Source organism: Camellia sinensis, chromosome 12 (genome assembly GCF_055761805.1).
Source record: "Camellia sinensis isolate YWXY chromosome 12, ASM5576180v1, whole genome shotgun sequence".
Taxonomy (NCBI): domain Eukaryota; kingdom Viridiplantae; phylum Streptophyta; class Magnoliopsida; order Ericales; family Theaceae; genus Camellia; species Camellia sinensis.
The window spans coordinates 161,241,731-161,385,909 of record NC_138972.1 but is presented as its reverse complement, the minus strand read 5'-3'; the positions used below and the strand labels follow the sequence as shown (position 1 = coordinate 161,385,909).

The following is a 144,179-nucleotide window of genomic DNA, read 5'->3' as shown; positions in this document are numbered from 1 at the left end:
TGTATCCCTTTTGAATGAGTTGTAACCTTTCAAAGAAGCAGATCGGAGGCCACGATCGAGTTACCTTCGCCGAAACACGCACTTCCGTACTCGTTGTTTCACGACGAATGAACACCCTGATTCATGCTCGTTTTGTACTTTCATGCACATATCTTGCATTCTCATGGGCATACTCACATTGTCATGTACATTTCTTATTATTTGTATACCTCTGTGTTTGAGCATGCGTTGTCGCGCATGTTCCACTCTTGCATTGCGATGCATACACTCACCGACGCCGCGTGTGTCGAAACTTTCGGAATCGCGTTAAATATTTGTTGTTAGCATATTGTACTTGTTGCAATTTCTCTCTTTTGCAGGCACGATATTGTATGTACGGTTCAATTGAGACTGGCGCAACCAGACGAATCGCGCAGGTATCGTATCTTCTCCGTGTGAGACATGGCGGAGATTGAATAATCCTCCGCATTCTTAACTGCATGAAATGTAGTTGTTGCTTTGCATTCTTGCTTAAAACTGTTGCATCTATTTGCGAATACTTGCTTCATTACAGCTTGCTGCATTTGCATAATCATTGGGTTACCTTCGGCTTCTTGCATATCATTTGCATTTAGCCCCCTGCCTGCGGGCCTGCCTGCGGGCACATCTCTGTCTATCTTGTATGTTTGTCTGAGTCTTCGGCCTTGTCAAAAATAGGTCGTCTCGGGGCTTTGACATTCACTCCCGTCACTTGTGACTTCCGAGTTCTGTCAAAGAGGGGCAACTGTAGACACCCCATTTTTGACCGACCTTAAGACTCAGACGTCACCGATTGAGCGCTTGGTGATGTTGCATAATGTGCTCGTTCAGAAGTTTCAGAGTCGCGGCCGTAAGCCCTGCCTCCGGACTTCCGAACCCTTTTCTGTGCCTTGTCTCGGTTTGCGAACCAGACTCGGTTTTCTCTGTTTCTTTTCCTGAAGGGAGGGAGATGTCTCGTAGACCATCTCTCAATGTCCGTAGGCTACATTTGGTGGCCGTAGGCCATTTTGCCCATTTCGGAGTCCGGTTCCCGGTTTTCGGAGCCGTCAGGCCGTGTGCCTCGGTTCGGGACCGCTTAACCATCTCCTTTTGCTTTGATTTTTGGCATACATCTTATTTCATCCATTTTGAGGGACACTGGGGGCTGAGAAACCCACTTCGAGGTCGAATACCATTTCCGGTGCTTAACGGCCCATTTCCGGGACCCCGAACTGCGTGTTTTGACTCCGGAACATTCGTTTTGCAACGGTTTTCGCTCATTTTTGGCAGGTACCTCTGTTTTATCACAGGGAAGGTCACTGAAGGGTGGGAGGCCAGCAATTGTTGCAGCAACCAGTTATCTCTCCTCCGGAGCCTCCCGGCGCCCGTTTTTGCAACTTCCGGGCTAATGTTGAATACCTTAGGGGTAGTGTTGCCAACTTTCAACCACATATCTGTGATCTACACATCTGGGAGGCCACTAAAAGTTCATGGCCGGCCATTAAGGTCACCTGACCCTTTTGACCCCTTTCTTCCGGGCTAATGTTGAACCCCTTGGACCTTTTTTTTTGAACTTTGAACCACATATCTGTGATATACACACCTGAGAGGCCCCTAAAAGTTCATGGCCGGCCAGTAAGTCAACTTGACCCTTTTGACCCCCTCTTTCCGAGCCATTGTTGAACCCCTTGGGCCCACTTTCTTGGAACTTCAATTACATGGTTGTGTTGTACACACATAGGGCTACCTCCCCAATACCTGGCCGGCCAGAAAAGCTGGTTGACCCTTTTGACCCCTAGCCGGCCGGCTAGGGGGTGTGGCCGGCCGGCCACCTCCAGCAAAAGTGAGCGGCCGGCCGTGCTCCCCTCACTGTACCCTTTCCAGCTGTGGGGCAATATCCCCCAGATATTTTCTGTATCCGGGGGATATTTTGGGAGAGAGGATTCCTCTCCAACTCACCCCCCTTTTACACCCCTTTCTTGACCTTATAACCAGCTGAGAGTCTTCTTCATGAGGGTTAGAAAAATTCTTCTCCAAGGACAAACCCTAAACTCCATTGTCTTCTTCTTCAATTCTTCAAAAAACCCTAAGTCTATAATCTTCATTCCTTCTACACCACCAAGCTCCACCACCACCATCTCATTTCCAGCAGCTACGAGGGATTCTTGAAGGCTAAAGAAGCTGCAAATCAACCCAAGAAGTAACAAAAGCTTGGATCTTCAAGGGTAAGTTACACTTTGATCCTTTTGACCCTTTCCTTTGATCTATTTCTAAGCCTCATTTCTTTTTGGTTTCAAGCTTCGGCCCTAACTGAAAAGGGCCATATTTTGAGCTCATCTTCACTTCTCATTAAGGGCTCAACCCTGTTTGAGCCCTCCATAATACACTTGCTTCATTGACCATCTTGTATGTCATAATTTTGCATGCTATTTTTGACCCATGAGCAATTTATTTTCGAGCATGTTGTAAACTGATATGAGGCATATTTTGAGCCCCTCTTCAACATTGGAGAAGGGCTCAACATTGTTTGGTGTTTCCATATGTCACTTGTAGTTATATTCCCTATTTGGCCCCATTTTTGCATAAATTAATAGCCCTCTTTGCTTCTGTTTTTGGACCTTGGTCCGAACTGAAAGTGGTCTTATTTTGGCCTATACTTCATGTTTCATTCACACTTTTTTTCTGTTTGGTGATTATTTTATACACTTCATGTTTTAGCACCTTTTGAGCCTTATTTTGCATCATATTTTTAGCATGTTTGTATACTGATTTTGAGGCTGCCATATACTGTAAATGTTCATATTTTTGGTCCATCTTCAGTGTTGTAGAAGGAAATTTTTCAGTTTGAGTTTTGCTTATACCACTTGCTTCATTACCCCTCTTTTGGCCCCTATTCTTGCATGCTATTTTCGCCATACCTATACTTGCTGTTTGGCCATGTTTATAACTGGAAAGGTGCTTATTTTGGGACTGTCTAGCTTCTGTCTTTGCATTGCATGTCCATGTTGTGCATGTTTAGTATGGCTATAGGCCATTTCGGATGCCTAATGTTGCATTTCGGGTCATTTCCTTGCATTTCATGTCATTTCGCTTCATTTCGGGACTGTTTTCCCCCATATTTTGTTGCTGAAATTCCATTAGCATGCTTGCATATCATTTTTGCCATGTTTCATTGCATTTTATCATTGCCTCGGTTTGCGTGCCCATGTGCACGCATTTCGAGGCACTCTGTTTTTATCCGCTGGCATCCGATGTGAGTGTGGCTGAGGCTCACTCATGTTGGTATAAACCCACTTGTCATTTCCATGCCATTTCATTGCATTTTAGCACCGCCTCGGTTTGCGTGCCCGTGTATACGCGTTTCGAGGCACTTCATTTTCATCCGCCGGCGTCTTATGTGAGTGTGGCTGAGGCTCACTCATGTTAGTATAAGTCCATATTGCATTCTGTATGTCATATGCATTGCGTATGCATTGCCTCGGTTTGCGTGCCCGTGTGCACGCATTTCGAGGTACTTCATTTTCTGCCATCGGCATCCGATGTGAGTGTGGCTGAGGCTCACTCATGTTGGTATAAGCCCATTTGTCATTTCCATGTCACTTTAGTACCGCCTCGGTTTGCGTGCCCGTGTGCACGTACTTCGAGGCATCTCATTTTCGTTGCATCTGTCATCGCCTCGGTTTGCGTGCCCGTGTGCACGTACTTCGAGGCACCTCATTTGCATTGCATCTCTTATTGCCTCGGTTTGCGTGCCCGTGTGCACGCATTTCGAGGCATCTCATTTTCAACATACCGTCACTTTCTCGGTTTGCGTGCCTGTGTGCACGCATTTCGAGGCATCTCATTTTCATAGCTTTGAGTATGTTAGGATTGTATCCTAGTTGCATTTCATGCATATCATGCACATTGCACCATGTCCGGAATAGGAGTTAGCCCGGGCACGGGAAACGAGGTACATTTCGTACTCCGAGTGACGGAATGTGTCTCAATTCCCCAGTCACCGACACTCCGGATTACCCATGATGGAGTTAGGTTTTAGCTGTAGTTTCATGTGCATTCATCCTATATTGAGTTGTGCATTTCGACTCCTCGGCCATCATGCCTCGGTATGCGTGATTGGTGGCACGAGGATCGAGACATGCATATATCTGTGCAGATACATTGCTATGCCCCTTTTCTGCTCTCTGTTGCAGCAAATCAGGAATCAGCAACTTTTTGGGACTTGGCACGCATTTCAAGAACAGGTGTAAACAGAGGCTAATTGGGGCATTCCGGTGGATTTCCGCGCAAGACAGTCCGGACATGCATCATCCATCAGGAACAAGACAGTCCCTGGCTTGCACGCCAGTTTATTTGCTTTCTAGTTAATTCATTAATTAATTAGAATTTTGTAATATTTTGGACTGTAATATTCTTTTATTTGGGGACTGTAATATTTGGACTGTATTATTTATTTGGACCCTCCGAGCGAGGGCACAACTGTAATAAGTGTGGGTGAGTGTGACGTATGTCTTCCAACCCCACGTCTTTCTCCCTTTTATTTATCCGCTTTTGATGGTTAGATTAGGGCATATTTTAATTAGCATACAATATGACAGCATGTTTGCATCATTCATCTGTATTGCATGCATCGGGCTCGGCGCATCATACTAACTGCATTGTACTTTCAATACCAAGTTGAATACATGTTAGTTGTAGCATTTCATATGCCATCTTAGAATAGCCGAGCCTACTATAGTTGCATTTTGCATGTGTTGCATTAAGCATTTTTGTATACTTAGGATCATGCATGATTTCTAATGTAGTTTCTGTTTTTGGCTTGGAGTACTTGGTAAGCTTTATGCTTTAGCATCCTTGCATGCATGTGAATGAATGCCATGATAGCATGCTTACCATGAGGCTATGTGCTTATCTGATATATCTGCCTGAATGCCTGTGGGTGAAGGTTGGGTTATCTAAATTGGAATGAATCATCAAAATGTTTCAAGCCTACCTACAGGTAGCAAACCATTTTCAAAAACAAACATGAAATGTTTTGTTCCAATTCGGGCGACCCGGTCTATACTTATATGCTGTGAGCATCACATAGTAACCTAGGCTAATAACCGGAATAAGAACTCACAATGTTTTCAAAAATTGATATCATGGTTAGTAGAGGCCGGTCTATGACCGGGCGAGCGGGGGTGCTCACGAAGTGACCTTCCCCAATCGTACCCAAGTTCCCGAGCCGAGGCAACTTTGGTGATGACGGACACGTGGCCTTTTGGCACCGAGTCAGGGTTTCCTAAATTTCCCAAAATAAAATATTTAGGTGGCGACTCTGTATCTGGCAAAGCAGTCCATGTTTGGCACTTCTTTCAAAAATCAGTTTTCCTAAAACGATTTGCCGGATTTGGACTCTTTGGTTCAGATTTAGAACCGTGACTGCGAAAGTCGAGTCCGAGCTGTAGCGAGGTCCCCCGCGGGCTTGTTACACTTTTCACAGGAGAAATTAAGATATGAGGCCACCACCGTTGGAAAGCTTACTTCTGGGGCTTCATTTTTCACTTAAGAATCTCCTAAGGACAAGTCCGGGTGGGGGAGATATGGTTGGTTGAAGTCTGTTTGGACCGAATCTGCGTGGCTTCACCAAAACTAGCATAACTTTTTGCACATGAGGAATTTTAATGCAAGGTTTGCGACATTGGAAAGCTAACTTCAAAGGCTTCATGGCAAACAGCTTTAGGGCTTGAACCTTTTGACCCCTGGTCGGCCGACCAAGGGGGTGGCCGGCCGGCCACTTGAACTGGCCGGCCTGCTTCTTGCTTTTTGCCCTCTTTGAATACTTTACAGCTGTGTCAGCTGGGGGGCATTTGGTGCATCCTCCATACACGTGTATGGAGGATCTTTGAAGCTTCCAAGAGAAGCTTTGGCCTCTCTTCTCTATAAGAGAGGCCCTCCTCTTGTTTTCTAAGGGTGAGACATTTTTGGCCAAGGCACACAACCTCCCTCCTCCATTGCCACTATTCCAAGCTCCAAAACCCTAACTTTTTTGGTCCATTTACACTACAACCCTTAGCACCACACCTCCATCATCCATTCCAGCACCTTGGAAGCCATTTGCAGAGCTTGAAAGCTCACCAACTTAGTCCAAAAGCTGCTGGAGGTCGGCTCTTCAAGGATAAGTCCTCATTTCTCCCATTTTTGCATTATTTTTCCCTATACCTTAGCTCTATTTGAAAGAATTTTCGAGCCTTGGTATAAAATGAAAATAGTTTTATTTTGAGCTCCTCTTTATGTTTTTTTAATATCATTTTTCTGTTTGAGGCCTCCTACACCCTTGCATGCTTTACCCCTCTTTGTAGGCCTTTTTTTGCATCATACTTTAGCCTTACTTGTGAACACTTTCGAGATTTTCTATAAACTGTAAAGTGACTTATTTTGAGCCCTTCTTCAACTTTTTGTAAGGGTACTTTTCTGTTTGGGGTCATCTTCCCCCTATGCATGCTTCATCCCTTCATGATTAAGGCTATGCATTAGAGCACTCGCATTGGCCATGGTTTGGCCTCTTAGCCACTGAAATCCAGTGGATTTTCAGTGGCTTTGATGCATTTTTGAGGGCCAAAATTAGAGGGGGGTGACCCCCTCTCTCCTTGTCTTGTTTAGGGGTCTTTTGGGCCTTCCAAAGTGGCTCTATTTTGCATGCATTGAAGCCACTTTTTGGGACCAATTTTGTGGATTTTAGGGTCTTCCTTAGGTCTGTCTGGGGCCCTTTTGATCATATTTTATGCCTACAACGCATGTGTTGAGCAATCCCATTCAAGGCCTTTTGAGGGGGCCTTTCATCGTATGCTTCCTTGACTGATTTCAGGGCCAATTTTGTGAGTTTTAGGCTTGCCATATTTGATTTCCAGAGTTGGTTTGGTCATGCTAAGTGTCTATCTTATATGTGCTTAACAACCCCTTGAATGGCCTTCCAAAGAAGCCCTTCATTTTTGCATGTATTGGCTGCATTTCAGTGATTATTTGGGCATATTTTGGCATGTTTTATTCACTGTTTTTGGCTGGTTTGATGAGTTCTCATTTTCTTCATATACATGCCATGTAAACTATGCTTGCTAGCTGAATTTGCATGCTATTTTAGTCCATCATGTTAGCGCTTTTTGGCCATGCTCTAAACTAGAAATGTGCATATTTTGGGACTGCCTTTGCTCTGTCTTTTGACTTCATGATCAAATAATGCTTGCTTTGTATACTTGTGGTTCAATGCATTGGACTAGTTTTGAGTTTTGGGGCTTATTTCTTGCATAGTGTGCCATGTTTGCATGATTCGGGACCATTGTTTATCATGTTTCAGTGCTGGAAATTGCATGTTTGTATGTCATCTTTCACCCCTTGCCATGCTTTGGTAGAGTGGTATTTATGCCTTAGGTTCGGTCCTCGGTTTGCGTGCATGTGTGCACGCATTTCGGTTGTCTCATTTTCATCTAATGGCTACTGATGTGAGTGTGGCTGAGGTCCACTCATGTTGGTGTAAGTCCATCATGCATTGTTTATACCTTTTCAATTCATAACTTTGTGTATGCTAGGCTGCGCGTTAGAGCTTTGTGTATGCCGTGTTACGTCGAGCATTGTGTATGCCATTTCATAGCATTACGTATGCAAGGGTGTATGTTAGTTGCATTGTGTATGCCATTTAATTTGCATTGTGTTTGGGATAGGAGTTAGCCCAAGCACGGGAAACGAGGGACGTTTTGTACTTTGAGTGACGGAACGTGTCTCAATTTCCCGTTGCCGACACTCCGGATTACCCATGATAGAGTTTAGGTCTTGTTGTGTTTTCATGTGCATTCATTTCATATTGAGTCGTGCAATTCGACTCCTCGGCCATCATGCATCGATATGCGTGATTGGTGGCACGAGGATCGAGGACTACACTCCCTGAAGAGTAGTCATGCATACATATGTGAAAATACTTTGCCATGCCCCTTTCTTGCTCTCTGTTGCAACAAATCAGAAATCAGCAGCTTTCTAAAGCCTTGCACAACATTCCAGCATTAATTGCAAACTGAGGCGAATCGGGATATCGCAATGGATTTCCGCGCCGGGCAACTCAAGCATGCATCTCCCATCATTTGGAACAGAGCTGAGACAGTCCATAGGCTTGCATGCTAATTTACTCGCTTTCCTAGTTAATTTGTTAATTAATTAGGGTTTTGTAATATTTAATTATTCATTTCGGACTGTATATTATTTATTCGGACCCTCTGAGCGAGAGTACAATTGTAATAAGTGTGCGTGTGTGTGATGTATGTCTTCCAACCCCACGTCTTTCTCCCTTTTATTTACCAGCTTATGATGGTTAGAATAGGGCATGTTTCAATTAGCATACAGTATGATAGCATGTTTGCATTCATTCATCTGTCTTGCATGCACCGGGCTCGGCGCATCATACTAACTGCATTTGTATTTCAATTCCAAATTGAATACGTGTTAGCTGTAGCATCATTATATGCCATGTTCAGAATAGCCGAGCCTACTGTAGTTGCATTTTGCCTGTGTTGCATTAGGCATTTCTGTATAGTTAGAATCATGCATGGATTTCTAACATAGCTTTTGTTTTGGCTTGGAGTACTAGGTAAGCTTTTATGCTTTAGCATCATTGCATGCGTGTGAGTGACTGCCATGATAGCATGCTTACCATGAGGCTAATTGCTTATGTGAAATAACTGCCTGAATGCCTGTGGGTGGAAGTTGGGTTATTTGGATTGGAACAATTCATCAATTGTGAGTTTTAAGCCCACTAGATAGTGGCAAATCATCTTGTTTTCTAAGCCCACCTGAGGGTGGCAAACCCACATTTTAGCCTACTTGCAGGTAGCACCATCAAACCATTTTCAAATAAACAAACATGAAATGTTTTGTTCTAATTCAGGCGATCCAGTCTATATTTGTATGCTGTGCGCATCACATAGTAAATCTAAGCTAATAACCGGAATAAGAACGCATAATGTTTTCAAAACTAGATATCATGGTTAGTAGAGGCTGATCTTTGATCAGGCGAGTGGGGGTGCTCACGAAGTGATCTTCCCCAATCGTACACAAGTTCCCGAGCCGAGGCAACTTTGGTGATGACGAACACATGGCCTTAGGCAACAAGTCAGGGTTTCCTAAATTTTTCAAAATAAAATATTTAGGTGGCGACTCTGTATTTGGCAAAGCAGTCCATATTTGGTACTTCGTTCAAAAAAATCTGTTTTCAAAAACGATTTGCCGGATTTGGACTCTTTGATGATTTCATCGGTCTTGCATTGCACTCTGCGAGATTAGATACAGGACCGTGACATTGAGTCCTGAACTGTAGTGAGCCCAATGAACAAAACGAGGGGGGGGGGATTCCCTCCCGGGACGTTCGGGGACGTCTACACTCACCTATCAAGATGAGTTCAGAAAGATAGTAGATTCGATCTTTGTACGAAGTTTTAATAAAAAAATCAAAAATTTCCATATTTAGTAATTTCATTATTGGGGCTAAATTTATTAGTTTTTTTTTAGATGGTAAAAATTTATTAGTTTTTAAAACCTTCCTAAGTTACAAAATTCAATTTTACAATTATATTTATATTACAATATTTATTAGATTTAATTTGTTACAACTGTATAGTTTGGTTTAATTTTTCACAAACTATTTTTAGACAGATTTTTATTTTCCTTTTTTAATATTTTAATCATTTAATTTTTGTACTTTTTAGATATATCAAAATTATATCCATCTAAAAAATTAAATGACTAAAAATATGAAAATTTGAAAAGGTTCATTAGAAAAGGTCCATATGGTTTCTCAAAAACCAAAAAAAAAAAAAAATAAAAATAAAAATAAAACAAACAAACAAACAAAACAAAACAAAACAAAAAAGAATATCATTAAGTTTGATGAAATAACATTGAGTAACGTTAGAGATTTAAAAAATTCTACTAAAAATTCTACTAAATGTCTCATGTGATTGTAGATTCCACATTCATGTGAGATATTTGGTAAAATTTTTGGTGTCTAGCATTTTTTATAACATTGGTACTCTCAAATTTCAATTTATTCAAGGAAGTAATTAATATTATACGGATAGTTTGAAGATAAAATAATAAAGTAAATGAAGTATGATTGTCATGTTGGCAACTTTTATTTTGTTATAGATCATAATTAATGCTAAGGTAAAATTAAAAGAAAAGCAAATAATTCAGGTATATAATTGGTATTATTAAAAGAATAAAAGTTAATTTACTTTTTTAGTGATAATTTAGAGCAAAATAATATTTTCTTTTTAAGTTTTCGGTAAATATTCATAATATTCATGACTCCTCTCTCCATCGTATACTGTTTGTTTGTTTCCCAACAAATTTTTTTTTTTCTTTTAAAAAAAAGAAGTGAAAATATGATATTATTGTGATAAAAACATGAAACAAAGGAAGATTGGGGGAGGGTATATATACGTATACCTCACAATATCCAAGCCCATGTACATCATCAAGAAACTTCATGGCTGCAAGATCACCGTAAGTGCAGTCTCCTCTGAAGGGCAAATATTGGTGGGACTACAAATCGGTGAAAATGTGTTCCAGCTGGGGCCCAACTTTGCTCTCTTTGGTGTTATCCACTTACCAACTACCCAAGTCTATCATGGTAAACAACAAAATTCAACACATACCAATGCATATCTTTGCAACATAGAAACTACACATAGAATTGAATATAAATGTAAATACATGAATAGATAGGATTTTAAGAAATTTATTAGCGAAGCTTATTTCACATTTGATTAATTGAACTCGGCATCAATGCTAGTTAATGTTTTGAATAACTTCAGGTGTATATTATGTTATATATACTTTACAGCTCTTGGCTGCTTGATATTTTGTGACTTGGACTAAGTATTTTCGAAACTCAGTTGGGGCTTCCTTCTGTATCTTCTCAAATCTATCAATTGAAAGGTTAACATCTGCACTATGCTTCAACCCTTTAGAAAAAAAATAAAAAAAAATAAAATTCAATTAAATGACAAATTGACAATACTTACTGTTAAAACCTACCACTACCACCTACTACCACCAACTACACACCTATATCACTACCACCTACTACCACCTACTCCACCTACTACACGCCTACCTACTCTACTCTTCTATATATAGGCATCATTGTAAACATATTCAACATCAATCAATAATACAATCAATATCTATACAATTCTCTATTTCTCTTTATACATTAAATTTAACATGGTATCAGAGCAAGGTTAACAACCTAGTCAATCTGCTTCACCGGCGGGCGGCAGTCTCGCCTTGGCCGCCCGCCGGACCTCTACACAAATTCCATCCGCTGCCACAAATTCCATAACTGAACTCTTGTCTCTCTTCTTCCTTTTCAACAACAACTTCATCTTTAGGAGCTTCAATCACCGGCTCGGGTGCCTTGACAGACTCTGTAGTTTCTTTAACTCTGCCACCACCTCAGCTACTTCTTCCACAACTTTCTCCTCCTTGGCCTCAACTTCAGCGACCAGGGCTTCGGGTTCTGGAGCAGCTGGTTCCTCTGGTGCGGCGGCTGTTTCTGTTACCTTCTCTTCTTCTGCTGGTGGCTCAGCCGCTGTTGGTGGTGGTGGAGCCACTGCCTCTTCTGTGGTTGTTATCTCTTCAGCCTTGGTTGGCTCCTCTTTAGTGATCTCCTTTGAGAGTGCTGATGCAGCTAACACAACCTCAACTGTGGCCATTTTCACCTGAAGGGAATAGTGTAGTTTGAAGCACAAAAAAAAAAAAAAAAAACACTAACAAGGAAGCAAAACCCATGTGATCCACTCTACCAATTTCTTGATTTGAGAGTTCACCAGCCCTCTTGTTCATGTCGACATCGGCTTTCTTGCAGACGATGTTGGTGAAACGACGGCCGATACCTTTGATGGATGTCATTGCAAACATGATCTTCTGTTTCCCATCCATGTTCGTGTTCTGCACTCGCAGAATGTGCTGGAACTCTTCATTCGCTACCAGCGACATGGCTAGGGTTTTGAGGCTTTGTCTGTTCAGTTGAAGTTGCAAGCCGTCGCAGCGAGTAAAGAAAGAGCTTTCGCACAGCTCGATTTGAAAAAAAAAAAAAAACAACTCCGGTGAAAACACAGTTGTTTGAGTGTCCCACCTTTTCCACCACACATTGTTTTCATTATCTTCCTCCCACTCTCTCATAAAATAATTCTTCTTATCATTTAAATAATCTATATCCTGTGCCCACCTAGACAATAATCTATCATCTTATCATTTACTTTATTATTGGTAGGACAACCATTCTTCTTTTCTTTTTTCTTTTATTTATTTATTTATACCAAAAAGAATTGAACCCTCCTCGGGCCACCCAATTCCCTTTTCTTATTATTATTATATCCACTTTTCCATTCTAAAATATTCTCCATCCAAAACCATCATCACATTTTCCACCGCCTAAACATTCTTTATCTTATATATATATATATATATATATATATATTTTTTTTTTCTTTTTCTTCTTTCCACCGCCCAACTTTTCCTTGAACCTCAACCTTTTATCTTTTCTTTTTTTTTTTTAAAAAAAAAAAAACCCTTCTATTCATTCCATCTAATTTTTCTACTTAGTCTTGTACCTTCAAGCCATTCGGATTTGCACAATAAACTCATTTTATTCATATCGGGACTTCGCCCTGATCACCATTTTTCAAAAAAAAAAAAAAAAAAAACCACATAAACAAACACACAAAAACAAAACAACCACATCCACAAGCAGGATTTTCCCTTCTCTACTCTGCCGCTGGTCTCTTCTTCTTACCTCCGTCCTGGGCGGCCCTTGACGGTGCTGCCTCCGTGTTTCTCACGCCGCCGAGCCCGTTCACTCCCCCTTGCTCCTCCACCGCAGCATCTGGCGGACCTCCGAATCGGAACATAATGGTGGACTTCCGCTTCAGCTCCTTGTTTTCCGCCTTTAGTACACATATTTCTGCTCGCGCATCCTTATACATGCGCTGGAGCAGAGCCAGTTGGGCGTTTAACTGCTGCACCTCATTTGTCCTACTCTGCAGTCGGTGCGACAAGTTTGTGACTGCCGTCATCGTCTCCACACATGACATCAATGTATACTGATTGGCCTCAATATCTGATTGTGCTGCCATTCTTTGCTCCATAGACCGCATAGGAAAGGTCAACGGAGCAAACTCAGAGGCGCTTGGTTGAGGTTCAAGGGCAACCGCACCAGTTATCTCTCTTGTGGACTCGTTGAGGTCTGGAAAGAGAGTGAGTAGACCACGGGAAGAAGATGCCATTTTCTGGGCAACAGAGTGTTACAGAGTATCTCTCTCAGAAAACGAAGAGTTTTTCAGAGGTTTTCAGCAGGTTTTTGTCTCAGCCTCTGCCTCAGCCTCAGCCTCCGTCTTGGTTAAATAGCCAAGGCAGACAGGCGCATCGTGCACCGCTCGCCGCTAGATGACAACATGGGCGCGCAAGCCAAGGTAGTCACGCGCATCGCCATAATGTCCGGCACACCTTTTTATGGATTGGGCACGCCTTTTGATGGCACGCCTTTTGAAAGATTGGGCACACCTTTTGAGGGTGCGACTTTTTAGCGGTCCGGCATGACCCCATAAACTGTCCCGACATTGATTCCGATTAGCTTTTCCAACGGTCCGACATGACCCCATAAACTGTCCCGACATTGATTCCGGTTAATTTTTCCAACGGTCCGACATAACCCCATAAACTGTTCCGACATTGATTCCGGTTAGCTCCTACACCGGTCTGACACCATCATACAGTGTCTTCACCAACGGTCTGACACGACCATACAGTGTCTCCTATCCTCTTTTCTTTTATGTATTTTCTTATTTTGTTACTCTTTCCAAACTCAAGTTGATTTGTGTCTCTCCTCATTGAGTTTGCGGGGGGCTGTTAAAACCTACCACTACCACATACTACCACCTACTCCACCTACTACACACCTATACCACTACCACCTACTACCACCTACTCCACCTACTACACACCTACCTATTCTACTCTTCTATATATAGGCATCATTGTAAACATATTCAACATCAATCAATAATACAATCAATATCTATACAATTCTCTATTTCTCTTTATACATTAAATTTAACACTTACAAACACTCGTACTCTCCGTCTGCAAAGGTAAAGGGCAATTGCTATTCCGAGTTTTGAAGTAGCTCTTGTTAAAAACACCTCGTCCACATCCCCAGGGATTTGGTTAAGAGTTACAGCCACAGTTAAAGTGTTTCCATGGACAACTTGAACTTTAAGGTTTGGATGCTTGTTCACAAACAGCATTCCACCCCCATTGGGAGCTTCATTCTACATTTAGTCATTTTTTTTCATAATTAATATAGTTGATTATAGATAATTTCATACAAACATCTTATCAAATTGATTGCTTATTGAACAAGTGCAATGTTTAAATTTATGTATAGTTGGATATGGTAGGTGGGTACCTCATGCAAGTTTAATTTGAAGTACATGAGAAAATTGAACATTGGAATCATGAATTTCACTAGCTGAAATGTGGTATGGTTACTTGGGGGTAAAAATACTTTTCCTTACTATTTGGTACAATGGAAAAAAATTATTCCTTGTTGTTTTGTGTTTCCCAGTACCCCCAAAAGGACAAGACAGTAATTTGCGGGTGGGTGGGTATGAGAGAGAGAGAGAGAGAGCAACCTTATTCAATGCAGCAAGGCTAAACCTATCGGCCCTGAGAATTGCCTCCTCTATGTGCTTATTGATGCCCTCTCTAGCAAATGGCGAGAAATACTGCATATATATATATTCAAAAAAAAAATTTAAAAAGAGAAAAGAAAAAGGAAGTCAAGATAATCATCAAATTGAGAACCTAATTGATTAATTCATAAAAAATGGCAAGAGCAGTGTGAGTTGAAGAAACAATAAACATTAAAAAGTAGAGAGAAAGACCTGAAAACCAAAGCGAGGTACAGCCCAAGTGTGGTGCAAGCGGCCTCTGAGGTTGTAGAATGAGACCGAGAAGGTCTTAGACTTAGCCCACATCACCAGCATCACTGTTAATGCAAGTGGCCAAATTGGGAGCAAGAAGATCCTGGTCCTGAAGGGCTTCGACGCGAATGACCGGAATACAAACTGGCTGTGTAGGGAAGCTGTTATATATCCACCACATGTGCCAAGAATACAAAATCAGGTACCCTCCAGTTCCTACCTGCATTCAATGTGCCCATACAATGGAGGATGACCATTATTTTATTTATCCAGAAACAAAAATGCTGTGCTAGCTTTTCTTGTCTTATTTTCTTATTTAATTAATCATAACAATTCTCAAACAAAATTTTACAGAAGAGAGAAGGGGTCATCTCATTTCATTCGTGAAATTTTGTGTCTCATTTTTTTTGACAGTAGTACAAAAAAGCATTTCCAGGTTATTGTTATTAATCCCACCTTAGGTACAAGAATGACTACAACCACCTGATACACCAAATTTTTTTGTAATCAGTATGTGGTCCCGCTTCTTATCAAACTTTTTTTTTTTTTTTTTTCATTTTTGTTTTTAATGTGAATTGGCACACACAAATTCATATACAGTGAACAATTACGTGTTAAATCAGTACGCATTTGGTAAGGACAATAAATATATATGATATGATATGATATGATTAAGCAGGAAGGAATTATTAGGGTATTCTTTGTTTGGAGAGGGAGATACCTGAATTTAAAAGTAACGTTTTGTGCAGGTCCCATGATTCGCTATTGAGGGTATTGCCCAATGCATCATAGAGAGGCATAAAAATGCAATAATTGGTGCCCATCTCTGTATGGTGTAGGCTGTGGTATCTGCCAAATTGATGAATGTATTAGAATTAGTATTAGTTTTAAAGACAAAATAGTAAGGAATTATAAAATCTCAAGATCAACAAATGTTTTAGTTCCAAAATGAGAATAATAAGTTATAAACTGGGCGTCCCGTATTAGATACCCAAACAAATACTATTTACGGATGGATACGCAATCAATCAAAAAAGCCACATAATAGTAATTGTTTTGTGAAATTTTCAAAAATTTTGCATCTCTTCACATCTAATCTAATCAGCTAGCTACTCTATCTCTATCTCTCTCTCTCCCTCTGCTTCCAAGTTCCTTTCTCAGCCCAGCAGCTCCTCCATCACCGACCACTGCGACCTCCACCACCTCTCCACTTACCTCCGATTTCATCCCCTCTACTCTACAACAACAACATCACTTGCACAAAATCTCCACCAAACCCAACCCATAATAATGGCATAAAACTCATCAGTGACACTGATCAATACAGAGGTTTTGTTTTTTCAGCTTCAATTGATCTTTAATTTTTATTGGAAACAAATGGCACAGAGAGTTGGTAGTGAGAGGGTCTGCCATGGGGTTGGGGTTGGGGTTGGGGTTGGGTGGTGGTTTTCTTTTCTTTGGTGTTCTAGAGCGTGAGTGGGGTTTTGCAATGGATAATACTGAATGCTTACGTCACGTTGTGGAGAATAGAATACTAATAAATACATGCATAATTGTAATATTCATGTATGTAAAGAGAAACTGGACTTGGGTCTGTAAAGTCAATCAGGACAGCATTGGTTACCCGTAAAACTAATACTCCTATGTTTACGGGAAGCCACTATAATGAATATAAATTTTGTTCATGGAATTTAGACAATATCAACTAGTGTTGAGTAAAAGATTATTCTTTAATGTCCATTATTGCTAGGTGTGTTGTAGGTGGCTTTTCACAACTATCCTTTGTACAAAGTTAAATGAGTAATTAATGGCTCCAAAAAATCTTTGATTGTGTGCATCTCAAAGAAAGGAAACAACTTGGTGCAACTCAAAAAGGAACTCTTTCAGATATTTTTCTGTTTTAGGGAACCATTTCTATTTATTTATTTAGTTACGGGTAGGAGGGAAATAGGAAATGTATTGCTTTACATTTAGACTCCAACCACTTACTCACTATGCCAAAACACGATATTGACGGCGATTTTTTTAACAGCAATTTTCGTTGCCGTCGTTAAAGATACTATTAACAGCGGTAACGAAACCGCCGTTAATACCGCCGTTAATGTATCTTTAACGACGGTTTCGTTACCGCCGTTTAAAAAACCGCCGCTAAAGTATCTTTAACGGCAGTAATGAAACCGTCAAAAAAACTGCCACTAAAGCCATCTTTTAACGGCGGTAACAAAACCGCCGCTAAAGCCCTCTCATTACCGCTGTTAATGACGGCGGTCTTTGCCGGTGGAGCTCCGGCGGAACTCCGGCGTGTGGTGACCACGCGCGGCCAGAGGTTGAATATGACCATCTACAATAAAGCAAAAGTAATGTTTAAATATTTATTTAGGGAATATATTTCATATAGAGTGGTTGTGGTGTAGTGGTTGGTGTGCATGGATTAAAGGTCACGGGTTTGAGGCTTGGGGGGTGCAAGAAGAAAGAATTATTTTTTAAAAAATTTGAACCTATTTACGGCGGTAAAGAACAACCGTTTTTGGTCCTATATTACTGCCATTTTTGGTCGACTTTTAACAACGATAATTTACCTTTTTACGACGGTTGTACTTTTTCCGATACGAGTATAAACGGCGGTCCTAAATTACCGTCGTTAAAACCTTTAACGGCGGTTTTACATCCTTTAACGACGGTAAAAAACTGCCGCTAAAGCCCAATTTTGGTGTAGTGACTCTTTTAAACTATGTAAAGTTAAATTTTGAAATTTGAACAAGCATGCAGATGAAATGGGATTTACTAACAAGTTATTCGGTAAATTTCTTTCATATATACTGTGGGGACATAATTTTTTAATGACAACACGTGGCCGAGGTGGCACCGAAATGTCAGCCGATGTGCCACGTATTCTGGTCATGACGCCGAGGTAATCTCGGTTAGGCCGAAGTTATCTGCAAAGATACCGCAGAACAAGGGCCACTGCAGAACAAGAAATCCCAGACCTCATCTTTGTCAACTGCTGTGGTTTCACTAATGAAGTATCAGAGCCATACATATCTCTTTTCTGTTACATGTGACAAATAGAATCATATGCCAAATCAGACAAAGGCTCCACAAGAAACTCCTCGTCCCAATGAATATGAGTCCCAAGCCCAAAATAGTGCAAACATGCGCATTGATTTAGCCAGCTCAATGTATGCTCAAAACCATGCCGAGTCTCGTCACTAAAGAGATTCATACTAGTCAGGCACTTCTCTGCCTCCTCCTTCCAATTTGATTCACCATAAGTGATGTACCACTGATCAATCAGAGCCACAACGCACTCATCCCCTAATCTTGAAATGACCTCTTCTTAGGTTCACTGCACATCATAGCTTCTCCAAGGTCTAGAAGTCTGTTCTTGATCAAATTCTTTGCATCCTGGACTCTCATCCCTGCATAAAGAAACTTTAAAAAAATCTCAGAAAAACTCGCCAAGGAATATCTTCAGAAATAAATCTGAAAAAAGAGAGAAAGAAGAATCGAAGAGGAAGAAGAAAGAGAGGAACTCACCTATCGAGATGAGTTCAAATGGATAGCAGATTCGGTCTTTGTACGAAGTTTTAATAAAAAAATCAAAATTTTCCATATTTAGTAATTTCATTATTGGGGCTAAATTTATTAGTTTTTTTTAGATGGTAAAAATTTATTAGTTTTAAAACCTTCCTAAGTTACAAAATTCAATTTTACTATTATATTTATATTACAATATTTATTAGATTTAATTCGTTACAACTGTATAGTTTGGTTTAATTTTTCACAAACTATTTTTAGACAAATTTTTATTTTCCTTTTTTAATATTTTAATCATTTAATTTTTGTATTTTTTAGATATATCAAAATTAGATCCATCTAAAAAATTAAATGACTAAAAATATGAAAATATGAAAAGGTTCATTAGAAAAGGTCCCTACGGTTTCTCAAAAACCAAAACAAAACAAAACAAAACAAAACAAAAAAGTTTCTCAAAAACCAAAACAAAACAAAAACAGAATGTCATTAAGTTTGATGAAATAACATTGAGTAACGTTAGAGATTCAAAAAATTCTACTAAAATTTCTACTAAATGTCTCATGTGATTGTGGATTCCACATTCATGTGAGATATTTAGTAAAATTTTTGGTCTCTAGCATTTTTTATAACACTGGTACTCTCAAATTTCAATTTATTCAAGGACGTAATTAATATTATACGGATAGTTTGAAGATAAAATAAAAATGTAAATGAAGTATGATTGTCATGTTGGCAACTTTTATTTTATTATAGATCGTAATTAATGGTAAGGTAAAATTAAAAGAAAATCAAATAATTCAGGTATATAATTGATATTATTAAAAGAATAAAGGTTAATTTGCTTTTTAGTGATAATTTAGAGCAAAATAATATTTTCTTTTTAAGTTTTTGGTAAGTATTCATAATTGCCATGTTTTTGGTAAGTATTCATAATTGTTAGGAAATACTCATTAATATATTATGATTGTGAAAATAAAAATATATTTTTTAAAGAAATGTTTTAATTTTTGTAAAATCTTTTGAAAAATGTTTTGAAATAAGTGAAAAGTGTTTCATAATTCTTAATTATTTATATATTTTTTTATAATAACGATTAGGGTAATGCTATATAAATTAATAAATTATATATTTTTTATTATTTGCGTGAGATGTTCCTATCATTTTAAAGTGATTAATGATATAAATTCTGAAAATCATATCAAATTTGTAAATTAATTTGAGTAATGTCATGATGATTAAATTTTCTTAACATCAAATGTTCATAAAAGAAATAAGCCACACTTTTTTAGTAATTACATAATGCAAAGACACAAAACTAGAACACAAATACACACATAGACACAAGAGATCTGGTTTTACCTTACAATCCCAAAATCCTAAGCCTCATTTCAAATCCCATGTGTTAAAAAGCACACAACACATAACATGCTTGGTTGATTACCTAATCAAAAGGAAGGAGAGAGAGAGAGAGAGAGAGAGAGAGAGAGAGAGAGAGAGAGAGAGAGAGAGAGAGAGAGAGAGAGAGAGAGAGATCATAATAAGATAGTTTACAAGTTATTACTAATTAAACAATAAAGCCACAAACGAGTACGGATACAATACGGGTTATCTTTTTTATTACTAATTAAAAAGTTATTACTAATTAAAAATAAAGTTTACAAGTTTACAATGTAAAAAAAAAAAACAAAAAAATGGATCAGAAAAAATCTGAAACATATTGGGAATACGATAAAAAAAAACCTGAAAAATGAAGAAAAATAAGAAGAGAGAGGAAGACGAATCTGAAGAAAAAAAATTTGAAATAAAAGGAGAAAGAAGAATTTGAAAAACTCTGAAAAAGAGAGAAACTTTAAAAAAATCTCAGAAAAACTCACCAAGGAATATCTTCGGAAATAAATCTGAAAAAAGAGAGAAAGAATAATCGAAGAGGAAGAAGAAAGAGAGGAACTCACCTATCGAGATGAGTTTAGATAAATAGTGTGACGACCGGGTCTTTTTTTTCTATTTCTTTTCCTCCCTTTGGTTTCGTCCTCTTTTGTTCTCGTTGGGTTTGAAACCCTCGGAAGTTATTCCCAATTTAAGGCTCTCGTTCTTGTCCTTATTGGCGTTGAAGTTTCTTTCTTCCGAGAAGTGCGGAGTCAGGTCCGGAGCGCCTGCTAGGCCAGGGCCGCACGTGCTAGGGCCTAGGGCCGCACGTGCGGGGTTGGGCCGCCCGCGCGGGAAGAGGGGAGTTTGTGTGTATTGCATTCTGCTTAAATTGCAGGTGCGGTGTAGGTGCATGCGGGAGGGCCACACGAGCGGGGTTGAGAGCCGCACGTGCGAGGGTAGGGCTCCACACGTGCAGGGCACGTGCCGCACGTGTGCGACGGCTGGGCAGTCCGAGGCTCTATTTTTCTATCTCATTTAGGGCTGTTTGTATCTCATTTCTTGCACACGCCTCTCTCTCTAAAAACACATTTACTCTTCATTCTCATCAAACACCAAAACTCCTTGATCCCTACAAATCTTGGGGTTTAGATCCACCATCATCCCTCTCTATTTTGGTGAGCAAGCTAGAACTACATTGTGTGGTGGAGATTGAGCTTTGACAACCTTTGGTTTCTAGGGTTTTCCCCTCACATCATCTCCATTTCTTCATCAAATTTGAGGTAAGGACATTCTAGAGTTATATATACAAGTTTTGCTATTTTGATGATGGTTTTAAGAATTTTCTTCGAGTTCATTGTTGATTTCAACTTTGTGATTTAAAAATGTAGAAAGTTTTGAAAGTGGGTTTGTATCCCAATCTTTTTTTTAAAAAAATCCTAGAAGGTTTTCATTCTATTAAACATAAGAAAAATGATTTTGAAAGGGTTCCATTAAGGAAAATGAATATGTGTTGGGTTTGATGAGAAACCCTAGAAATTTGAGGATTTTGAGACATATGTGCAAAACTCATGGATTTTTTCTCTTTCTAGTGTTCAATGATTAAGGGAGTGTAGATTTATCATATGTTTTGGTTAAATAGCAAACCTTATTGATGTATGAACAATGAGGAATGATTTATGAATTTATTATATAATACATGAGCATATATGGTTGAAGAAATGGGAAATTGGTATATGCCATGGATTGCGGGAATTGTAAGGTCTTGGAGACCTAATGGCCCTGTTTGGTAGGACTTATTTCCAGCTTATTTTAACTTTTAGCTTAATTTAAGCTATTTTGATGTGTTTGGTTCAGCTTAACAATACAGTTTATAACTTTTTGTAAGCCAAAAATCAACTTATTCTTTAAGTGGGGGAGGAGAAGCTTAATTTATAAGTAAAAAATCAGCTTATATTCACAACTATAAGCTATAAGCTATTAGGCTATAAGTTATAATCACTTTCCCACAGCTCTACCAAACGGGGCCAATGTGGGAAACATAACATGTAGTCTTGAAGAGGCTAACTTATTAGAAATTGTGCATAGTGAGAAATGGTAATTGCTATGAGTTGAAGGCATATAAGTTATTTTGAGAAATGTATTTACTCAATATTGTTTCCATGTTACTTAAAATGAATAGATGCTACGAGGTATGGAAGAACATTGCATGGCATTCGCATGGATTTACATACTATGCATTGTGTGATTAAACTGGGAAGATTTCTTACAAGAAGGAAATAAATACATGTTTGATAATGAAGTTAATGGAAATGTGTATGGGTTAAATACGTGGTAAGTCCAGATAGGGGGTGTAGTTGAATTCGATAAGTTAGCCTGAGGGTCCATGGTGAAAGATCAAAAAATCACGCGGATAGGTGTCGAGCCTTCCGGTTAATACCGGTAAAAATGATAGTTTGGTAGTACTTGTAGAGTCTACTTCCAGACACCAGCCTAGGGATTACCAGTGTCGTATTTACCTCCCCTATTGATTAAATTTGGAAGTTTTCGAAATGTGTTGAGATTGCTAACTTTTATTGAAATGGAAATTTTTAAGAAGCGCATGAAATGTAATTTTCTTTATGAGAGCATGGCATAGCATGGACATTTATATTTTATTGAGTTTGGGCATAATTGTATATATTTTGTTAGAATTCTCTACTGGGCTTTATATTCACCCCTATGGGATTTGGTGCAGGTAAAGATATGGTGATCCCACCGAACTGAGGGCGTGGATATTTTGTGAAGAGTAAACAGCTCTTTTATTTTTGTTGTAAACTTTGTAAATCCAAGGGCTAAATGTGTATGGATTCGAGAGACCATTTTGTGTAACCAGGCTATCGCCTTGGAAGATGTAAGCCCTTAAGGGCATTTTATTGTTTTGAGATTACATGCCTCACATGCTATAGATTCATGTGATACTTTTATCGTTGAACGTATATTCGCATGTGAACTTTTGTATAAACCCTCTTATGAATTATGTAAAGATGGAAGGTTTATTGTTGTGGTCTAGTGAATGTTAGTTAATGTGGGCAGTTCATATTGGATTATTTTTGGGGCGTTACAAATAGCAGATTCGGTCTTGTTCGAAATTTTAATAAAAAAATAAAATTTTCCATATTTAATCATTACATTATTGGGGCTAAATTTATTAGTTTTTTTTTAGATGGTAAAAATTTATTAGTTTTTAAAACCTTCCTAAGTTACAAAATTCAATTTTACTGTTATACTTATATTACAATATTTATTAGATTTAATTCGTTACCACTATATAGTTTGGTTTAATTTTTCACAAACTATTTTTAGACAGATTTTAATTTTCCTTTTCTGATATTTTAATCGTTTAATTTTTGTACTTTTTAGATATATAAAAATTAGATCCATCTGGAAAATTAAATGACTAAAAATATGAAAATATGAACAGGTTCATTAGAAAAGGTCCCTAGGGTTTCTAAAAAACCAAAAAAAAAAAAAAACAAAAACAAAAAAGAATCTCATTAAGTTTGATGAAATAACATTGAGTAATGTTAGAGATTCAAAAAATTCTATTAAAAATGTCTCATGTGAGTGTGGATCTCACACTCATGTGAGACATTTGATAAAATTTTTGGTCTCCAGCATTTTTGATAACATTTGGACTTTCAAATTTCACTTTATTCAAGAACCTAATTAATATTATACGGATAGTTTGAAGATAAAATAAAAATGTAAATGAAGTATGATTGTCACCTTAGCAACTTTTATTTTATTATAGATCGTAATTAATGGTAAGGTAAAATTAAAACAAAATCAAATAATTCAGGTATATAATTGATATTTTTAAAAGAATAAAGGTTAATTTGCTTTTTTAGTGATAATTTAGAGCAAAATAATATTTTCTTTTTAAGTTTTTGGTAAGCATTCCTAATTGCCATATTTTTGGCAAGTATTCATAATTGTCAGGAAATACTCATTAATATATTTTGATTGTGATAATAAAAATATATTTTTTAAAATCTTTTGAAAAATGTTTTGAAATAAGTGAAAAGTGTTTCATAATTCCTAAATTATTTATATATATATTTTTTATAATAACGATTAGGGTAATGCTATACAAATTAATAAATTATATATTTTTTTATTATTTTCATGAGATGTTCCTATCATTTTAAAGTCATTAATGATATAAATTCTAAAAATCATATCAAATTTGTAAATTAATTTGAGTAATGTCATGATGATTAAATTTTCTTACAATCAAATGTTCATAAAAGAAATAAGCCACACTTTTTTAGAAATTACATAATACAAAGACACAAAACTAGAACACAAATACATACATAGGCACAAGAGATCTTGTTTTACCTTACAATCCCAAAATTCTAAGCTTCATTTCAAATCCCATGTGTTAAAAAGCACACAACACATAACATGCTTGGTTGATTACCTAATTAAAAGGAGAGAGAGAAAGAGAGACACATCATAATAAGATAGTTTACAAGTTATTACTAATTAAACAATAAAGCCACAAATGGGTACGGATATGATATGGGTTATCTTTTTTATTACTAATTAAAAATAAAGTTTACAAGTTTACAATGTAAAAAACAAAAACAAAAAAATGGATCAGAAAAAATCTGAAACGTATTGGGAATACGATAAAAAAACTAAAAAAGGAAGAAGAAGAAGAAGAAGAAGAAGAAGAAGAAAGAGGAAGACGAATCTGAAGAAAAAACAAATGAAATAAAGGGAGAAAGAAGAATTTGAAAAACTCTGAAAAAGAGAGAAACTTTAAACATATCTCAGAAAAACTTACCAAGGAATATCTTCGAAAATAAATCTGAAAAAAGAGAGAAAGAAGAATCGAAGAGGAAGAAGAAAGAGAGGAACTCACCTATTGAGATGAGTTCCGATGGATAGCATATTCGGTCTTGTTCGAAGTTTTAATAAAAAAATAAAATTTTCCATATTTAGTCAATTCATTATTAGGGCTAAATTTATTAGTTTTTTTTAGATGGTAAAAATTTATTAGTTTTTAAAACCTTCATAAGTTACAAAATTCAATTTTACTATTATATTTATATTACAATATTTATTAGATTTAATTCGTTACAACTATATAGTTTGGTTTAATTTTTCACAAATTATATTTAGACAGATTTTTAATTCGCACCGTCTTGTGCACTTTTCGGTCTAGGAGACCTTAAATCCTCTAAAGGCGCAATTCTTTTGGTGTTTGTCGTGCCGGAACGACTTCTGGTGGTCTGGTATAGCCACCTACCTGTATTTGCGGTGAGTTCCTAGGAGACCAACTAAGACGGTGGAAACTAGAGTTCGAATGGCTTATGCCTAGAACACAAAGGTTCGGGATTTTCGAGACTAAAGTCTGGTTTAAATACCCAGGGGTATATCCTCGGCTTGAAATTTGTATGGAAGCCCCATAGATTGAGATAGCATCTGTATGCACCTCAATTCTGGATACTGATCCAACCTAGTCTGTCACCCTGTTGGAGAATAGGGAAAGCTGCAACCATAGTCAGGGAGAAAAGTAGTACCTGTGGTTCAACTGAGAAGAAGCGGGAGATCCCCAGCAGCATGAGGTAAGTCATTGCCAATTGCCCCTGTGAGGTACCTTCATTTCCTAGCTATTACATTGCATTTCAGTTATTACATTACAGTGCATTGCATAAATCCTCAATCTTCAAACCGGCTTCGCGTAGCGTATAAGTCCAATTTTCAAACCGGCTTCGCGTAGCGTATAAGTCCAATCTTTAAACCGGCTTCGCGTGGCGTATAAGTCCAATCTTTAAACCGGCTTCGCGTGGCGTATAAGTCCAATTATCAAAATATTTATGCATATCATTTTATCCTGCCCCTGAACTACGCTGGTTTGATTCCTTGCAAAAGGATACGTAGGAAGCCTGCGGGCACAACCATTTATTTATCTATATTTTGTTTGTTTGTCCAAGTCTTCGGCCTTGTCAAAAATGGGTCGTCTCTGGGCGTTGACATTCACTCCCATCACTTCTTGACTTCCGAGTTCTGTCAAAGAGGGGCAACTGTAGACACTTCATTTTTGACCACCTTCAAGACTTGGACGCGACTGATGGTTTTGGAAGTTGGGCAGTGCAAAGGTTTAAATTCTTTAGCAAGGAGAGAGAGTCGAATCTCAACTTCATACCCTTTTTTGGACCAAAACGATCTTGATCAAAAGATTTTAGTCTTAAAACCCTCTCTTTCAAAACGTTTTTGAAATAAAGTTTTTACGATGTTCTGAGGCTCACATTTTGTCAAATGTTGCGCTTTTCGGTAAATCGAGCAAGGACAAAGTGAAAATGAATGAAAGAGAGATGAAATCTTTAAAAAATCTTTCAAAACACCTTACTTAGGGGTCTGAAGTTGAAGAAAAGAAGAGAAGAGGGAAGAAACCCAGTTGGGGGAGAAAATGGGCATGAACTGTTAAGAAAAAGTCGAGCAACCCTCGCCGAATCGGACCTATTCATTTGCATACTTGGAATCAAGCTATGAGGCCACCACCGTTGGAAATAAGACTTCTGGGGCTTCATTTTGCACTCAAGAATCTCCTAAAGCCAATTCCGGACGGGGGAGATAAGGTTGATTGAAGTAAGGCATCACTCCGGTTGAACCGAATCTGCGCGGCTTCACCAAAACAGGCATAACTTTTTCCACAGGAGGAATTTTAATGCAAGGTTTGCGCCATTGGAAAGATAACTTCCGGGGATTAAATTTGGACACTTGAAAGGCCACCATTGGACTTCCCTATCATTGGACGACCACCTTTCTTTATGGAAGACCCATTTTTTATCCTGAAAAGTAGCAGGCCGGCCAGAAAAGGTGGCAGGCCGGCCACCTACCTGGTTGGATGACCATTTTGGCCCTTTTGAGCTGGCCGGCCATGATCCCCTCCCCAAGCGTGTTCCAGGTGTGCAATTTGTTTTCCTCCAAACCCTATACCCGAGGGTCTTTCCTTTTGGGGGGAAATTTGAATTGGTTTTCCCCCCCATTTTTTCCCCCTTTCCTCCACTCCTTTCCCTATAAAACCAGCACCCTCAGCTGCATTTTAGGGGTTACAAAACTTGGTTAGGGCATTATACATACAACTTCCATATCTCTCTCATCCAAGCTCCAAAACCCTAATTTCTTGGCCACTTTTACCCTACAACCCATAGCACCACACCTCTACACTCTATTCCAGCACATTTGAGGACATTTGAAGAGGTTGGAAGCTCACAAATTTAGTCCAAAAGCTGCTAGTTTGCTGCTCTTCAAGGGTGAGTCATCTTTCTCATTTTTCTAGTCTTTTCTTGCTCTATATCTAAGCCTTGCTTGAAAGCATTTTTTGGCTCCGACCCAAACTGTAAATAGCCATATTTTGAGCTCCTTTTCATGTTTGATCAAGAACCTCTTACTGTTTGAGGTCTCCTACTACCACTTGCCTCTTTAACTGTCTTGTAGGTCTTTTTCTTGCATGATATGTTAGGCTTGTTTATGAGCTGTTTTGGACTTTTCCATAAACTGTGAAATATCTTATTTTGAGCCCCTATTCAACTTTGTTGAAGGGCTCTCCTCTGTTTGAGAACAACAGTTGTCACTTGCCTCTTTATCTCTCTTTTAGGCCAATCTTTGCATAGTATTTTAGGCCTATTTGTGAGTTTTTTTGGACCTTTCCATAAACTGTAAAATAGCTTTTTTTGAGACCCTCTTCAACATTTTTGAAGGGCTCTCCTCTGTTTGAAGCCTCCTGCTATCACTTGCTCTTTTATCTCTCTTTTAGGCCTTTTTCTTGCATGATAGTTTGGCCTTATTTTTGATTATTTTCGTGGATTGATGTAAACTAAAAAGTGTCTTATTTTGAGCCCCACTTCAACTTTGTTGAAGGGATCTTTTCCATTTTGGGCCAGCTGCTGTCCCTTTATGTTTAACCTCTCTTTTAGGGCCTCTTTTTGCATGATAGATTAGCCCTATTTGCATTCATTTTTGGGACTTGTTATAAACTGGAAATATGCATGTTTTGGGACTTTCTTGCATCTGTCTTCATGCTTCACAATCAAATAATGCATGTTTTGTATAGCTATAGGCCAATGCGTATGCCTAGTTTTGTGTTTCGGGGCCATTCCATGCATCGGGTGCCATGTTTCCATGTTTCGGGGTCATTTTGCATCACATTTCAGTGCTGAAATTTGCATGTTTGTATGCCATATTTCGTGCCTTGCCATGCCTTGTTAGAGTGGCATTTGTGCCTTAGGATCGGTCCTCGGTTTGCGTGCATGTGTGCGCGCATTTCGAGCGTCTCATTTTTCATCTCATGGCTACTAATGTGAGTGTGGCTGAGGTCCACTCATGTTGGTGTAAGTCCATTGTGTATTGAGTATGCCATTTCATTTTATAGCATTGCGTATGCTAGGTTGTATGTTAGAGCATTGCGTATGCCTTGTTACATCGTGCATTGTGTATGCCATCTTATAGAATTGTGCATGCCATCTTAGTTGCATTCATGCATATTGCATTGTGCTTGGGATAGGAGTTAGCCCGAGCACGGGAAACGAGGGACGTTTCGTACTTCGAGTGACGGAACGTGTCTCAATTCCCAATCACCGACACTCCGGATTATCCATAATGGAGTTTAGGTTTTGTTGTGTTTATATGTGCATTCATTTCATATTGAGTCGTGCAATTCGACTCCTCGACCATCATGCATCGATATGCGTGATTGGTGACACGAGGACCGAGGACTACACTCTCCGAAGAGTAGTCATGCATACATATGTGAAAATAATTTGCCATGCCCCTTTGTTGCTCTCTGTTGCAGCAAATCAGAAATCGGCAGCCTTCTAGAGCTTGACACGCATTCCGAGAACAATTGCAAACAGAGGCAAACCGAGACATCACGAGGGATTCTCCGCACAAGGCAACCGGAGCATGCATCATTCATCATCCGGAGCAGATTTGAGGCAGTCCCTGGCTTGCATGCCAATTTATTGCTTTCCTATTTTAATTTGTTAATTAATTAGGGTTTTGTACATATTTGGACTGTAATTATTCATTCGAGACTGTATATTATTTATTTGGACCCTCCGAGTGAGGGCACAACTGTAATAAGTGTGCGTGTGTGTGATGTATGTCTTCCAACCCCACGTCTTTCTCCTTTTTATTTACCCGCTTATGATGGTTAGATTATGGCATGTTTCAATTAGCATACAGTATGATAGCATGTTTGCATTCATTCATCTGTTTTGCATGCACCGGGCTCGGCGCATCATACTAACTGCATTGTGTTTTCAATTCCAAAGTTGAATACATGTTAGCTGTAGCATTTCATATGCCATGTCTAGAATAGCCGAGCCTGCTATAGTTGCATTTTTGCATGTGTTGCATTAGGCATTTCTGTATAGTTAGGATCATGCATGGATTTCTAATTAGCTTTTGTTTTGGCTTGGAGTACTCGGTAAGTTTTATGCTTTAGCATCCTTGCATGCGTGTGAGTGACTGCCATGAATAGCATGCTTACCATGAGGCTATATGCTTATGTGATATAACTGCCTGAATGCCTGTGGGTGAAGGTTGAGTTATTTGGATTGGAACAATTCATCAAATGTGTGTTTTAAGCCCACTAGATAGTGGCAAAATCATGTTTTCTAAGCCCACCTGAGGGTGGCAAATCCACGTCTTAGCCTACTTGCGGGTAGCACCATCAAACCATTTTCAAACAAATAAACATGAAATGTTTTGTTCCAATTTAGGCGATCCAGTCTATACTTGTATGCTGTGCGCATCACATAGTAAATCTAGGCTAATAATCGGAATAAGAACGCATAATGTTTTCAAAAATAGATATCATGGTTAGTAGAGGCCGATCTTTGATCGGGCGAGCGGGGGTGCTCACGAAGTGACCTTCCCCAATCGTACCCAAGTTCTCGAGTCGAGGCAACTTTGGTGATGACGGACACGTGGCCTTAGGCAAACGAGTCAGGGTTTCCTAAATTTTCCCAAAATAAAATATTTAGGTGGCGACTCTGCATCTGGCAAAGCAGTCCATGTTTGGCACTTCTTTCAAAATCTGTTTTCTCAAAACGATTTGCCAGATTTGGACTCTTTGGTTCAGATTTAGAACCGTGACAATTTGAGAGTCCGAGCTGTAGTGACCCCAATACGAACAGAACGGGACCTCACCCTCCCGGGGCGTTCGGGGACGTCTACACATGCTTGTCATGAGGCTATTTGCTTAATTGATTAACTGCATGAATACCTGTGGGTGGAGGCTTGATTGCCTGAATTAGAACAACTCGACGATTGTGAGTTTTAAGCCCACTTTGCGAAGTGGCAAATCCGCGCTTTAGCCTACTTACGAGCAGCACTTTCAAACCATTTTTACAAACAAACATGAGTTGTTTTGTTCCAATCCGCGTGATTGAGTCTATACTTATATGCTGTGCGTATCACATAGCAAGTTAGCTAATAATCAGAATAAGAACACATGTGTTTATAAAATAACATATCATGTTTAGTAGAGGCCGATCCTTTGATCGGACGAGCGAAGGTGCTCATGTTATAACCTTTCCCTTTCGTACCCAAGTTCTTGAACCGACGCAACTTTGGTGATGACAGACACGTGGCCTTCGACACGAGTCAGGCTTTCCTAAATTTTTCAAAATAAAATATTTAGGTGGCGACTCTGAAATCTGGCAAAGCAGTCCATGCTTGGCGCTTTTTATTAAAATCAATTTTCCAAAACGATTTGCCAGATTTAGACTCTTTGGTGATTTATCAGTCTTACATTGCACTTTGTGAGATTAGATTCAGAATCGTGACAGGAGTCTGAACTGTAGTAGCTAGAACCCAATTCGCGCCCTCGCGCGCGGAGCGAGTTCGGGCGGTCTACACCAACCACCTTAGATAGCAAGCTATCTTTTTTACAGATCTTAAGAGGTATTAACACACGGCCTATCGCGGAAATAGGCATAAACAATATACCATAAACAATGTACATATTAAAGTTTTGAGAATTATAATGATGAACTATAATTACAATGATGAACTATTGATATCACACAAGTTTTTCCTTTGGGCAAAACTTAGGTATATCTATTGTCCACTCGTCAAGAATTACTTATGTAGGTCTAAAGTAATTTATGCAACTTTCCAGCTAGTCATGTTACCTTTGGGTATTCAATTCTAATCTGTCAAATTACATAAGTTACATTACCCTACCCAGTTCATAAATATTTGAAAGTGACTCTCTTTTGGGCTAGTCTCAATCTCCGAATTATAACTGCAATTTAGAATATTATCGACCTTGATGTTACCCTTTTAACAATTCTTTTATGTAGTTCTATATTCATAAGTTTTACAAATCTAGACCACTTTGGCAGCTACTAAATTAGTTAACCTTATGAATACGAAACTAACCAACAATATTCTCTATTAATTTGAGTTATTTAATTGTCATTAATTCAATCACTATTTTCTATCGTTTCTAGAATTTATTTTATGTGATTGCAATTACCAATATGATAATAATAATAACTCTGGACGAACAAGAATATATATATATATATATATATATATATAATATGACAATCATGAATATCTTATATAATGGTTAACAAGAATTACACCTAAATAAATTGACCACTTCAATATTTAATATCCAATATCATAAAATCATATCATGATATTAAATTTAAATCATAAAAAAAATATATGAATATTAACAATAATTGACAATATTCCGTAATTCATAATGAATTGCTAGACAATATTCCGTAAATTTTGGTAGAGTCCCGCAATGAATGATCTGATTCTCTAATGAAAACGCAAGGTTTTAACTTAAAAAAATTTGACCACCCATCCTAAGTGACAAATAAGTAGATTGCTATCATGCAAACTTTAAAGTCATGGCTATGCATGTTAACAGCGTAACAAAAAATAAAATAAAAAAAATGTATTACGCATTTGATTAATACAAACTAATTGAGATAATATTTAAAGTCAATACCTTTAATATAACAAAGGAATCGTATTATTAATAATAGTTTAATTAAATATATTATTATTCCAAGGTATATTGATTCACAAAACTAAAGCTCTGATACCACATATAAGATTTAATAATACATGTAACCATAATAATAATGCGGAATTAAATTTCACAGGATCTTGAATTCAATACAACTCAAGAATAAAACGAACATACCTTTGTCAACCATTGAATTAAAGAAGTTGAGAAAATACCCCTAATAGTTGAACCTTAAATTCTTGGCTCACCTTCTTCTCTCTATCTTTCTTAATTAGGATGACTATAAAACTTAGAGTGATGAAAAAATACTTATCATATGAAAGGGGAGTCACCCATCCATATATAGGACAGAAGATGATCAGATAAACTCTTATTAGAAGAATTCTTAATCCATCAAAGTTTCCTTCTTATTTTAGAAGAGTGATTTTTTTGAAATTCTAATTACTGATCTTTATATCAAATATTGACTTTATCTAATTGTGGAGTCCAAATAAATTAAAAAATATAAATATATGTAGGCTATTAGGCCACACTATAAAATAAATCCAACAGCTAGCTGATTAGATTAGATGTGAAGAGATGTAAAAATTTTTAAAATTTCACAAAACAATTACTATTATGTGTCTTTTTTGATTGATTGGGTATCCATTCCTAAATAGTATTTGTTTGGGTATGTAATACGGGAGGCCCCGTTTAGAACTTATTATTGATCTTGAGATTTTATAATTCCTTACTATTTTGTCTTTAAAACTAAAACTAATTCTAATTCTAATTCATTCATCAATTTGACAGGTACCAAAGCCTACACCATACAGAGATGGGCACCAATTATTCCCTTTTTATGCCTCTCTATTATGCATTGGGCAATACCCTCAATAGCAAATCATGGGACCTGCACAAATGGTTACTTTTAAATTCAGGTATCTCCCTCTCCAAACAAAGGATATCCTAATAATTCCTTCCTGCTTAATCATATCATATCATATATTTTTATTGTCCTTACCAAATGCGTACTGATTTAACACGTAATTGTTCACTGTATATGAATTTGTGTGTGCCAATTCACATTAAAAACAAAAATGAAAAAAAAAAAAAAAGTTTGATAAGAAGCGGGACCATATACTGATTACAAAAAAATTTGGTGTATCAGGTGGTTGTAGTCATTCTTGTACCTAAGGTGGGATTAATGACAATAACCTGGAAATGCCTTTTTGTACTACTGTCAAAAAAAAATGAGACACAAAATTTCACGAATGAAATGAGATGACCCCTTCTCTCTTCTGTAAAATTTTGTTTGAGAATTGTTATGATTAATTAAATAAGAAAATAAGACAAGAAAGCCTAGCACATCATTTTTGTTTCTGGATAAATAAAATAATGGTCATCCTCCATTGTATGGGCACATTGAATGCAGGTAAAAAAATGGAGGGTACCTGATTTTGTAGTCTTGGCACATGTGGTGGATATAACAGCTTCCCTACACAGCCAGTTTGTATTCGGGTCATTCGCGTTGAAGCCGTTCAGGACCAGGATCTTCTTGCTCCCAATTTGGCCACTTGCATTTATAGTGATGCTGGTGATGTGGGCTAAGTCTAAGACCTTCTCGGTCTCATTCTACAACCTCATAGGCCGCTTGCACCACACTTGGGCTGTACCTCGCTTTGGTTTTCAGGTCTTTCTCTCTACTTTTTAATGTTTATTGTTTCTTTAACTCACACTGCTCTTGCCATTTTTTATGCATTAATTAATTAGGTTCTCAATTTGATGATTATCTTGACTTCCTTTTTCTTTTCTCTTTTTAATTTTTTTTTTAATATATATATATGCAGTATTTCTTGCCATTTGCTAGAGAGGGCATCAATAAAAACATAGAGGAGGCAATTCTCAGGGCCGATAGGTTTAGCCTTGCTGCATTGAATAAGGTTGCTCTCTCTCTCTCTCACTCTCTCTCTCTCTCATACCCACCCACCCGCAAATTACTGCCTTGTCCTTTTGGGGGTACTGGGGAACACAAAACAAGAAGGAATTTTTTTCCATTGTACCAAATAGTAAGGAAAAGTATTTTTACCCCAAGTAACCATACCACATTTCAGCTAGTGAAATTCATGATTCCAATGTTCAATTTTCTCATGTACTTCAAATTAAACTTGGATGAGGTACCCACCTACCATATCCAACTATACATAAATTTTATACCCATTTTATAGACACAGTGATGTGTCAAGAAGAGGACTGGTTGATATTGTTTAATTATCAACCAGTCCTCTTCTTGACATATCACTGGACCTATAAAATAGGTCTAACTTAAAAGATTTTGTTACAAGTTCATTTTTTTTTTAAATTTTCAAGTTCATATTTAATTATCAACCAGTCCTCTTCTTACAGTTACAAGTTCATTTTTTTTTTTAAATTTTTACAAACATTTTGTTACAGTTTAATTTTGTAATATGATAGGTCTTTTTTTATTTTTTATTTTTTTTTCCATCTCTCTTAGGCTGTATTTGGATTTAGGATTTGAAAGGAATTTGTTGATTGAAAGGAAAATGGAACATTAAAAAGGTAACCCTTTTAATTTGATGACCCTTATTTTTTTTTGCTTTTAGTGAACTGTTTTTAATTTGGTTTTTTATTGAATTGCTATTTTAAAATGTTTAGGCTTCTCCATCTTTAAAAAGAGTCCAATTTATTTAGATTTTTCAATTTTGTTTTTGGAATTTTTCAAACAAAAAAAAGAAGACTTTTTAGATGTTTATCAAGACTTTTGAAAAAACCAAAACTTATTTTAAAATTTTGTTGTAATAATTTTTTAATGATTTTTATGAGAGTGTTACTCCTTGGAGTAAATAAACTACTGTGTAGTATAATTTTTTATGATGTGTATTGAAAAAGACATTTGTAATTATATAGATAATACAAAAGGTTTTTGTAATTTTCCAGTTACAGTGTGGTGAGCCATTTTATAAATTTTTATTGTAGTTTTTTAACTTATTTTGTTTTCACATTTTAAAATGCAAATTTAGTAATTAAATTTCTATAATTAAGTTTTGCTAAAATTTTATTCATTAGTATAATTTATATTTTTTTATAATTTACTTAGTTGTTAGTAGGAAAAATGGGCAATATAATCCATAAGAATTAACCTTTGTCAATGCAAACCACAAAATCATGTATTGCAATAGTTCTACATTTTGGCCAATAGAGAAAAATTATGAAGATTTCTATGAGAGTATTTAATTTTTCTTCTATCCTTTTTAATGCATATTGAAGACATAAAAAAATTATAATTTTTCTTCTATCCTGTAGTAGTTCAATTTCTCCATCTGTGATATTCATGCACAAACGAACTTCTTAAACTAGGTTGTTAACTAAAATATGTTAGGAGGTTGTTAATTTTGTAGCGATTAATTTTTCTTTATGGCAATTATTAAACCCCATTTTGCCTTCATACAGTTATCTTTGTCAAATTTAAATAACCAGGCACTTTTAGGTTGAGACACCATTGATCTTCAACTGCTAATTATGGACAACATTACTATTTTTGGTCACGTAAGTTGTTTTCTTTTTTATTTATTTGAAAAAAAAAAACACTTTTCTTATAAGCAAAAGTCAATTTTCTTTTCTTTTCATTATTTTTTATCTAATTCCTTATAACAAAATGCTCTTTTCTTATAATTTACAGATGGATCATTTTACTCATTTTCTTACATGTATAATATTTTTATTTTTTTTTACCTCTAACTCTTTTGTATTTTTAGGTCCACTTTCTTCAAGAAAGAAATGTTAATGTTGTTATCCGTAATGAGCGTGACCTTAATGTCATCCATGTTCGAGAGGTAGGCCCAATTTAATTATATAGATTTTTTTGTTTCAAAACACCGTATACACCGTATATTCTTATTTATATATGTTTAAAAAAATTTCTACATATATATTTTTATTTTTGTAGGCAAAGGAAAAGGAAATTGCCAAGGCATTGTTGAAGAAAAACGAAAAGACCACCGTTTCGGGCAAGGGAAAGGAAAATGCATGTTCAGTAGTATGGTTCTTCAACATTTCCATTTAAAGTTCTTTTTTTGAAATATTTATTTTGGACCATGAAGCTCGATTATTTATTTATTTATTTTTAAATGTAAAATTGATATACTACTTGCACAGTGACATATACTGTTTTTATAGTAAACAGTTTCATATAAATTTGTTAAATGTTTTTTTTGAAGCATGCTAAAATAGCATTTGTACAAAAACATTATATTTGTTTTAAATTATTATTATTCTTTTTTGGCTTTTTGCTATTGACATGAACATCTACAAGAGAAGAAAAAAGGAAGAGAACAAAAAAAGAATGAGGGGGGGAGGGATACAGAATGAAAAAGTTTTCAATTTTTTTACAAAATATTAGAAGGAAAGGGAATTAAGATAAAGTAAATTAATAGAAATGAAAAACGAAGAGAAAAATATAAAACAGTAGATGATAATATTCATAGTTTAGGCATCTTATGAAATTAATCTTCATGTTTTAGGCACATAACAATAATGTTATATCGAAAGCTGCATTGGCTCAACGTACACGGCGAGAACGCGAAAGAAATGATAAGGCAAGCTCTTCATATCAATTGGGACAACGTTCGCGACGTGAACGAGAGAGATCGAGAGAATTGATTCCACCAAGCACAACTAATACTCCACCGGCTCAGAAAAGAGTAATGTTTACACATCTTACTTCGCCAAGCACATCTTTAGCTTCACAAAGGAATTGGTAAAACATTGTATTTAATTCTACAAATGCATATTCTTATTGTTAAGATTTTATTTTATAAATTTTATTTTGTACACAACAATTATTTGTAGGCCTACTCATGCAAGCCCATTCCTCCATGAGACTAGGAATATCGGCGTTGTTATTCGCGCTGAGTGCAATCTTAATATTATCCGCAATTCTAAGGTAAGTAGAAAAATCAAGTTCAACATATTCTTTTTTCGTAATCTTAATAAATTTTATAAATACATGTTCTTTTTTTGTATTCTGAATAAATTTTATTTATTTTTGGTAGGCAAAGGAAAAGGAAATGGCCAAGGCAATGTCTAAAGGAAAAGAAAAGGCAACTTCTTTTGACAAAGGAAAGGAAAACGCATGTCCAATGATATATATTCAACATTTTAAAAAAATATTTATCGAGTAAAACAAAGCCAATCATATTGTTAAAGTGAACATCGATCATGTATGTTTTTAAAATTTTAAACTGTGTTGTCAATTTTTTTTTGTGTGCTCTTTGTTTTCTGTACACTCAAACAAAGTATATTTAGCTCTCTTTAACATTTCCTAAAAAATAATTGTAACCTTTATAAACTCCAAGAAAAACTTTATAACATCTAAGCAAAGGAATAGAGGAACATAGGCATAGAAAATATTTTTAATTTTCTTAAAATTATCATGAGGCAAGAAGAAAGAGAAAACAATAATTAAAAAACAAATTGCTATATCACAAGGCATGAAGAGGGAAAATAAAGCAAAATGGAAAAGGAAGTAGGACAAAGAAAATGTAAAAATATTCTTGAAATTATCACAAGGTAGGAAAAAAAAGTAAAATATAATTAAAATAACAAAATTATTGAATTAAGAAATAAAATAGTATACGATAATATTTGTATTTTAGGTATCAATGATATAATGTTCACATTTTAGGCACACAATAACAATGTTATATCAAAAGCTACATTGGCCCAATGTGCACGGCGAGAACGGGAGAAATCAAGAGAATGTATACAATCGAGACAAACTTCTTTAATACCATGTCGTCGTAGTCGTGCTTGCTTGGAACTAGGAACAAAGGCAACTGAGGATACTCAGTCTATGCAAAAACGAACAATGGTTGCACATCCTTCCACATGTTCGTTCTCAATGCCAAGCACATCTTTAGCTCCACAAACGAATTGGTAAAAGACTGTGTTTAATTCTTCAAATACATATTCCTACTATTACCATTCTATTTTAATTTACACAGAACCAATATTTGTAGGTCTACTCTTACAACTCCTTCCCTTCAAGAGGATCTATGTACTAATGAGGAATTAGAGGATATGCATATGAGTCCAATGGTTAGTACTCGAGCACATATAAATTCATGTCGTCATTCTCTTGGCAAGATGGATGTATTATGTCCTTTCTGTTCAGCATTACATTGGATGGATGAAAAATTAATAAAATCATCTCCAAACCGCACTATATTCGGAACATGTTTTTCAAAAGGGAAGGTCAAGCTTCCTCCTCTTATTACACTCCCTTCACTTCTTCAAGCATTATATGATGGGAATGATGATAAATCAAATTCATTTCGACGTTATACTCAAGTGTACAATGCAACCAATGCTTTTACAAGTCTTGGTGCTATATTAGATCCAAGAGTACTTACTGGAAGAGGCCCTACATCATTCACTATCCATGGGGAATTGCGACATCGAACAGGATCACTACTACCACAATCAGGGCAAGATGCAGCTTATGCGCAATTGTACATTTATGACCCTGATTCAGCTTTAGAAGTTCGCAATCATAGAAATCCTCAATTAAGAAGAGATGTTCTAAAAACTATTCAAGATAGTTTATTACAGGTTAATGCATTCGTTGCTAAATTTCGCCAGGCTCATGCAATTTTAAATCAATTAGCCTTGACAGGATGAAATTTGGCTGCTCATCTCCACTACAGTTCATCGACAGATCGACGGCGGTATAACCTTGCCAACTACAGATGAGATTGCAGTTGTAATACCAGGTGATGGAACCAAGGCTAGTGGAATGAGAGATGTTATCTTACATCTACAAGGAAATAATGAGCTAATGCAAATCAATGAATGTCTCCCAGCATATTTGCCATTACATTATGTTTTATTATTTCCATATGGTGAGCTTGGATGAGAACCTGAGATGAAACTGTGGGATGTTCAACATGATCAGCCTTCAACTGATCGGCTTACTCAAATGAATTTTTATAGTTATCATTTGTTTGAACGACCCACAGAGTATTCAACAATTTTGAGAGCTGGAAAATTGTTCCAAGAGTTTTTGGTTGATGCTTGGGCCGTAACTGAACAAAATAGGTTGACTTACTACAATCTTAATCAAGGGAAAATCCGTGCTGAACTTTACCAAGATTTGACAGATATTGATCCAAATGACCTTCAACCCAATCAAATTGGTCAAAGGTTTGTTTTGCCATCTTCATTTCCTGGAGGTCCTAGACACATGTTTTAAATCTTTCAAGACTCAATGGTTATCACACGATACAACCGACATCCAGACATTTTTCTCACCATGACTGCAAATCCTAATTGGCCAGAAATTACATTGGCATTATTACCGCACCAAAAGCCTATTGATCGTCCAGATTTAATTGCCCGTGTTTTTGAGTTAAAGAGAAAGTGCTTGATGAAGGAGATAGAAACAAACTGAGTGTTTGGTAATAAAGTTGCGCATGTTTTTACAATTGAATTCCAAAAATGAGGCCTTCCTCATATGCATGCACTTATATTTCTTAAGGGTCCAGACAAAATTCAGACATGTGCTCAAGTAGAAAAATTGGTTTGTGCATAATTTCTAGATCCAAAAGATGAACCTATGCTTTTTGAAACTATCAAATGTTGTATGGTACATGGACCATGTGGTGCTCGAAATCCACAAGCACCATGTATGGAAAATGGCCAATGCACTAAGAGATACCCTCGAGCGTTCGTTGAAACAACTACTATGGATCAAGATGGATATCCTATCTATCGTCGTCGCAATAATGGTCAAGTTCATATTGTGAGGGGAAAAGAAGTTAATAACAGAGACATCGTACCATACAATGCATATCTTTCTAAACGTTTCAACTGTCACATAAACGTGGAAGTTTGTGCCAGAATGAGATGTGTTAAGTATATACACAAGTACATTTACAAGGGTTATAATCGTACAACAATGGTGTTGGGATTGATAAATGAGATCTAACAATATCTCGATGCGCAGTATATTGGACCTTCAGAAGCTGTTTGGCGAATATTTGGTCATCTATTGCATGCTGAGATACCAACAGTTGTACACTTAGCACTTCATTTACCTGGAATGCACCATGTTCTTTTTAATCCTGATGAATCATTAGAAGCAATTGTTTCTAGAGCTAGCCAACAAATGTCAACTCTTACTGGTTTTTTTGCATGTTGCGCTTCTATGGAAGATGAATGTCCATTCACTTACCAAGAATTTTCACAACATTTTGTTTGGCTTAATTCAGAAAAGAGATGAAAACCAAGGCAGCAGGGCTATGCAATCGGTAGAATGTACTTTGCTAGCCCTAATTGTGGTGAGAGATTTTATTTGCGTTTTCTATTAACTGTTGTCAAAGGACCAAAATCGTTTCAGTGCTTACGTACGGTCAACAATGTTTTGCATGATACGTTTAAATCAGCATGTGTTGCAAGAGGACTTTTAGAAGATGATGAAGAATGGATACGATGCCTTAAAGAGGCTGCGGTTATGAAAATTGGTTATCAATTAAGGAGATTGTTTACTATTATTCTTACTCAGTGCTCTCCACTGTAACCATATGCGTTATGGAATCAATTTTCAATGCATATATGTGATGATCTTGCACATAAGATTCGAACATTGTTTGCCATTTCTGAACCAACTGAGGCTCAAATTGAAGACTATGGTCTGTATCTTTTGAATCAAATGCTCCAAGAATCAGGAAAAAGTTTAATTGACTTCCTGCCAATGCCACAACGTTCTACAAATTGGAGTGTAGTAGTTGGTAATAGGTTGATATTCGAACATCAACAACTGCAGAATGAGGCACAACAGGCAGATGCAGAAATTATTATTGATCGCCTCAACAATGATCAACGAACAGCTTGTGATGCAATCACTTCCTCATTCTTTGAAAAAAAAGGAACTATTTTCTTTTTGAATGGAGGTGTGTAGACGTCCCCGAACGTCTCGAGAGGGAATTCCGTTTTGTTCATTGGGCTTACTACAGTTCGGACTCAATGTCACGGTCCTGTATCTAATCTCGCGGAGTGCAATGCAAGACCGATGAATCATCAAAGAGTCCAATTTTGGCAAATCGTTTTGAAAAACTAATTTTTTAGAAAGAAGTGCCAAACATAGACTGCTTTGCCAGATACAGAGTCGCCACCTAAATATTTTATTTTGGAGGAATTTAGGAAACCCTGACTCGTGCCTAAGGCCATGTGTCCGTTATCACGAAAGTTGTCTCGGCTCGGGAACTTGGGTACGATTGGGGAAGGTCACTTCATGAGCACCCCCGCTCGCCCGATCAAAGAACGGCCTCTACTAACCATGATATCGAGTTTTGAAAACATTATGCACTCTTTTTCCTGTTATTAGCCTAGAATTACTATGTGATGCACACAACATACAAGTATAGACTAGATTGCCTAAGTTGGAACAAAGCATCGCATATCCGTTAGTTTTGAAAATGGATTGAAGTTTGCTACTTGCAAATAGGCTAAAACACGGGTTTCGACGAATTATTCCAATTCAAACAACCCAACCTTCACCCACAGGCATTCAGGTAGTTATATCACATAAGCACATAGCCTCATTGCAAGCATGCTATCATGGCAGTCACTCACACGCATGCAAGGATGCTAAAACATAAACACTTACCGAGTACTCCGAGCCAAAGAAAGAAGCTAATTAGAAATCATGCATGAATCCTAACTATACTAAGAATGCCTAATGCAACACATGCAAAAATGCAACTACGATAGGCTCGGCTATTCTAAGATAGCATATGAGATGCAACAATCAATACATGTATTCAACTTGGAATTGAAATACAATGCAGTTAGCATGATGCGCCGAGCCCGGTGCATGCAAAATAGATGAATGGATGCAAACATACGAGCATAAGGATGCTAATTTAAACGTGCCCTAAAACTAACCATCATAAGCTGGTAAATAAAAGGGAGAAAGACGTGGGGTTGGAAGACATGCATCACACACACACGCACACTTATTACAACATTGCCCTCCTCGGAGGGTCCGAATGAATAGTACAGAATAAACTAGCTAATCTAAGCTAATTAAACTAATTATTACACAACATTAATTAATTAACGAATTAACTAAGTAAGTAAGGAAGCTAGCATGCAAATTAAACAAAATGGACTGCCTCAGCTCTGTTCCGAATGATAGGGATGCATGCATGCTCAAGTCGCCTTGTCGAGAAATTCATCGCGGTGCCCCGATTTGCCTCTGTTTGCAACTGGTTCCAGAACACTGTACAAAGCTCCAGAAGGCTACTGACCAGTTTTTGCTGCTGGTTTTCGGTTTGCTGCAACAGAGAGCGAGAAAGGGGCATAGCAAAGTATTTTCAACATATGTGTGCATGACCACTCTCTTCATCATTGCACAAGCTCTAGGGAGTGTAGTCCTCGATCCTCATGCCGCCAATCATGCACCTCAATGCATGATGGCTGAGGGGTCGAATTGCACAACTCGATGTGAAATGAATGCAAACATAAGCAAATAAAGCCAACAACTCAATCATGGACAGTCAAGAGTGTCGGCGATCGAGAATCGAGGTACGTTTCGTCACTTGGAGTACGAAACGTTCCTCGTTTCCCGTGTTTGGACTAAACCCTACTCCAAACACAATGCAATACACATGGCATGCGTGAATGCAACTCTAACATGCAACCTAAACATAATGCCACTAAATGATGCAAATAGGATTACTGGCCGGTCGTGTCCTTAACCCATAGGGGCGGGTTCGGGTCGTGACAGAGTGGTATCAGAGCACGAGTTAATAACTCACACACTTGTCCAAAAAGAGCAATAAGCGTCTAGATAAGATCTAGGATGCATTCATGTGATAAGTACGAGTTTGGAAGCATTGATTATATGCTTAAATGTTTTGTTATGAATAATTATATGTGTAAGTTATGAACTACTTGCATTGTAAATTATCTGGAAATATGTGCTCCTTAGTGTATGCGTACTTGTGTACCTTTTGTATGAAATATAATGCAAGTTTAATCAGATGGTGAGAACCAGAGGTGATGAGATAGAGGAATCTTTTACTGCCAGACTAGACAGAATGGAAAGACTGATACAGGAAATGGCAGAAGCTTTAAGACAGCAACAGGAGTGGCAACAACAGTGGCAGCAACCACATCCGCCGCCTCCACCTCCGGCACCACCCATGCCAGATAATCAAAATGATGACCGGATAATAGCTCTCACCAAGGAATTCAAGAAAATGAAACCACCACAGTTCCATGGCGGACTAGATCCTTTGAAAGCTGAGGCTTGGGTTCTTGGGATCGAAAAACTGTTTGAGGTGTTTCCATGCTCGGATACACAGAAAGTGCTTCTAGCCACCTTTATGCTAGAAGACGAAGCGAGGAGATGGTGGATGTTGATGCGAGAGAATCATAAGGATGTTGACTGGGTAAAGTTCCAAGAAATATTCTATGACAAGTACTTTCTGCAGTGTGTCCGGGATAGGAAAGTGGCAGAGTTCGTGGAACTCAAGCAGGACAGCGTGACTGTAGCTGAATATGAGGCCAAATTTACTGAGTTGGCCAGGTTTGCACCACACGTAATTGACACTGATTATAAGAAGGCAAGGCATTTTGAAGGTGGGCTCCGAAGTGACTTCCTAGAGAGAGTGAATGTCCTGAAGTTAGAGACCTACATCGGGGTGCTTGACCGGGCCATCATATCAGAGGCTAACATAGCTAGACAAGCTAAGCCAACAACAGAATGGAAAGGCAACAAAAGACAAGGCTTCTTTTCGAAGAAGAAATTTTTGAAAAAGCAAAACACGGGCTCCTTAACTACTTCAAGTTCTTCCCGAGACACAGCTCCCATGTGCAACATTTGTAGCAAAAGGCACCGTGGAGTCTGTTACCGTGCATCGGGAGCCTGTTTTAAGTGTGGGAAACACGAGCACATAGCCCGAGATTGTAATCAGAATAGTGGAAAGATAGCTGCTAGCTCCACTGCATCGATCCCAAAGCCGGGAAATACTTTGAGATCTGCTACTACTGGAGATACAGTGAGACAGGGGAGAGTTTTTGCACTCGTTCCGGGCGATACACGGAATGCCAATGCCGTTGTGTCAGGTACTATTTCAATATGTAACCAGGATGCCTTTGTATTAATTGATTCTGGATCAACACACTCATTTGTGACATGTACATTTGCATCTAGACTAAATAGACCCCTAGAGTTATTGCCATATTTGTTATGTGTGTCTGCTCCATCGGGGGAATCTGTGTTATGTGAATATATATATCGGTTTTGTGACATGCATATTGAGGATGCTACCCTATATGTAGATTTATTGCCCTTGAACTTTAGACATTTCGATGTAATTTTGGGCATGGATTGGTTGACCAAGTATTGTGCCACCATTGACTGTGTGGCAAAAAGGGTTGTATTTAAACCACCAGAACAGAAAGAGATTGTGTTTGTGGGTAATGGGGTAGTGCCTCCACCTTATTTGATATCTGTAATGAAAGCATGTAAACTGATCAGGAAAGGGTGCCAGGGTTATTTGTGCTATGCGTTGTCTGAACAATCTGAGAGTGTTGAATTGAATAGTATTCCTATTGTTAGAGAATTTCCGGATGTGTTTCCGAGTGAATTACCAGGGGAATTGGTAGACAGGGAGATAGAGTTTACTATTGAGACTGTGCCAGGCACCCAGCCTATTTCTAAAACTCCCTACAGAATGGCTACTACCGAAATGAAAGAATTAAAGGAACAGTTACAAGACCTTCTTGATAAAGGGTTTATCCGGCCTAGCACTTCGCCTTGGGGTGCACCAGTGTTATTTGTAAAGAAGAAGGATGGTACTTTGCGCCTATGCATTGATTACCGGGAATTGAACAAGGTAACGATAAAGAACAAATATCCCTTACCCCGTATTGATGACTTATTTGACCAGTTGCAGGGATCACAGGTGTTTTCTAAGGTTGATTTGAGATCCGGGTATCATCAGCTGAAGGTTAAAGCCGAGGATGTTGAGAAGACCGCATTCAGAACGAGGTATGGTCATTTTGAGTTTCTTGTTATGCCATTTGGAGTGACTAATGCTCCGGCAGCATTTATGGACCTAATGAATAGAATTTTTAAAACCTACCTTGATGAGTTTGTTGTAGTCTTCATCGATGATATTTTGATATACTCTAAAGATAGACTTAAACATGAACACCATTTGAGGACTGTTTTACAAATACTTCGGGAAAGGAAATTATTTGCTAAACTAAAGAAATGTGAGTTTTGGTTGGATGAGGTTGTTTTCTTAGGGCATGTGATCAACAAGGAAGGAATTTCAGTGGACCCGCAGAAAATAGAAGCAATTGTGAATTGGTCTACACCAACTAATGTGATAGAAGTTCGCAGTTTCATGGGCTTGGCTGGGTACTACAGGAGATTTGTAAAGGACTTTTCGAAATTAGCTGTGCCTCTTACCCAATTGACACGTAAGGGACAACCATTTGAGTGGAATAGTGAAAGAGAATCAGCCTTTCATGAATTGAAGACAAGATTGACCACTGCACCAATTTTGACACTACCTTCAGGTACGAAAAATTTTGTGATTTTCAGTGATGCATCTTATAAGGGTTTGGGTTGTGTGTTAATGCAGAACGAAAAAGTTATTGCTTACGCCTCCAGGCAGTTGAGGCCACACGAGAAGAACTATCCAACACATGACTCAGAATTGGCCGCAGTTGTTTTTGCCTTGAAAATTTGGCGGCATTATCTGTATGGAGCAAAATGTGAAGTCTACATGGATCATAAGAGCCTGAAATACTTCTTCACACAGAAAGAGTTGAATATGCGTCAGAGAAGATGGCTAGAACTGATAAAAGACTACGATCTAGAGATTCAGTATCATCCCGGAAAAGCTAATATAGTGGCTGATGCCTTGAGCAGAAAATCAACAGGGAGTATGGCTTGTTTGCTTACTGAACAAAGGGAGATTTTGCAAGACTTTAAAAAGTCTGGAATTGAAGTGGTGGTATGTGAACAGGGCGGATTGATAGCCGCTATTACAGCCGAACCGACAATTGTTGATGAAATCAAACAGAAACAGGAAGAGGATGAGTTCCTCAAAAAGGTAATTGATGAATTTGAGACAAGTCCAAAAGCAGAGTTTAGCATTGAGAAGGAAGTGTTGAAATTCCGGAACAGAATATGCGTTCTTGATATTCCGGAGCTAAAGAAGAGGGTTTTAGATGAAGCCCACAGATCCGTATTTGCTATGCATCCGGGTAACAATAAAATGTATCGGGATTTGAAACAAACCTATTGGTGGCCTAAAATGAAGAAAGAGATTGCAGAATATGTGTCCAAGTGCCTTCAGTGTCAGCAAGTTAAGGCTGAACATCAGAAATCAGGCGGTCTACTTCAACCTCTCCCTATTCCTGAATGGAAGTGGGAACATGTGACCACGGATTTCGTTGTCGGCCTACCTTGGACTTCTCGAGGTATGGATTCTGTTTGGGTTGTAGTTGATAGACTGACTAAATCTGCACATTTTTTGCCTGTCAAAACTACATTTACTGCTTATAGATTGGCTACTATTTATGTTGATGAAATTGTCCGGTTACACGGAGTTCCGGTGTCCATTGTGTCAGATAGGGATCCGAAATTTGCATCTAGATTGTGGAAAAGTTTGCAGGAAGCTATGGGAACAGAACTAAGGTTCAGTACTGCATTCCACCCACAGACCGATGGCCAGTCAGAACGAACGATACAAACTTTGGAAGATATGCTTCGCATGTGTGCTTTGGATTTTCAGGGGAGTTGGGAAGATTATTTGCCGCTTGCAGAGTTTTCTTATAATAGCAGCTTCCACTCCAGCATCGGTATGGCACTATACGAGGCTTTGTATGGTAGGAGGTGTAGATCACCTATCTATTGGACAGAGGTCGGGGACAGAGCTTTGCTTGGGCCTGAAATTGTACAAGACACTTCTGAAAAGATCAAAACCATTCGGCAAAGGCTCAAAACAGCTCAAGACCGACAAAAGAACTATGCAGATGTCAGGAGAAGACCTCTTGAGTATGAGGTCGGCGACCATGTGTTCATCCGTGTTTCTCCGATGAAAGGCCAAGTCAGGTTTGGGAAAAAGGGCAAGTTGTCGCCCCGCTACATTGGGCCGTTTCAGATTTTGGAGAGGCTTGGCCCAGTTGCTTATAGAGTTGCTTTGCCACCGGGATTCGAGCAAATCCATAACGTATTTCATGTGTCGATGTTGAGGGGTTACCTCCGAGACCCGTTACATGTGATTGATTATCATCGGATAGCTATTGATGAGAATATGGAATACGCTGAATGGCCGGAAAGAATTGTTGACCGACAAGTGAAAGAATTGAGAAACAAGTCCATCCCAATGGTGAAAGTAGAATGGAAGGAACAGTATGGGACGGATGCTACGTGGGAAAAAGAGGAGGAAATGCGACTACGCTATCCACATTTGTTTCCTGACGAAGGTAAATTAAGTTTGAAGGACCAAACTTCCTAAAGGGGGGAAGACTGTGACACCCCTGTTCTGTATTATGCTAATTGGTCCCAAATGCCAATGTGATTATATATTTTGATATGATTTTGTGTGCCATTATGCGAATATATATGATTTTGAAGTTTTATCTGTTCATCGTAGGAATATCTGTTTGAATAACCTGCTTTGGAAATTAAATTGAGGGCCTTATCGGCCACAGAACCCGAAATCGATTACGCCATTGTGGTTGGCATAATTTTTAGAGCCTACGGTGAAGTTTAATTGAAAAATTGATTTGGACCAGATTAAGTTGATTAAGTTGGTAAAATGAGTACCCAATTACTCTATATTATTATATTGTGACTTAGTGAGGCTCTATACACTCAAATACCCTCTTTGTTATTCCTCTTGGCTGACGTAAACGTAAGAAAGAGAGAAGGGAGTCGGCTAGAGAGAGGGGAAAGAGGAGAGTTGGGTGTTTGGCTCAAATTTGTGAAGAATTGGAGGATTAAACTCAAGAAATTGCTATAGTTTGGAAGATTGAGCCTCTAGGTAAGCATTTGGTCTTGAATTCATAAGTTTGAAATTGTGATCTTGAAAGTTCAAGGGTTGTTTGTGATCAAGAGCATGTAATAAGTTGATTTTTGTTGAGTTTGAAGTCTTAGAACTCATGCATGTAAGAAATTACTTTGAATTTGCATGTTTGAGCTTGAAACACATGATTCATGTAGAGTTTTAGTTGAAACTCATGTTTTGATCACCATTTGTGTTATCTAAGTTGAGAATGTGGCTAATTCATCACATGCATGTACAAATTGAGAAGATATGAGCTTGAATGCATGAATTTGTTATGTTGATGTTGAGTTTGACATATTTTGGGACATGCATATGGATAAATCAAGAAATTGAGCTTCGTAATGTTATAATCTTGCATTGGTGCCATGTTAGTATGATCATATTGAGATTTGAGCCATTGAATGCAAGTAATGTAGCTGGAAAACTGATTTGAAGCTCAAGAACACAATCTGGGAAACCCAGAATTTTGATGTCCGCTCGAGCGGGGTAATGGCCGCTTGAGCGGGAAAATCGTGCTCCCAGCACTTTTGCAGAGTTGGATGTCCGCTCGAGCGGGATACCTCACGCTCGAGCGTGGAGTTTTTGTAGACAGGCCATCAGCTCGAGCGCTCTATTCCACGCTCGAGCATGTTTTTCATGCAACCAGTACTTTTGCAGGCCTTGAGGGTCCACTCGAGCGGGGAATTCCACGCTCGAGCGGGGACCCTGTTTTCTGAAATTTCGTTCATGCGTTCTGTGTTTCGTTTTCCGTTCTCTTTCACTTGTAAACACTATTAGGCATGTGTTAAACATCGTAAATGAGATTAATGAGATAGGAATAAAGCCTAAAGAGGAATATGTGAATTAAAGAACGGATTGAATTATTAATGACCCTCTTGTGTTCATGCAATGTGTAGGGTCAAGCTCCAGGGCAAATCCGCAAGCCGATCACTGTGAGTAATATCAATATTTGAAAGCTTATCAATGTCCAATTGTGTATTCCCTTATAAGCTTTATGAGTTGCTAATTGGGATTGTGGACAAAGGTCTAACATGAATGAATAATTGGACCAAAGGTCGTTTTGACGATGATAAATGGACCAAAGGTCGTTTTGGTAAAAATAATTGGACCAAAGGTCGTTTTGACGATGATAAATGGACCAAGGGTCGTTTTGGTAGAAATGAATGGACCGAAGGTCGTTCGGACATAATGAATGGGCCGAAGGTCGTTTTGACATGAATGAGTGGGCCAAAGGCCGTTTTGACATAAATGGATGGGCCGAAGGCCGTTTGACATAAATGAATGGGCCGAAGGCCATTTTGACAGAAATGAATGGGCCGAAGGCCGTTTCGACATAAGTGAATGGGCCGAAGGCCGTTTTCCGCGAATGGAAACCCAAATGGGCCAAATGCCAGAATTGATTTGAATTTCGTATAGTTATATACATTTGTTAAATAGAAGTATGAATTGGGCCCAAGGCCGTTTGGAGCATGTTGTTCTACATATTGTTATGTAACTGTCGTATTTGATATTATTCACTGGGCTATCGCTCACGCTCATTCATGTGTTTGTCGGTGAGCCAAGAGAAGCACAAACCCAGCCCCAGTGAAGTCTGCTAGGAACAACACGAGTTTTGGAGAGTCAGCCTTGTGCCTCACACATGAGACATTCTTGCCCTTTTATTATGTACTTATGTTTTGTCTTGTTGGCAAGGGCCTAGTGTATGTCTGTACATAGTCTGTTATAGGTTGACTCGTTTTGGATGATCCTGTCTGTACTGAATTTTGTAAAACTGTCCTTTCGATGTGGGTTATTAACGTATCTGAGTATGGTTTGTTTGATGTGCATATAAGCATGGCTCTATGGACAAAGTTTTTAAATTTTTGCTTCCGTTTGGCCCCTTCACTCTGACAAGTCATCTCGTTTCGGTCTGAGGCCGTAGGTAATCACAGGATTACTGGCCGGTCGTGTCCTTAACCCATAGGGGCGGGTTCGGGTCGTGACAAGAGGTATGCAAAGCAATGGACAAATGACCAAACCAGCCCCAAACAGTCCCTATGCAGGCCCAAAACAGTGGCAAAATGGACTAAGATGTTGTCTCGAAGTGTGCAAAAATGAAGCTCATGCAATGGCTCATAAATAGGGCATACAAGTACGACTCTCAAATGCGCTTAAAGAGTTATAAGCATGGGAATATGACACAAGTATAGGCTCTGAAATGACAAGCTCAATGGCTCTAAAACATGAAAACACCTCAGTATAAGCATGCAATAGGCTTCAAAACTCAAGGCTAGGCAAGGGTATTACACTACAATCATGCATAGCAAGCATCATTCGACCATGAGGCATAAAAACAGAGCTAAGGCAGTCCAAAATATGCATAAAATCAGTTTAAGGCATGGCCAAAAAATGCTAGAATCAAAGACCAAAATAGCATGCAATACAAGCTAGTGAGGAGGGTTTACACTACGAGTCTATGAAGCATTCAAGAGGTCACTAAACTAGAAAAATTTAGAGGTATGACATGCCAAATAAAGCCCAAAAACTCATTGAAACATGGTCAATATATGCAAGAATGACATGCTCCTTTGATAGGCTATGAAGAGGGTTATTCTACACATGCAAGATGGACACCCAACATAGAAAAACAAGCTCTGGACAGAGCCTATGCAGGTCCTAAAGCTCACCAAAAATGGCCTGAAACATGGCTTGGGAGAATGAAAATAAGGGCTCCTTTGTTAGGCCAAATATGGTAGGAAACAAAACAAGGGGAAAGAGGGTCACTGTAGACGTCCCCGAACGCCCCGGGAGGATGAGTCCCGTTCTGTTCGTATTGGTCTCACAACAGTTCAGGACTCTCAAATTGTCACGGTTCTTAATCTGAACCAAAGAGTCCAAATCCGACAAATCGTTTTGAAAAACAGATTTTTAGAAAAGAAGTGCCAAACATGGACTGCTTTGCCAGATACAGAGTCGCCGCCTAAATATTTTATTTTGGAAAATTTAGGAAACCCTGACTCGGTGCCAAAGGCCACGTGTCCGTCATCACCAAAGTTGCCTCGGCTCGGGAACTTGGGTACAATTGGGGAAGGTCAGCTATGAGCACCCCCTCTCGCTCGATCAAAGATCGACCTCTACTAACCGTGATATCTTGTTTTGAAAACATTATGTGTTCCTATTTTGGTTATTGGCCTAGAATTACTATGTTATGCGCACAACAAACAAGTATAGACCAAATCGCCTAAATTGAAATGTAGATGCGCCCTCGGGGCTCAGGCTACAGTTCGGACTTGATTTGTGTCACGGTCCTGTATCTAATCTCGCAGAGTGCAATGCAAGACCGATGAAATCATCAAAGAGTCCAAATCCGACAAATCGTTTTTGAAAACAGATTTTTTGAAAGAAGTGCCAAACATGGACTACTTTGCCAGATACAAAGTCGCCACCTAAATATTTTATTTTGGGAAAATTTAGGAAACCCTAACTCGTTGCCTAAGGCCACGTGTCCGTCATCACCAAAGTTGCCTCGGCTCGGGAACTTGGGTACGATTGGGGAAGGTCACTTCGTGAGCACCCCTGCTCGCTCGATCAAAGATCGGCCTCTACTAACCATGATACCTAGTTTTGAAAACATTATGCGTTCTTATTCCGGTTATTAGCCTAGATTTACTATGTGATGCGCACAGCATACAAGTATAGACTGGATCGCCTAAATTGGAACAAAACATTTCATGTTTGTTTATTTGAAAATGGTTTGATGGTGCTACCCACAAGTAGGCTAAGACGTGGATTTGCCACTCTCGGGTGGGCTTAGAAAACATGATTTTGCCACTATCTAGTGGGCTTAAAACTCACAATTAATGAATTGTTCCAGTTCAAATAACCCAACCTTCACCCGCAGGCATTCAGGCAGTTATATCACATAAGCACATAGCCTCATGGTAAGCATGCTGTCATGGCAGTCACTCACACGCATGCAAGGATGCTAAAGCATAAAACTTACCGAGTACTCCAAGCCAAAACAGAAGCTATGTTAGAAATCCATGCATGATCCTAACTATACAGAAATGCTTAATGCAACACATGCGAAAATACAACTATAATAGGCTCGGCTATTCTAAACATGGCATATGATGATGCTACAGCTAACACGTATTCAATTTGGAATTGAAATACAAATGCAGTTAGTATGGTGCGTCGAGCCCGGTGCATGCAAGACAGATGAATGAATGCAAACATGCGAGCATATGTATGCTAATTGAAACATGCCCTAATTTAACCATCATAAGCTGGTAAATAAAAGGGAGAAAGACGTGGGGTTGGAAGACATACATCACACACACGCACACACACTTATTACAGCATTGCCCTCGCTCGGAGGGTCTGAATAAATAATACAGTCCGAATAATAAGTACAGTCCGAATAAATACAAAGCCCTAATTAATTAACAGATTAATCTAGGAAAGTAGATAAATTAGCACGCAAATCCATAGACTATCTCAGCTCTTATTCCGAATGATGAACGATGTATGCTTGAGTTGCCTTGCGCGGAAATCCATTGCGATGCCCCGGTTTGCCTCTGTTTGTAATTTTTCTCGGAATATTGTGCAAAGCTCCAGAAGGCCGCTTATTTCTGATTTACTGCAACAGAGAGCGACAAAGGGGCATGGCAAAGTATTTTCACATATGTATGCATGACTACTCTTCGGGGAGTGTAGTCCTCGATCCTCGTGCCACCAATCACGCATATCGATGCATGATGGCCGAGGAGTCGAATTGCACGACTCGATGTGAAATGAATGCACATGAAAACACCACAAGACCTAAACTCCATCATGGGTAATCTGGAGTGTCGGCGACCGGGGAATTGAGACACGTTCCGTCACTTAGAGTACGAAACGTCCCTCGTTTCTCGTGCTTGGGCTAACTCCTATCCCAAACACAATTCAAATGAGATGGCATACACAATGCGACTAACATACAACCTAACATACGCAATGCTATAAAATGGCATACACAATGCACGACGCAACATGACATACACAATGTTCTAACATACAACCTAGCATACGCAATGCTATGAAATGGCATACACAATGCATAATGGACTTACACCAACATGAGTGGACCTCAGCCACACTCACATCAGTGGCCATTAGATGAAAATGAGACGACCGAAATGCGTGCACACATGCACGCATACTGAGGACCGAACCTAAGGCATCAAATGGCACTCTACCAAAGCATGGTAAGGGATGAAAGATGGAATACAAACATACAATTTTCAGCACTGAAACATGATGCTAAATTATCCCAAAACATGGAAATATGGCACCCGATGCATGGAATAAGCCTCGAAACTCAAAACTAGGCACATGTATTGAACTACAAGTATACAAAACAAGCATTATTTGATCATGAAGTCAAAAGACAGAGCCAAGGAAGTATCAAAACATGCACATTTCTAGTTTAGAACATGGCCAAAAGATGCTAACATGATGGACTAAAATAGCATGCAACATTGGCTAGCAAGCATGGTTTACATGGCATGTATATGAAGCAAATGAGAACTCATCAAACCAGCCAAAAACAGTGAATAAAACATGCCAAAATATGCCTAAATAATCAATGAAATGCAGCCAATGGATGCAAAAATGAGGGGCTTCTTTGGAAGGCCATTCAAGGGGTTGTTAAGTACATATAAGATAGACACTTAGCATGACCAAACCAACTATGGAAATGACTTATGAAGGCCCTAAAACTCACAAAATTGGCCCTAAAATCAATCTAGGAAACATGCAAAGAAAGGCTCCTTTGAAGAGCCTTGGATGAGATTGCTCTACGCATGCATGGTAGACATAAAATATGATCAAAAGGGCCCTGAACAGACTTAAGGCAGATCTTAAAACCCACAAAATTGGGCCCAAAAAGTGACTCCAATGCATGCAAAATAGAGCCCCTTTGGAAAGCCAATGATGCTAGTAAAGAAAATGAGGGGTGAGAGGGTCACCCCTCTATGATTTCAAAGCTCAAAACCTCATCAAAGCCACTAAAAATCCCCTGGATTTCAGTGGCCAAGATACCAAAACAAGTCCAATGCAAATGCTCTAATGCATAGCCCTAATCATGAAGAGATGAAGCATGCAAGGAAGGAGATGACTCCAAACGGAAAAGTGACCTCAAGAAATATTAAAGAGGAGGTCAAAACAAGGCTTTTTCCAGTTTATAACAAATCTCGAAAATGTTCACAAGTAGGGCTAAAGTATGATGCAAAAACAATCCTAAAAGAGAGATAGAGGATAAGGGGAAGTAGATGACCTCAAACAGCAAAGTGCCCTTAAACAAAGTTGAAGAGGAGCTCAAAATATGACACTTTCTAGTTTATCATAAAGCCCATAAATACTCGCAAGTGGAGCTAAGTAATGAAGCAAAAAAATGCAAGTTTAAGGGAAATAGACACTTACCCTTGAAGAGCCGACCTCCATCAGCTTTTGGACCAAGTTGGTGAGCTTTCAACCTCTGCAAATGACTTCCAAGGTGCTAGAATGGATGATGGAGGTGTGGTGCTAAGGGTTGTAGTGCAAATGGACCAAGAAAATTAGGGTTTTGGAGTTTGGAATAGTGACAATGGAGGTTTGTGTGTATATATCTCAGCCCAAAGCTTCTAACCTTTGCAAATGGAGGTGGAGTGTGTGTTATATAGAGGGAGAAGGGTGAGGCTTCTTGGAGAAGCGAAGAGAGGGGTTCAAAGCTTCTAAAGGAAGCTTAACCAAAGGGTCAAGCTTCTTGAAGAAGCTAGACCAAAATGGGTCAAGCTTTCTCAAGAAGCTTGACCAAAGGGGCCAAATCATCTTCCTCTCTAAGCAAAGGGGTCAAAACCCCCTTTTAAGGACCAAAACAGGGACAAAACCCTTGGACAATGGGTCAAGTGCAAAACAGCTGGCACAGTTGTGTTGCACTTGAGAAGAGCAAAAAGCAGGAAGCTGGCCGACCAGTTAAGGTGGCCAGCCGGCCACTCCCCCTGGTCGGCTGACCAGGGGTCAAGAGGGTCAACAAGAAATTCTGGCCGGCCACCCCAAAAAGGTGGCCTCCCAGATGAGTGCAACACAGCTGTGTAGAGAAAAACTCGAAAATGTGACCTAGGAGAGAGAAAAGCTAGCTTTTAGAGGGGGTTCAAAAGGGTCAAGATGAGTTTCTGGTTGGCCTACCCATATTGGTGGCCTCCAGATGAGCACAATACAATGGTGGTATGAAAAGCCAAAAAATGTGGCTCAAAAGTGGGAAAAACCAGCTTTCGGTCAGAAAAACCGGCTTTTGGAGAGAGAAAATGAGAAAACTGGATTTTCAAGAGAAAAGGTGGCCAGCCACCATACTACCCCCTCCCTAACAGTGAAAATATGGTCTCCACCAAAAACGGGCCAAAACGGATGCAAAACAAAGGTTCGGGGGCCAAAACGCGCGGTTCAGGGCCCCAAAAACAGGCTGTTAGGCACCGGAAGTGGCGTATGACCACGAAGGTGGTCTCCCGGGCCACAGTGTCCCTCTAAAGGGAGGAAATAAGGTGTGTGCCAAAAACCAGAGCATACGGAGGTAGTTAAGCGGTCTCGAACCGAGGCACACGGTCGACGGCTCTGAAAATCGAAAACTGGGCTCCAAACGGGAAAAATGGCCTACGACCACGAAACGTAGCCTACGGCCACTGAGAGATAGTCTACGAGACCTCTCCCTCCCTTTGGGAAGAGAAAATAGAGGAAACAGAACCTGGTTCGCAAACCGAGGCAAAGCACAAAAGAGCCCCGAAGTCCGGAGGCAAGGCTTTCAGCCGAGACTTCGCAACCTCAGAACGAGCACAATATGGAACATCACCGAGCGCTCAACTGGTGACGTCTGAGTCTTAAGGTCGGTCAAAAATGGGGTGTCTACAGTTGCCCCTCTTTGACAGAACTCGGAAGTCATACATGACGGGAGTGAATGTCAAAGCCTAGAGACGACCTATTTTTGACAAGTCTGAAGACTTAGACGAATAGGCAAGATAACACAGATGTGCCCGCAGGCATGCCCGTAGGCATGCCCGCAGGCAGGGGGCACGAAGCAAAATGATATGCACAAAGCCGGACGTAACTCATGATCATGCAAAACAGTAAGCTGTAATGAAGCGCACACGCAACAGTTTTAAGCAAGAATGCAAAACAACAACTACATTTCATGCAGTTTAAGAATGCGAAGAATTATTCAATTCCCGCCACGTCTCACACGGAGAAGATACAATACCTGCGCGATTCATCTGGTCGTACCAGTTTCAAATGAACCGTACATACAATATTGTGCCTGTAAAAGAGAGAAACTTAACAAGTACAATATCATTAGCTACACATGTTCAACACTACATCGAATGCAGACAAACAGGGTGTCGATGGGAAAGCGCACCGCAATGCGAGAGACACGCGCGTAACAACGCTAGCTAAGCGTGAGGGTATAACAATACCAATGAAACGTGCACAATAATGCAAGTGGTATGCATGATAATGCAAGTGACGTGCATAACAATGCAGGATAAATGCGAATTCGAATGCGTGTTTGACGCGAAACAACGAGCAAAGAAATGCAAGTTTTGACGAGTGCGACTCAGTCGCGACCTCTGGTTCACCTCCCAGAAGGGTCACAACGTGCTAAAAAAGGATACATTTTGCTCTTGGCGAGTGACGATGAAACACGCATCGAAATACATTCACTCCATGTAGCTTTTTATCTGCACATCTGATATACATATTTTAGCTGATGCATTCAAACTGCACTCTTTCTTTTCAGATGCCTCCGATATATACCGGACCACAGGCCGGGCCATCTGGGTTTTCCCGAGGAGCTGGGCCATCTAGGCCTTCTCGAGGAGCCAGGAGAGGGGAGTCGTCTCGCAGACGAGGAGGGCGCAAAGCACATATCATTGAGGAGGAGTCCAGTGAGGAGGAGGAGTCTGCGCATCGTCAGTCAGAGACATCTGCTGGCAGAGAGGATGACTCTGAGTCTGGCTCTGAGGGCGGAGGTGATACCGAGGAGGATTCTGAGGGCAGTGGCTCTGATTCGGATAGTGGTGCTGATGGAGATGGCACAGAGGCTGTTCCGCAGAAGAGGACGAAGAGGGCCTCTTTTTCTTACGCTTGAGAGCACAGATGTTCCTGCTTTATTTGCCTTTTTTACTAGTAGTTGTAGCACATTGTACATTATTAGGCAGTTTTATTTTCTATAAAACTTGTACCCTTGTTGTAAAATGTTGTAACAAAGGAAACATGATGGAATGAAACAACTTTTGTTCAAGAAAGTGTTGTATTTTATGTTCTTGCATCGCATCGCATTTTTTTGCACAAAAATGAGATTGAATGGAAATCGTGCATTGAAAATTGCCAAGTCAGGTAGTGAACCGACGCAACAAACAAAGCAACTTAACTTACTAAGAAAGAACAGAACCTTAGCAAGTTTACAACTCGATAAGCAAGACACAACAATGTTGATAAACAAAGAGTAACAACTCAATACACAAAACTCGTCAACTCGACAAAACTTAACAACTTGGTAAGCTTAACAACTTGGTAAGCAAAGCAACAACTCGATAAGCAAAAACAACAACTCGATAAACAAATACATTTCGGATGATCTGGGTGACAGAATGCATCCGAAACAAAGGAAAACTCGCACTTTCAACACCCCCAATGCATGGAAATGCTAGGAACTTACTTCTAGAAGCTAGAACAAGACCAAAGCTGCCTTCCTCTCTATGGCCAACCACCTAAGGGAACTAGCCGACTAGCTTTTTGCATTGGAGGGGAGAGGGGTGGTCGGCCTACCAGAAAAGGTGGCCGGTTGACCTCCTAGCTTGGCTACCACCAGATTCTTGACACGTGTCCCCCGAACAGTGCCTTATCCTCTTTAAAAGTCCTAGCTCCGTGGCTCATTCATTTCACCTCAGTTTTGCACCAAAATGGAGGCGTTTCTCGTCGAAAATCTCGTAGCTTGGATTGCTTCTCTAGATGGCTCGGAAAAGTTGAACTTCCGGGGCTTCGGCTTGAATGCACTATTCACGTTGAGCCGTACTTCGCTGCACATTCCGTTCCTCCATGCCGCGGCGAGGTTTTGGAATCCGGTAACACACGTCTTTAGCTTCGGTGGGCAATATATGTGTCCGACCTTCGAAGATTTTCAATTTTTGATGGAATCTGAACGCCATGAAGAGATTTTGTCCCAGTTTCGCTTCGGTCACGCCGAAACTTTAAGACAGATGTGTGGGCTCACCATGCACGATGCTCGGTCTCTGATCTGCAATGGGGAACTGGATATCCTCGGCTTGATTCATCGCTTTTCTGATGCCGGGAACCGCGGCGACCATTATTGGCAAGGTTTTCGACAACACGGCCTTTGCTTGTGCATGCTATCTCACTTTTTGCTTGCCCCGAGCTTTAGCGGATCTAGCATTCGTCTGATTGAAGTTGCTCAAGGCTTGAAAGAAAGAAAGAGCTGCATTGTCATGACATTGGCTGAGACGCTGATGGGCTTGGATGCTTTCTATCGTCGAGAAACGACCAGATTCACGGGGAGTCCACTACTGCTGCAGGTAATGTTTCCCTCCCTTTCTCACATATATATTGCTCACATCACTCAGCCCTCAAGCTCGATTTTTCTCACAAAACCCTTTTCTTAATTTTCTCTCATCGTACATCTCTCTATTCTTTATTCTCTCATTTTTCATCCCTCTCCAGGTGTGGTTGATGGATAAATTACAGGTTGTGGACTCTTGCCCAGCCTACTCAGCTCACGGCTACTTCTTCCGATAACGACTAGTCGATGCCCTTGATGAGGGATGGTGGTTCGACTGGATGTGCAATTTGTCTACGGATCGCATTGCTTGGCGCTGTCCTTGGCTCAATCTTCCAACAATGAGCTATAGCAGGTCCCGGCAGACCGGGATCCAGTTGATTGGTCTGACTCACTGTGTGTTCTACTTTCCGTTCCGGTTCCGGCGCCAGTTCGGTCATGATCAGACTTGCCCGCCAGAGGGGATAGAGTATTCTGTTGCATTCCCGATTCGAGGTGCACAACTTGCCCGGTATGCCACAGCATGGAGGACTAGAGAGCTCCTGGCCCCTGCTCCCATTTTCAGTTGCACTTTGTCTGATGAGTGCTTGGATTGGCTCAATGAAGAGGCACATGAAGGGCCTACTTTGGCATCAGAGGCTTCGACCAGCTCTGGGAGGAGGTGCAGGAACACCTGACTTAGCTATGCCCCGAATTTATTGCTTTATTAGTACTTTCAAGTTTTCTTTATGATTGTAATAAAAAAGCAACTTCAATTGGTATGCGAGAGCAGGAGAACTCTGTATTGAAATCAACGAAATTGAAGGTTGTGGGTACTGAGAATTCTCCGTTTTGGTCCAAAAATGGTCTAAGTTGTAAAAAGATTAATTTGAACAAAGTCAACTTTTATTAAAACTTTTCAAAACCATTTTCGATATGGATCAGAACTGGACATGCCTAAAATCTGTCACTGAGATGCACAACCTCGGATCCCTGCAACTGGAAAGTTGCCCCTAGTCTGAAGAGTACCGCGACACTACACCGGAGATCATAACCGAATTCTTGAATGCTGAATCGACAAAGATGACCGAGATGATCAAATGGACAAAGTTGATCGTGGAAAAGTTTATGGCTGAACTTCAGGCTGAAGTTGCCTATGTATCCCAAAGATGGGAATCAAGCCTTACGTAGTTCAGGCTTAGGTTCACTCGAGTATTTTCACTCTCCTTTTACACTCTAACTTTTGCCAAGGCCGCCCTTTGCGAGTTTTCAACCTTGCGAGCTCAGTTTTTATATTTTCCAATTTTTCAATGCTCTAACTTTTTCCTAGGTCGCCCTTTCGGGTTTTCGGCCTAGCGAGCCTCTCAGGGGTAATATTTCTTCAACTTGTCCATGTTGATCGGTTGCGAGAACTCCAAGCCATCTAGGTCCATTAGAACCACAACTCCACCTGACCAGATAGCTTTGATGATGTAGGGACCAGTCCAATTGGGTCTGAACTTGCCCCTTGGGTCGTGGATGGGAGCTCGGTTGTCCTTGAGCACCAAATCTCCTTCTTTTAGATTTCTGGACTTAACTTTCTTGTTAAAAGCCCTGGCAATTCTGCGCTGATATCCTTGAACATGGTACAGTGCTTTCAGTCTGCGCTTGTCAAAAAGCATGAGTTCTTCAAATCTGTTCTGTTGCCAATCTGCTTCGGCTATCTGACACTCAGCCAGCACTCGCAAAGATGGAACCTCAATTTCAATAGACAGAGCGGCCTCAATCCCATAAACTAATGAATACGGAGTCGCCCCAGTAGAAGCTCTAATTGAAGTCCGGTACCCCCACAGAGCAAACGACAACTTGTCTGGCCAATCCCAATAGGTTTCCACCATCTTCTGCAATATGTGTTTGATATTCTTGCTGGCGGCCTCGACCGCTCCATTGGTTTGCGGCCGATATGTAGACGACTTATGAAAAGCCACGTTGTATTTCTCCAACAAGTCAATCACTTCCTTCTTGAAGTGGAAACCATTAAATGAAATGACCTCGTTTGGGACCCCATAACGATAGATGATGTTGTTTTTGATGAACTTTGCAACATGTGACGCCTTCAACACCGCATAGGATTGGGCCTCAACCCACTTAGTGAAATAATCTATTGCGACCAGGATGAACTCATGCCCGTTAGACCCCTTCGGAGTGACAGCCCCGATCACATCGATTCCCCAAACTGAAAATGGCCATGGCGAAGTCATATTGTACAACTTTGATGGCGGGATGTTCATGCGGTTTGCATGGATTTGACATTTGTGGCATCGCCGAACAAAGCCGATACAATCCTCCTCCATAGTGGACCAGTAGTAACCCTGTCTAAGGATTTTCCGTGCCAGCATTACCCCGTTTATATGTGCTCCACATTCTCCTCCATAGATGGCCTCTATCAGGCGTTTTGATTCTTCAGCTTCAACGCATAGCTTATGCATTCCCAGATGACCTCTCTTTTATAATTTACCTCCGCAGATGATGAATTGAACGGCCATTCTTTTGATTGCCCTTTTACCCTTGGCATTTGCCCCTGGTGGATACGCCTCTTTCTCCAAGAAGTTCCAAATGTCGTAATACCAGGGGTTCTCATCTTGAACCTTGTCTATAGTAGCAATTGACTCATAAGCTGGCACAAATTTCTGGTCAATAATGACTGGACGCATCCGGACTCCAAACGGGATGTCTATCATGGAAGATAGAGTTGCTAAAGAATCTGCGAACTTGTTGTTCTCTCTTAGTAGATGAGCAAAGTTTAACTTCTCAAACCGAGGAATCAACAAATCCAAGGCCTGATGATACATCATCATCTTTTCTTCTTTGACTTTCCAATCTCCTTTTGCTTGAGATACAATAAGATTCGAGTCCCTGATGACGTCCAACCATTTTGCCCCTAGTTCCAGGGCTGCTTCTAGACCGGCAATGCATGCCTCATACTCTGCTTCGTTGTTCGAGGCTTTGAATCAGAGTTTGAATGCTAGAGGGATACGGGAGTTGTCGGGTGCTATTAGTAACACCCCTATCCCATACCCATACTAGTTTGACGCTCCGTCAAAATACATCGTCCAAAACTCATCGTCAATATGCAAAATGGCCTCATCTGGGAATAAGTACTCAACTGCTTCACCTCCTTCCACTGGATGATTGGCTAAGAATTCTGCTACTACTCTTCCCTTGATTGACTTGCGTGTCACATATTTCAGATCGGATTCGGAAAGCAACAGCAACCAAGGAGCTAGCCTACCCGTAAGTGTTGGTTTCTCGAAAAGATATTTGATGGGATCGAGTGGTGAAACCAACATTGCGGAGTGAGCTAATAGGTAGTGCCGCAGCTTCCTGGTAGCCCATACCAAAGCTAAGCAAGCCTTTTCTAATGGTGTGTAGTGAGTCTCATATTCTAGCATCTTCTTGCTCAGATAGTAGATGGCCCTCTCCACTTTGTCCTCTGATTCCTGCGTGAGCATGCAGCCCATTGTAGTCTCAGTTACTGAAAGATACAATATCAGTGGTCTCCCCGGCTCCGGCGGTGACAACACGGGTGGGTTCAGTAAATATTCCTTGATCTTTTCAAAAGTAGCTTGGCATCGGCCGTCCTATTGGAATTTTTTTCCTTTCTTCAGGAGACCAAAAAGTGGTTCACAAGTCAAGGTTAATTTTGAGATAAACCGTCTTATGAATTGCACTTTACCCAGAAAGCCTCGCACCTCCTTTTCAGTCCTTGGTGGTGGCATTTCCAAGATGGCCTTGATTTTGGAAGGGTCGACCTTGATACATCTCTGTGTAATGAGAAACCCCAGCATTTTCCCTGCTGTGACACCGAACGTACACTTCTGAGGATTCAGCCGCAACTGAAATTCTCTGATCCTTTGAAAGAACCTTTGCAAGGCGGCATAGTGGCCCTCCCTTTCTTTGGACTTGACAATCATGTCGTCCACGTACACCTCAACCTCTTTGTGGATCATGTCGTGCAATATTGTGGTCGCGGCCCGTTGATATGTAGCTCCAGTAGTCTTCAACCCAAATGGCATTACTCTGTAACAGTATGTCCCCCACGGGGTGGTGAAGGCAGTCTTTTCTCGGTCTTCAAGTGCCGTCGCTATCTGGTTGTAGCCTGAGAAGCCATCCATGAACGAAAGCAAAGCATGCCCCATCGTGAAATCTACCAACTCGTCAATATGCGGCAAGGGAAAGTCGTCCTTCGGACTAGCTCTATTCAAATCTCTGAAATCCACGCATACTCGGATCCTACCATCCTTCTTCGGCACTGGAACAATGTTGGCCAACCAAGTTGGGTATTCGGATACCAGCAGGAAACCTGCGTCAATCTGCTTGGTGACCTCTTCCTTAATCTTGAGAGCCCAGTCCGGGCGGATCCTTCTGAGTTTTTGTTTAACGGGTCGGGCCTCGGGGTCAAGAGGGATCCGGCGCTGTACAATCTCAGGATCGATTCCAGGCATGTCTTCGTAGGACCACGTGAAAACATCTTTGAAATCTTTTAATAAAGCGACTAAGCGCTTGCGTTCCTCCGAAGATAACGTGGACCCGATCTGGACCAGCCGCGGGTCCTCCTCAGTACCGACATTCACAGTAATGATTTCATCCATTAAGGGTTTAACAAATCTTTCCTGCTCTTGTTCAATTAAGCGTTGCAAAACCGGAGGAATTTCTTCCTCGTCATTTTCATCAAAATTTTGAAAGTCTGAATTAATGCAATAAATCAAGGGCACAAAAAAGTACTCAGAAACCACAGCTACTTGATTCTCATTAAGCACATCCAAATCGTCCAGTTCTTCGGTTACAACAGACTCAAAAGAGAAAGAAAAAGACGACCTGGACAAGACTGTGGCATCCGGGTTATCATCCCCAGGATTACCAGACTCAGACTCAGTCGAGTTGGAACCTGATTCCGACTCACTAGATTCGGTGGAATCAGATTCCGGCTCACTACCTGACCCGGTGCTGCTGGACAAAAATCCCTCTTCATACTGCCAAATGAGAGAGGGTGCGATAGATGCATCCAAAATGTTTACTGGTAAGCCCGCAGCCGTTCCATTCCCGATCATGCATACCGAGAAGTTATCCCCTAAGTGCTTCTGTCCGATCGGAGGATCTGAAAGTAGACACGCCAGCGTTACCCCCATTTCACTTTCGACGTCCTCAGACTCCACTTTCTTGCTCTGCTCAACCTCAGCTAATGGGTCTGTCTGCTCTTCGACAACGTCATCCCCGGGTAACTGTTGGTCAAAGAAAATCTCAAACCTCGGCATGAGCTTCCTCTCCGCGTTCAGCCACAGCTCTGGGAAGCCACAGAACGGAAAGTCCTCCCCCTCCCGGACGAAGCGTCCGTTTAGAGTACCCTGAATGGGCTGGTGCATTAAGTCAAAAGGCTTCCCCGCCTTCTTCGCTCTGGCTCTCCCAGCCATCTCCTTACCTTTCCTTATCCAATCCTCTTTGGGGGGCAGATAACCCAAACCAAATGTATGTGGGTTATATGGCACCTTGGCCGATGCTGCGACGCCCTTCCGACCGCTCTTTCCCAATCCCATCTCGGGGATATGTTGAAGCTTGTTCATGAGGTATACCGATTGAGCACTGACATACACCCCCTCATTAACAGCTAAGATGTTCTGCACGACTCGGGCCTCAGCTAGGGTAAAACCGGATAAGAACACATCCTCCATACCATGCTCAATTTCCAAAACTGGCGTAGATACTTCCAGCGGTGGATGGATCGATGAATTCCCAAAAACAATGGCTACTCCCTTTCCATGGGGGTATTTCACCATTTGATGCAAGGTAGAAGAAACTGCCTTCACTTGATGCAGCCACGGCCGCCCCAAGAGTAGATTGAAAGTGGCGGGAACCTCTAGGATGTGAAAGTCAATTTCATGCTGCCCTGGCCTAACCTTGGTCTGGATTTTCACTATTCCCATGACTTCTCGGCTTGTGTTGTCATATGCCCGAATCACCTGGGCTGTTGGCACAAAATCTGCGGTCTTTAAACTGATTGCATATGCAGTCCTTGCTGGGCACACATTGATGGCGGACCCTGTGTTGACAAGCACCACGGGTATCCATTTATTTCTGCACTCCACGGAGATATAGAGTGGTTTGTTGTGGTTCGCACCCTCAGGTGGCAGTTCTTTTTCAGAGAAGGTCAACATCAGGGTAGCTCCTCCCGGAAAAACTAAGCCCACCAGCTATTCGGGCGTGGTGTCTATAGAGAGCTTGGCCTTGACCATGGCCGATAAGACAGCCAGTCTGTGTACTCGCGATGCCATAAGCAGTCCCCAGATGGAGATGTCTGCTTGTATCTTCTTTAACTGCTTCAGTATAGCCTCTTCTTCGACTTGTTTCTTTTTCTGTCTCTTAACTTCCTTATCCTTCCCAGATGCCTCTGGCTAGTCTAGGTGCGGGGGCTTGAAATACCGCCCGCTTCTCGTCATATGATCGACCTCACCGATATACCAGGTATCATCTGGCTGATTGCTCCCCCAATCCTCATCCGTGTGGGCAAGACATAAATCATCGTCCTCCCACCACATTCCGTTGGCAGCCAACAGACACCTGTCTAGCTCCGATTCAATTGCACCCGCAGTACTCTCCGTCCATGTGCTCGCAGCATTCTCTATCTTCGTGCACACAGCACTCTCAGTCCCCTTAGGGCCCTTAGCTTTCCTAATTCTCTCGGCATCCTCAAACCTTTCTTGTTCCAGTTGTGTCAGTACAGCTGGTTGTTCAACAATTCCCGCATTCATAATGCCCAAGTCTCGAGCGGAATTCTTAGCACCGGCGCTCTCCGGCGATTCATTCTGATTTCTGGCCCTTCTGGCCACCACGGATATACTTGCCCCTGCTGGGCCCTGTTCTAACTAAGCTTCGTCGACAACGTCTGGCAACTCATCAAGCCACCCAGTAGCCTCTGCTGATTCTTCATAATCAAACCAGTTGACTGCCGTGTCTCGTGGATCTTGGTCGTTGAAAAATTGGAGGTTGGCCAATGTAGACACCCCATTTTCGACCGTCCTCAAGACTTGGACGTCACCGTTTGAACACTCGGTGATCATCCATGTTTGTGTTCGTTTGGAGTTCCCGGAGGTCTCGGCTACGTGCCTTGCCTCAGGATCTCCGAATTCGACCGTTTAGTCGCTGGTTTTGCACCAAACACTTGTGTTTTGCCTTGGAGGGGCAGGGAATGCCTTGTGAGGCATCCCCACACACCACCGGCCATGGCCAGAGGCCACCGGCTGGTTTTTTGCTGCCACCGGCAATGTATATTGCCGGTCGACACTATTTAGTGCCGGTCGGCACTCCCTTTTGCCAAAATGGCATCTTTGGCCGGCCGACTACTGTGCATCTGCTTCTGCAGATATTTTATCACAACTGTCTTGCATTTGGCTCCCCTCCATACACGTGTATGGAGGGATGGACCCCTTGTTAGCTTACTTTGTAAGCTTTACAAGATTGGCTCCTCTATAAGAGGAGCCCTCCTCTCCCTTGCTTAGGGTGAGAGATTTTGGACATTTTAGAGATAGAAAACACAAGGGAGAGCTCTGGTTTTAGGGTTAGGGTTTGATACATATTCTCTCTCTCTTTCCCCCTCTTGAGTGTTCTAGGTGTTTTAGTCCATACTATTGCACACAAACACCTAGTATTTCACCTTCCTTTGGTTACTGAGGTTCTAAGGGGCTGGAATTAGTGTTTTGGAGCTAGATTCAAGCCAAGGAGGGCTGTTGGAGCACCATTGTTGAAGGGGTCTTCAAGGGTAAGAAACTAATCCTTTTATTCCCCATTTTTGCATTGTATTTTTGCCCATCTTTGAACTATTTTTGTGCTTAGTGTATAATACTAAAAAGTTCTATTTTTTAGCCCTCTTGATTGTTTGTTAAGAGTGTTTTGTGGTTTGGGTTTGTTTGACCCCTCTTAAGCCTTGTAAGGCCTCATTTTGTGCTATTTTGTGCAAGTTTCGAGACTTTGGTGTTTGGTGCCATAAAGTCTCCAAAAGGGGAGGGCCACCCCCTCTCCTTATTGTCCTTGAAATGGACCATTTTTGGCCTCTTGAGGGAGCATCTAGCTAAGCTTCATGTTGACCATGCCTTGGCTATTTTTTGTGCCTATTACATCATAGTATGCCTCTGTTTATTGTTGGTTTTGGTACACCATGCATGCTTAGCATACTTGCCATGTAATGCCTTGTTATTGCCTTAACATGCCTTAGGTTGTTAGCCCTTATTCAAGCATGTTTTAGGCTTAGTCTTGTGAAGCTTTTGTGCATATTTTGCCATGTTTAAGGTCTGTCCTAGGTTGTTTGGGCCGGATTTGGCAAGCTTAGTATAGCCCCTTTGCATTCCGGCTTGTTGGCCTTAAGTATGTGAATGTATAGCATGACATTTTTGCGTTGATTTGGTGATTTGGAACCATCCACCATGTCATTTCAGTCCCCTTTGCATGCCTATATGTTTGCCTTTGATGCCTCTTTAATGCTTTGAAAGCTTGTGTAGTATGCACCATGTTTTGGCATTTGTGCATGCCTTTGAATTTGAGCCACTTAGATGCCATCTAAGAGTCCCCTTTGCATGGTCTAGGTCTAGTCTTGAACCTATTTTAAGTTCTCTTAGCCTTGTGAGACTTGGTCGGCTTATCCATGGTTCAAGTCCCTTTGACTTGCTTCAAGTACTTGAGCCATTCATTGCATGCTTGGTCTATTTTGTTTGCTTGGTTTGACACCATCCTAACATGATTTTCAATGCTTACCTTGCATGCCATATGTCCATGATTGCCTCATTCAAATGTGCTTGAGAGTTGCCTCATTTGTGCCTAAGTGTTGGCCCTTTAACATGTGCATGCGTGTATGTGTATTTGGTCCTTTATTTTGGTCATTTTGGCCACTGTTTTGGGCCTATTTAGAGTTGCTTAAACCATGTATAAGTCCATTTTTTCATCCGTTCGCATTGCCTCATGTCTGCTTGTATGCCTGCATAAGTGCCTTGCCATGCCATGTTGCACCCTTAGCTTGCATGCCTAGGTTGCATCGCATCTTGCATGCATGCCTTGTTCCTTGACTCGGTGATAGGAATTGGGCCTTGATTCGTTCGTTTGGTTTGCATTTCATTTGACATGAAAGTTGCACACTTGATTCCTTGGGCCATCATGCATGGAAATGCGTGATTGGTGGTCCGAGAATCGAGACACATGCCCTTTTGAGTCACAAACATGGTAGGGGACATGATTGGTGCATACATTGCTTGAATTGTATTGCCATGCAAGTTCTGTCCTCTGCTGCTGTGAGTTGCAGGTTCTGCAGGCATCCTTTGCCGACCGGAAGTATACATTGCCGACCGGCAGTAGATCACCAGCTGATGGATTTATTTTGTGCCGGTGGCCACAATTCACTGCCGGTGGTGATTCTACTCAGCCGGTGGTGATTCCCAGTATCCAAAGAGGCATCCTTGAGACTTTGACAGTCTTCAGAGAGGCAGAGCAGGGAAAACAGAGGCAGAGCATGCATGGCGGTGCATTTCCGAGCAGGACCTGAGCATGCGCTGCATCTGGCTCCCTTCCCGAGGTGGTTTACTGCTTTTCCTAGTTTAAATTAGTTTGTTAACTGATTAGGCAATTTGTAATATTTAATTAGCTTGCGTAGTTAATTAATTTGTAATATTTTTTCGGTCCCTCCGAGCGAGGGTGAATTTGTAATAAGTGTGCGTGAGTGTGTGTATGTCTTCCAACCTCACGTCTTTCTTCCCTTTTATTTACCTGCTTATGAAGGTAGATTAGGGCATGTTTAAATTAGCATTCCTTATGCTATGCATGCGTGCATCCATACATTTGTATTACATGCATCAGGCTCGGTACATCACGCTAACTGCATTTGTACTTCGATTCCAAATTGAATACGTGCATCAATTGATTGACTGCACTTCACATGCCATGTTTAGGCCAACCGAGCCTGCCCTGATTGCATTTTTGCATGCGATGCATTAGCCATTTTTAACATGAACTAGGGCATGCATGTTCGATAACTAGTTTCATTGTCTTGGCACAGAGTACTATGTAAGTATTTTCCTGCTTTAGCATCTTGCTTGAGTGTGAATGCTATCATGACAGCATGCTTACCATGTGGCTAGATACTTATGTGAGATAAACTGTTTGAAATGCCTGTGGGTGAAGGTTGGATTGTTTGAGTTGGAAAAACTCGTTGAAATCCGTGTTTTAGCCTACTTGCTAGTAGCAAATTCCAATGCGCTTTTTAAAACAAACGGATATGCAATGCTGGTTTTCAAATTAGGCAATCTAGTCTATATTTGTTTGTTGTGCGCATGACATAGTAATTCTAGGCTAATAACCGGAATAAGAACACGTAACGTTTTCAAAAATGGATATCACGGTTAGTAGAGGTCGGTCTTCGGACCGGGCGAAAGGGGGTGCTCATAGCTGACCTTCCCCGATCGTACCCAAGCTCCCGAGCCGAGGCAACTTTGGCAACGACGGACACGTGGCCTTCAGCACCAAGTCAGGGTTTCCTAAATTCCCCCATTAAAAATATTTAGGTGGCGACTCTTTATCTGGCAAAGCAGTCCATGCTTGGCACTTCTTTCAAAAATCTGTTTTTCTCAAAATGATTTGTCGGATTTGGACTCTTTGGTTCAAGATTAAGAACCGTGACGATTTGAGAGTCCGAGCTGTAGTACCCCCAGACGAACGGAACGGGACTCACCCTCCCGGGGCATTCGGGGACGTCTACAGTTTCTGGCGACTCTGCTGGGGATTTTAGAGAGCTTGACTCGAACTCGTGATATCCTGTTTTGATTTTAGTTATGTGTCTCTTTGCATTGCATGTGGATTGGTGCACCTAGGACACCGTGTTTGCCAACTGCCATTCCTGAACGGTTTGTCGGAGGCTTGCCTTGTCAAGGCATGACCATAAGGCTGACCAGTTATGGGCTCTGACAGTATGGGAACACAAACCCCGGTTTTACCGGGGCACCCTTTTCGACCATTCGACCTAGTGCATATTCGGATCCATAGTGACCATTTCAAGTTAGGACAGGCTGGTTACCCGATGTTAGGCTGTTTGAAACTGCTGCGTGCATAGTGAAATCCTAGCTTCTGACAAAATAGGACAGGGAAACCCTACCCCAAACATAGGGGTGTTTTGGTTCTCTTTACTTGCTATGTGCTTTTAGAGTGTATCTCTACAGGGACGTACATATCAGTTTGCAAGTTTGAGTATCGGGCCCGAGGGCACCAGTATCAGTACTATTGAGAACCAAACTGTGGAAGATGCTTTCCCCACTCCACCTGAGAGGAGTTCAAGTCAGTCGGAGAATCGGGATGGGCCCCGTCATGCCAGAACAGTTTCTCCTATTCCCGCCCCTGCATCTGGGAAAGATCAGAAAGCTAAAGTGGCGCCTGCCGACCCTTTTGCTTGTGCGTCTAGCAAGAGCGCTCAGACTTCAAAATACCTGCCCCGGGGGTGCAGGACCTTTCATGCTCTCTACATGCCTCTGTCCAAGGCACTTCAGATCCTTGCCGAGAAGGGGCACCTTAAGCCCTTGGAGCCTCGTCCTCTCCCAAAGAATCTCCCCGCTACGCATGATGTTGCCCAGTACTGCGCGTACCACCATCAGACAGGCCATGCAACTGACAATTGCTTTCGCCTCCGTCATGAGGGGCAAGATTTGATTGACAACGAGGTTATCCTCCCGCCCACCTCAGCCAAGTCCGTTACCACCTAGTTACTGGATTTTGAGGACACAGATACTGCAAGTATGTAAAGTGAACCACCTGCGAGCGGCATTCGGTATTTTGGATGTAGCATCTGGCACGCATTTTTGAGCATCGGTGAAATCGAGTTTTGTAAATTCTGGCTTGGATATCGAGCCAGTCTTTTGTTTTGAGTCTGTCTCTCTGTTTTGAGTCAGTCTTTTGCTTAAGGGTCTGTCTTGTTATATCGAGTCAGTCCCTTTTGTATAGAATACCAGGTGATTCTGGGGTTGTTGCCTCGAACACCGTTTTGTCTTATAATTACCCGTTTTTTTTTTTGTTTTTGAGTTTGTTTCTGCCGAGGGGCCAGTTACACCAACAAATTTGAATGAAACAGCTGTTGCTATCTCACTTTCGTGCTTGCTTTCAGTATAAGTGCTAGAGGATTTGAATGGGCTGACAGTACATCTCGCCTGCTCTCCTGCACGCCAAGCTCATTGCATTAACCTAAGTTTTTCAAAAAACCCCTTTTGAACACTGCGGTGATAAAAACAAAGAGGAAGGAATTCCTCGGGTTTTGCAAAACTTTGATCATTTTGAGAGAAAGAGAGGCGTGCCAAGCCTTTTAATGAATGAAACCATGCTTGTCGGCGTGAGTACTGGGAAGGACCCTGGCTTGATCTAGATTGGTTCCACACTATCTTCGGCACGAGCGATTTGTCGTTTTCTTAAAAACTTTCAAAAACAAATGTTTTACGCGGCCCTGTGAAGACCTGTGTGGAACCGCTCTTGAGATTGTGCAGCCCAAGATCGCTCTCAGCCTCAAGATTCGACCTGTTTGTTTTGAACCACGAATTTATCCGGAACATTCAACGGTCAACTGTCGGAGGAGGCCCGTGTGGCCAGTTTTGAAGCAGTCCTCGGGCAAGAGGCACCGAAGTCGAATCAAAAGAGTAGATCTCACCTGAAGAAGCTCGTGGAGCAACCGGGATGGATTCTCCTACAAATCATTGCAACAGCCGTTCTCCTAGACACAGAGAGGCTTCAACTTCAGAAACCATTTGACATGGACTTGTTACACTTTTACCCTTTGAGAGGCTCGCTGGGCTGAAAACCCGGAAGGGCGACCCAGACAAAAGTTAGAGCAAGAGAAAAATACAAAAAGAAAAAAATACAAAAAAAGAAAAGAAAAGAAGAAAAAAGAAAAAAACGAAAAAGAAAAGAAAAAGAAATGAACAAAAGAAAATGAAAAGAAGATCGCAAGGTCGAAAACTCGCATCGGGCACCTTGGCAAAAGTTAGAGCCTAAAAAGTGAAGGTTAAAACACCCGAGTGTACCTTAACCGGAACTACGTAAGGCTTGATTCCCATGTTTGGGATACGTAGGCAACTTCATTCTGAAGTCCAGCCCCCAACGCTTTCATAGCGTCTCGGTCCATGCACTGGTTTCGACTTCATCCCAAAGTCTAGTCGCCAACACCTTCCAAGGTGATTGTGTCCATATATCTGTTATAACCGTCTTCGTCATCTCTGTGTCCAAGAGTTCGACCATCATTGGTGAAGACTGTTTGCGGACTGCTGCGGCACCATCCAAACAAGGGGCAACTTTCTGTTGCCACGAGTCGTCGTGAGCCGCCATTCAAACCAGGGGCAACTTTCCGTTGCCATGCCCCCCTTTTAAGCCAGGGGCAATTTTCCATTGCCTCCGATCCGAGGTTACGCATCTCAAAGAGTAAGTTCCACACTCGTTAAGCATTGACTGTTTGCAAAAATAGTTTTTGAAAATTTTTACTGAGGTTGACTATTTCTCGAAAACTATTTCGTTTTCCAAAACTGGACCATTTTCTTGGACCCAAAAAGGAAAATTTTCAGTGCTTACAGCCTGACTTGCATGGCTTTCAAATCAAAAATCGAACAAGTACGTTAATCCGACTCTCATCTTGATCGAAACTGTTTTAATTGAAAACTAAAACGAAAAAATGGTTAAAATGATGAACAAGGGGCACAGTTGAGTCAGGTGTTCTGTCTTTCCCCCGTCATCAACGTACTTGCCAGGAGGGCACTCCACCCACCAGAAGAAATAGCTGTGAGCTAACGGCATCGGGCATGAACCCGCAACTTCCTATTCATTCATTAATCACCTTGGGGAGGGACGAAAAATGAGAGAATAAAGAATAGAGAGGTGTAAGTTGAGAGAAAAAGCGAGCCGAAGGGTTTTGAGAGAAAAACCGAGCTTGAGTGCCAGAGTGATGTGAGAATCACAAATGAGAAAAGGGTGGGGAACAATACCCAGAGAAACTGGCTCCTCGTGATCTGAGGTCCCCCGTATTCGTTCAACACGCCTGCGTGTTGTGTCTTTTGTTTTGTTTACCACAACCTTTGTTCTAGGTTTCTCCCGAGCGTGTCCCGTTGTGTTTTAGGTCGTGTACCCTTTTGTTGAGTCCTCTCCACTGTGTTCAGTTGTAGGCTCGATGCCCCGGTTTGGAAAGCCCTTATTTAATTACAAAAATCATTTACGCTCAAAATGTTGTGCCATTCTCTATATTCGATTGTGTTTCAACTCCAGCTGGTTTCACCTCCGTAGTCCGTCTTGTCAGATAGGGCTGTTTGTTCGGGATTTGCTATGTGCAAAATGAACCGAACGCTGTATTACGGGCTGTATGCAGATTAATCCCCAACAGAGTAAGGGCTGTGTGTCCAGAATCAGGCAGTGGGTTGCTTGGGCTATTTTGCTGTTGGCCGTTTAGTTATCTGATTATTACAGTGCAAGTGTTCAATTTTCAGACAACCAATCAATTTCATTTACATTGAGGTGTAATATGGTGTGATGCGATGCAAAGTATGAAATGTAAACATATACGAATGTAAACACTTTTTCAGATAAAAAGCCTGTTTCATTTCATCATCTTTTCAAATACACAAGTTTTGGAAACAAAAACCTGCCTGCAGTAGTACAAAGCATCTAACTACCAACAAAAGAGAAAAGTACAAGAAAGAAAAAATAACAAAAATCTGTATCCATGACGAGCACTCCGGGGGCTATCGGTCTGTCCTAGTCCTCTTCCTGGACGAAGGTCCAGGGGCATCATCAGCATCGTCATCAGAACCCGAGCTAGTACTGCCTCCGGTCTCCTCCTCCGATGACTCCGCCTCCGCCTCTACCTCCGCCTCTAACTCCTCATCGTCGTCATCACCAGGGACTGGAGCTCCCGAGCTACTCCCGATATGAGTGCGCCCCGCCTTGGTGCGGGGGAATGCTCTGCCCTCCTTATCTCTCCCTCAGACGGGGACGGAAGGTCCAGCTGGAGCACCTCTTACCATGGGGATCTGGAAGGGAGGTTGAAAATCACAAAAGGCTAATGCATCAGTATACTATGGATAGTTTATTAGTGCAGAATGCAGTGTATGAGTATAGTGTCAGAATGCCGTGAGTAGTTTATCAGTGCAGAACGCAGTGTATGAGTACAGTGTCAGAATAATGTGAGCCGTGTATCAGTGCAGAATGCAGTGTATGAGTACAGTGTGAGAATGCCGTGAGCAGTATATCAGTGTAGAATGCAGTGTATGAGTACAGTGTGAGAATGCCGTGAGCAGTTTATCAGTGCAGAATGCAGTGTATGAGTACAATGTATGAATGCCGTGAGTAGTTTATTAGTATAGAGTACAGTGCAGAATGCAGTGTATGCAGTGTATCAGATACTGTGAGATCAGTGTATCATGTGTCGTGCCGTGCATCAGATTATGTGAAGCAGTGTATGAATGGTTTGAGGCCAGTGTCAGAAGAACATACCGGAATGCTGTAGAGGGCCAGGAGGTCAAAGGTCCGCTGAAGCATCCCCATCATGGAGGCATTCATCTCCAATGACTACCGGGTATACTCAGAAGAAGCCTGCAAAAGTATCAGATGCATCAATATTCTGTGGAATATCAAATAAACTGAAATTAAATGACTGTACAAAAGTGCAGTAATACATACCGGAGGCAAGTCGGGGACACCGACGAACTCGTGATCAACCGGCGGAGGGGCGAAGGGGATCTGATAGGTCGCCCCACCCTGCCCTCGGAAAGTCAATGAAGCGGGCAGAGCAGGCCAACCGGTCCCCCGTCCTCCCTGAACTCCGCCCCTACCACCGACTCGAGCCCTCCTCGAAGCTCCTGCTCCAGCTCCCGCTCCAGCCCCAGCTGCTGGCGCCATGGACCTGGCTCCCTCCGCTCGACGGCCGCCGCTCAGAGGTCGCATAAGGTACGTCTGCACGTACTCTCTGTAGTCGCCGATGCCTCTGAAGCGGGTCGCCTTCTAGCCGATAGTATAATCGGCCATCTGCTCGGTAGTGAGCATCTCGGTCTCCCTTATGTCCTCAGGAGGGTGAGCCGGGACTATCTGCTCTGGTAACCCTAGGGTCTGGCGTAGGAAACGCTCACCCAGGTACCAAGCCCGACAGACCGGGCCCTCCAGTAAGATCCGGAAACGCGAGGTCTCCTCAGCACCGGCAAATCGGTCCCGCATCGTCGCTGGCAAAGGAGCCCAAGGCTGCCAGGTGATCTGAAAATGCAATACAGTTTGTTATCTACTGTTATCGAAATATGCAGTGGAAAGGCGAAGCTTAAATGAACTGCAAATAAAACATACCTCGGCAAGGGTAATGGTGTCGAAGTAGCGGCAGAAAAAGCCAAATGTCTCTCATGGTCTCCGGGTGCATCTCCCGTCAAAGCGACGCGAGAACGGGATGACCAGAGGAGTCTCCGTCACTGGTACGGGAGCGAGCCTAGGAAAGTAGGCATAAACCCACAACTGCAAGATAAATACCAGTGCATTTATCAGATAAAGCAGAATACAGAATAAAGCAGAAATGGCAGAGCCGTGTGTTGTGCGGTGTATTGTGTACAGTGTACAGTGTGAGCAGTGTACAGCAAGTATAAAGCAGAATGTATGTGTGTGCCGTGTATACAGTATACAGCAAGTATAAAGCAGACGACAGTGTGTGCAGTGTACAGAGTACAGAAAATATAAAGCAGAAATGAAAAGCGGAAAAGAAATGTACCTCCCAAGCCTGCCAGTAGCCGCCGAGCAACTGTCCGCTGCCGCGGGAAGCTAAGCTCATATACCCATAGAGAGTGGCCAGAGCGGCGCCACCCCAGTCGTAATGCAAGATGTCTCTAACGTCCACCAGTGCCCTGAGCAGGCAGAGAGGCACAGTGTTCGCCCGGTCGGCGAAAATGGTCGTCCCGAACAAGAACATGAGGAAGCCGCATGCATACCTCTCCACGGCCTCCGGAGTCATCGGGGCTGCATCAACAAGGGTGGGCCGGACCCTGAACTGCACCTCGAACCAGGAATATCGGACAAAGCCTGGACGAGCGAGAGGTGGCACCTCGCCCAGCAGATAGACCTGAGTGGCAGTCCACTCGTCCATGTCGGTATCAAAGGGGATCGGATCACCCCCTACCCTGATGCCTGTGAGCATCGAGAAATCGTAAGGGGTCATTGTCATGTCCCCTGCCGCGGACAAATGGAATGAATCGGTGGTGTCCCACCACCTCACCACCAGAGCTGCAAGGAGAGGTCTGCATGTAGTGAGCCTGGAGAGTCCTCTGCAGAAAGCGCCAAAGCCCGCCCAGTCCACTATGCGACGGACCGCATCAGGAAGCTCGGCGTACCACTCCCGAGCGCCAGTGTTCCCATACTCGCGGATGGTATGGGAATCTCCCTGTAATAAAAAATAACAATTGCAAGGCAACATTCAAAATGCAGTTTTAAGAAGCATACAGATGTAGCATGCGTGCAAGTTTAACAAATTCAGACAAATACCGGGTGCCGGTGTGCTTACAGTGAACTACAGCGTGTGATGCGCCAGCGTGTTCGGGTGATTCAGTACAGTATAGCATGCGTGCAAGTTTAACAGATTCAGACAAATACCGGGTGCCGGTGTGCTTACAGTGAACTACAGTGTGTGATGCGTCAGCGTGTTCGGGTGGTTTAGTACAGATGTAGCATGTGTGCAAGTTTAACAGATTCAGATAAATACCGGGTGCCGGTGTGCTTACAGTGAAATAGAGCGTGTGATGCGTCAGCGTGTTCGGGTGGTTCAGTACAGATGTAGCATGTGTGCAAGTTTAACAGATTCAGACAAATACCGGGTGCCGGTGTGCTTACAGTGAAATACGTGTGATGCGTCAGCATGTTCGGGTGGTTCGGTACAGTATAGCATGTGTGCATAGTTTGACAGATTCAAGCAAATGCTGGGTACCAGTGTGTATGTAGTGAAATACAGTGTGTTTGGGTGATTCAGGGCTAGTGCAGTGTGCGTACACGTGTCAGTTTCAAGCAGATATCAGTTGTATGTATGTTTACGATCAACTACAGTATACAGGGTATCTGAGCTAAAGCAGTTAAAGAGCACAAATAGCTACGGCAATTTTGTGTCCTACATTGCAGAAAGTAAAGCAGAGAAAAGAGAGTTACCTCGGAAGCGCCGAAGGACAGGTGGGAGGTAGGCTCACGCAGTAATAGCTCGGGTGGCACGTTCCTCTCGAAGCTCCGAAACTGGCGAAGTCCGTCAGGGGGCAGAACATGAATTGCCGGCCGGTAGGTTGTCGGGTCGAACGGGCGCTCGCTCAAAGGTAGGAGCTCGACCCCGGGATCCATCTCATGATCCGGGGGAGTCCCGCCCTGTGGAATATCGTCCGCCATGTCAAGAATGACGAGAAAATAGCCGGAGGAAGGAAAACCGGGCTAGAATACGGAAAGTCAACCGAAAAGTCAACCCCCGAGAAGGTCGAAAATAGCCGAAAAGGCCGGGATGTGAAAAGGGTACGGAAATCAAGAGGAAAGAGAGGGGAACGAACCCCGAAAAGGTGGGAACGGCAAAAGAGGCACCGAAACAAAGATTTGTTCGGTTAAAAATGTCCGAAACGCGAAGAAAATCGCGAATCCGACGACGAAACAGGCGTAGAACGCAAAGAAACGGGGAAAAGAGGAGGGGAAAACACTCTAGAGAGAGGGTGTGAGATTTCGGCGGAAGAGGAAGTGAGAAATAGGGTTTGGAAACCCTATTTTAAAACACCCATGGTGAAATGTCGAATCTGCCCCGACTCAGGAACTTTTTGCCGGTCGGCAACATTTTCTGCCGGCCGGCAAAATATTGTGCCGATGAAATTATTTTTTAGCCGGTGGACAACCGGTGGCTTCCCCTCTCGGCCGGTGGTGTTCCCACAACCTTGTTTAGGCCATATGAGTAGTTTTTGGTCTTCATAGCTCAAGAAAGTGCAAGAAAGTGTATCTCTGACGCTCAACCGACCTTCGTTTTGACCTCGGACCGCGTCTTCCGTGCGTAGCACTCCAACTCATACAATGTTGTATCCTTTGGTATCCTTTTTGCCTTTTACATGATCCAAAAGTTACCCCGTATGCGTTGCACGCGTTCATCGCATTATTTCGGTACATTACATCGCGCTATCATGCGCCTCACAGTTGCATTGTTATGCACATACTACAGGCGTTGTCACACGCACCCCTTGCAATGTCATGCACATCTCTCATGCATTGTTATTGCATTTTTATTACAAGCATTGTCACGTATTTCAATACATACGTCGCCTCGCGTATCGTTCGCATTGTCATGTATTCCAAAACACGTGCGTTGTTACGCATTTAAGTCACTTCGCATCATTTTACATTCCGTGTGGCATGCGTGTCACACTTCGCATCATTTTACATTCCGTGTGGCATGCGTGTCACACTTCGCATCATTCTACATTCCGTGTGGCATGCGTGTCACACTTCGCATCATTTTACATTCAGTGTGGCATGCGTGTCACACTTCGAATCATTTTACATTCCGTGTGGCATGCGTGTCACACTTCGCATCATTTTACAATCCGTGTGGCATGCGTGTCCCACTTCGCATCATTTTACATTCCTTGTGGCATGCGTGTCACACTTCGCATCATTTTACATTCCGTGTGGCATGCGTGTCACACTTTGCATCATTTTACAATCTGTGTGGCATGCGTGTCACACTTCGCATCATTTTACATTCCGTGTGGCATGCGTGTCACACTTCGCATCATTTTACATTCCGTGTGGCATGCGTGTCGCACTTCGCATCATTTTACATTCCGTGTGGCATGCGTGTCGCACTTCGCATCATTTTACATTCCGTATGGCATGCGTGTCACATTTGTATCATTTTAATTATTTTGCATCTTATGAGGCATGCGTGTCTCATTTCTATTATTTTCCATCCTATGGGGCATGCGTGTCTCATTTGTATCATTTGCATTGGCACGTGTGCCTCATTTGCATCGGCACGTGTGCCTCATTTCATTACTTGCGTAGACCGCATGTGTAGACACCCCATTTTCGACCGTCCTCAAGACTTGGACGTCACCGTTTGAACACTCGGTGATCATCCATGTTTGTGTTCGTTTGGAGTTCCCGTAGGTCTCGGCTACGTGCCTTGCCTCAGGATCTCCGAACTCGACCGTTTAGTGTCTGGTTTTGCACCAAACACTTGCATTTTGCCTTGGAGGGGCAGGGAATGCCTTGTGAGGCATCCCCCCACACCACCGGCCATGGCCAGAGGCTACAGGCTGGTTTTTGCTTCCACCGGCAATGTATATTGCCGGTCGGCACTATTTATTGCCGGTCGGCACTCCCTTTTGCCAAAATGGCATCTTTTGCCGGCCGACTACTGTGCATCTGCTTTTGCAGATATTTTATCACAGCTGTCTTGCATTTGGCTCTCCTCCATACACGTGTATGGAGGGATCTCCCTCTTTAGAAGCTTGTCTTGTAAGCTTTACAAGACAAGAAGCTCTATAAGAGGAGCCCTTGTCTCCCTTGCTTAGGGTTGGTTGGTTAGACATTTTAGAGATAGAAAACACAGAGGAAAGCTCTGGTTTTAGGGTTAAGGTTTGATACATATCCTATCTCTATTTCCCTCTCTTGAGTGTTCTAGGTGTTTTAGTCCATACTATTGCACACAAACACCTAGTGTTTCACCTTCCTTTGGCTACTGAGGTTCTAAGGGGTTGGTTTTGGTGTTTTGGGGTTGGATTCAAGCCAAGGAGGGCTGTTGGAGCATCATTTGTGAAGGGGTCTTCAAGGGTAAGAAACTAGTCCCTTTATTCCCCATTTTGCATTGTATTTTTACCCACCTTTGAACTATTTTTGTGCTTAGTGTATAACATAAAAAAGTTCTATTTTTTAGCCCTCTTGATTGTTTATTAAGAGTGTTTTGTGGTTTGAGGTTGTTTGACCCCTCTTAAGCCTTTTAAGGCCTCATTTTGTGCTATTTTGAGTGAGTTTCGAGACTTTGGTGTTTGGGCCTCTTCACCACTGAAATCTTGAGGGATTTCAGTGGCGGAGATGGTGCCTTGAAGTCTCCAAAAGGGAGGGCCACCCCCTCCCCTTGTTGTCCTTGAAAGGGACCCTTTTTGGCCTCTTGAGGGAGCATCATGTTAGAGTGTGTATTGATCATGTCTTGGCTGTTTTCCATGCTTATTGTGCCATGATATAACCTTTTTGTGTGTTGGTTTTGGTACACCATGCATGCTTAGCATACCTACCATGTAATGCCTTGTTATTGCCTCAATATGCCTTAGGTTGTTAGCCTTTGTTCTAGCATGTTTTAGGCTTAGTCTTGTGAAGGTTTTGTGCTCATTTTGCCATGTTTTAGGTCTGTCCTAGGTTGTTTGGGTCGGATTTGTCATGCTTAGTATAGCCCCTTTGCATCCCGACTTGTTGGCCTTAAGTATGTGAATGTATGACATGACATTTTTCCATTGATTTGGTGGTTTGGAACCACCCTACATGTTATTTCAGTCCCTTTGGCATGCCCATATGTTTGCCTTGGATGTCTCCTTAATGCTTTGAAAGCTTGTGTAGCATGTTCCATGTTTTGGCCATTGTACATGCCTTTGAATTTGAGCCACTTAGATGCCATCTAGGGGGCCTCCTTTGCATGGTCTAGGTCTTTCTTGAACCTATTTTAAGTCCTCTTAGCCTTGTGAGGCTTGGTTGGCTTAGCCATGGTTCAGGTCCTTTTGACTTGCTTCAAGTACTTGGGCCATTCATTGCATGCTTGGTCTATTTTGTTTGGTTGGTTTGACACCATCCTAACATGATTTTCAATGCTTACCTTGCATGCCATATGTCCATGATTGCCTCATTTAAATGTGCTTGAGAGTTGCCTCATTTGTGCCTAAGTGTTGGCCCTTTAACATGTGCATGCGTGTGTGTGTATTTGGTCCTTTATTTTGGTCACTTTGGTCGCTGTTTTGGGCCTACTTAGAGTTGCCTAAATCATGTATAAGTCCACCTTTTCATCAATTCGCATTGCCTCATGTTTGCTTGTATGCTTGCATAAGTGTCTTGCCATGTCATGTTGCATCCTTAGTTTGCATGCCTAGGTTGCATTGCATCTTGCATGCATGCCTTGTCCCTTGACTTGGTGATAGGAATTGGGCCTTGGTTCATTTGTTTGGTTTGCATTTCATTTGACATGAAAGTTGCACACTTGATTCTTTGGGCCATCATGCATGGAAATGCGTGATTGGTGGTCCGAGAACCAAGGAGCATGTTCCTTTGAGTCATTACCATGATAAGGGACATGATTGGTGCACACATTGCTTGAATTGTATTGCCATGCAAGTTCTGTCCTCTGCTGCTGTGAGTTGCAAGTTCTACAGGCATTCTTTGCCGACCGGCAGTATACATTGCCGACCGACAGTAAATCACCAGCCGGTGGATTCATTTTGTGCCGGTGGCTACACCACACTGTCGGTGGCAATCCTACTCAGTCGGTGGCACTCCTCAATGTCCAGAGAAGCAGTTCTGAGACTTTGGAAGTCTCCAGAGGAGTGTATCAAGGAAAACAGTGGCAGACTATGCATGGCGGTGCACTTCTGAGCAGGACCCGAACATGCGCTGCATCTAGCTCTCCTCCCGAGGCGGTTTACTGCTTTTCCTAGTTTAAATTAGTTTGTTAACTGATTAGGTAATTTGTAATATTTAATTAGCTTGCGTAGTTAATTAATTTGTATTATTTATTTGGTCCCTCCGAGTGAGGGCAAATCTGTAATAACTGTGCGTGAGTGGTGTGTATGTCTTCCAATCCCCACTTCTTTCTTCCTTTTTATTTACCTGCTTTGATGGTTAGTATTAGGGCACGTTTAAAATTAGCATACCTTATGCTATGCATGCGTGCATTCATGCATTCGTATTGCATGCATCAGGCTCGGTACATCACGCTAACTGTATTTGTATTTCGATTCTAAATTGAATACGTGCATCAATTGATCGCATTTCATATGCCATGCTTAGGTTAGCCGAGCCCACTTCGATTGCATCCTGTATGTGTTGCATTAGGCAATTTAACATGAGCTAGGACATGCATGTTTGCTAACTAGTTTATTGTTTCGGCACGGAGTACGATGTAAGTATTTTCGCTTTAGCATATTGCATGCGTGCGAATGTTGCCATGATAGCATGCATACCATGTGGCTAGATCCTTATGTGAGAGGAACTGTTTGAATGCCTGTGGGTGAAGGTTGGATTGTTTGAATTGGAAAAACTCGTTGAAATTCGTGTTTTAGCCTACTTGCGAGTAGCAAATTCCAAAGCGCTTTTCGAAACGAACGGATATGCAATGCTTGTTTCCAAATTAGGCAATCTAGTCTATACTTGTTTGCTGTGCGCATAACATAGTAAATCTAGGCTAATAATTGGAATAAGAACACATAACGTTTTCAAAATCAGATATCATGATTAGTAGAGGCCGGTCTTCGGACCGGGCGAAAGGGGGTGCTCATAGCTGACCTTCCCCGATCGTACCCAAGCTCCCGAGCCGAGGCAACTTTGGCAACGACGGACATGTGGCCTTCGGCACCGAGTCAGGGTTTCCTAAATTTCCCCATTAAAAATATTTAGGTGGCGACTCTGTATCTGGCAAAGCAGTCCATGTTTGGCACTTCTTTCAAAAAATCTGTTTTTCTCAAAACGATTTGCCGGATTTGGACTCTTTGGTTCAAGATTAGGAACCATGACGATTTGAGAGTCCGAGCTGTAGTTACCCCAAAATGAACAGAACGAGACTCACCCTCCCGGGGCATTCGGGGACGTCTACAGCATGTTAATTACATTACCTGCGTAGACCGCATGTTTGTAATTCATTTCATTACTTGCGTAGACCGCATGCTTGTAATCCATTTCATTACTTGCGTAGACCGCATGTTAATTACATTACCTGCGTAGACCGCATGTTTGTAATCCATTTCATTACTTGCGTAGACCGCATGTTAATTACATTACCTGCGTAGACCGCATGTTTGTAATCCATTTCATTACTTGCGTAGACCGCATGTTAATTACATTACCTGCGTAGACCGCATGTTTGTAATCCATTTCATTACTTGCGTAGACCGCATGTTAATTACATTACCTGCGTAGACCGCATGTTTGTAATTCATTTCATTACTTGCGTAGACCGCATGTTAATTACATTACTTGCGTAGACCGCATGTTTGTAATCCATTTCATTACGTGCGTAGACCGCATGTTAATTACATTACCTGCGTAGGCCGCATGTTTGTAATCCATTTCATTACTTGCGTAGACCGCATGTTAATTACATTACCTGCGTAGACCGCATGTTTGTAATCCATTTCATTACTTGCGTAGACCGCATGTTTGTAATCCATTTCATTACTTGCGTAGACCGCATGTTAATTACATTACCTGCGTAGACCGCATGTTTGTAGTCCATTTCATTACTTGCGTAGACCGCATGTTAATTACATTACCTGCGTAGACCGCATGTTTGTAATCCATTTCATTACTTGCGTAGACCGCATGTTAATTACATTACCTGCGTAGACCGCATGTTTGTAATCCATTTCATTACTTGCGTAGACCGCATGTTAATTACATTACCTGCGTAGACCGCATGTTTGTAATCCATTTCATTACTTGCGTAGACCGCATGTTAATTACATTACCTGCGTAGACCGCATGTTTGTAATCAATTTCATTACTTGCGTAGACCGCATGTTAATTATTTTGCATCTTACGAGGCATGCGTGTCTCATTTCTATTATTTTGCATCCTATGGGGCATGCGTGTCTCATTTGTATCATTTGCATCGGCACGTGTGCCTCATTCGCATCGGCACGTGTCCCTCATTTCCATCGGCACGTGTGCCTCATTTCTATCGGCACGTGTGCCCCATTTGCATCGGCACGTGGGCCGCATTTGCATCGGCACGTGTGCCTCATCTCCATCGGCACGTGTGCCTCATTCGCATCGGCACGTGTGTCACATTCTCATCGGCACGTGTGCCTCATTCTCGTCGGCACGTGTGCCTCATTTGCATCGGCACGTGATGCCTCATTTTCGTTGGCACGTGTGCCTCATTTTCATTGGCACGTGTGCCTCATTCGCATCGGCACGTGTGCCTTATTTGCATTATCATGCGTGCCTCATTTGCATTATTTATACATTGTTTTGTGTACATAACATAACATTTTGCATCCACTTTTGCATTGTCATGCATGTTGCTAACAATATTGTACCTGTTAAGTTTGCTTTCTTTTCAGGCACGATATTGTATGTACGGTTCATTTGAGGCTGGTGCAACCAGACGAACCGCGCAGGTATTGTATCCTCCGAGTGAGACGTATTGAGAATTGCATAATTCTCTTACATCCTTTCTGCATTGTAGTGTAGTTTGGTGTATGCTAGCTTAAAGTTGTCGCATGTATGCTTCATTACAGCTTTCTTTGCATGATCATAAGTTATGCTCGTCTTCATGCATTGTCTTGCATTTTGCCCCTGCCTTCAGGCGCATACCTTGTTTGTCTTGCATGTTTGTCTAAGTCTTCGGCCTTGTCAAAAATGGGTCGTCTCTGGGCTTTGACATTCACTCCCGTCATTGTTATGACTTTCGAGTTCTGTCAAAGAGGGGCAACTGTAGACACCCCATTTTCGACCGTCCTCAAGACTTGGACGTCACCGTTTGAACACTCGGTGATCATCCATGTTTGTGTTCGTTTGGAGTTCCCGGAGGTCTCGGCTACGTGCCTTGCCTTAGGATCTCCGAATTCGACCGTTTAGTGTCTGGTTTTGCACCAAACACTTGTGTTTTGCCTTGGAGGGGCAGGGAATGCCTTGTGAGGCATCCCCACACACCACCGGCCATGGCCAGAGGCCACCGGCTGGTTCTTTGCTGCCACCGGCAATGTATATTGCCGGTCGGCACTATTTAGTGCCGGTCGGCACTCCCTTTTGCCAAAATGGCATCTTTGGCCGGCCGACTACTGTGCATCTGCTTCTGCAGATATTTTATCACAGCTGTCTTGCATTTGGCTTGGACCCCTTGTTAGCTTACCTTGTAAGCTTTACAAGATTGGCTCCTCTATAAGAGGAGCCCTCCTCTCCCTTGCTTAGGGTGAGAGATTTTGGACATTTTAGAGATAGAAAACACAAGGGAGAGCTCTGGTTTTAGGGTTAGGGTTTGACACATATTCTCTCTCTCTTTCCCTCTCTTGAGTGTTCTAGGTGTTTTAGTCCATACTATTGCACACAAACACCTAGTGTTTCACCTTCCTTTGGTTACTGAGGTTCTAAGGGGCTGGTATTAGTGTTTTGGAGCTGGATTCAAGCCAAGGAGGGCTGTTGGAGCACCATTGTTGAAGGGGTCTTCAAGGGTAAGAAACTAACCCTTTTATTCCCCATTTTTGCATTGTATTTTTGCCCATCTTTGAACTGTTTTTGTGCTTAGTGTATAGTACAAAAAATTTCTGTTTTTTAGCCCTCTTGATTGTTTATTACGAGTGTTTTGTGGTTTGGGTTTGTTTGACCCCTCTTAAGCCTTGTAAGGCCTCATTTTGTGCTATTTTGTGCAAGTTTCGAGACTTTGGTGTTTGGGCCTCTTCACCACTGAAATCTTGAGGGATTTCAGTGGTGAAGATGGTGCCTTGAAGTCTCCAAAAGGGGAGGGCCACCCCCTCTCCTTATTGTCCTTGAAGTGGACCATTTTTGGCCACTTGAGGGAGCATCTAGCTAAGCTTCATGTTGACCATGCCTTCGCTGTTTTTTGTGCCTATTACATCATAGTATGCCTCTGTTTAGTGTTGGTTTTGGTACACCATGCATGCTTAGCATACTTACCATGTAATGCCTTGTTATTGCCTTAACATGCCTTTGGTTGTTAGCCCTTATTCAAGCATGTTTTAGGCTTAGTCTTGTGAAGCTTTTGTGCATATTTTGCCATGTTTAAGGTCTGTCCTAGGTTGTTTGGGCCGGATTTGGCATGCTTAGTATAGCCTCTTTGCATTCCGGCTTGTTGGCCTTAAGTATGTGAATGTATAGCATGACATTTTTGCATTGATTTGGTGATTTGGAACCATCCATCATGTCATTTCAGTCCCCTTTGCATGCCTATATGTTTGCCTTGGATGCCTCTTTAATGCTTTGAAAGCTTGTGTAGTATGCTCCATGTTTTGGCATTTGTGCATGCCTTTGAATTTGAGCCACTTAGATGCCGTCTAAGAATCCCCTTTGCATTGTCTAGGTCTGTCTTGAACCTATTTTAAGTCCTCTTAGCCTTGTGAGACTTGGTCGGCTTAGCCATGGTTCAAGTCCCTTTGACTTGCTTCAAGTACTTGAGCCATTCATTGCATGCTTGGTCTATTTTGTTTGCTTGGTTTGACACCATCCTAACATGATTTTCAATGCTTACCTTGCATGCCATATGTCCATGATTGCCTCATTCAAATGTGCTTGAGAGTTGCCTCATTTGTGCCTAAGTGTTGGCCCTTTAACATCTGCATGCGTGTATGTGTATTTGGTCCTTTATTTTGGTCATTTTGGCCACTGTTTTGGGCCTATTTAGAGTTGCCTAAATCATGTATAAGTCCATTTTTTCATCCGTTCGCATTGCCTCATGTCTGCTTGTATGCCTGCATAAGTGCCTTGCCATGCCATGTTGCACCCTTAGCTTGCATGCCTAGGTTGCATCGCATCTTGCATGCATGCCTTGTTCCTTGACTCGGTGATAGGAATTGGGCCTTGATTCGTTTGTTTGGCTTGTATTTCATTTGACATGAAAGTTGGACACTTGATTCCTTGGGCCATCATGCATGGAAATGCGTGATTGGTGGTCCGAGAATCGAGACACATGCCCTTTTGAGTCACAAACATGATAGGGGACATGATTGGTGCATACATTGCTTGAATTGTATTGCCATGCAAGTTCTGTCCTCTGCTGCTGTGAGTTGCAGGTTCTGTAGGCATCCTTTGCCGACCGGCAGTATACATTGCCGACCAGCAGTAGATCACCAGCCGATGGATTTATTTTGTGCCGGTGGTCACAATTCACTGCCGGTGGTGATTCTACTCAGCCGGTGGTGATTTCCAGTATCCAAAGAGGCATCCTTGAGACTTTGATAGTCTTCAGAGAGGCAGAGCAGGGAAAACAGAGGCAGACCATGCATGGCGGTGCACTTCCGAGCAGGACCTGAGCATGCGCTGCATCTGGCTCCCTTCCCGAGGCGGTTTACTGCTTTTCCTAGTTTAAATTAGTTTGTTAACTGATTAGGAAATTTGTAATATTTAATTAGCTTGCGTAGTTAAATAATTTGTAATATTTTTTCGGTCCCTCCGAGCGAGGGCGAATCTGTAATAAGTGTGCGTGAGTGTGTGTATGTCTTCCAACCTCACGTCTTTCTTCCCTTTTATTTACCTGCTTATGAAGGTAGATTAGGGCATGTTTAAATTAGCATTCCTTATGCTATGCATGCGTGCATCCATACATTTGTATTACATGCATCAGGCTCGGTACATCATGCTAACTGCATTTGTACTTCGATTCCAAATTGAATACGTGCATCAATTGATTGACTGCAATTCACATGCCATGTTTAGGCCAACCGAGCCTACCCTGATTGCATTTTTCCATGCGATGCATTAGCCATTTTTAACATGAACTAGGGCATGCATGTTCGCTAACTAGTTTTATTGTCTTGGCACGGAGTACTATGTAAGTATTTTCCTGCTTTAGCATCTCGCATGAGTGTGAATGCTATCATGACAGCATGCTTACCATGTGGCTAGATACTTATGTGAGATAAACTGTTTGAAATGCCTGTGGGTGAAGGTTGGATTGTTTGAGTTGGAAAAACTCGTTGAAATCCGTGTTTTAGCCTACTTGCGAGTAGCAAATTCCAAAGCGCTTTTTAAAACAAACGGATATGCAATGATTGTTTCCAAATTAGGCAATCTAGTCTATACTTGTTTGCTGTGCGCATGACATAGTAATTCTAGGCTAATAACCGGAATAAGAACACGTAACGTTTTCAAAAACGGATATCACGGTGCGAAAGGGGGTGCTCATAGCTGACCTTCCCCGATCGTACCCAAGCTCCCGAGCCGAGGTAACTTTGGCAACGACGGACACGTGGCCTTCGGCACCGAGTCAGGGTTTCCTAAATTCCCCCATTAAAAATATTTAGGTGGCGACTCTGTATCTGGCAAAGCAGTCCATGTTTGGCACTTCTTTCAAAAATCTGTTTTTCTCAAAACGATTTGCCGGATTTGGACTCTTTGGTTCAAGATTAAGAACCGTGATGATTTAAGAGTCCGAGCTGTAGTACCCCCAGACGAACGGAACGGGACTCACCCTCCCGGGGCGTTCGGGGACGTCTACAGCCAAGTCCTCTTCCACAACTGTCAAACCATCTGTCCCCTGCTCAAATCCATCTCCTTGGGTCACACACAGCTCTGCCCTATCTGGCAATTCAATATTAGGCTCAAACTGGCCTGCTGACAGAATGTAATCACTCGGATCGTAGGCTTCCCCAGCGACACTCCCAGACTGCTCAAACCCTGATTGAACAATTTCATCCTCCTCTGAAATCTCCTCTGTTCTATCTTTACCAGTCACCACCATTGGCTCGGGTTGGGTTCTGGGGATGTCCAACAAGCACAAAGAGTCGGTGCAGTCAGGAAGGAGCACCTCTGGCTTAGGTAGGTGGGAAGGAGTGATATATATGCTGGGATCGTAAGACACGACCCCAGTTTGGATGAAGTTCATTCTTTTGGGAGGTGGAGCTTAGTTGTGCGGTGGGAGAGGGTTTGTTGTGACATTGGGTTTTTCTGAAGGTACAATTACCTGCTTGTCAATGAGGTCTTGAATTTCATGACGCAATCTGAAACATTGGTCAGTGTCGTGACCATGTTGTTGGTGATATGCGCAGTATTTTGCTGGGTTATGGGAAAGAGGGAGTGGATTTGGCAATGGCCTCGGCTCTAGGGGTTTTAGATGCCCTTTCCTGATTAATACCCCTAGAGCCTTGGACAGGGGCATATACAGTGGGGTGAAGGTTCTTTGGCCTCTAGGTTGGAATCGAGTGGTTTGTGTGTTGCTTCCGGACGCGCCGAAGAAAGGTGTAGCTGCCATGGGTCTTGGAAGGGGAGGGGGAATGGTGTTGACCACGCTCACCTCCGAAGCTCTTGCAGTTGCAGCCCACTTGTGCCTGTATTGTTGTTACGGTTAAAGGTTCTTCTGGGTTACTCTCTATCTTGGTCAATCAGACCCTGTTTCATTGCATCTTCGATTTGTACCCCCATTTCATGTAGATCTAAAAAAGTGGGAAAGGGGAGCACAATCATTTTTTGCATCAGTTTTGGCTGGAGATTGCGTACAATCATCCTGATTTGGTCTTTGTCGATACGCCTCAGGGTCATCATCGAAGCCTTCGCCCTCCACCAAGTTACAAAATCTGAGAAGCTCTCCTTAGGCTCCTGCCATGTTGTTTCAAGATCTCGGGTTGTAATCTCAATTTGGGTATTGTAAGAGTATTGCACAACAAAGGCCTCGGCCATTTCATCCCAACTCTGCTTGACATCATCCTCTAACTTCGCATACCAGATAGTGGCCACACCCGACAGGGTCCGGCCGAATAGTGAAAGCTTTTGTGGTCTGGTGAGGCCCATTGGCCGTAGTATATCTGAAAATAGCCGAAGATGCACCATGGGGTCCCCAGATCTGTCGAAGCGATCAATTTGCGGCATTTTAAACCTATCCGGCAGCGTAACAGCCACGTCAGTATATCCGTCATCGATATCCAGGATAGCCTTTACCCCTTAGGATTTCTTGAACAACTTCTCAAGCTTGCTCAATTTTAGTGCTGTATGGTCTACCTCGAACTCGAAGGGAGAGTCTGGTTGATTGACAGGCGTAGGTGCCTTAGATAGCTGGGGCAGAATAGGAGGCGGAGCTGGCCTCGTTGGTATGTCCGTATCTGCCTGGATATTTGGTGCCTCTTCTGGTGCCAGGATTCCTGGTGGGGGAGGAACTGGGTGTGAAGTAGATGCTCCGGCTTGTTGTTGCAATCTGGAAATTAACTCTGCCTGTTGGGCCATGATCTCGGCCTATTGTTTGGCAAATTCATCTCGGCGAACAACATCCTGCTGCATGGCTCTCATGGTGTCCTGCATCTGACGTATCATTTCCTCAACTCCTGTCGGTCCCGCCATACTGCCCTGATCTGTCTGAACTACTGGCAGGTCTATCTCTATAGCAACAATTGGGATCTCAATCCGACTGTCCACTGATGGGGTAATCCGCTGCTCTGGTAACCTCTGCCCAGATACATTGCGCCTTTTCGACCTCCGTCTGATAACCGAGGGTAGAGAGTGGAACACTGGTTGTCCGTCGACCAGATCCTCAGATCGATTGAGTCGGCGACCTCTTGTCCAGAGTGCTTGGGGAATATCTGCTTGGTCTGGAGCAATTGTGCTAAACTACCTAGCAAAAAGATAAATAAAGCAATAATAAGGAAATATACGAGCAGACGAACAGACAGCATAACGGCGTAAATAAACACAACAAACAGTCGGGTATAATTAACATGCAATTGATACACTGTTCTCAAAGACCAATCATTACTCCCAAATCACTACTCCCAAATCACTGTCCCCGAAGCTGAATCTGATACCCGCAGATAACTGATTTCAAAAATACTGAACTGATGCCCGCAGGCCTGATACCCAGAAATACTGAATTGGTGCCCGCAAGCTTGATGCCCAAACTTGTAAGCTGATTCATGCATTCGTATAGAGACGCACTCTAAAAGCACATAACAAACAAGTAAGAGAGAAAACACCCCTATGTTGGGGCAAGGTTTCCCTGTCCTATTTTGTCAGGAACTAGGGTTTCACTATGCACGCAGCGGATTCAAACAACCTATAAACGGGAAAGCAACCTGTCCTAGTTTGGAATGGTCACTATGGATTCCGAATATGCACTAGGTCGAATGGTCAAAAAGGATGCCCCGGTAAAACCGGGATTTGTGTTCCCACACTAACAGAGCCCGTAACCGGTCAGCCTTATGGCACGCTTCTCGAAGCGAGCCTCCGGCAAACCGTTCAGGAATAGCAGATGGCAAACACGGTGTCCTAGGCACACCAATGCAAATACAATGCAAAGAAACCCATAAGTGCAGTCAAAACAAGATATCATGAGTTCGAGTCAAGTTTTCTAAATCCCCAGCAGAGTCGCCAGAAACTGTAGACGCGCCCTCGGGGCTCAGGCTACAGTTCGGACTCGATTTGTGTCACGGTCCTGTATCTAATCTCGCAGAGTGCAATGCAAGACCGATGAAATCATCAAAGAGTCCAAATCCGGCAAATCGTTTTTGAAAACAGATTTTTTGAAAGAAGTGCCAAACATGGACTGCTTTGCTAGATACAGAGTCGCCACCTAAATATTTTATTTTAGGAAAATTTAGGAAACCCTGACTCGTTGCCTAAGGCCACGTGTCCGTCATCACCAAAGTTGCCTCGGCTCGGGAACTTGGGTACGATTGGGGAAGGTCACTTCGTGAGCACCCCCGCTCGCCCGATCAAAGATCGGCCTCTACTAACCATGATACCTAGTTTTGAAAACATTATGCATTCTTATTCCGGTTATTAGCCTAGATTTACTATGTGATGCGCACAGCATACAAGTATAGACTAGATCGCCTGAATTGGAACAAAACATTTCATGTTTGTTTATTTGAAAATGGTTTGATGGTGCTACCCGCAAGTAGGCTAAGACATGGATTTGCCACCCTCGGGTGGGCTTAGAAAACATGATTTTGCCACTATCTAGTGGGCTTAAAACTCACAATTAATGAATTGTTCCAGTTCAAATAACCCAACCTTCACCCACAGGCATTCAGGCAGTTATATCACATAAGCACATAGCCTCATGGTAAGCATGCTGTCATGGCAGTCACTCACACGCATGCAAGGATGCTAAAGCATAAAACTTACCGAGTACTCCAAGCTAAAATATTAGCTATGTTAGAAATCCATGCATGATCCTAACTATACAGAAATGCCTAATGCAACACATGCGAAAATGCAACTATGATAGGCTCGGCTATTCTAAACATGGCATATGATGATGCTACAGCTAACACGTATTCAATTTGGAATTGAAATACAAATGCAGTTAGTATGGTGCACCGAGCCCGGTGCATGCAAGACAAATGAATGAATGCAAACATGCGAGCATAAGTATGCTAATTGAAACATGCCCTAATCTAACCATCATAAGCTGGTAAATAAAATAGAGAAAGACGTGGGGTTAGAAGACATACATCACACACACGCACACTTATTATAGCATTGCCCTCGCTCGGACGGTCGGAATAAATAATACAGTCCGAATAAATACAAAGCCCTAATTAATTAACAGATTAATCTAGGAAAGTAGATAAATTAGCACGCAAATCCACAGACTGCTTCAGTTCTTATTTCAAATGATGAATGATGTATGCTTGAGTTGCCTTGCCCGGAAATCCATTGCGATGCCCCGATTTGCCTCTGTTTGCAATTTTTCTCGGAATATTGTGCAAAGCTCCAGAAGGCCGCTAATTTTTGATTTACTACAACAGAGAGCGACAAAGGGGCATGGCAAAGTATTTTCACATATGTATGCATGACTACTCTTCGGGGAGTGTAGTCCTCGATCCTCGTGCCACCAATCACGTATATCGATGCATGATGGCCGAGGATTCGAATTGCACGACTCGATATGAAATGAATGCACATGAAAACACCACAAGACCTAAACTCCATCATGGGCAATACGGAGTGTTGGCGACCGGGGAATTGAGACACGTTCCATCACTCGGAGTACGAAATGTTCCTCGTTTCCCGTGCTTGGGCTAACTCCTATCCCAAACACAATGCAAATGAGATGGCATACACAATGCGACTAACATACAACCTAGCATACGCAATGCTATGAAATGGCATACACAATGCACGACGCAACATGACATACACAATGTTCTAACATACAACTTAGCATACGCAATGCTATGAAATGGCATACACAATGCATAATGGACTTACACCAACATGAGTGGACCTCATCCACACTCACATCAGTGGCCATTAGATGAAAATGAGACGACCGAAATACGTGCACACATGCACGCATACCGAGGACCGAACCTAAGGCATCAAATGCCACTCTACCAAAGCATGGCAAGGGATGAAATATGGCATACAAACATACAATTTCCAGCACTGAAACATGATGCTAAATGATCCCGAAACATGGAAATATGGCACCCGATGCATGGAATAAGCCTCGAAACTCAAAACTAGGCACATGTATTGAACTACAAGTATACAAAGAAAGCATTATTTGATCATGAAGTCAAAAGACAGAGCCAAGACTGTCTCAAAACATGCACATTTCTAGTGTAGAACATGGCCAAAAGATACTAACATGATGGACTAAAATAGCATGCAACATTGGCTAGCAAGCATGGTTTACATGGCATGTATATGAAGCAAATGAGAACTCATCAAACCAACCAAGAATAGTGAATAAAACATGCCAAAATATGCCTAAATAATCACTGAAATGTAGCCAATGCATGCAAAAATGAGGGGCTTCTTTGGAAGGCCATTCAAGGAGTTGTTAAGCACATATAAGATAGACACTTAGCATGACCAAACCAACTCTGGAAATGAGTTATGACAGCCCTAAAACTCACAAAATTGGCCCTGAAATCAGTTTAGGAAACATGCAAAGAAAGGCTCCTTTGAAGAGCCTTGGATGGGATTGCTCTACACATGCATTGTAGACATAAAATATGATCAAAAGGGCCCTGGACAGACTTAAGGCAGACCTTAAAACCCACAAAATTGGGCCCAAAAAGTGACTGCAATGCATGCAAAATAGAGCCCCTTTGGAAAGCCAATGATGCTAGTAAAGAAAATGAGGGGTGAGAGGGTCACCCCTCTATGATTTCAAAGCTCAAAACCTCATCAAAGCCACTGAAAATTCCCTGGATTTCATTGGCCAAGAGGCCAAAACAAGTCCAATGCAAATGCACTAATGCATAGCCTTAATCATGAAGAGATGAAGCATGCAAGGAAGGAGATGACTCCAAACGGAAAAGTGACCTCAAGAAAAATTAAAGAGGAGGTCAAAACAAGGATTTTTCCAGTTTATAACAAATCTGGAAAATGTTCACAAGTAGGGCTAAAGTATGATGCAAAAATAACCCTAAAAGAGAGATAGAGGGTAAGGGGAAGTAGATGACCTCAAACAGCAAAGTGCCCTTAAACAAAGTTGAAGAGGAGCTCAAAATATGACACTTTATAGTTTATCACAAAGCCCAAAAATACTCGCAAGTGGAGCTAAGTAATGAAGCAAAAAAAATACAAGTTTAAGGAAAATAGACACTTACCCTTGAAGAGCCGACCTCCAGCAGCTTTTGGACCAAGTTGGTGAGCTTTTAACCTCTGCAAATGACTTCCAAGGTGCTAGAATGGATGATGGAGGTGGGGTGCTAAGGGTTGTAGTGCAAATGGACCAAGAAAATTAGGATTTTGGAGCTTGGAATAGTGACAATGGAGGTTTGTGTGTATATATCTCAGCCCAAAGCTTCTAACCTTTGCAAATGGAGGTGGAGTGTGTGTTATATAGAGGGAGAAGGGTGAGGCTTCTTGGAGAAGCCAAGAGAGGGGTTCAAAGCTTCTAAAGGAAGCTTAACCAAAGGGTCAAGCTTCTTGAAGAAGCTAGATCAAAAAGGGTCAAGCTTCCTCAAGAAGCTTGACCAAAGGGGCCAAATCATCTTCCTCTCTAAGAAAAGGGGTCAAAACCCCCTTTTAAGAACCAAAACAGGGACAAAACCCTCGGACAGTGGGTCAAGTGCAAAACAGCTGGCACCGCTGTGTTGCACTTGAGAAGAGCAAAAGGCAGGAAGCTGGCCGACTAGTTAAGGTGGCCGGCCAGCCACTCCCCCTGGTCGGCCGACCAAGGGTCAAAAGGGTCAACAAGAAATTCTGGCCGGCCACCCCAAAAAGGTGGCCTCCTAGATGAGTACAACACAGCTGTGTAGAGAAAAATCTGAAAATGTGACCCAGGAGAGAGAAAAGCTAGCTTTTAGAGGGGGTTCAAAAGGGTCAAGATGAATTTCTGGCCGGCCTACCCATATTGGTGGCCTCCCAGATGAGCACAACACAATGGTGGTATGAAAAGCCAGAAAATGTGGCTCAAAAGTGGGAAAAACCAGCTTTCGATCAGAAAAACCGGCTTTTGGAGAGAGAAAATGAGAAAACTGGCTTTTAAGGAGAAAAGGTGTCCGGCCACCATACTACCCCCTCCTTAACAGTGAAAATAGGGTCTCCACCAAAAACGGGCCAAAATGGATGGAAAACGAAGGTTCGGGGGGCAAAACGTGTCGTTCGGGGCCCCGAAAATAGGCTGTTAGGCACTGGAAGTGGTGTATGACCACGAAGGTGGTCTCCTGGGCCACAGTGTCCCTCTTAATGGAGGAAATAAGGTGTGTGCCAAAAATCAGAGCAAACAAAGGTAGTTAAGAGGTCCCGAACCGAGGCACACGGCCGACGGCTCCGAAAATCAGAAACTGGGCTCCAAACGGGAAAAATGGCCTACGACCACGAAACGTAGCCTACGGCCACTGAGAGATGGTCTACGAGACCTCTCCCTCCCTTTGGGAAGAGAAAATAGAGGAAACAGAACCTAGTTCGTAAACCGAGGCAAAGCACAAAAGAGCCCCGAAGTTTGGAGGCAAGGCTCTCAGCCGAGACTTCGCAACCTCGGAACGAGCACAATATGCAACATCACCGAGCGCTCAACTGGTGACCTCAGAGTCTTAAGGTCGGTCAAAAATGGGGTGTCTACATGGAACAAAACATTGCATGTTTGTTTTAAGAATGGTTTGCTACTCGCAAGTAGGCAAAAATGCAGGTTTTGCCACCCTCAAGTGGGCTTTACAAAAGATGGGTTTGCCACTATCTAGTGGGCTTAAAACTCAAAGTTTTAGTGCATTATTCCAATTTAGGTAATTCAACCCCTATCCACAGGCACTCAGGCAGCTATATCACATAAGCAGCTAGCCTCATGGTAAGTATGTTGTCATGTTTAACATTCACACTCATGCGAGATGCTAAAACACAAAACACTTACAGTGTACTCCAAGCCAAAACAAAGAACTCCTTAGCAATCAATGTATGATCCAAGTCCATGTTAAGTGCCTAATGCAACGCACACAGAATGCAATTAGGATAGGCTCGGCTAATCCTAGGATGGCATGTGGAATGCACAAATAGCATGTATTCAAGTTGGATTTGAAATAATTATGCAGTTAGCATGATGCGTCGAGCCCGGTGCATGCAATACTGATGAATGATGCACGCATGCATAGCATGGGGTATGCTAAATTAAATATGCCCTAATACTAACCATCAAAGCAAGTAAGTAAAAGGGAGAAAGAAGTTGGGGTTGGAAGACATGCACACACGCACCCACACTTATTACAAATTTGCCCTCGCTCGGAGGGACCAAAGGAATAATACAATTAACTAACCTACAAGCTAATTAATTATTACAGACAAATTAAACTAGTTAAACTAGTTAAGAAAATTAACTAACCTAAGAAAGCAATAAAAAAGCCTCGGGAAGAGGGCCCAATGCAATGCGTGTTCAACTCCGCTCAGAAAGCCACTGCCATGCACAAATTGCCTCTGCTTTGACTGTTATCCTCCTCTGAAGACGGCAGAATCTGTTTTTGACAGCAGCAGAGGGCAAAACATAGCATGGTAATGCATTTCAAGCAATGTATGCACCAACCACACTCCTTATCATATTCATGACTCAAAGGAGGATGGGTCTCGATTCTCAGACCACCAGTCGCGCATTTCAATGCGTGATGGCCCAAGAAACCAAGTATGCGTTTTGATATGGAATGCAATGCACATAATCAAACAAAGGGGCTCTACCTCTATCATACTCAACTCAAGAGGTGAAGCATGCATGCAAATGGAATACAACCTAGATATGGAGGCTAAAGATGCAAAATGAGCATGCAAGGCATGTGACAACTATGCTAGTGGCAAACATGTAACAACATGTAAGGTGGACTAAGCATAGGAACAATGGAAAGCAACTTAACCAATGAAATACATGCCAAATGCATCATGATTTCAAGCAAGCAATAACATGTAATAGGCCAAGTATGCAACAATGCACAAGGCAAGCATGCTATAACACATGAAGGATGGAGTTAAACTAATTTAGGCAGCCCTTGAACAAACCTAAAACAGTGGCCATAAACTATGGAGATGGGGCCAAATGCACATACAAGCATGCATGCATACATGATCCAATTCCTAAGCATCAAAAGGCAACTTTTAAGCACACTTAAAAGAGATGATCATGGGCATATGGAAAACATACCAAACTCTGAAATTGCATAAAATGGAGGTGCCAAACCAACCAATTAAAGCAAGCAAAGCATGCTCATGACATCACACATTCAAGGCCTACAAGCTAGAATGCAAAGAGACTATACAAAATATGTTAAGCATGACCAAAGCAACTGAAAATAGAGCTAAAGCACACTAAAACATACACAAAAGCTTCACAAAGTTTGGCCAAAACCATGCTAGAACAAGGGTCAATACTTAAAGCATGTTAAGGCCAAAACATGGTATTACAAGGCAAGTATGGTAAACAAGCATGGTGTACCTAAACCAACTAAAAACAGAGCTATATTATGACATAATAAGCACAAAAATCAGTTAAGGCATGATCAACATGGACCTAAACTAGATGCTTCCTCAAGAGGCTAAAATGGCCCTTTTCAAGGACAACAAGGAGAGGGGATGGTCCTCTCCTTCTTAGGACCTCAAGGCACCATCCTCACCACTGAAATCCCTCAAGATTTCAGTGGTGAGGAGGCCCAAATGCAATGGTCCCGGAGCTCACCAAAAATGCACAAAAATGGAGCCTAACAAGGCTTAAGAGGGGTCAAACAACCTCAAAGCTCAAAACACTCTTAACCAACTATTTAGAGAAAACAAAACTTTTATATGTTATACACCAAGCCTAAAAACAGTTGCAAGGCAGACTAAAGAGCTATGCAAAAATGGAGAATAAAAGGGATAAGTTCTTACCCTTGTTGACCCTCTTCAAAAATGATGGACCAACAGCTTCTTTGGCTCAAACCAACTCCAAAACTTCATGAACAGCCTCTTAGTACCTCAGTAGCTAAAGGAAGGTGTAATGGTGGGTGTTTGTGCACAAAAGTAAGACAAAACACACACAAAACACAAGAGAGAGGGAGATATAGATATAAGATAGATACACAACTCAAACCCTAAAACCAGAGCCCTCTGAAAAATGTTGTCTAACATAAAAGAGGGAGAAGAGGCCTCCTCTTATAAAAGATTCAACCTTGTAAAGCTTCCAAGGCAAGCTAACAAGGTTGAAATCCCTCCGTACATGTGTATGGAGGAGAGCAAAGGTGGGTGCCAGCTATCACAGCTGGCACAAAAATATCTGCAAAAGCAGGTGAACAGTGGTCGGCCGGCAAAAAATGAAATTTGACCAAAATAGATGATCGGCCGGCCACAAAAAGTGCCGGCCGGCCAAACATTTGGCCGGTGGCAACAAAACAATGGTCGGTGGCCCCAAGCCATGGCCGGTGATGTGTAGGGATGGCCAATAAGCCATTCCCTGCCCCCTTCAAGGCAAAACACAAGTGTTTGGTGCAAAACCAAACACAAAACAGTCGAGTTGAGAGATCCTGAGGCAAGGCGCGTAGCCGAGACCTTCGGGAACTCAAGACGAACACAAACAAGGATGATCACTGAGTGTTCAAACGGTGACACCCAAGTCTTGAGGACGGTCAAAAATGGGGTGTCTACAGTTGCCCCTCTTTGACAGAACTCGAAAGTCATAAGAATGACGGGAGTGAGTGTCAAAGCCCAGAGACGACCCATTTTTGACAAGGCCGAAGACTTAGACAAAGCATGCAAGATAATAAAGATATGCGCCCGAAGGCAGGGGCAAAATGCAACTGATAATGCAAGAAGCCGAACATAACTTATGATCATGCAAAGAAAGTTGTAACGAAGCACAACATGCAACAGTTTTAAGCTAGCATTCAACAATCCAACTACACTACAATGCAGAAAGGATGTAAGAAAATTATGCAATTCTCGATACGTCTCACTCGGAGAATACAATACCTGCGCGGTTCGTCTGGTTGCACCAGCTTCAAATGAACCGTACATACAATATCGTGCCTGAAAGAGAAACAAAACTCGATAGGTACAATATCGTTAGCAACATGCATAACATGCAAAATGAATGTTGCGCGATAACGCGAATGTAGGATTTAAAGTCTCCTTAGACCAAGGGGTGCACAAACAGTGCGATGATATGCAATTGAGTCTAATGTATCGTAAATGATATGTAAAATTACAAAACAATGCCAATAATATGCAACACATACAAAACTATATGTAAACAATGCAAACGATATGCAATGCAATTGAATCATGATCCAATCATGAGCGGTTCAAAACCACACAAATGTCAAAAAGATGGATGGAGATGCAAAGTCTGTCTACCATAGAAAAGGTGCCGCAACCCTCAAACCACAATACTAGCAATGGAATAGGTGCGTACACATGCAGAACTATGAGTAATGTAGACGGACACAGGAACAAATAATTGGGTGGAATGACATAAGTGGAGAAACGACCCGCTGAAGAAAGACCAATGATCCTAATGCTGGATGCAAAAATTACACTACAATGTAATATGTACAATGGATATGGCATGCAGCCAAACCAAATCTTGCCTAGGAAAGGCATGGACACATACAAATCACGTCTAACGTAGAACGGTCATACAGAACTATGAGTGTATAGATGTGAAAAGTATGGGCACATACCAGACCAAGCTCAACAAGGAAAGGTGCAAACCCTAGATGGAAGTGATGCAGTGAATGCATGTAAGCTACAATGCAATATCTACAATATGCAATGGAATGGACACAGTGGATTAAGGCCTACGGCCAAACCGTATCTTGCCTAGGAAAGGCATGGACACAAACAAACCACGTCTAACATAGAACGGTCATACAAAACTATGAGTGTATAGACGTGAAAAGTATGGGCACATACCAGACCAAGCTCAACAAGGAAAGGCACAAACCCTAGATGGAAGTGATGCAGTGAATGTATGCAAGCTACAATGCAACATTTACAATATGCAGTGGAATGGATGTATTCACAGTGAAATGCATGACATATGCAATATATTACAATGAAATGCATGACATATGCAATACTTCAAGTGATGCATGACATATGCATGTTTGTTTTTTTTTTTTTTTTTTGTTTTTTTGAAATGCAAATGATGCATGTTGTTGTTTTTTTGTTTTTGTTTTTGTTTGAAATGCATGTTGCATGGAATGCGCGACAACGCAAGTCGCTTGAAATGCACGACAATGCAACCGAGCGGATTTAAGGTCTCACCAGACCAAGCGGGTTTAAGGTCTCGCTAGACCGTGCGAGGTGCATAACAATGCAAGTAAGATGAGCATGGCGATACGAAATGCATGCATAATAATGCCAATGAAATGACGTATAACCAACGCATGTTCACGACAAAGCATTTGTAAAGCAACTCTTGCGGGGCAGCTTTCGAATCTTGAAAGAGACAAAAGGATACAAGAAGGATACACCTTGCACATATTCAAGTGCCGCACACAGAAGACACGGTCCGAGGTCAAAACAGGGGCCGGTTGAGCTTCGAAAATGCACTTTTCTTGCACTGTCTTGAGCAATGAAGGTCCCAAACCACATATCTGACCCAAACAAAGGTGTAGGAGGCTCACCGGCCATCAGAGAAGGTCACCGGCTGTCCATCTGCCATAAAAAAAAGTTCCACCGGCCAAATGTTTAGTCGACCGGCCAAAAGCAAAACAACTCAAACAAACCACTGCCCATTTTGAATACTCAGCTCGTACTCTGCTGGGGATTAATCTGCATACAGCGAATCCTGAACAAACAGTCCAATCTGAAAAGACAGAATACAAAGGTGGGATCGGCTAAAGTTGAAGCACACTCAGATGTAATCCGAAACCCAAAAGCTTCAGAGAGGCCCAGGTTTTTCTATTCACACTTATCAGGGGTGGACCCTGCAGTTGTATGAAAGAATCAAACCATGTTTTTGCACAAATGTGGAGAATGACACAGCACTCTGAGCACAAAACGATTAATTTTTGAAATTAAAGAAGGGTTTTTCAAACCTTGGTAGTGAGCCTACAACTGGACACAGCAAGAATGACTCAACAGCGGAAAATAAAAAGGTAAACAACCTAAACACAACGAGACACACTCGGAAAAGACTCAAAACAAAGGTTGAGGTAAACAGAACAAAAGACATGACATACAGACGCGTTAACGAAGACAGGGGACCTCAGATCACGAGGAGCCAGTTTCTCTGGGTATTGTTTCCCACCCTTTCTCATTTGTGTGATTCTCACATCACTCGGCCCTCAGGCTCGGTTTTTCTCTCAAGACCCTTTGGCTCGCTTTTTCTCTCAACTTACACCTCTCTGTTCTTTATTCTCTCATTTTTATCCCTCCCCGGGGTATTTAATGGATGAATAGGAAGTTGTGGGTTCACGCCCGACATGGTTAGCTCACGGCTGTTTCTTCTGGAAGCATTTGGTCGATGCCCCAGGTAAAGGGAACGGAGTACCTTGATCCCTTCAGATTCGTGCTTCGCACTTGGTTTGATACCTCGTTGCTCGGAGGTTGAGAGAGCTTTCAGCCCTTAAATGACAGCTTCAGTTGTGCCCTTCTTGGCAAGTATATTGGCGATAGGGGAAAGACAGGAAGCCTGACTCAGCTGTTCCCCTAGTTCATCATTTTGACCATTTTTTGTTTTGGTTCTCTACTGAAACAGTTTTGACCAAAATGAGAGTCAGACTAACATACTTGTTTAATTTTCTGATTTAAAAATCATGCAAGTCAGGCTATGAGCAATGAAAATTTTCCCTTTTTGGGTCCAAGAAATGGTCCAGTTGTGGAAAAATGAAATAGTTTTCTAGAAAATAGTCAACCTCAGTAAAAATTTTCAAAAACTATTTTTGCAAACAGTCAATGCTCAGCGAGCACGGAACTTGCTCTCGAGATACGCAACCTCGGATCGGAGGCAATGGAAAATTGCCCCTTATTTAAAGGACGCTGCACGGCAACGGAAAGTTGCCCCTAGTTTGAATGGCGACTCATGGCAACGGAAAGTTGCCCCTTGTCTGGATAACGCCGTAGCATTTTGTAAACAGTCCTCATTAGTGACGATCACGACCAAACTCTAGGACACGGAGAAGACGAAGATGGTCAAAACCAATATATGGACATAGTCACTTTGAAAGTGCGTGGGGCTGGACTTCAGGACGAAGCTGCCTACATGTTCCAAACATGGGAATCAAGGATGATTAAAAACCATTGCATGGACTTAGTCACTATGAAAGCGTTGGGGGCTGGACTTCAAGATAAAGTTGCCTACGTATCCCAAACACGGGAATCAAGCCTTACGTAGTTCCGGTTAAGGTACAATCGGGTATTAACCTTCACCTTTTAGGCTTTAACTTTTGCCAAGGTGCCCGTTGCGGGTTTTTGACCTTGCGAGCTATGTTTTTCTTCTTTTCTTTTCACATCTTTTTTGTATCTTTTCATTTCTTTTCTTTTCTTTTGCATTTTTCCCTTTTTTTTTTCTTTTTTCTTTTTTTATTGTTTTTTCTTTTTTCTCTTTCTGTATTTTTCTCTTGCCCAAACTTTTGCCTGGGTCGCCCTTCCGGGTTTTCGGCCTAGTGAGCCTCTCAAAGGGTAAAAGTGTAACAAGTCCATGTCAAACGGTTTTAGGGTTTCGAAGCCATCTGTATCCAGGAGAGTGGTTGTTGTATTGATTTACAAGAGGACCCATCTTCGGCTCTTCGAGTACAACGGACATTTTTGCCCCTAGTTCGAGGGGCGCTTCTGATTCAGCTCTGCGAGCTTCTTCTGATGAGGTCTGATCTTCTTGATCTGACTTTGGGGCCTCTTGTTCGAGGGCTGCTTCAAATCTGGCCACACGGGCCTTACATCACGGTTGATCGTTGAACATGTCTGAACCCAAGGTCTAGGGTTTGAAAGCAAGGGCTCAAGTTTCGAGGCTAAGAGCGATCCTAAGCTGCACAATCTCAAGAGCGATTCCACATAGGTCTTCGCAGGACAGTGCAAAATATTTTGTTTTTTGAAAGTTTTTAAGAAAGCGACAAATCGTTCGCGCCAAAGATAGTGTGGAACCAATCTGGATCAAGCCAAGGTCCTTCTCAGTACTCACGTTAACAAGCATGATTTCAATCATTAAGGGTTTAGCATGCCTCTCTTTCTCTCAATTTGATCAAAGTTTTACAAATCCCGAGGAATTCCTTCCCCTTTGTTTTCACCACGGTGTTCAAAAAGGTTTTGAAAAACTTAGGTCAATGCAATAATTTTCAGGGCACAAGAGAGCATGTGGAATGTACTGCTATTCCATTCAAATCCTCTAGCACAACTAGCTCAAAATAGCAGTAAGCACGGAAGCATGATAGCCGCAGCTGTTTCATTCAGATTCCTTGGTTGCAACTGGCTCCACAGTAGAGACAGACTTAAAAGAAAGCAAAAGGGTAATTACAAAACAAAAGGGTGTTCAAGGCAACAACCCCGAAATCACCCGACATTCTATACAATGGGACCGACTCGACACAACAAGACAGACCCTTTAAGCAAAAAGACTGACTTAAGACAACGAGACAGACCCAAAACAAAACAAAGAACTGACTCGACACCCAAGCCAGAAATTACAAAACTGCATTCGCAAATGCTCTTGACAATGCGTGCCAAACGCCACATCTGAAGTACACCGAGCGCCGCCCGCAGGTTGTCCAACCCCTGATCACATACTTGCAGCATCCTCGAAGTCCAACAACTCAGTGGTAACAGACTTTGCTGAGGTAGGTGGGAGGATGACCTCATTGTCGATCAAATCTTGCACTTCATGGCAAAGGCGGAAATAACCGTCGGGTGCTGTGACCGGTTTGCTGGTGGAATGCGCAGTACAAGGCAGCATCATGTGTAAGAGGGAGATTCTTTGGGAGAGGTCAGGGTTCGAGGGGTTTAAGATGCCCCTTTTTAGCCAAAATTTGAAATGCCCTAGACAAAGGCATGTAGAGGGCATAAAAGACTCTGCGCCCTCGAGGCAGGTACTTTGAAGTCTGAGGGTTTTTGCTAGACGCACTAGCGAAATGGTTGGCAGGCACTGCCTTGGCTTTCTGATCTTTTCCTGGTACAGGGTTAGGAATGACAGGACCTGTCTTGGCATGACGAGGCCCATCCTGATTTTCCGCCTGGCTTGAACTGCCTTCGGTTGGAGTGGGGAAAGCATCATCCACAGCTTTAGTCATGACTACGAATACTTGTTGCTTATTCATCACCCCGGCTTTCAAAGCCTTGGCTACCCACAGCAGTTGTTCGACGAGATCAGTATCTGTTCCCACTTTGTTCTTACCTCTACCCTCAGCCTGATCGGGGGTTTGGGTTACTACATCAGAGCGAAGCCCGGTTGTTGCTGACACGTCGTTGCTGTAGCTGGAGGCAACCTCTGGTTGGCTGAGCTCGATCACAATTCGCCCCAGTAGCGGGGGCTCCTGTGGTATGAAATTCCTGGCATACGGTGCAGCTGGTGGTGAAGCCGACATTCCGTAGGCCAGATCGGCCACGGATCTCTGGAGATCACCGATCATTCCCATTAACTCAAATGTGGTAGGTTCACGAACTTGAAACATCTGGGGTTCCCAGATCGGGCGCGCAGCAGGCGACCTGGGCGGATGCGGTACATCAACATTGGTCTCATCCTGCAAGATGATCCCTTGGTCTAACGCGGCTGCCATAACCACAATTTCCTCTGAACTCTGCGTCATCATAAGTCTGCTGAATTGAACGGTGACTGACGGATTAAATATCTGTCTTGCCTCAGCAATGGAGAACACTGGCTATTCTGTACTAAATCTCTGAACTGAAAGAGAAAACACGCAGCATTTCGGCCCAATCAGAACAGACACGAGCAATAGCTGAACAACTGTACTCTACTACTGATTACTGTTCCCCAAGATCGCTACCCCGAAACACTGGATCTGATACCTGTGGATATAACCGATTCTCAAATTCTAATACTGATGCCCTTAGGCCTGATTCCCCAGACTTGCAAATTGGTATGTACGTTCCTGTAGAGATATACTATAAAAGCACATAGCAAGTAAATGAGAGCCAAAACAACCCTATGTTGGGGTAGGGTTTCCCTGTCCTATTTTGTCAGGAGCTAGGGTTTCACTACTCACGCAACGGTTTCGAACAACCTATATCGGGTAAGCAACCTGTCCTAGCTTAGAATGGTCACTATGGATTCCGAATATGTACTAGGTCGAATGGTCAAAAAGGGTGCCCCATTAAAACCGGGGTTTGTGCTCCCATACTGGCAGAGCCCATAACCGGTCAACCTTATGGCATGCTTTGACAAAGCAAGCCTTCGGCAAACTGTTCAGGAACAACAGACGGCAAACACGGTGTCCTAGGCGCACAAATGCACATGCAATGCAAAGAAACACATAAGTGTAGTCAAAACAAGATATCATGAGTTCGAGTCAAGTTCTCCAATCCCCAGCAGAGTCGCCAGAAAATGTAGACATCCCCGAACGCCCCGGGAGGATGAGTTCTGTTCTGTTCGTATTGGGCTCATTACAGTTCAGGACTCTCAAATTGTCACGATTCTTAATCTGAACCAAAGAGTCCAAATCCGGCAAATCGTTTTGAAAAATAGATTTTTAGAAAAGAAGTGCCAAACATGGACTGCTTTGCCAGATACAGAGTCGCCACCTAAATATTTTATTTTAGGAAATTTAGGAAACCCTGACTCGGTGCCAAAGGCCACATGTCCGTCATCACCAAAGTTGCCTCGGCTCAGGAACTTGGGTACGATTGGGGAAGGTCAGCTATGAGCACCCCCTCTCGCCCGATCAAAGATCGGCCTCTACTAACCGTGATATCTTGTTTTGAAAGCATTATGTGTTCCTATTCCGGTTATTAGCCTAGAATTACTATGTTATGCGTACAGCAAACAAGTATAGACCAAATCGCTTAAATTGGAACAAAGCATTGCATGTTTGTTTTGAAAATGGTTTGCTACTCGCAAGTAGGCAAAAATGCAGGTTTTGCCACCCTCAAGTGGGCTTTAGAAAATATGGTTTTGCTACTATCTAGTGGGCTTAAAACTCACAGTTTTAGTGCATTATTCCAATTTAGGTAATTTAACCTCCATCCACAGGCACTCAGGCAGTTATATCACATAAGCAGCTAGCCTTATGGTAAGTATGTTGTCATGTTTAACATTCACACTCATGCGAGATGCTAAAGCACAAAACACTTACAGTGTACTCCAAGCCAAAACAAAGAACTCGTTAGCAATCAATGTATGATCCAAGTCCATGTTAAGTGCCTAGTGCGACGCACACATAATGCAATTAGGATAGGCTCGGCTAATCCTAAGATGGCATGTGGAATGCACAAATAGCATGTATTCAAGTTGGATTTGAAATAATTATGCAGTTAGCATGATACGTCGAGCCCGGTGCATGCAATACTGATGAATGATGCACGCATGCATAGCATGAGGTATGCTAAATTAAATATGCCCTAATACTAACCATCAAAGCAAGTAAGTAAAAGGGAGAAAGAAGTGGGGGTTGGAAGACATGCACACACGCACCCACACTTATTACAAATTTGCCCTCGCTCGGAGGGACCAAAGGAATAATACAATTAACTAACCTACAAGCTAATTAATTATTACAGACAAATTAAACTAGTTAAACTAGTTAAGCAAATTAACTAATCTAAGAAAGCAATAAACAGCCTCGGTAAGAGGGCCCAATGCAATGCGTGTTTGACTCCGCTCGGAAAGCCACTGCCATGCACAAGTTGCCTCTGCTTTGACTGTTATCCTCCTCTGAAGATGGCATAAGTCCTAGGGTTGCTTCTCTGAGTGCTGTGGAACACCACCGGCTAAGAGGAATGGCCACCGGCCAAGGGGAATGGTCACCGGCCACTAATTAAGCTATCGGCTATTGATGGATGGCCGGTCGGCACTGGAGATGGCCGGCCGGCCAAAGCTTCCTGCAGAATCTGTTTTTGACAGCAGCAGAGGGCAAAACATAGCATGCCAACGCATTTCAAGCGATGTATGCACCAACCACACTCCTTATCATATTCATGGCTCAAAGGAAGATGGGTCTCGATTCTCGGACCACCAATCGTGCATTTCAATGCGTGATGGCCCAAGAAACCAAGTATTCGTTTTGATATGGAATGCAATGCACATAATCAAACAAAGGGGCTCTACCTCTATCATACTCAACTCAAGAGGTGAAGCATGCATGCAAATGGAATGCAACCTAGATATGGAGGCTAAAGATGCAAAATGAGCATGCAAGGCATGTGACAACTATGCTAGTGGCAAACATGTAACAACATGTAAGGTGGACTTAGCATAGGAACAATGCAAAGCAACTTAACCAATGAAATACATGCCAAATGCATCATGATTTCAAGCAAGCAATAACATGTAATAGGCCAAGTATGCAACAATCCACAAGGCAAGCATGCTATAACACATGAAGGATGGACTTAAACTAATTTAGGCAGCCCTCAAACAAGCCTAAAACAGTGGCCATAAACTATGGAGATGGGGCCAAATGCACATACAAGCATGCATGCATACATGATCCAATTCCTAAGCATCAAAATGCAACTTTTAAGCACACTTAAAAGAGATGATCATGGACATATGGCAAACATACCAAACTCTGAAATTTCATAAAATGGAGGTGCCAAACCAACCAATTAAAGCAAGCAAAGCATGCTCATGACATCACAAATTCAAGGCCTACAAGCTAGAATGCAAAGAGGCTATACAAAATATGTTAAGCATGACCAAAGCAACTGAAAACAAAGCTAAAGCACACTAAAACATACACAAAAGCTTCACAAAGCTTGGCCAAAACCATGCTAGAACAAGGGTCAATACTTAAAGCATGTTAAGGCCAAAACATGGCATTACAAGGCAAGTATGCTAAACAAGCATGGTGTACCTAAACCAACTAAAAACAGAGCTATATTATGACATAATAAGCACAAAAATCAGTTAAGGCATGATCAACATGGACCTAAACTAGATGCTTCCTCAAGAGGCTAAAATGGCCCTTTTCAAGGACAACAAGGAGAGAGGATGGTCCTCTCCTTCTTAGGACCTCAAGGAACCATCCTCACCACTGAAATCCCTCACGATTTCAGTGGTGAGGAGGCCCAAATGCAATGGTCCCGGAGCTCATCAAAAATGCACAAAAATGGTGCCTAACAAGGCTTAAGAGGGGTCAAACAACCTCAAAGCTCAAAACACTCTTGACCAACTATTTAGAGTAGGAACAAACAAAAATTTTATATGTTATACACCAAGTCTAAAAATAGTTGCAATGTAGACTAAAGAGCTATGCAAAAATGGAGAATAAAAGGGATAAGTTCTTACCCTTGTTGACCCTCTTCAAGAATGATTGACCAGCAGCTTCTTTGGCTCAAACCAGCTCCAAAACTTCAAGAACAGCCTCTTAGTACCTCAGTAGCTAAAGGAAGGTGTAATGGTGGGTGTTTGTGCACAAAAGTAAGACAAAACACACACTAAACACAAGAGAGGGGGAGATATAGATATAGGATTGATACACAACTCAAACCCTAAAACCAGAGCCCTCTGAAAAATGTTGTCTAACATAAAAGAGGGAGAAGAGGCCTCCTCTTATAGAAGATTCAACCTTGTAAAGCTTCCAAGGCAAGCTAACAGGGTTGAAATCCCTCTATACACGTATATGGAGGAGTGCAAAGGTGGGTGCCAGCTATCACAACTGGCACAAAAATATCTGCAAAAGCAGGTGAACAGTGGTCGGCCGGCAAAAAATGCAATTTTAACAAAATAGATGATCGGCCGGCCACAAAAAGTGCCGGCTGGCCAAACATTTGGCCGGTGGCAACAAACAATGGTCGGTGGCCCCAAGCCATGGCCGGTGATGGGTGGAGATGGCCAATAAGCCATTCACTGCCTCCTTCAAGGAAAAACACAAGTGTTTGGTGCAAAACCAAACACAAAACGGTCGAGTTGAGAGATCGTGAGGCAAGGCGCGTAGCCGAGACCTCCGGGAACTCAAGACGAGCACAAACAAGGATGATCACTGAGTGTTCAAACGGTGACACCCAAGTCTTGAGGACGGTCAAAAATGGGGTGTCTATAGTCACTCCTCTCTCATTTTGGCACTCAAAACAGCATGCTAGCCACTGAAAACCCACTGGATTTCAGTGGCTAGAAGGCCAAACAAAGGTCAATGCAAAGGTCCTAATGCATGGCTCAAAATAAGACAAAATGAAGCATGCAAGGGGGTAGATCACCCCCAACAAAAAAATGATCTTAAACAAACATATTAAGGACCTCAAAATAAGATTTTTTTCAGTTTACACCAAAGCTCGAAAATGCTTTCAAGTATGGCTAAAAGATGAAGCAAAATATAGCTCAAAAGAGGGAATAGGGTGTTACCCTTGTTGCTCAGCAACTACAGCAGCTTATGGACCAAAAATGCAGCTCCTTAGAACCTCTCAAGACCCTCCAAGAAGCTTAGGTCGGTGTTGGAGGTGCTAGGCTAAGAGGTAGTGTGCAAAGGGGCAAGAACTTAGCACTTTCTTAGCCTAAAGGGAGAGATATAGAGGGAGATAGATGTATATGCCTTAGCCAAATTCTGAACCTTCACAAAGGAGGGGGAGGCCCTCCTTTATAGCCAAGAGGGTCCAAAGCTTCTCAAAGAAGCTAAAAAACAAGCTTGAAGATCCTCCATACACGTGTATGGAGGATCCATTATGTGCCTTCCAGTTGGCACAGCTGGCAACAACTCACAGAGACAAGACTGAGGAAGGCAGACCGACCAGTTCAGGTGGTCGGCCGACCACTTTCCCTGGTCGGCCGATTAGTTCAAAAGGTTCAGGTGGTCAGCCAGCCACTTTAGGTGGTTGGCCAGCTAGTTCAAAAGGGTCAAGTAGTCGGCCAGCCCATTTGGTGGTCTCCCAACTGAATGCAAGCTAGTGGTGTGGTGGGAGACCAGCAATTGTGGCCCAAAAATGAGGGAGACCAGTTACCTGACAAGGAAACCGACCGGCGGGGAAAAAGTGGTCTCCAAGGAGATAAGGCAGTCTCCCACCCTTGTACCACCTTCCAAACAATGAAAACAAGGCCCATGCCAAAAATGAACCAAGACGGATGCAAGACGAGGGTTCGGCTGTTAAAATGCATGGCCGGAGGCCCCGGAAATTGACTGTTAAGCATCGAAAGTGGCGTGCGCCCATGAAGGTGGTCTCCCGGGCCACAGTGTCCCTCTAGAGAGAGGAAACAAGGTGTGTACCAAAAATCGGAGCAAACGGAGAAAGTTAAGCGGTCCCGAACCGAAGCGCACGGCCGACGGCTCCGAAAACCGAAAACTGGTCTCCAAACGGGAACATTGGTCTACGACCACAAAAAGTAGCCTACGGTCATTGAGAGATGGTCTACGAGACATCTCCCTCCCTTCAGAAAGAGAAAACAGAACCTGGTTCGCAAACTGAGGCCAAGCACAAAAGAGTCCCGAAGTCCGGAGGCAAGGCTCTTAGCCAAAACTCCGAAACCTCAGAACGAGCACAACATGCGCAATCACCGAGCGCTCAATCGATGACGTCTGAGTCTTAAGGTCGGTCAAAAATGGGGTGTCTACAGTTACCCCTCTTTGACAGAACTCGAAAGTCACAAGTGACGGGAGTGAGTGCCAAAGCTCAGAGACGACCCATTTTTGAGAAGGCCTAAGACTTAGACAAACAGGCAAGATAACAAAGAAATGTGCCCGCAGGCAGGGGCAAAATGCAAGTGACAATGCAACAAGCCGAACATAACTTATGATCATGCAAAGACAGCTGTAATGAAGCAAATATACATAATAAATGCAACAATTTAAGCAGGAATGCAAAATGTTATGCAGGAAGATTTTGATAATTGAACTTATACGCTACGCGAAGCCGGTTTGAAAATTGGACTTATATGCTACGCGAAGCCGGTTTGATATTTGGACTTACACACTACGCGAAGCCGATTTGACAATTGGACTTATATGCTACGCGACGCCGGTTTGAAGATTGGACTTATACGCTAAGCGAAGCCGGTTTGACAATTCAGGATTTATGCAATGCAATTCAATGTAATAGCTAGGAAGTGAAGGTACCTTACAAGGGAAATTGGCAATGACCTACCTCATGCTGCAAGGGACCTTCCCCTTCTTCTCGGTTGAACTGCAGGTACTACTTTTCTCCCTGACTGTGGTCACAGCTTTCCCTATTCTCCAACAGGGTGACAGACTAGGTTGGTTCAGTATCCAAAATTGAGGCGCATACACATGCTATCTCAATCTATGGGGCTGCCATACAGATTTCAAGCCAAGGATATACCCTTGGGTATTTAAACCAGACTTTAGTCTCAGAAATCCCGAACCTTTGCGTTCTAGGCATGTACCATTCGAACTCTAATTTCCACCATCTCAGTTGGTCTCCTAGGAACTCACCGCAAACACAGGCAAGTGGCTATACCAGACCACCGGAAGTCGTTCGGGCACGACAAACACCAAAGGAATTGCACCTTTAAAGGATTTAAGGTCTCCTACACCAGAGAGTGCACAAGACAGTGCGAATAAAGATGCAGGATTTAAGGTCTCCCAGACCAGAGAGTGCACAAGACAGTGTGATGCTATGCACTATCAAGTGCAAGTGAGGTGCGTAAGAAAGTGCGAGCAATGCACTAACAAGTGCAGGTAAGATGCGCATGAAAGCGCAAACAATGCAATGCACTAACAAGTGCAGGTAAGGTGCGCAAGAAAGCACGAAAAATGCACTAATGAGTGCAGGTAAGGTGCGCAAGATAGCACGATGCAATGCATGCAAAATGCAATAGTGAATGCAAAGAGAAAAATGCTCCAACCATGCTGGAATCATAAGAGGAGGAAAAACAAACAATCAGGCACGCATACGACGCAACCTAAGTCAAATTCCAAACACACTGAAATTGCGTGAGGAAAAGAACACTCAAACCACGCTAAAATCGTGAGAGGAGGTCCAAAACAAACCGCCCAGTGCGTCTACAACGCAACCTGAGATAAAACCTGCCCAGGCCCGCACATCAGGCATCCTGAGATAAATTCCAAACATGCTGAAATCACATAAGGAACGGGACACTCAAACCACGTTGAAATCGTGAAAGGAGGTCCAACAACTCGCCTATCGCGTCTACAACGCAACCTGAGATAAATTCCAAACACGCTGAAATCGCGTATGGAAAGGGACACTCAAACCACGCTGAAATCGTGAGAGGAGGTCTAAAACAAACCGCCCAACGCATCTACAACGCAACCTGAGGTAAAACTAGCCCAGGCCCGCGCATCAGGCATCCTGAGATAAATTCCAAACACGCTGAAATCGCGTAAGGAACGGGACACTCAAACCACGCTGAAATCGTGAGAGGAGGTCCAAAACAAACCGCCTAGCGCGTCTACAACGCAACCTAAGATAAAACCCGCCCAGGCCCACACATCAGGCGTCCTGAGATAAATTCCAAACACGCTAAAATTGCGTAAGGAACGGGACACTCAAACCACGCTAAAATCGTGAGAAGAGGTCCGAAACAAACCGCCCAGGTGCGTACACGACGCAACCTGAGATACATTCTAAACACACTGAAATCGTGTGAGGAAAGGGACACTCAAACCACGCTGAAATCGTGAGAGGAGGTCCAAAAACAAGCCGCCCAGGTGCGTACACGACGTAACCTGAGATGCATTCCAAACACGCTGAAATCGTGTCGGGAAACAGACACTCAAACCACGTTGAAATCGTGGGAGGAGGTCCGAAAACAAACCGCCCAGGTGCGTACATGACGCAACCGGAGATAAAACCCGCCCAGGCCCGCACATCAGGCGTCCTGAGATAAATTCCAAACACGTTGAAATCGCGTAAGGAACAGGACACTCAAACCACGCTGAAATCGTGAGAGGAGGTCCAACAACCCGCCCAGAGCGTTTACAACGCAACTTGAGATAAAACCCACCCAGGTCCGCGCATCAAGTGTCCTGAGATAAATTCTAAACACGCTGAAATCGCGTAAGGAACGGGACACTCAAACCATGCTGAAATCGTGAGAGGAGGTCCAACAACTATTAGGTGCGTACTCGGCGCAACCAGAGAAAGTCCCAGAGGACAACGATCCTAAATGCAGCTCGACGTAAAAGGCTAAATGATACAAGATAGCACAAGATGCAAATAAACGCAATAAGTGCGATGATACAGTACATGTTACAAGCAATGTAGAGCATGATGTTTAGGGAATGCAATAAACAGACAGAGCAACACTTTAGAAAGCACCTCATGGAGTGAGTGACGGTAAACCGCTTTACTCTGACGGGGATCTCTTCTTGTATTCTTCGAATACTTACCTTCAACTCACAGTATAAAGGTTCTGAAATGCTAACAAGGAGCAACATCTGCATGTAGAAACCACAAATGTCATTTTTCATCATGATCATATTCATAACTTTCATTGCAAACACAGCCAAGATGCCTCCGGCAGGGAATGGTACTCAGGAAGAGCACATCTGATTGCCATTCTGGCTTTGAAACAATCAACACTGTATTCTGTTCACTCTGAACACACAGCTCATACAGCACACTGCTCATTCTGAACACACAGCCCGTAACACTGTACTCTGTTTCTTTTGAACATACAGCTCATAACACAGTATTCTGGTCATTTTGAACACACAGCCCGTAACAGCACACTGCTCACTCTAAACACACAGTTCATAACACAGTACTCAGTTTATTCGGTACACAGCTCATTCCGAACATATGGGATGTAGTGACAGAACTTGCAGAAGTTGAAACAAGCTCAGACGCACCAAATTTCCCTCTTTTCTTTTGCTTTGTATCTCAGAACTTTCATAGCTTCAGATGGGTCTTGGTTTTTACTGTTCTCATATGACCTGGGTTGAACCCTGAGGTTTTATGAAAGAACAAATTCTGTTTTGCACAAATGTGGAGAATGACACGGCACTCTGAGCACAAAATGATTTTTTGAAAGCGAGATGAGAAAAGGGTTCTCAACCGGGTATTGAGCCTACAACTGACCACAGCCAAAATGACTCAACAACGGGAAACAAAAGGTAGAACAATCTAAACACAACTCAACAAAGGGAAAGCAAGGTAAAACAACCTAAACACAACTCAACAAAGGAAAACAAGGTAAAACAACCTAAACACATCTATTGACACACAAATGACTCAAAATAAGAATCGAAACAAACAAAAACACACAAACACAACACTCAGCTGTGTCATAAAGGCAAGAGACCTCTCGGTGCACGAGGAGCCAGTTTCTCCAGGAATTGTTTCCCACCCTTTCTCACTTGTGATTCTCACATCACTCGGGCCTCAAACTCTATTTTTCTAAAAAAGTCCTTTTTCCTCACTTTTTTCTCTCAACGCACATCTCTCTATTCTTCAATCTCTCATTTTTTTATCCCTTCCCTGGGTGGTTGATGGATAAGCAGGAAGTTATGGGCTCTTGCCCCTGGTATTCTACCATATTCTTGTTCTTGTTCATAACAGCGAATTTCTCCTACAGAGGAGTTGCGCTACAACTGGGTGTGTAACAAATCTGCAGCTGACATTGGTTGACGATGCTCTGCTGGGGAGTTTGGACGTGATCAGATCTATCTAGATGAGGGAGTGGAATATCTTGATCCATTCTAGTTCGTGCTTCGCACTTGGCTCGATACCTCGCTGCTTAGAGGATGTGAGAGCTTTCTGCCCTTTTGCAGTTAGCTTCAGTGGTACCCTTTTCTGGCTGGTATGAGTGCCCTTCTTGGCGAGTATGTTGGTAATGGGGAAAAGACAGAAAACCTGGCTCAACTGTGCCCCTAATTCATCATTTTGACCATTTTTTGGTTTCTGACTTTCTACTAAAACAATTTTGACCAAAATGAGAGTTAGATTAACATGCTTGTTCGATTTTCTGATTTAAAATCATGCAAGTCAGGTTGTGAGCACTGAAAAATTTCCTTTTTTGGGTCCAAGAAATGGTCCAGTTTTGGGAAAAAAAGAGAGAGTGATTTTCGAGAAAATTAGTCAACTTCATTAAAAATTCTCAAAACTATTTTTACAAATGGCCACTGCTCAACGAGCGCATAATTTACTCTTAAGACACACAACCTCAGATCCAAAATAATGAAAAATTGCCCCCTTGTCTGAACGGCACTGCATGGCAACTGAAAGTTGCCCCTAGTCTGAATAGCGCCGCAGCACATGGTAACCAGTCCTCACAGTGACAATTACAACCAAATTCTCGGATACAGAGAAGACAAAAACCAGAACCGTCACATGGACACAGTCGAATTTGAAGTGTTTTATGGCTGGACTTCAGAATGAAGTTGCCTACGTATCCCAAACATGGGAATCAAGCCTTGCGTAGTTTGGGGTTAAGGTACACTCGGGTATTAACCTCTCCTTTTGCACTCTAATTTTTGCCAAGGCCGCCCTTTCTGGGTTTTGAACCTTGCGAGCTTTGTTCTTCTTTTCTTTTAAATTCTTTTCATTTCTTTTCTTCTTTTTTCTTTTTCATCTTTTCTTTTCATTTTCTTCATTTTTCTTCTTTTCTTTTTTTCATTCTTTGCATTTTTCTTTTTTTTGTTCTTTTTGTTCTTTTTCTTGCTCTAACTTTTTCCCGGGTCGCCCTTCCGGGTTTTCGGCCCAGCGAGCCTCTCAATGGTAAAAGTGTAGCTTTGTCCATGTCAAATGGTTTTGAGATCCTGAAGTGGTCTGAATCCAGGAGAATAGCTGTTGTTCGCTGTCCATACATGAGTCCATCCAATGGGGGGCTGAATTTTCCCCTAGTGTTGTGGATTGGAACTCGGTTATCCTTTAGCAATACTTTCTTCTTTCCCCCCTTCTGGGATTTGGCATTCTTGCCGATCTTCATTAGCTTGAGCAATGACCCCAGTTTTTACTCTTCGAGCGCATCTGACATTTTTGCCCCTAGTTCAAGGGCTGCTTTTGATCTAGCTTCGCAAGCTTCCTTTGATCACATCTGATATTCTCGCCTCTAGTTCATGGGCTACTTCTGATCCGGCCACACAGTCCTTACATAGTGGTTGACCGTTTGAACATTCTGAATTAAGGTTCAAGGTTTGGAAACAGAGGGGTTGAGTCTCGAGGCTGAGAGCGATCCTAAGCTGCACAATCTCAAGTGTGATTCCACACAGGTCTTCGTAGAACCACGCAAAACATTTTTTGAAATCTTTTAAGAAAACGAGTAATCGCTCGCGTCGAAGACAATGCAGAACCAATCTAAATCAAGCCAGGATCCTTCTCAGCACTCACGTTAACAAACATGATCTTATTCATTAAGGGATTAGCATGCCTCTCTTTCTCTCACTTGATCAAATTTTTGCAAATCCCGAGGAATTCCTCCCTCTTCGTTTTCATCACAGTGTTTGAAAAGTTTTGGAAAACTTAGGCCAATATAATGAGTTTGAGGCATAGAAAAGTAGGCAAAAAGTACTTTTGTTTCATTCAAACTTTCTGGCACAACTGGCGCAATGCAGAAGCAAACACAAGGGTGTGAAAATCATTGCTATTCATTCAAATCTGTTGGCATTACTAGCTCCAAGGCAAAAATAGACTCAAAAGAAAACGAAAAGACAAACACAAAACAAGCAAGTGATATCCGAGGTAACACCCCCGAAATCACCCGACTCCAACAAAACAGGACTGACTCGATACAACAAGACAGGCCCGACTGACTCGGCATAAAAAGACTAACTCTATACAAAACAACAAGACTGACCCAATACTCAAGTCAAGAAGTACAAAAACCAGCATTCACAAATGCTCAAAACAATGCGTGCCATACGCCACATCTGGAGTAAACTGAGTGCCGCCCGCAGGTGGTTCATCCCCCGATCACATGGTCACATTATCCCCCAAGTTCACCAATCCAATGCCGATAGACTTCACCGAGCTTGGCGCGGCAATGACCCCGTTGTCAATCAAATCTTGCACTTCGTGGCGAAGACGAAAGCAGTTGTCGGTGCCATGATCGGTTTGTTGATGGAAGGCACAGTACTGGGCAGCATCATGCTTAGCCGGAAGAGGATTCGGGGGAGGCCGAGGCTCAAGGGGTTTGAGATGGCCTTGTCTAACAAGGATTTGGAGAGCTTTGGACAAAGGCATATAAAGGTCATGGAAGACCTTCTGACCTCGGGGTTGGTACTTCAAAGTTTCTGGATTTTTGCTGGACGCACCAGCAAAGGGGTTGGCAGGTGCTGGCCTGGTTTGCCATTCTCTTCCGAGTGCAGGATTAGAGCTCAAAAGATCGTTTTTGGTATGACGACCCTTCTCCCAGTTTCCCCTTGCTTCGAACTGCTCTCATTTTGAGTGACGAAAGTATCCTCCACAATCTTTGCAACAACTGCGAGCACTTACTGTTTGTTTAGCCCTTCCGCTTTCAAAGCCTCTACAGCCCACAGAAGGTATTCATGGGAATCAATGCCTGCCCCTACCTTGTTCTTACCACTGGCCTCCACTTTGCCAAGGGATTGGCCTTCTTTCAATACAACCTGTCCCAAGATTGGGGAGCCTTTTGTCGTGAAATTCCTAGCATGTGATGTGGCCGATGATAGAGCCAATGTCTTGGAGGCTAGATCTATCACAGTTCTTTGAAGATCTTCAATCATTCTCATCAACTCAGAAGTAGTGGATTCACGGGTTTGAGATGATTGGAGTTCAGGTGCACCCATCATGCATAAGTCCATGCTTTCCGGAATGAACACCTCAGGCTTGGGTAGATGGGCTGGGGTGATGTATATGCTGGGGTCGAAGGTGGATGGTAGTATATGGATGAGGTTGAGGTGGAGAGGTGACGAGTCAGTACTAACCTGAGGTCCTTTGGGTGGAGCTAGGGTCTCTTCGTCAATAAGATCCTGAATCTTATGACGGAGGCAGATGCAACGGTTCGTATCATGACCGTGTTGTTGATGATAGGCACAGTATTTAGCTGGGTCATATCTTGGTGGAAGAGGATTTGGAAGGGGTTGGTGTTCTAGGAGTTCTAGGTGCCCTTCTTCTCGCAGCTTTTTCACAGCTTGAGAGAGACTCATGTAAAGAGGATTGAACTTTCAGGCTTAGGGCCGATTTGAAGTGGCGGGTTTTTGGCCATTGAGGGAAGTGGTGATAGAGTCTACTTCTGAGCATTTTGCAGCTGTGCTACCATCAGTAGTAGCATTGGAACTACGAACAACATTCTTCCACAAAGGCTTATCATCTTCCACAAAGATTCTTTGTCTGATGGCATCCTCGATTTGAACCCCCATTTCATGAAGGGCTGGAAAGGTAAATAGAGGTAGGACGACCATCTTTTGGAACAGCTTGCCATGTAGATTCCGAACAATCATCCTGATCTGATCTTTGTCGGAAGGCCTTGTAGTCATCATTGAGGTCTTTGCTCTCCATCTCGTCACAAACTCTGAGAAACCCTCATTTGGTTCTTGGCGGGTGACTTTGAGATAATGAGTTATGACCTCGATCTGTGTATTGTAGGAGTATTGAGCAATAAAGTCCTCAACCAGCTCTTCCCAGTTCTGTTTCACAGAGTCCTCCAATTTCGCATACCAGATTGCGGCTATCCCAGACATGGTTCGACCGAATAGTGACAGGTTTTGGGCTATGGTCAAACCCATTGGCCTCGGGATATCAGAAAATATGTGGAGGTGCACCATTGGGTCTCTAGAACCATCGAAACGATCGATATGTGGCATCTTGAACCGGTCCGGTAATGTCACCACCGAATCGGTGTATCCATCTTCTATGTCCGGAATAGACTTCACACCCTGAGATTTCTTGAATAACTTTTCAAGCTTTCTTACTTTTAGTGCCGTGGGGTCCACCTCGAACTCAAAGGGAGAATCTGGCAGGTTGGTCTGTGCTTTGGATAGCTGGGGTAGGATTGGAAGCGGAGCCGGCCCAGTTGGAATGTCTGTATCTTCCTGGACATTAGCTATCTCCCCGAGTATTGGCACTCTTGTTGGGAGAGGAGCTTGGTGTGAAGCGGATGCTCTGGTTTGCTGTTATAGCCTGGCAATTAACTCTGCCTGTTAAGCCATGACCTCGGCCTGTTGTTTGGCAAATTCTGCTTGACGAACAGCGTCCTGCTGCATGGTTTTCATACTTTCCTGGAGCTGATGCATCATCTCTTCCATGCTAATTGAAAACTGCTGATCTAACTGAATAAGTGTGTATCCCCTTTCTGAGGTGGAAACAGATATCTCAGCCCAACTGCGCACAGGTGAGGTGGATAATGATCACTGATCCGAAGACTGTTGAATTGATGATCTGTGCCTGACCGGCCGTTTTACCCTGCCTCTGGCAAAGGAACACTGATTGCCCTTGAACTGAATCTCTGACCTGACAAAGTCTATCAGCACAAGTCCAATGTACCCGGGGGATATCGAAGCCTTCTGAAGCTATGGTTCCCAAGACTACTGTAGGCACCCAATTTTTTACCGCCTTTAAGACTTGGACGCGACTGATGGTTTACTTGATGGAGAAAGATGTGCAGGGCAAAGGTTCAGTTTCTTCGGCAAGGAGAGAATCAAATCTCAAATTCATACCCCTTTTTTGGACCGAAACAATCTTGATCAAAAGATTTTAGACTTGAAACCCTCTCTTTCAAAACGTTTTGAAAATAAAGTTCCTACGATGTTCCGATGCTCGCATTTCGTTAAATGTTGCGCTTTTCGATAAACCGAGCAAGGACAAAGTGGAAATGAATGAAAGAGAGATGAAATCTTTAAAAAATCTTTCAAAAACACCTTACTTAGGGGTTTGGAGTTGAAAAAAAGAAGAGAAGAGGGAAGAAACTAGTTTGGGAGAAGTTCGGCATGAATCCGGGTAGGAGAGAGTCGAGCAACCCTCGCTGAATCAGGCCTATTCATTTGCATACTTGGATTTTATCTATGAGGTCACCACCATTGGAAATCTTACTTCCGGGGCTTTATTTTGCACTCAAGAATCTCCTAAATCCAAGTCCGGACGGAGGAGATATGGTTGGTTGAAGTAGGGCATCACTCTGGTTGGACCGAATCTGCGCGGCTTCACCAAAACAGGCATAACTTTTTGCACAGGAGGAATTGTGATGGAAGGTTGGCGCCATTGGAAAGCTAACTTCTGGGGCTTCAATGTGGCCACATGACCGACCAGAATATCAGATGGACGACCACTTAAGTGGTCTAAAGAAAGTTTGGCATGAATCCGGTTGAACCAAATCTGCGCAGCTTCACCAAAATAGGTATACCTTTTTTCACAGGAGGAATTTTGATGCAAGGTTGGTGCCATTGGAAATTTCACTTCCGGGGCTTCAATTTGGGCATAAGAATGACCTGAAAAGGAGTTCAGAAGAAGGAGTTATGGCCATTTGCAGTTGGACCTAGAAAACAGAATTTTCCTAAAGTAGCAGGCCGACTAGAAAAGGTGGCTGGCCGACCACCCTCTCCTGAAAAAGTGGTTGGCCGACCAGGAAAAGTAGCAGGCTGACCAGGAAAGGTAGCCGGCCGACCACTTATGCCCAGAAAGCTCAGAATTGATAGATATTTCCCATCCAGTTGTCTTCCACAACCTCCAGCTGTCCTTAAATGAGATATTTTCGAGCCAACTCTGAGGTTGGCCATATATGATGATATATCTCCCTTTTTTCAAAGGAGAACTTCTTGGAGAAGCTTGGGAGCTTCTCACTCTAAAAAAAGTCTCTCTCTCTCTACAACTTCCAGAGCCAAATCTCAGCCTGTCTCTCCTTCTCTTGCCTTGGTGTGCATAGCAAGAGCTATACTTGGAGATATACCTCTCCTTTGCCTAAGCACCCTTGATCAAACTCAACTACCATTGGGCTGAGGTTCTTTAAGGATCATTTTGATCTCCAAAATCTGGTTTTAGCTCAGAGTTTGGACCCCTTTTGCTGCTGGAGTTTTTGGCTACAAGGGTAACATACTCTTTCCCTCTTTTGGTCTTCATTTTGCTCCTTATTTTTTCCATACTTGAAAGCATTTCTGGACTTTGTTATTAACTTTAAAGTGACCTATTTTGAGCCCCTCTTCAACTTTGTTTAAGGGCACTTTACTGTTTGAAGTTATTTACTTCCTTGTTTGTTCAATCTCTCTTTCAGGGCTATTTTCGCATCCTATTTTAGCCTTACTTGTGAGCATTTTCAAGATTTTCTATAAACTGAAAAAAGTCTTGTTTTGACATCCTCTTAAAGTTTGGTTAAGGTCCCATTTCTGTTTGGGGTCATCTTCCCCCTATGCATGCTTCATCTCTTCATGATTAAGGCTATGCATTAGAGCACTTGCATTGGCCATGGTTTGGCCTCTTAGCCACTTATTTTTGAGAGCCAAAATTAGAGGGGGGTGACCCCCTCTCTCCTTGTCTTGTTTGGTGGTCTTTTGGGCCTTCCAAAGAGACCCTATTTTGCATGCATCGAAGTCATGTTTCAGGCCTCATTCGGCGAGTCTTGGGGTCTGCCTTGACTCTGTCCAAGGCCCTTTTGGCCACATTTTATGTCTACAATGCATATGTAGAGTAATCCCATCCAAGGCCTTTCAAAGGAGCCTTTCTTTGCATGTTTCCTAGACCCATTTCAGAGCCAATTTGGTGAGTTTTAGGGCTTTCATAACTCATTTCCAAAGTTGGTTTGGTCATGCTAAGTGTCTATCTTATATGTGCTTAACAACCCCTTGAATGGCCTTCCAAAGAAGCCCCTCATTTTTACATGCATTGGCTGCATTTCAGTGATTATTTGGGCATATTTTAGCATGTTTTATTCACTGTTTTTGGCTGGTTTGATGAGTTCTCATTTACTTCATATACATGCCATGTAAACCATGCTTGCTAGCCAAATTTGCATGCTATTTTAGTCCATCATGTTAGCATCTTTTGGCCATGCTCTAAACTAGAAATGTGCATGTTTTGGGACTGCCTTGGCTCTGTCTTTTGACGTCATGATCAAATAATGCTTGCTTTGTATACTTGTGGTTCAATACATGTGCCTAGTTTTGAGTTTCGGGGCTTATTCCATGCATCGGGTGCCATATTTCCATGTTTCGGGACCATTTAGCATCATGTTTTAGTGCTGGAAATTACATGTTCATAGGCCATCTTTCATCCCTCGCCATTCTTTGGTAGAGTGGCATTTGATGCCTTAGGTTCGGTCCTCGGTATGCGTGCATGTGTGCACGCATTTCAGTCGTCTCATTTTCATCTAATGGCCACTGATGTGAGTGTGGCTGAGGTCCATTCATGTTGGTGTAAGTCCATTATGCATTGTGTATGTCATTTCATAGCATTGCGTATGCTAGGTTGTATGTTAGAGCATTGTGTATGTCATGTTGCGTCGTGCATTGTGTATGCCATTTCATAGCATTGCATATGTTAGGTTGTATGTTAGTCGCATTGCGTATGCCATCTCATTTGCATTGTGTTTGGGATAGGAGTTAGCCCAAGCACGGGAAACTAGGGATGTTTCGTACTCCGAGTGACGGAACGTGTCTCAATTCCCGGTCGCCGACTCTCTGGATTACCCATGATGGAGTTTAAGTCTTGTTGTGTTTTCATGTGCGTTCATTTCACATTGAGTCGTGCAATTCGACTCCTCGGCCATCATGCATCGAGATGCGTGATTGGTGGCATGAGGATCGAGGACTACACTCCCTAAAGAGTAGTCATGCATACATATGTGAAAATACTTTGTCATGCCCCTTTGTTGCTCTCTATTGTAGCAAATCAGAAGTCAGTAGCCTTCTGGAGCTTTGCACAATATTCCGAGAACAATTGCGAACAGAGGCAAGTCGGGCATCGTAAAGAATTTCCCGACGAAGGCAACCCGAGCATGCATCATTCATCATTCGGAACAGAGCCGAGGCAGTCCATAGCTTGCATGCTAATTTATTCGCTTTCCTAGTTAATTTGTTAATTAATTAGGATTTTGTACTTATTCGGACTGTATTATTTATTCGGACCCTCCGAGCGAGGGCACAACTGTAATAAGTGTGCGTGCGTGTGATATATGTCTTCCAACCCCACGTCTTTCTCCTTTTTATTTACCAGCTTATGATGGTTAGATTAGGGCATGTTTCAATTAGCATACAGTATGATAGCATGTTTGCATTCATTCATCGGTCTTGCATACACCGAGCTCGGCGCATCATACTAACTGCATTGTATTTCAATTCTGAGTTGAATACTTGTTAGTTGTAGCATTTCATATGCCATCTTTAGAATAGCCGAGTCTATCTTAGTTGCATTTTGCATGTGTTGCATTAAGCATTTTTGTATAGTTAGGATCATGCCTGGATTTCTAACATAGCTTTTGTTTTGGCTTAGAGTACTCGGTAAGTGTTTATGCTTTAGCATCCTTGCATGCGTGTGAGTGACTGCCATGATGGCATGCTTACCATGAGGCTAAGTGCTTATATGATATAACTGTCTGAATGCCTGTGGGTGAAGGTTGGTTAATTTGAATTGGAACAATTCATTAAATGCGAGTTTTAAAGCCCACTAGATAGTGGCAAAATCATGTTTTTCTAAGCCCACCCGAGGGTGGCAAATCCACGTCTTAGCCTACTTGCGGGTAGCACTATCAAACCATTTTCAAATAAACAAACATGAAATGTTTTGTTCCAATTCAGGCGACCCAGTCTATACTTGTATGCTGTGCGCATCACGTAGTAAATCTAGGCTAATAACCGGAATAAGAACGCATAATGTTTTCAAAACTCGATATCATGGTTAGTAGAGGCCGATCTTTGATCGGGCGAGCGGGGGTGCTCACGAAGTGACCATCCCCAATCGTACCCAAGTTCCCGAGCCGAGGCAACTTTGGTGATGACGGACACGTGACCTTAGGCAACGAGTCAGGGTTTCCTAAATTTTCCAAAATAAAATATTTAGGTGGTGACTCTGTATCTGGCAAAGCAGTCTATGTTTGGCACTTCTTTCAAAAAAAATCTGTTTTCAAAAACGATTTGCCGGATTTGGACTCTTTGATGATTCATCGGTCTTGCATTGCACTCTGCGAGATTAGATACAGGACCGTGACATTTGAGTCCGAACTGTAGTGAGCCCAAATGAACAAAATGGGGTTTCCCCCCAGGGACGTTCGAGGACGTCAACAACTACCTAGAAAAAGAGAAACGAAGCAGCATCTCAGCCCAATTTTACCAGAATAGATATGAGCAAAGCTAAATGATTATGCTCTCCACTGAATTCTGTTCCAAAACTGAATCTGATACCCGCATATATAACTAATTCTCAAAACACTGATACCGATGGCCGCAGGCCTGATACCCAGACTTGCAAACTGATATATGCATTCATGTAGAGACACACCCTAAAAGCACATAGCAAACAAGTGAGAGACAAAAACACCCCTATGGAGGGGTAGGGTTTCCCTGTCCTATTTTGTTAGCAGCTAGGGTTTCACTGCGCACACAGCGGTTTCAAACAACCTATAATCGGGTAAGCAACCTGTCCTAGTTTGGGATGGTCACTGTGGATTCCGAATATGCACTAGGTCAAATGGTCAAAAAGGGTGCCCCGGTAAAAATTGGGGTTTGTGCTCCCATCGTGGCAGAGCCCGTAACTGGTCAGCCTTATGGCACGCTTCTCAAAGCGAGCCTCCGACAAACAGTTCAGGAATAATAGATGGCAAACACGGTGTCCTAGGCATCCCAATGCAAATGCAATGCAAAGAAACACATAAGTGTAATCAAAACAAGATATCATGAGTTCGAGTCAAGTTCTCTAAGTTCCCAATGGAGTCGCCAAAAACTGTAGATGTCCCAGAACGTCCCAGGAGGGAATCCCGTTTTGTTCATTGGGCTTACTACAGTTCGGACTCAATGTCACGGTCCTGTATCTAATCTCGCGGAGTGCAATGCAAGACCGATGAATCATCAAAGAGTCCAAATCTGGTAAATCGTTTTAAAAAATTGATTTTTTAGAAAGAAGTGCCAAACATGGACTGCGTTGCCAAATACAGAGTCGCCACCTAAATATTTTATTTTGGAGGAATTTAGGAAACCCTGACTCGTGCCTAAGGCCACGTGTCCGTCATCACAAAAGTCGCCTTAGCTCGGGAACTTGTGTACGATTGGGGAAGTTCACTTCGTGAGCACCCCCACTCACCCAATCAAAGGTCGGCCTCTACTAACCATGATATGGAGTTTTGAAAACATTATGTGCTCTTATTCCGGTTATTAGCCTAGAATTACTATGTGATGCACACAGCATACAAGTATAGACTGGATTGCCTAAGTTGGAACAAAGCATCGCATATCCGTTTGTTTTGAAAATGAATTGAAGTTTGCTACTCACAAGTAGGCTAAAACACGGGTTTCGACGAATTATTCCAATTCAAACAACCTAACCTTCACCTACAGGCATTCAGGCAGTTATATCACATAAGCACATAGCCTCATGGCAAGCATGCTATCATGGCAGTCACTCACATGCATGCAAGGATGCTAAAGCATAAACACTTACCGAGTACTCCGAGCCAAAGAAAGAAGCTAACTAGAAATCATGCATGAATCCTAACTATACTAAGAATGCCTAATGCAACACATACAAAAATGCAACTACAATAGGCTCGGCTATTCTAAGATGGCATATGAGATGCAACAATCAATACATGTATTCAACTTGGAATTGAAATACAATGCAGTTAGCATGATGCGCCGAGCTCGGTGCATGCAAAACAGATGATTGGATGCAAACATACGAGCATAAGGATGCTAATTTAAACGTGCCCTAAAACTAACCATCATAAGCTAGTAAATAAAAGAGAGAAAGACGTGGGGTTGGAAGACATGCATCACACACACACGCACATTTATTACAACATTGCCCTCCTCGGAGGGTCCGAATGAATAGTACAGAATAAACTAGCTAATCTAAGCTAATTAAACTAATTATTACACAACATTAATTAATTTACGAATTAACTAAGTAAAGAAACTAGCATGCAAATTAAACAAAATGGACTGCCTCAGCTTTGTTCCGAATGATAGGGATGCATGCATGCTCAAGTCGCCTTGTCGGGAAATCCATCGCGATGCCCCGATTTGCCTCTGTTTGCAACTGGTCCCAAAACACTATACAAAGCTCCAGAAGGCTACTGACCAATTTTTGCTACTGGTTTTCGGTTTGTTGCAACAGAGAGCGAGAAAGGGGCATGACAAAGTATTTTCAACATATGTGTGCATGACCACTCTCCCCATCATTGCACAAGCTCTAGGGAGTGTAGTCATCGATCCTCGTGCCACCAATCACGCACCTCGATGCATGATGGCCGAGGGGTCGAATTGCATAACTCGATGAGAAATGAATGCAAACATAAGCAAGTAAACCCAACAACTCAATCATGGACAATCAAGAGTGTCAGCGACCGAGAATCAAGGCACGTTTCGTCACTTGGAGTATGAAACGTCCATCGTTTCCCGTGTTTGGACTAAACCCTACTCCAAACACAATGCAATACACATGGCATGCATGAATGCAACTCTAACCTGCAACCTAAACATAATGTCACTAAATGATGCAAACATGCAAATGATGATATGCAAACATGCTACTAGCATACACAATGCTATGAAATAATCAATGGCATACTCAATGCACATGAAAACTATATGGCATACGCAATGCACACATGGAGACTAACAATGAAATGATCAAGGCATACACAATACAATGGTCAATCATGCAACAACATGGACTAAATGGCATATACAATGCAAGATGGACTTAAACCAAGATAGGTGAGCCTTAGCCACACCCAAATCAGTGGCCAAACATGATGAAAATGAAGCAACAACACACATGCAAACATGCACAAATGCAAGGGACCAAACCTAAGGCACAAAGTGCAACTCCACCAAAGCATGGTAAGCATGAAATATGGCATACAATCACATATTTTTCAGCTCTGAAATGACATGCAAGATGGTCCCGAATCATGCAAACACCTCACACAATGCATGTTGGATGGCTCAAATACCGAAACTAGTGAAGCACATTACATTAGAGGTATGCAAAGCAATGCACAAATGACCAAACCAGCCCCAAACAGTCCCTATGCAGGCCCAAAATAGTGGCAAAATGGACTAAGATATTGTCTCGAAGTGCGCAAAAATGAAGCTCATGCAATGGCTCATAAATGGGACATACAAGCACGATTCTCAAATGCGCTTAAAGAGTGAGAAACATAGGAATATGGCACAAGTATAGGCTCTGAAATGACATGCTCAATGGCCCCAAAACATGAAAACACCTCAGTATAAGCATGCAATAAGCTTCAAAACTCAAGGCTAGGCAAGGGTATTACACTACAACCATTCATAGCAAGCATCATTCGACCATGAGGAATAAAAACAAAGCTAAGGTAGTCCAAAACATGGACAAAATCAGTTTAAGGCATGGCCAAAAAGTGCTAGAATCAAAGACCAAAATAGCATGCAATACAAGCTAGTGAAGAGGGTTTACACTACAAGTATATGAAGCATTCAAGAGGCCACTAAACCAGAAAAATTCAGAGGTATGACATGTCAAATAAAGCCCAAAAACTCATTGAAACATGGTCAATGCATGCAAGAATGACATGCTCCTTTGATAGGCTATGAAGAGGGTTATTCTACACATGCAAGATGAACACCCAACATAGCAAAACAAGCTCTAGACAGAGCCTATGCAGGTCCTAAAGCTCACCAAAAATGGCCTGAAACATGGCTTGGGAGCACGAAAATAAGGGCTCCTTTGTTAGGCCAAATATGCTAGGAAACAAAACAAGAGGAGAGAGGGGTGACCCTCTCTCATTTTGGCACTCAAAATAGCAAGCCAGCCACTGAAAACCCACTGGATTTCAGTGGCTAGAAGGTCAAACAAAGGTCAATGCAAAGGTCCTAATGCATGGCTCAAAATAAGGCAAAATGAAGCATGCAAGGGGGTAGATGACCCCCAATAGAAAAATGATTTTAAACAAACATGTTAAGGACCTCAAAATAAGACTTTTTTTAGTTTACACCAAAGCTCAAAAATGCTTTCAAGTATGGCTAAAAGATGATGCAAAATAAAGCTCAAAAGACGGAATAGGGTGTTACCCTTGTAGCTCTGCAACTCCAGCAGCTTATGGACCAAAAATACAGCTCCTTAGAACCTCTCAAGACCCTTCAAGAAGCTTAGGTTGGTGTTGGAGGTGTTAGGCTAAGAGGTAGTGTGCAAAGGGGCAAGAACTTAGCACTTTCTAAGCCTAAAGGGAGAGATATAGAGGGAGATAGATGTATATGCCTTAGCCAAATTCTGAATCTTCACAAAGGAGGAGGAGGCCCTCCTTTATAGCCAAGAGGGTCCAAAGCTTCTCAAAGAAGCTAAAAAACAAGCTTGAAGATCCTCCATGCACGTGTATGGTGGATCCATTATGTGCCTTCCAGCTGGCACAGCTAGCAACAACTCACAGAGACAAAACTGAGGGAGGCAGGCTGACCAGTTCAGGTGGTCGACCAACCACTTTCCCTGGTCGGCCGACCAGTTCAAAAGGTTCAGGTGGTCGGCCAGCCACTTTAGGTGGTTGGCCAACCAGTTCGAAAGGGTCAGGTGGTCGGCCAGCCTATTTGGTGGTCTTTCAACTGAATGCAAACTACTGGTGTGGTGGGAGACCCGCAATTGTGGCCCAAAAATGAGGGAGACCAGTTACCTGACAAGGAAACCGACCGGTGGAGAAAAAGTGGTCTCCAAGGAGAAAAGGCAGTCTCCCACCCTTGTACCACCTTCCAAATAATGAAAACAAGGTCCATGCCAAAAATAAACCAAAACGAATGCAAGACGAGGGTTCGGGGGTTAAAACGCGTGGCCGGAGGCCCCGAAAACTGACAGTTACGCATCAAAAGTGGCGTGCGACCATGAAGGTGGTCTCGCAGGCCACAGTGTCCCTCTGGAGAGAGGGAGCAAGGTGTGTGCCAAAAATCGAAGCAAACGGAGAAAGTTAAGCGGTCCCGAACCGAGGCATACGGCCGACGGCTCCGAAAATTGAAAACTGGTCTCCAAACGGGAACAGTGGTCAACGACCACGAAAAGTAGCCTACGGCCATTGAGAGATGGTCTACAAGACCTCTCCCTCCCTTCAGAAAGAGAAAACAGAACCTGGTTCGCAAATCGAGGCAAAGCACAAAAGAGTCCCGAAGTCCGGAGGCAAGGCTCTCAGCCGAAACTCCGAAACCTCAGAACGAGCACAACATGTGCAATCACCGAGAGCTTAATCGATGACGGCTGAGTCTTAAGGTCGGTCAAAAATAAGGTGTCTACAAGGTGCCGGAACAAGGAAAACGTTTTTGTACAATGCGATTGCATTGAAGTGTCGTAGCGTTGGCCATATTGTTATTACTGTGGCTTCATCTGGAATTGCATCATTGTTATTGGTAGGAGGTCGTACTGCTCATTCAACATTTTACATTCTGTTGGATGTATTGGAAAATTCAATTTATGGATTTAGCAAGCAATCATTACAAGCAGAATTGTTTAGAGAAACAAAACTTATAATCTGGGATGAAGTTCCTATGCAGCATAGACATTGTGTTAAGGCAGTTGATCACACACTTCGGAACACTTGTGATAGTGAAAAGTCATTTGGGGGTATCACTGTTGTTCTTGGTGGAGATTTTCGACAAATCTTACCAATTATAACCAAAGGAGTACGTAAGCAAATTGTGAATGCATCATTAAGACACTATTTTCTATGGAAGGATATACATGTTCTGTCTTTAAATTTGAACATGCGCTTGAATCATGCAAATCTTGGAAATGCTAATTTTGCAAAATTCTTGATGGAGGTAATATTTCTTCAAACTTTTTCTCTATTATATGGTTCTTTTAAATTGACGAAATACAATTACGTTTATGTACTTTAATTGATTTTACTTACTATTTTATTTATTTGTTTTTATAAATAGATTGGGACTAATCCTCAATAAATTGTTAAACTTCCATCAACAATACACAAATGCCAAGATCTAAAAGACATAATCTCAGTAGTTTATTCGCAACTGGATGTGGCAATGACATCGACTGCAACATTTTTAACTGAATGTACAATTCTTTCTGCACGGAATGATGATGTCAGTGCCATCAATACTGCAGCATTGAATATTTTTCCCGGTAACACACACACTTATTTGGCAACAGACAAGATGTCTGAAGATGATGAAATTGATCGTACTATAATAAATAAATATCCTAATGAATATTTAAATTCATTAGATCCTCCTGGGCTACCGGCTTTTAAGCTAGAGTTGAAAGTGGGTTGTCCTATAATGTTGTTAAGAAATATTACACCAAAAGATGGATTGTGCAATGGCACAAGATTGATGGTTTCTAGATGCAATACTCGCATAATTGAAGCTCAAATTTTAACTGGAGAAAAATTTGACAATTTGGTATTCATACCAAAGATATCCTTGACACCGTTTTCTTCAGAAATGCCTTTCCGAATGACAAGACGTCAATTTCTAGTTCGATTGGCATATGCCCTGACCATTAATAAATCTCAAGGGCAATCTGTGAAATTTGTTGGAGTTGATTTGCGCACACCAGTGTTTAGTCATGGGCAATTGTATGTGGCCCTATCTAGATGCACATCTTTTGATCGTATAAGTATCCTCCTTCCTAATAATGAGCCAGATTCTACTACAAACATTGTTTATCCTGAAATTTTGTTATAGTGTTACTTATGGATCAAACCACTTTTGTCAAAAGGTACAATTTATTTATTGATAAATTTGTTTCTATTGATTACAAATTGCTATTTTTAAAATATTTTACTATATGTGTCGACTTTTGTAGGATTGGGTTAAAAAATATATGGAGCTCAAAAAGATAAATACAACTAGATTGCTTCGATGGGGATATAACAAGGTAATTTCAATTTGAAAGTGTTTTGATATATTTATATAAATTTTCTTTTACTAATATACTAACTTTTTTTATTTTCATAAATTAGTAGATTGTCGTGCATGCTCCTTACTGGGGATACATACAAGTTGATGCAAGGACATTTTGGAAAGTGATGAGGCACTCCTAGGATTTCTAAGAAAGAACAAGTTTGAATCTCATATTTATTTTTGTGAAAAGCGTACATATGCTAGCTACGATCCATATTTTGTAAAGTTTCCGATCGATGTGAAATTTATTACTTACAATAGTTTTGTAAAGCCTTTCATCTATGTGAAATTTATAACTAAGTTTAGATGTATGTTAGATAATATTCATTTAAATTATTGACTTATGCTATGAGTTTGTTTTTGTAAATGTAACACACTAGGTGATATAGTCTTTTTTGTTTTTTTATTTTTTCTTCCTAATATGCTCTTGAATTAGGTTAAAGAAAACTAATCATATTTTTATTTGGTTGAATTTGAATTTTTGCCTCCATATATCTTTTTATCAGGAAGGGTGTTGCATTTTCTTTGTATTACAGAACATTGGCTGGTGTACTTAATTTGTTATTTGAAATTTTTTTTTTGTATTGCAGAGCACTGGCTAGTGTGCTTAAATTGTTATTTGGCATTTTTTTTTTTTGTATTGCAGACTATTGGCTGGTGTGCTTAATTTGTTGTTTATTTTTTTCTATTGCAGAACATTGGCTAGCGTATATAGATGTTTCTATGTTGTGGGACTTACATTTTGTTGTTTGTTTAAAATCTTACACTTTTGTTGTGCTTGAATTTTACGTAGCATTTATGTGTTTACTTTTCACTATTTCGTTTACCTATAAATTTGAAAATTTTATCTTTAAATTGATTTATTCACCAAGTAGCATACAATTTATTTATTTTTTATTTATTTAATTTTCTGCACAATAAACTTACCACCAAACCATAAAAATTAGTAGATTTTAACCATATCATTAAAATTGATGCAAAACTATAGCTATGAGATCTCTCTTCTTTATTTCAACCAAAACTCACTATCTAAAAAAATGTGGATATAGAAATTTATTTGGGTACTGTTATTGGCCAGGATAATAAAATACTTATTTACTATTACAAATTGCAAGTGGGTTACATAAACAAAAATACTACAATAATAAATATTTGGTGATATGATCTTTGTTTGCATTTGTGTCATCACTATTTTCATGTTTCATTGGCCAAGGTAATAATTGTGTCATCACTATTTTTAATTTCTCCATCTCTCTAAATTTTATAATGCAAAATATTTAAATTGAGTGGATTTGAAAAGTGAAAAATATTGATTAAAATATTAAAAATTTCACTAAAAATAATAAAATACAAATTAAAATTTTACAAACTATTTTTGGAAACTCTAAAACCAAGTAAGTTTTGAATTTTAAATTTGTAAAAATTATTTTAAATTTTTAACATATACAACCAAACAAAATTTTAAGTTTGACAAACTCTTTTCAAAAATCTAATTATAAAATTCATTTGAAAATCTACAACCATACGGATCATCTATTTATATTTTCACCTCAAATTTTTTTTCCCAACAAATTAAATAAATTACATTTTAACCCAACATTTTTATATTCAATTACATTTTAATACAAATTAATATTTTTACCGTACCTTCAGGTACGGGCATACCCTAGTCATAATATATTAATGAGTATTTCCTCACAATTGTGAATACTTACCAAAAACATGGCAATTATGAATACTTACTAGAAACTTAAAAAGAAAATATTATTTTTCTCTAAATTATCACTAAAAAAGCAAATTAACCTTTATTCTTTTAATAATATCAATTATATACCTCAATTATTTGATTTTGTTTTAATTTTACCATACCATTAATTAAAAGTTGCTAATGTGATAATCATACTTCATTTACATTTTTATTTTATCTTCAAACTATCCGTATAATATTAAGTAGGTCATTGAATAAAGTGACATTTGAGAGTCCAAATGTTATAAAAATGTTAGAGACCAAAAATTTTACCAAATGACTCACATAAGTGTAGGATCTACACTCACATGAGACATTTTTAGTAGATTTTTTTGAATCTCTAACATTACTCAATGTTATTTCATCAAACTTAATGAGAATCTTTTTTTTTATTTTTTTTATTTTTTATTTTTAGTTTGTGAGTAACCCTAGGGACCTTTTCTAATGAACCTTTTCATATTTTCATATTTTTAGTCATTTAATTTTTTAGATGGATCTAATTTTCATATATCTAAAAAGTAAAGTGCGATGCGCAAAACAACGCAAATGATGATGCAGGATTTAAGGTCTCCTTAGACCGGAGGATTTAAGGTCTCCTGGACCAGGTGAGTGCACAAGACAGTGCGAGTTAAAGGTGCACAAAACAGTGCGAGTAGAGTGAATGCACAAAACAGTGCGATGCTAAAGGTGAGGTGCGCAAGATAGCGCGATAAAATGCATGCACAATGCAAGTAATGGTCACGGCGCAAGATAGCACGATGCAATACACTAACAAGTGCAGGTGAGGTGCGCAAGATAGCGCGAATGATGCAAAAATACAATGTGCACAAGACAGTGTGATGCAGAGTGAATGCACAAAATAGTGCTAAACAGATGCACAAAATAGTGCGATGCTAAAGGTGTACAAAACAGTACGAGCAGGGTGAATGCACAAAACAGTGCGATACAGATAAGGTGCGCAAGATAGCGCGATGCAATGCATGCACAATGCAAGATAGCCCGATGCAATACACTAACAAGTACAGGTGAAATGCGCAAGATAGCGTGATAAAATGCATGCACAATGCAAGTAATATGCACAAAATAGTGCGATGCACAAAATAGCGCGAGTGAAATGTAATGCACTAACAAGTGCAGGTGGGACGTGCAAGATAGCGCGAATGATACAATGCACAAAACAGTGCGATACTCTAAACAGCGCGATTGATTTGAAATGCACAAGATAGTGCGAATGATAAACTGCACAAAACAGTGCGATTGAAGTGTGCAAAATAGCGCGAATGATAAACTGCACAAAACAGTGCAATTGTGGTGCGCAAAATAGCGTGAGTGATAAGCTGCACAGAACAGTGCGACGGAGGTGCGCAAAATAGCGTGAATGATAAACTGCACAAAACAGTGCAATTGAGGTGCGTAAAATAGCGCGAATGATTAGAAATGCACAAAACAGTGTGATACGCTAAACAGCGCGAGTGATTAGAAATGCACAAAACAGCGCGATACGCTAAACAGCGTGAGTGATTTGAAATGCACAAGATAGTGCGAGTGAGATACGACCACAAGATGCACAAGACAGTGCAAGTGAGATACAAAGTGTAAGTGAGATACAAAGTGTAAGTGCACAAGACAGTGCAAGTGAGATAAAATGCCCAAGAAAGTGCGATAAAATGCATCTTCTATGCAAGTATGGGGGCATTTTCCATGCAAAAGATACAGGCATTTTCTTATGCAAGTATGGAAGCACATTCTATGCAATATTGAAAGCAAGCATATTCTATGCATGAAACAAGCAAAGCATATTCTATGTGGAATCGAAAGTAAGCATATTCTATTCATGAATCATAACGATGCGCGACACGCATGCAACAACAGTGTATGTGAAAGTTCCCATTCTATGCAGTAGAGAAGCATCAAATATGTACTCTGGTGCCTCTGATTTACCTCTTAGAGGACTTTGCAACACACTCAGCTCAAAAAGGGCACACCCTGTTCATATTGGCGAGAGATAACATCTGCTGCTACTTTAATTGCCATTCTGACTTGAAGCATGCTTAAGCTTGGAGTAGAGGCACACCCATTCTTCGGAGCACTGACAAGGCCTGAAGAGGTACATATGGAATGCAATCTTAGATTTTTTTGAAGGTGAAACACACTCAGATGCTCAAAATTTTCCCTCTTTTCTTTTGCTTTGCAGTCTGGAACTTATATAGCTTCAGATAGGTCCTTGTTTTACCGTTCACACTTATCGGGCGTGGACCCTGCAGTTTTATAAAAGAACAAATCCTGTTTTGCACAAATGTGGAGAATGGCACAGCACTCTGAGCACAAGATGATTTTTTTGAAATTGAGAAATGAGTTCTCGACCGAGTATTGAGCCTACAACTGAACACAGCGAAAAAGACTCAATAATGAAAAACAAAAGGTAAAAAACCTAAACACATCGAGACACACTCGGACTGACTCAAAGCAAGAATCGAGACAAAACAAAAGACACAACACTCAGACGTGTTACAAAGACGAGAGACCTCTCAGTACGCGAGGAGCCAGTTTCTCCGGGTATTATTTCCCACCCTTTTCTTATTTGTGATTCTCACATCACTTGGCCCTCAGGCTCTGTTTTTTATTCCTCACTTTTTCTCTCAACGTACATCTCTCTATTCTTCAATCTCTCATTTTTTATCCCTCCCCTGGGTGGTTGATGGGTAAACAGAAAGTTGTGGGCTCTTCCCCTAGCATTCCGCTAGATTCTTCTTCTTCTGCACGCGGCTAGTGAGTTTCTTCCATAGAGGGGCTGTGCTACAACTGGGTGTGTAGCAAATCTGCAACTGACATCGGTTGACGATGCTCTGCTGGGGAGTTTGGACGTGATCAGATCTGTCCAGATAAGGGAGTGGAATATCTTGATCCATTCCAGTTCGTGCTTCGCACTTGGCTTGATACCTCGTTGCTCGGAGGGTGAGAGAGCTTTCATCCCTTTTGCTATTAACTTCAGTTGTGCCCTTTTCTGGCAGGTAGAGTGCCCTTCTTGGCAAGTATTGTGGCAATGGGGAAAAGACAGAACACCTGACTCAACTGTGGCCCTAGTTCATCATTTCGACCATTTTTTGTTTTTGGCTTTCTACTAAGACAATTTTGACCAAAATGAGAGTTCGATTAACATGCTTGTTCAATTTTCTGATTTAAAATCATGCAAGTTAGGTTATGAGCACTGAAAATTTTCCTTTTTTGGGCCCAAGAAATGGTCCAGTTTTGGAAAAATGGAATAATTTTTGAGAGAAAATTAGTCAACCTCATTAAAAATTTCTCAAAAACTATTTTTGCAAACGGCCACTGCTCAATGAACACGGAACCCGCTCTTGAGATGCACAACTTCAGATCCGAAGGAAATTGCCTCGTGCTTGAAGAGAGCTTCATGGCAACGGAAAGTTGCCCCTTGTTTGAACGGCACCGCAGCGTATTGAATGGCAACGGAAAGTTGCCCCTTGTTTGAACGGCACCACAGCGCATTGAATGGAAACGGAAAGTTGCCCCTTTCTGAATGGCCCCGCAGCGCATTGTAGTCAGTCCTCAGAGTGACGAACACAACCAAATTCTCAAATACCGAGAAAGCGAAGATGATCAAAACCATTACATGGGCACAGTCAATTTGAAGTGTTTTACGGCTGGACTTCAGAATGAAGTTGCCTACGTATCCCAAACATGGGAATCAAGCCTAACGTAGTTCAGGGTTAAGGTACACTCGGGTATTTTAACCTCTCCTTTTGCGCTCTAACTTTTGCCAAGGCCGCCCTTCCGGGTTTTCAACCTTGCGAGCTATGTTCTTCTTTTCTTTTCTTTTCATCTTTTTTCTTTTTCTTTTTTTTTTTTTTTTTTTTTTGTTCTTTGCATTTTCTTCTTCTTCTTTTTTTTGTTCTTTTTCTTGCTCTAACTTTTGCTGGGTCGCCCTTCCGGGTTTTCGGCCCAGCGAGCCTCTCAAGGGTAAAAGTGTAGCTTGGTCCATGTCAAATGGTTCTGAGATCTCGAATCCGTCTAAATCCAAGAGAGTGGCTGCTGTTCGCTGACGATGCAGGAGTCCATCCCGTGGAGGCTGAATTTGCCCCTAGTGTTGTAGATCGGAACTCAGTTTTTCTTTAGCAATACTTTCTTCTCTCTTCCGCTTTGGGATTTGGCATTCTTGCCAATCTTTGTTAGCTTGAGAAACATCCCAATTTTTTTGACTCTTCGAGCACATCTGACAGTTTTGCCCCTAGTTTGAGGGCTTTTGATCTAGCTTCGCAAGCTTCCTTTGAAAACACTTGATCTTCTTGATCTGACTTTTCTTGCCCCTAGTTCAAGGGCTGCTTCGAATCTGGCCACGCAGGCCTCACATTATGGTTGACCTTTGAACTTTCTGAGTCCGAGTTCGAGGTTTGAAAGCAAGGGGTCAAGTCTCGAGGCTGAGAGCGATCCTAGGTTGCACAATCTCAAGAGCGATTCCACACAGGTCTTCGCAGGACCGCGCAAAATATTTTTTGAAATCTTTTAAGAAAGCGACTAGTCGCTTGCGCTGAAGACAATGTAGAACCAATATGGATCAAGCCAGGATGCTTCCCAGTACTCACACTAACAAGCATGATTTCATTCATTAAGGGCTTAGCATGCCTCTCTTTCTCTCAATTGATCAAATTTTTGCAAAACCTGAGGAATTCCTTCCTCTTCGTTTTCACCGCAGTGTTAAAAAAAAAAGTTTTGAAAAACTTAGGTCAATGCAATAATTTCAAGGCACAAGAGAGCAGGTGGAATGCACTGTCGTTTCATTCAAATCCCGGCACAACTAGCACATGGAAGAAGCAAACACAAGAATGCGAAAATCACCGCTATTTCAATCAGAATCTGTTGGCACAACTGGCTCCAAGGCAGAAACAGACTCAAAAGAAAATGAAAAGACAAACACAAAACAAGCAAGTGATGTCCGAGGTAACACCCCCGAAATCACTCGACTCCAATAAAACAGGACTGACTCGATACACCAAGACAGACCCAAAACAAAAAGACTGACTCGATACCCAAGTTAGAAAGCACAAAAACTGGTGTTTGCATATTGCTCAGAACAGTGCGTGCCATTCCCACGTCTGGAGTTAATCGAGCGCCACCCGTATCTGGTTCATCCCCTGATCACATCACATTATCCCCCAAGTTCACCGATACAGTGCCGATAGACTTTGCTGAGCTCGGCGGGAGGATGACCCCGTTGTCTAACAGATCCTGTACTTCGTGGCGAAGATGAAAGCAGTTGTCGGTAGTATGGCCAGTTTGCTGATGGTACACGCAGTACTGAGTAGCATCATGTGTAGCCGGAAAAGGGTCCGGGAGAGGCCGAGGCTCAAGGGGTTTGAGATGGCCTTGTCCAATAAGGATTTGGAGAGCTTTGGACAAAGGCATATAGAGGGCATGGAAGACCCTCCGACCTCAAGGTTGGTACTTCAAGGTTTGTGGATTTTTGCTGGGTGCACCAGCAGAGGGATTAGCAGGTGCTGGCCTGGTTTGCTGATCTCTTCCGAGTGCAGGATTATAGCTGAAAGGAACGTTTCTGATACAACGACCCTTCTCCTGGCTTGCCCCTTGATTCAAACTGCCCCCAACTTGAGTAGCGAAAATGTCGTCCACAGTTTTTGCAACAACTGCGAGCACTTGCTCTTTGTTCAGTCCCTCGGCTTTCAAAGCCTCAACAGCCAAGAGAAGATGTTCATGGGGATCCATGTCTGCCCCTATCTTGTTCATTCCACTCACCTCCACTTTGCCAAGGGATTGGCATTCCTCAAATACAGCCCGTTCCAAGACTGGGGAGCCTTTTGACATGAACTCCCTGGTATGTGATGTGGTTGATGACGGAGCCGATGTCCCGGAGGCCAAATCTGTCACAGTTTTCTGAAGATCTTCGATCATTCTCTTCAGCTCAGAAGTAGTAGGCTCACGGGTTTGAGATGATTGGGGTCCAGGTGCATCCATCATGCATAAGTCCATGCTTTCTGGAATGAACACCTCAGGCTTGGGTAGATGGGCTGGGGTGATGTATATGCTGGGGTCAAAGGTGGATGGTAGTGTATGAATGAGGTTGAGATGGGGAGGTGACGAATCAGTACTAACCTGAGGTCCTTTGGGTGAAGCTAGGGTCTCTTCGTCAATAAGATCCTGAATCTTCTGACGGAGGCATATGCAACGGTTCGTATCATGACCGTGTTGTTGATGATAGGCACAATATTTAGCTGGGTCATATCTTGGTGGAAGAGCATTTGGAAGGGGTTGGGGTTCTAGGAGTTCTAGGTGCCCTTCTTTTTGCAGCTTTTTCAAAGCTCGAGAGAGACTCATGTAAAGAGGATGGAATTTTCGGGCTTGGGGCCGAGTTGAAGTGTTGGTTTTTTGTCATTGAGGGAAGTGGTAATAGTGTCTACTTCTGAGCATTTCGCAGCTGTGCTACCATCAGTAGTAGCATTGGAACTGCGAGCAACATTCCTCTTCGAAGGCTCATTATCTTCTGCAAAGATCCCTTGTCTGATGGCATCCTCGATTTGAACCCCCATTTCATGAAGGGCTGGAAAGGTAAACAAAGGTAGAACGACCATCTTTTGTAGCAACTTGCCATGTAGATTCTGAACAATCATCCTGATCTGATCTTTGTCGGAAGGCCTTGTAGTCATCATTGAGGCCTTTGCTCTCCATCTTGTCACGAACTCTGAGAAACCCTCCTTTGGCTCTTGGCGGATGACTTCGAGATCACGAGTCGTGACCTCGATCTGTGTGTTATAGGAGTATTGAGCAATAAAGGCCTCAGCCAGCCCTTCCCAGTTCTGTTTCACAGAGTTCTCCAATTTTGCATACCAGATTGCGGCTATCCTAGACAGAGTTCGGCCGAATAGTGACAATTTCTGGGTTGTGGTCAAACCCATTGGCCTCAAGATATCAGAAAACAGTTGGAGGTGCACCATTGGGTCTTCAGAGCCATCAAATCGATCGATATGCGGGATTTTAAACCACTCCGGCAAGGTCACCACTGAGTCGGTATAACCATCCTCTATATCAGGAATAGAGCGGGCCCCCTGAGACTTTTTGAACAATTCCTCAAGCTTGCTCACTTTCAATGCTGTGGGGTCCATCTCGAACTCAAAGGGGGAGTCTGGCGGGTTGGTGGGTGTTTTAGACAGCTGGGGTAGCACCGGGGGTGGAGCTGGCCTGCCTGGAATGTTCATATCATCCTGGACGTGGGTTACCTCCCCGAGTATGGGAACTCTTGGTGGGGGGGAGCCTGGTGTGAAGTAGATACTCAAGTTTGCTGCTCTAACCTGGCAATTGTCTCTGCCTGTTGGGCTATGACCACGGCCTGTTGCTTGGTGAATTCCACTTGACGAACAACATCTTGCTGCATGGCTTTCATACTATCCTGGAGTTGGCGCACCATCTCTTCCAGACCCGACATATTGTCCTGATCTAACTGAGCAACTAGTATACCTGTGTCTGCAGTAGGCTCAGAAATCTCAACCTGGCTGTTCAAAGACCACTGAGCTGGTAGCTGCTGTACTGGTGGTCTGTGCCTGACCGACCTTTTCACCCTGCCTCTAGTAAAGGAACACTGATTGCCTTTGAACTAAATCTCTGACCCGACAAAGTCTATTAACACAAGTTCGGTGTACCCGGGGAATATTGGAGCCCTCTGAAGCTATGGTTCCAAGACTACCTAGCAAAAGAGAAAACATGCAACATCTCAGCCTGATTTCACCAAAACAGATATGAGCAACCGAATAACTGTGCTCTCTACTGAATTCTGCTCAAAATTCTGCCTGTAAACTGATATCCTCAAGTCAAATTGATTCTCCACATACTGATGCCCTCAGGCCTGATACCCAGACTTGCAAACCTATATACATAGCCCTGTGGAGACACACTCTGATAGCACATAGCAGGCAAATGAGAGCCAAAACACCCCTATGTTGGGGTAGGGTTTCCCTGTCCTATTTTGTCAAGAGCTAGGGTTTCATTACGCACGCAGCGGTTTCAAACAACCTTCAAACAGGTAAGCAACCTGTTCCAGTTTGGAATGGTCACTATGGATTCCGAATATGCACTAGGTCGAATGGTCAAAAGGGTGCCCCGGTAAAACCGGGGTTTGTGTTCCAATACTGGCAGAGGCCATAACCGGTCAGCCTTATGGTCATGCCTTAACAAGACAAGCCTCCGGCAAACCGTTCAGGAATAGCAGATGGCAAACACGGTGTCCTAGGCGCACCAATGCACATGCAATGCAAAGAAACACATAAATGTAGTCAAAAACAGATATCATGAGTTCGAGTCAAGTTCTCTAAGTCCCCAGCAGAGTCGCCAAAAACTGTAGACGTCCCCGAATGCCCCGGGAGGGTGAGGTCCCGTTCCGTTCATATTGGGGTCACTACAGCTCGGACTCTCAAATTGTCACGGTTCTAAATCTGAACCAAAGAGTCCAAATCTGGCAAATCGTTTTGAGAAAATAGATTTTCAAAGAAGTGCCAAACATGGACTGCTTTGCCAAATACAGAGTCGCCACCTAAATGTTTTATTTTGGGAAAATTTAGGAAACCCTGACTCATTTGGCTAAGGCCACGTGTCCGTTATCACCAAAGTTGCCTCGGCTCGGGAACTTGGGTACGATTGGGGAAGGTCACTTCATGAGCACCCCCGCTCGCCCGATCAAAGATCGGCCTCTACTAACCATGATATCTATTTTTGAAAACATTATGCGTTCTTATTCCGGTTATTAGCCTAGATTTACTATGTGATGCGCACAGCATAAAAGTATAGACTGGATCGCCTGAATTGGAACAAAACATTTCATGTTTATTTGTTTGAAAATGGTTTGATGGTGCTACCCACAAGTAGGCTAAGACGTGGATTTGCCACCCTCAGGTGGGCTTAGAAAACATGATTTTGCAACTATCTAGTGGGCTTAAAACACACATTTGATGAATTGTTCCAATCCAAATAACCCAACCTTCACCCACAGGCATTCAGACAGTTATATCACATAAGCATATAGCCTCATGGTAAGCATGCTATTCATGGCAGTCACTCACACACGTGCAAGGATGCTAAAGCATAAAACTTACCGAGTACTCCAAGCCAAAACAGAAGCTAATTAGAAATCCATGCATGATCCTAACTATACAGAAATGCCTAATGCAACACATGCAAAAATGCAACTATAGCAGGCTCGGCTATTCTAGACATGGCATATGAAATGCTATAGTTAACATGTATTCAACTTTGGAATTGAAAACACAATGCAGTTAGTATGATGTGCCGAGCCCGGTGCATGCAAAACAGATGAATGAATGCAAACATGCTATCATACTGTATGTTACTTGAAACATGCCCTAATCTAACCATCATAAGCGGGTAAATAAAAGGGAGAAAGACGTGGGGTTGGAAGACATACATCACACATACGCACACTTATTACAGTTGTGCCCTCAATCGGAGGGTCCGAATAAATAATATACAGTCCCGAATGAATAATTACAGTCCAAATATGTACAAAACCCTAATTAATTAACAAATTAAAATAGGAAAGCAATAAAATGGCATGCAAGCCAGGGACTGCCTCAAATCTGCTCCGGATGATGAATGATGCATGCTCGGGTTGCCTTGTGCAGAGAATTCCTCGTGATGTCCCGGTTTGCCTTTGTTTGCAATTGTTCTCGAAATGCGTGCCAAGCTCCGGAAGGCTGCCGATTTCTGATTTGCTGCAACAAAGAGCAACAAAGGGGCATGGCAATGTATTTTCACATATGTATGCATGACTGTCACGACCCGAACCCGCCCCTATGGGTTAAGGACATGACCGGCCAGTAATCTTGTGATTACCTACGGCCTCAGACCGAAATAAGAAGACTTGTCAGAGTAAAGGGGCCAAACGGAAGCAAAAATTAAAACTTTGTCCATAGAGCCGTGCTTATATGCACATCAACAGACCATACTCAGATACGTTAATAACTCACATCAAAAGTACAGTTTCACAAAATTCATTACTGACAGGATCATCCAAAACGAGTCAACCTATGACAGACTATATACAGATATACATAAAGTCCTTGCCGACAAGACAAAATATAAAATACATGGCAAGGAGGCAAGGATAGGTCTCAAGAGTGAGACGCAAGGCTGACTTCCCCAAAAACTTGGATTTTTCCTAGCAGACTTCACTGGGGCTAGGTTTGAACTTCCCTTGGCTCACCTACAAACACATGAATGAGCGTGAGCGATAGCCCAGCGAATAATATCAAATACAAAAGTCATATAAACAATATGTAGAACAATATACTCCAAACGGCCTTGGGCCCAATTCATATTCCTACTTAACATATGTACATTTATACAAAGTTCAGATCGAGTGACTGTAGTTCTAAACATATTGGCCTTTGGCCCATTCTGATTTCCATCTACGTCAAAACGGCCTTCGGCCCATTCATTCATGTCAAAACGGCCTTCGGCCCATTCAGTCATGTCAAAACGGCCTTCGGCCCATTCATCTGTGTCAAAACGGCCTTTGGCCCATTCATCTGTGTCAAAACAGCCTTCGGCCCATTCATTTATATCAAAACGGCCTTTGGCCCATTCATTTATATCAAAACGACCTTTGGTCCAATTATTATTTCAAAACAGCCTTTGGCCCATTCATTTATATCAAAACGACCTTTGGTCTAAGTATTCATTCATGTCAGACCTTTGTCCATAATCCCAATTAGCAACTCATAAAGCTTATAAGGGAATACACAATTGGACATTGATAAGCTTTCAAGTATTGATATTACTCACAGTGATCGGCTTGTGGATTTGCCCTGGAACTTGACCCTACACATTTCATGAACACAAAGGGTCACTAACAGTTCAATCCGTTCTTTAATTCACATATCTCTCTTTAGGCTTAATTCACATTTCATTTGCTCATTTATAATGCTTAACATATGCCTAAGAGTGCTTACAAGTGAAAGAGAACGGAAAACAGAACACAGAATGCATGAACGAAATTTCAGAAAACAGGGTCCCCGCTCGAGCGTCAACTTACCCGCTCGAGCGGACCCTTAAGGCCTGCAAAAGAACTGGTTGCATGAAAAATACGCTCGAGCGTTAAATAGGACGCTCGAGCGGAAGTCCTGTTAAAACAGCTCCCATGCTCGAGCGTTAATTACCCCGCTCGAGCGGACATCAAGTCTGCAAAAAGGTACTGGGAGCCCGCATTTCCCGCTCGAGCGTCAGGTTCCCCGCTCGAGCGGACCTCAAAATTCTGGAAAACCCAGAACTGTGTTCCTGAGCTTCATTTCGACTTTCAACCAACAATTCATGCATGTTATGGCCCAAATTACACATTTACACATGCTAACATGCTACTAATACAAGATTACAACATCAGGAAGCTCAATTTCATGATTTATCTACATGCATGTCCCAAAATATCTCAAACCCATCACCAACATGCTCAAATTCAA

At 42.0% G+C, this 144,179-nt stretch overlaps 2 protein-coding genes, 2 long non-coding RNA genes and 1 pseudogene across 4 annotated transcripts; 3 read left to right on the top strand and 2 right to left on the bottom strand.

The window, feature by feature from the left end:
• Window positions 1-10,252: 10,252 nt before the first annotated feature.
• LOC114284712 (very-long-chain aldehyde decarbonylase CER3-like) lies at window positions 10,253-18,624 on the bottom strand (annotated as a pseudogene).
• LOC145803396 (uncharacterized) lies at window positions 11,004-13,606 on the bottom strand. The gene is made up of 2 exons (XR_014345504.1): window positions 11,832-13,606; window positions 11,004-11,747 (listed from the first exon to the last, which is right to left on the bottom strand). It is a non-coding gene; the product is annotated as an uncharacterized LOC145803396 (long non-coding RNA).
• A 17,069-nt stretch (window positions 18,625-35,693) lies between the features above and the next one.
• LOC145803395 (uncharacterized) lies at window positions 35,694-36,914 on the top strand. Its single transcript, XR_014345503.1, has 4 exons — window positions 35,694-35,801; window positions 35,915-36,004; window positions 36,489-36,724; window positions 36,817-36,914. It is a non-coding gene; the product is annotated as an uncharacterized LOC145803395 (long non-coding RNA).
• A 920-nt stretch (window positions 36,915-37,834) lies between these two features.
• On the top strand, window positions 37,835-39,415 carry LOC145804022 (uncharacterized). The gene is made up of 5 exons (XM_082897434.1): window positions 37,835-37,902; window positions 37,986-38,577; window positions 38,684-38,867; window positions 38,985-39,197; window positions 39,303-39,415. The coding sequence occupies exons 1-5, from the start codon at window positions 37,835-37,837 to the stop codon at window positions 39,413-39,415; spliced, it is 1,170 nt and encodes a 389-aa protein (XP_082753560.1).
• A 294-nt stretch (window positions 39,416-39,709) lies between these two features.
• Window positions 39,710-129,974, top strand: LOC145804021 (uncharacterized). The gene is made up of 5 exons (XM_082897433.1): window positions 39,710-39,853; window positions 39,971-40,148; window positions 40,692-40,916; window positions 129,427-129,833; window positions 129,954-129,974. The coding sequence occupies exons 1-5, from the start codon at window positions 39,710-39,712 to the stop codon at window positions 129,972-129,974; spliced, it is 975 nt and encodes a 324-aa protein (XP_082753559.1).
• The last annotated feature ends 14,205 nt before the right edge of the window (window positions 129,975-144,179 follow it).

Coding starts and splice junctions, on each gene's coding strand:
- LOC145804022 (XM_082897434.1), top strand. CDS start 37,835: ATGGTTGCACATCCTTCCACATGTTCGTTCTCAATGCCAAGCACATCT. Junction 38,578..38,683: donor TTCAAGATAGTTTATTACAG/GTTAATGCATTC, acceptor GTTCATCGACAG/ATCGACGGCGGTATAACCTT. Junction 38,868..38,984: donor TGTTTTATTATTTCCATATG/GTGAGCTTGGAT, acceptor AACGACCCACAG/AGTATTCAACAATTTTGAGA.
- LOC145804021 (XM_082897433.1), top strand. CDS start 39,710: ATGGATCAAGATGGATATCCTATCTATCGTCGTCGCAATAATGGTCAA. Junction 39,854..39,970: donor ACTGTCACATAAACGTGGAA/GTTTGTGCCAGA, acceptor CTCGATGCGCAG/TATATTGGACCTTCAGAAGC. Junction 129,834..129,953: donor TTGCAAAATTCTTGATGGAG/GTAATATTTCTT, acceptor TTTTATAAATAG/ATTGGGACTAATCCTCAATA.